This window comes from Onychomys torridus, chromosome 10, assembly GCF_903995425.1.
Source record: "Onychomys torridus chromosome 10, mOncTor1.1, whole genome shotgun sequence".
Taxonomy (NCBI): Eukaryota; Metazoa; Chordata; class Mammalia; order Rodentia; family Cricetidae; genus Onychomys; species Onychomys torridus.
Window position 1 is genome coordinate 23,734,600 of NC_050452.1, and position 142,891 is coordinate 23,877,490.

The window sequence follows — 142,891 nt, forward strand, 5'->3', positions numbered from 1 at the left end:
CCCTTATCAAAAATATCTCCAGGGGCTGGAGCGATGGCCCAGTGGTTAAGGAGCACTTGTTGCTCTTACAGAGGACCCAGGTTCAGTTCCCAGCACCCACATAGTGGTTCACAACCATCTACAAGTCAGTTCCAGGGGATGCGACACATTCTTCTGACCTCCACAGGCACCAGGCATGCACGCGGTGCACATATTTATGTACAGGTGGAACACTCACACACACAAAACAAATAAATCTAAAAAAGATTAAAAAAAAAAAATCTCCAGGGCCAGTGAGATGGCTCAGTGGGTAAAGGTGATTGCCAGGAAGCTTGCTGACGTGATTTGATCCCTGGAACTCACATGATGGAAGGAGAGAACCAGTGCTCCTGTGACGTCCACGTTGCCTGCAGTGGCACCCCCAACCCTGCACAATAAGTAAATAAAATATAATACAAAATTAAAAAAATCCCCATTCTAGGATGGGGTCGTAGCTTAGTGGTAGAGCAGCAGCATGCTAGCCTTGTGTGCATGAGGGGCTGTGTTCCGTCCTCAGCACCACAGAGGAGAGCGAGTGAAGGAGAGCTCCAAGCTTGCCTCCAGCATGCTACCACTTTCAGTCACTTTAGCTGCCTTTGTTTATCAGCACCCCTGCGGACATTAAAACCAAATCTCCGTTCCATGACAGCAAGTCTTTTAACATTCGAATCCTGAGAACAGAGAGTGACCCCACCTTGGGCAGTGACATTGTAGGAGAGCAGGAAAGGCAAAGAGGACCCACTGTTCTTTCTGGCCTGAGGAGGAGGTTCTCACAACACTCTGGTAGTGGTTGATATGATGTGGACTACGGCATTCAGTTCGGCCTGTAGCTTCAGCAACTGTTGAGCCTGTTAGAGGCAGCTGCGTGTCTGTCTGAAGGCTCCAGCCTGGATCTTGCACCTGGAGCACAGGCCCATTGGCTTCAGTCTGCCCAACCTGATCCTGGCACCTCAGTGGCAGCAGAGACAGAGAAGATGCCTTGTTCTTTGAGAAGCACAGACTGCTTAATAAAGGTTTGGTGAACAGAAGTGGTGTTTCCATCACATTTCCTGCTCTGGCTCCCTCGGGGTTAAGGATAATTTTTGCACATGACACAGTGATACATGTATTGGGGACTGGTTTATGGAAAAATTATGTTTTGTTATATTTTTCCTTTGTCTTTTCAAGAAAATAGAGAGCCTGTGAGGGGTGGGAGGAGTGTCCATCAACGCGAGGGGCAGGGTTATAACATGGATGGGGCTTTTTCCTCACCTGGTGCAGCCTGTGAAGTAGGCACATTTGGAGAACCTGCTGGAGAATCCCAGAGTGCATTCAAGATTGAGGGACCCACTCAGTAAACTACCAGCTCCGAAAATGTGCTCTGCCAGGGTGAGATTGCCAAGGAACATTCCAGAAGAATGTTTTGAGCTTCTCCACCACGTGTCCCATTCCTGTTTAGCTGAGGAGCTGTGGTGGTTCCTCCTGTGGTAGATGGAAAGGAGTCAGCACCTCTGGAACCTACTCTCTACATTCTGGTCTGCCAACTCCCTGTGTATCTCACTTTACTAGGTGATCTTTTAGAGGGTCACTGGCAGGCGAGGAAGGATGGGAAATCTGGGTAAAGGAGATCAGCTACAGAATAGAGGTTGAATCTCACAAGTCATGTTGTTACAACTCTACAGCTGCAGGATAAACAAAGGGGTTTGAATAACAAAATAGATTCTACTAACATTGACATTTCAAATCAGGGAAGAACATACCGTTCAAGTATATGACATGGGAGTAGCTATTAAGTCATTTGGATCAAAATAAAATATCTACATGTCACAACACACTAGCAATAGAAATGGATAAGTGCTGGGTGGTGGCGGCAGCGGCGGTGCATGCCTGTAATCCCAACACTCGGGAGGCAGAGGCAGGTGGATCTCTGTGAGTTCGAGGCCAGCCTGGTTTATAGAGCTAGTCCAGGACAGGCTCCTAAGCTACAGAGAAACCCTGTCTCAAAACAACAACAACAACAACAACAACAACAACAACAACAACAACAACAAAGGATAAGTTTTTATTGCTAGTGTACATGTCCTATGCATGGTACTGGGGAAGAAAATGCTACTCTCTCTTATATCCAGCTATAACTGGCTTACCAAGATACATGTACAGGAGTAATAATGACATGAACATGGGACTAACCAACTAATTTCTAATTTTTAAAAACAAACCTTTCCATTTATTTATTTATTGATGTATATTCACGTTTAACTTGCATTTATGTATTTGTACCATGTGCATCCTTGGTGCCTGTGGATGCCAGAAAAGGGCATCAGATCTCCTGGAACTTTAGTTACAGACTGTTGTCAACCACCATGTGGGTTCCTCTGCAATGAGCAGCAATACTCTTTTTTTTTTTTTGAGTAGGGTTTCTCTGTGTAGTTTGGGTGCCTGTCCTGGAACTCACTCTGTAGCCCAGGCTGGCCTCCAACTCACAGAGATCTACTTGCCTCTGCCTCTCAAGTGCTGTGATTAAAGGTGTGCGCCGCCACCGCCGCCCGGCCTAATGAGCTATTTCTCCATCCCCTCAATAAACCACTTCCTGATTGGACTTAAAGTCAGCTCTGCAAGGTAGAACACATACATGCCTGGTACCATGAACTGGGCTAAAAACTTGCAGCTGACAGTGCATCTCTCAACTTCCATCAGAGAAGCTTCTTTTTGAAATAGGTGGTGATGAGTACAGCCAACAACAACTGGTCAACAGGCAGAGGATAAGAGATTTTGGAATGCTCAACTCTACATGGGACATCTACATCACGTCCCCTCCCTACAAGGCTCAGAGATCATCGTGGAAAAGGGGGCAGAAAGACTGTAAGAGCCGGAGGAGGTGGACCACTGTAGTGAAACAGCATTTTCCACTGGATAGGGCCATTGCACTCATGAACTCACAGGGGCTGGAACAGCATGCACAAGACCCGTGTAAGATCAAGCCAGCCAGAATCTTAGCATGGATGAGGGAGGGGCTCACCAAGTGTCACCCCTATCTGTGGCAGTAACTGATGGCTACATAAATAGTCACTTTTCTCCAGGGATGCAGGCCCTGAGAAGCTACCCATGTTCCAGTAGATGGTCCCACACCCATGCACATATAGGCAGCACTAAATGGATTCAGTGAATATAAAACTGAAGAGAAAGAGAGAGGGTGTGGGGAGAGAGAGTTTGTGCACAGGCAGTTGGGAGGGAAATTTATGCGGAGCTGGGGAGGTTCTGGAGAAAGAGAATAGAGAGTAGATTGGAGCCAAACACACTATATCTATGTATGAATATTAAATAAAATATTTTAAAGCCCACAAAACTGTACAACCTCTAGAAAAAAACAGGGGGGGGGCCTATATAATCTTGGGAGGGACACTCTCCCCAAGCATAGACCCAGAAGCCATAAAGTAAAAGCAAAAGATTTGCCCCAATTAAAACAGAAACCTTCTCTGATACAAACCAAAATAAACAAAATAAAGTCCTAAGGAAAGCTGGGGGATGTGTGATGGTGGAGAGAGACCGATGAGGACACATGATGTTGACCTCTGGCCTCCAAATGTAGATACGTGGGCACCCCCCCAACCTGTGTGTATTCATCATACATACCTATAACACACACACACACACACACACACACACACACACACACACACACACCAGCTAATAATAAAAAGATAAACCGACTTTGTTGTTGCTTGGCAGCTCATTACTTCTTATGGCTGAATGGTTTTCATTTCATGAACCATTTCCCCACTAACGGCCACTGGGCTGCTTCTAATTTTTAGCAGTTATGAGTAAGGCAGTGGACATTTCTTTACAGGTTTTCATATGATCATAGTTTTCAAATGAGTTGGGCAAATGTACGGTAGTGTGTTTGCTGCACTGTAAAATTATGTTTAGCTTCCTACTACATTTTAGGTTTTTTTTTTCTTTTCTTTTTCTTTCTTTTCTTTTCTTTTTTTTTGTTTTTGTTTTTGTATTTGGAGACAGGGTTTCTCTGTGTAGCTTTGGAGCCCGTCCTGGACTAGCTCTGTAGACCAGGCTGGCCTCGAACTCAGAGATCCACCTGCCTCTGCCTCCGAGTGCTGGGATTAAAGGCGTGCGCAGCCACCGCCTGGCTTTACACTTTTCTTATCCTTTCAGATCACCTTGAATTTCTTCTGGTGCAACATTCTGAGTCTCACTCGTAGCTCTGTTATTAATATGAATTTTATACAACCTTATAACATTCCTTTCCTTTTCGCTGGCTCACAAACAAAACGTGGTTGCCCTGGTTTTAAGAAGGCGCCCGGGATACCTAGGCAGGAATTCAATCCAGAAAGAAGAAAGGCTCCCAGATCACGTGACATTTCCAGCGGACACGTCATATTGCCGTCACCCAAAGCTTCCGCCCTCTTCGAATATGGCTGGTAAGCCCTCTCTGCACCGCAACTGTGGCCGTTTTTGCGTGTAGGAACCATACTGGAGTACATACCAGTCTCCTTTAGGCAGATATCGCGGCGGAGGAGATCCAGCAGGGCTGCAAGGAAGGCAATTTGTTACCGTCAGTAATCAAAGCGCGGACCGGAAGTTTTGCGTCCTCGCTGTCCGGGGGAGCCGTTAGGCACGCACGCCGGAAGGGGCCAATCGGCCAGTGTGAGGCGGTGCCCACTGAGTTCGCGTCCCTCGGGCAGCGGAGCCATGGAGCCCGGGGCTGCTGAGCTTTATGACCAGGCCCTGCTGGGCATCCTGCAGCACGTGGGCAATGTCCAGGACTTTCTGCGCGTGCTCTTCGGCTTTCTCTACCGCAAAACCGACTTCTACCGTCTGCTGCGCCACCCTTCGGACCGCATGGGCTTCCCGCCCGGGGCCGCGCAGGCCCTGGTGCTGCAGGTGAGGTGGGGAGCGAAGGGCCTTTGGGGTCCTGCGGGACCTTATTTCGGTTCCACATCCCGGCGCAAGACCTGCCCCTGGCTCGCGTCCTTCGCCCCTGACCAGCGCCTCTCCTCTTCCCAACCCTTCACATTTTGCGGTTCTCCCTGGAGTGTCAAAGGTGATTAGGTGATTCTGTGGAAATGGCCAGGCGTTATCTGAAGCGCGAATCCGTTGTCAGGGATGCGTGGTGCTTTGGGAACAGCCTGGGTTTGTGCGGGACATTCTTAGGTGTTGGAAGCTGCCAGCCTGCTTTTGAGGGCGTCTGGGCATCCTATGGGCATCGCCAGAATGGTGCAGTGGGTTTTGCTAGGCTGTATTCAAACAGTGCGGGAGGGAGGGAAGGACTTTCACAGCGGCAGAAACTTGAATATTTGAGAACTCCCGGGCTCAGGAGGTGGCAAGAATGATCGGTATGTATCGATTGGTGGGTGTGGCCGCTTGCCAATGACCTACAAAGTCGAATACAATCGAAATGATGATGAAATTTACATTTGGATTCAAATCTGTACGTCCCAGGTTAAATTGTTTTTGAAGCGATACTAATTACTGATTGAAGTTGTCTGGACACCTTTTTAAAGTTGTGTTGTTTTGAGACAGAGTTTTGTTATGTAGCCCTGGTTGGCTTGGAACTTGCCAGGTATATCAGGATGTCTTTGAACTTATGGTCCTCCTTCCTCTGACTCTCCAGAGCTGGGATTGTTGACATTGTTGAGTGTAGTAATAAGTAAACATTTAATGAGTATATTTAACACTTAGCTGTAATATAGGCTCTGATGATGTGGGTATTTAAATAATGGCCCGTCTACTCATACATGGTTCAGAAAATAAAGCACAAAGGGTAATAGAGAACTCTGCTAGTTCTGTTTGTGTGGTAGAGCTGTTTGGAAGGAAGTAATGAGAGGGTAGGAAGTAGAGAAAATTTTGTAGGAAAGGTTAGATTTTTGGTGAGATTAAAAGTATTTCTGGTGTGTGGTTTGGCACGCCTTTAATCCCAACACTCGGGAGACAGAGGCAGGCAGATTTCTGTGAGTTTGAGGTCAGTCTGGTATACAAAGTGAATTCCAGGACAGGTAGGGCTACACAGAGAAAACTTGTCTCAAAAAAACAAAACCGCAGGGCAGTGGTGGCACACACCTTTAATCCCAGCACTCAGGAGGCAGAGCCAGGTGGGGAGCTCTGAGTTCGAGGCGAGCCTGGTCTACAGAGCAAGATCCAGGAAAGGCGCAAAGCTACATAGAGAAACCCTGTCTCGAGGAAAAAAAAGAATCATTGAGGGGAGCATCAAGCTTGCCTGTTAGGATCTGATTCTCTGGCACCTGTCAAGTGCTTCACATTACCTTCTAAAGTTTTACTCCCGTCTGTGGGCTTCTCAGGTGTTACTTTCCTCAGTTCCTCAGTGGAAGAAAGCAAAGCTTAGGATGTTCTGGTAACTGTCAACCTGATGGTGAGGTGATGGGTGGGGTGGTTGGCTACTGGGGCTCAGTTTCAGAATGGAAACTGATGAGTTACTGTTCAGCCTCATCAGTGTGGCCCAGGTGCCATTTGAGTAATTGGAGAGTGTGAGAGGTAGCCGAAATGGAGCCTTCTGTTACTTTATAATGAAGTCTTGCCACTGGATCGTCACAGTCTCTGAATGTGATGTGTCAGTTCAACAAGGGTAAATGGGAGGACAAGAACCTCACTCAGCCGTTTCCTCAGAGCTGGAGCTCAGGACTTCAGTGTTCTGATTCCCCATCTTCCTGGTTTGTCATTTAATTGTGCCATGGTGGGGTGGACACTTCTGTTTTGGTTGTAGAAAGGTAGCTGGTGTTTGACTTTCTGGTGTAGTACATCTTAGTTTAGCTTTAACACAATGTGAGGGGTTGGTTCTTGTTTATCTGATGAACTGACAGAGGTAATGCATCTACTTACCCTGTAACATTATAAAACAGCCACCTCTTACAGATAGGTTACAATGTGGTGACCATTCTCCCGGAGGTGGGAGCAGGAACAGAGGAAGGGGAAAGATGGATTAAAGATTCCAAGGTTCCAAATCTGGGTGACTGGAACAGTGACATTCAATTACTGCACTGTCGTTTGGATTGGGAGGCGGGGGTTAGTTTTTTAGTTTTAGACTTAGTTGAAATGGATATTTGATATTGCGGACAAGTTCTGACTGCTGTTGAAATGGAAGAACTGGATATTGCAGGAGATGGAGGGATAGTGAGGTCTGAAGAAGAGCCCAGAGTAGAGGATAGCTGGGGACCAGTCAGTGAAGGCACTGGGTTTCACTGAAGCCAAGGGGACAGTCTCTTTGTTTTTTGTTTTTTTCCTAGACAGGGTCTCTCTGTGTAGCCCTGGCTGTCTTGGATCTTGCTCAGTAGACCAGGCTGGCCTCAAACTCACAGAGATCTGCCTGCCTCTGACTCCTAAGTGCTGGGACTAACGGCATGTGCCACCACTGCCTAGCTGGAACAGTCTTAAGCAAAGGTTTAAGAGATTTTTGTTTGTCCTCACTCCTTTCTCCCACCCCTGGTCATTCTCAACCATCAGCCTTGACCAAGAGTCTTTTTTTTCTTTTCAGTATCTACTTTCAAACAAGTATTTATTGTTCACTGTTTTGGACCCTGGGAAACAGCCTTTTAAACTGATGTGAGTTTTTGGATTTTTTTAAAATTTAAATTTAAATTTTGTTTATTTATTTTTGAGAAAGGGTCTTAACCATGTAGCCTTGACTGTCCTGGAACCCAGTATATAGACCTTAAACGAAAGAGATCTGCCTGCCTCTGCCTCCTGAGTTTGGGATTAAAGGCATGTGCACCATGTCTGGCCAACCAAGAAACTTTTAAAAAGTACAGATTTTTAGCCAGATAATCCCTGGGAGGCAGAGGCAGGCCGATCTATGTGAGTTTCAGGACAGCCTGGGCTACACAGAGAAACTCTGTCAAACTGTTAAAAAAGGTACATATTCTTGAATATTTTCACTGGGTAGATCATAGTGAATCTCAAGGATCTGCTTTTTTATTTATTTTTTAATTTGCCTTTGGCAAGAGGCTTGTAAGGTGGGTTCAGTATTGGTAAGGGAGTGTGATGTAAAATATCAGTCAGATAGAGTGATGTAGTACCCATACAGCATTAGCTCATTTTACTCATCTGCTTCTTTTTCTTCTTTCTCTCTCTTTTTTTTAAAGATTTATTTATTTATTATGTATACAGAAGAGGGCGCCAGATCTCATTACAGATGGTTGTGAGCCACCATGTGGTTGCTGGGAACTGAACTCAGGACCTCCGGAAGAGAAGTCGGTGCTCTTAACCTCTCAGCCATCTCTTCAGTCCCCCTTTTTTTGTTTTTTGAGACAGGGTTTCTCTGTGTAACCCTCTGTAGCCCAGGCTGGCCTTGAACTCACAGAGATCTGCCTGCCTCTGCCTCCCGAGTGCTGGGATTAAAGGCCACCACCACCTGGTTTCTGCTTGTTTTCTGTTTCTGATTCAGATTGTAAGATTCCTTCCTGTGACTTCCTGTCTCTAAGAGTGATATCCACGGTCTCTGCGAATACAGGCAGACAAAGTCTGGATGTTTTTTTGTGGGACTTGAGAGCTTCCTGCTGATATTTTGGGGAGCGGACTCTTGTATGTGCTAATTTTGTCTTTGTCTTTGTTTTTGTTCAACTTCATACAAACCAGGTTCTATAGAAGGAGGTAGTTTCAGCTGAGGAAGTCTGCAGGGCATTTTCTTGATTAATGATTGATGTGGGAGGGCCCAGCCCATTGCGGGCAGTGCCACCCTGGCCAGGTGGTCCTGGGGTGTGTAAGAAAGCAGGCGAGCAAGTCAGCGGGTGTCCTTACTCCTGGCCTCTGCTGACTTCACCTGATGATGGACTGGAATCTCTGAGCCCAGGTTGCTTTTTTTGGTCATGATGTTTTTATCACAGCAGTAGAAAACAAACACGGTGCTACTGGTGTAAGGCATCTCACTTTTTTCCTTCTGAGCTCACTATGGGAGTGGGTTTGCATACCTTGCACCCTGTAGGCCCAGAGTGGGTGTTGATGGGATTGAGTCCTCGTTCCTGTGTACTCTCAGCTGTCACGGCAGAAAGGGGAGCAGGAGTCTGGTGAGCCTGAGTGCATTCTGTAGACTGAAGTTGAGTTACACTTTCACCTTTCACTGTTTTTTTTTGGGAGACAGGGATTCTCTGTGTAACAGCCCTGGCTGTCCTGGAACTCACTCTGTAGACCAAGCTGGCCCCTAACTCACAGAGCTCTGCCTGCCTCTGTTTCCCGGGGGCTGGGATTAGAGTCATGTGACACCACCTCCCAGCATCTTTCTTTTGTCTTTTTTTTATGTTTGTTTGGTTTTGGTTTTTTGAGACAAGGTTCCTCTGAAACAGTTCTGACTTTGACTCTCCTGGAACTCACTCTGTAGCCCAGGCTGGCCTCGAACTCACAGAGATCCGCCTGGCTCTGCCTCCCGAGTGCTGGGATTAGAGGTGTGCGCCACCACTGCCCAGCCTGCTTTCACTTTTTAAGTCTGCATTGCTGGTACCTTCATGAACCCACAGCATCAGGACAGTGTAGGCAAGGTTGGTCAAGTCATAACAACTAGAGCTGGTTAGCTTTGTGTCCTCTGGGCTTATAAGTCCTGTTAACTTTGACTTGTTTTTGATTTTGTCAGTTTTGGAACCTTCTTGCGGAGGAGCAGTTCCTACCAGATATTGGTGAAGTTGTAGCACATTTTCATTTCTGCTTTGGTTTATAGCTGTTTAATTCTGTACTTAGTAGAGTTGTTATTTCTATGTGAGGTGTGCTGTGATGGGGGCAGGTGAACTCACTGCTGGATTGGTGTTTCATATTTAGGTCTTTAAAACATTTGATCACATGGCTCGCCAGGACGATGAGAAAAGGAAGAAGGAACTTGAGGAGAAAATCAGAAGGAAGGAAGAAGAGGCCAAGGCTGTGGCAGCTGCTTCCGCCGAGAAGGAAGCCATGCCGGTGCCGGTGCCGGTGCCGGTGCCGGTGCAGGAGGTGGAGATTGAGGCTGCTGCAGAAGTAGAGAAGTTGGAGTCCCCAGGCCCACCGGCCCCCGAGCACAAGGCGGCCCACGGCTTGGAGGAGGCAGAGGCTCCAGGAACTATTAGCAGTGCTCCCGAAGGCCCTAAGGAACCCCCTGTGCTCCCCAGGTAGGAGCAGCTCCTCTGCAGTGTCCTCCTTTCTCTGCCGAGGTTAAGTTTGCCTATGATTGGGTTTTGTTTTGTGTGGTTTGTAAAATACCAGTTCTGTTTTGGTGGGTGGTGGTTAAATAACAGAAATTTACTTTCTCATAGTTCTGGAGGCTGGAAACCCACGATTAAAGTGTCTCTGGGTTGTTTGCTCTCAGGCCTCCATCAGTGGCATGCAGACAGCATCTTGTATCTTCATACGGTCTTGCCTTCCTCCGTGCTTGCCTGTGTCTTAATCTCCTGTTCTCAGGCTGCACCTCAGACACACCAGTGTGCCAGACTGCCTTCCATCCAGGTGGTTCAAGGGCCTTCTTCAGGAACGCATCCATGATTCCCTTACCTAAATGAGCTCAAATGAAATCCTTATTTTTGTGTATGGCGTGTGCCTTAGTGCATGTGTGGTAGTCAGAAGACAACTTCCAAGAGTCAATTCTCAGCTGGGCCTGTAATCCCAGCACTCAGGAGGCAGAGGCAGGCGGATCTCTGTGAGTTTGAGGTCAGCATGGTCTACAAAGCGAGATCTACAAAGCGAGATCCAGGATAGGCACCAAAACTACACAGAGAAACCTTGTCTTGAGAAACTTAAAAAAAAAAAAAAAGTCAGTTCTCTCTTTCCATCATGTGGGTTCCAGGGATCGAACTGAAGTTGCCAGCCTAAGTGGTAGGCACCTTTACCTGTTAAGCCATCTTGGCAGCCCCCTAAAATGTAATTTTAATAGCCTCTGAATCATTCCTAGAACAAAAGTTGACTTGCTTGGAGAATTTCTGGGAGGAGAGTTTATCTGTCACAGAACTTTGTAAACTAGCACCTGACTTAGGAGAGCTGCAGACACCATGAGGCTCATTTGAACCACTTCTGGGGTGCTGCTCGCCCCTTTCAGCCGTCTAGTCAGTGTTCCAGAGCCGTGTCGCCCAGCTGCAGGCTCAACAGCATTCTTTACTTCTGCGTTTATTTAGCTTTCTCTGCAGCCTGAACAGCAGTCCTGGAGTTGATATTTGGGTGCTCATTTAGCTTCAGTCTTCTTTTCTTTCCACCGTGGGAGACAAATGATCTGTTCACAGTCCTGCAGCCAGTTGAGGGCCAGAGCCAGAATTAGAGCACTTGTTGCCTACCAGAGCTCTTACTGTATGTGCGTGTAGACTGCGCCACAGCACCTTGATTCTTTGGTTTGGAACAGGATTGAATGTTCAAGCTAGGACCTCACACATGCTAGGCAGATACTCCCTTACTGAGGAGCACCCTCAGCTCTTGATTCTTAATGTTCTTCTCCCTTCAAGAACACTGCTGAATGGATGATTCCTCCAATCCTGCAACCCAAGGAGTGATGCATACCTGAAGAACAGTCTAATGTAGGGCTTACATTCATAACCTGCCCCTGCTACTTCCTAAACATATTTTGGGCAAGCAATATCACTTCTCATGATCTACTGTTATTATTTTTAATTTTATGTGTATGGGTGCTTTGCCTGCATATAGGTATACCTGTTTGCTGCATGCATGTCAGTGCCTGTGGAAGCTGGACAAGGGTGTTGGTTACAATTGGAAACTGCCATGTGGTTTCTGGGAATTGAACTTAGGTCCTTTGGAAGCAGCCAATGTTCTTAACTAGTGAATCATCTCTGTGTCTCATTTCTCTGTGAGACTGTTTAAACCCATCTTGTAGAGCTTTTGTGAATTTTATTTAAATGAGCTCAGAGTCACGGCACCTTTGTCTCTCACCCGCCGTGAGGCACCTTGGCTCTACCTGCCAAAGCCTTCCGCACATTGTATTAACAATCACCCCCCCAAAAGAAAAATTTTAAAATATTGATTAAAAACAAACAACAACAACAAGCTTCTTTGCTCCTCCATCTTTCCTGCCTCACCAGCACCTCTTCATTCGTCTTAGTGGTACTGGGAGCCGTGTGTGTAGCACAGCAGACACTTTTGTCCACTGCGCTTTACTTGCAGATGCTTTTGCAATGAGCTGCTGGTCTGGTTCAAAGCCTCTGGCTTCTGGTACACCAACACCACTGAACCCTCACTGAAACTCCTCCTGGGATGTTGCCCCAGGTCATGGAGACCCACCCTGCAGCTATGCTTCCACAGGAGCAGTCCTTTCACACACTCCAGCAGGTCACAGATGAGGTAGACATTGGGATGGGACAACTCAAAGTCCTGGATGTGGGTATGGGTGGTAGCTGATTTGGTCAGTCCAGGGCCCTGGGACCGTCCCCCTCAGGCAAGGGGTGGAGTCAGCTCTCCTAGGCCCAGGCTATCAGGGCCAGCTCTCTCACACCATCTCCACCTAGTGTAGGGGAAAGAAAATTCTTAAGAGCTTCATATGGTGGCCGATGACTGTAATCCCAACACTCAGAAGCCTGAGGCAGGAAGATTGTGATTTCAGAGCTAGCCTGGACTATAGGAAGAACTTGAGGTTAGCCTAGGCTACAGAAAAAAAGAGGAAAAAACCCCACTTTTTTTTTTTTTTTAAAGATTTATTTATTTATTATGTACACAGTGTTCTGTTTGCATGCATCCCTGCAGGCCAGAAGAGGGAGCCAGATCTCATTACAGATGGTTATGAGCCACCATGTGGTTGCTGGGAATTGAACTCAGGACCTCTGGAAGAACAGTCAGTGCTCTTAACCTCTGAGCCATCTCTTCAGCCCCCAAACCCCACTTTTTTTTAGTGTCAGATTTTCTCCTCCACTTTTGGACTCCAAACCTTTATCACAGACAGCCCTTTTCTTTCAGAACTCCATATACAAGACCAGCTTCCTGTTCTCCATCAACTTGGTCGGCGCATCCAACACTCACTTTCTCTAAACTCTGTATTTAGCTAGACTCTACTGTCTTGCCACACTCTATCTTCACAAAACTTAATTTGCCTGTCTCAAACAACAACAAAAAGGTGTACCTTTAGGACCTTTTATTTTGGGGCCAGTCTATTTTAACATTTGCTCTTTTGAGGCTGTCTTCTCAACATTCCAGAGTTCAGGTATTCAAAAAGTGTTCTCATGTGTCCATACCTATAATCCCAATAGTTAGAGGTAGAGGCAGGAAGATCACTTAAGTTTGAGGCCAGCCTAGTCTACATAAAGAGTATAAGGCTAGCCTGGGCTACAGAGTGACAGCTGTCTCAAAAAGAAACAAATATCTTACATTGTTGAGTGCAATAAAACATGATTTGCATGTCTGTGTATAAAGTAATCTTGAAGATTGCTAATGTGGATATTGTGAGAGTTTATTTTTTAGTCAGGTTAGGCAAGACTGCAGTCTCTAGTTGCTCAAATATTTGTGCCAGCATTGCTTTGAGGAATATGTAGGTATGGGTAGGGTCTGGAGTAGTTGTCTTTAAGCAGGGGAGGCTATCCTATGTGAGTGGACTTGATCAATCAGCTGCAACTTCCCCAAGCAGAAGAAATTTCTTCTGGGACAGCATCTGCACTCAGTTTCTGGGGAGTTTACAATGGCCTATGTGGATTTTTGTACTGGTGTAGACATCCCTACATAGTCATGTAAATAGACTTAAAAGGATTTCGTTTATTTTATTTTTACATCCATCCATCCACCCACCCACCCACCCACCTACCCATCTGTTTGAGACAGGGTCTCTCTACATAGCCCTGGCTGTCCTGGACCTTTCTGTATAGACCTCTGCCTCCCCAGTGCTAGGGCTATGTGTTTATTCACTTTTTAGTGTGTGTATGGGTGGACTTGTGCTAGGGTGCATGTGTGGAGGCCAAAGGACAAGTAATGGGGGCCTCGTCCTGACTTTTCACTGTCTGGGCTACAGGGGTTGAATTCAGGTGGTCAGACTTGGCAGCAGGTACCTTGCTCGCCAAGCCATCTTGCCAGCCTTTGTAGAAATCTTTTCAGTATTTGCTGCTAGTTCTGTTTTTCTGGCCTAACTTTTGACAGATACAGTTGTTTCATGGCATAATTATTGCTAAGTGAGAAGAAGGATATATACTTTACTGTTGAATGCCAAATTTGAAAAGCCTAGAAAAGAAATGCATTATTAATAGTAGCTCCCACAGAGTGGGGTAGAGTAAGGAGCGCTTTAATGTGTGTCCTTGTGTATGTATGAGTACACGTGGAGGTCAGATGACAGCCTCCATGCTGGTCCTCTTCGGCGGATAGGGTCTCAGACCCTGGAACTTTCTTCCAGAGACCCACCTATCTGCCTGTCCTGGACTAGGATTATAATCCTTCACCATACCTGACTTTTGATTTGTTTTGTTTTGACTTGGGTTCTGGAGATTAAACTCAGCTCCATATGCTTTAAATTCCCGCCCCACTTTGGCTTTTTTTCAAGACAAGGTCTCACTATGTAGCCCTGGATGACCTAGAATTTACTACGTAGATCAGGTTGGTCTTGAACTCACACAGATCTGCCTGCCTCTGTCTCCCAAGTGGTGAAATCACCTTATACTTTTCAGGCAAGCATTTTACTGACTGAGCCATCCCCCTAACCCCTCATTTTTATCTTTTTTTAAAATACAAATAAGGAATTTTGTTTGACTATTTTTTGTAATTTCTAAAAAAAAAAAAAAAGATTTGTTTTTGATTTGAGTAACGGACTAGAATGCCTACCTTACTGTAGGGACTCTACTTTAAATTCTTACCAGGGAGCTGCTCTCTGCTTGTAGCTCCAGTCAGAACGTTACCTACCGTAGTAGTAAGTTCAGAGTGAAGATTTGCACGTGTTTCAGAAACCAGCGTTTTTACTTGCTACTCAGCGTTGACGTCTGCTGTCCTGACACTGGGGCTTAGGACTGCAGCTTCTTCTCCTTCAGTCCTTTAACCCGTGAGCTGGCTCATCACAGCTCATCCTCGCCTGTAGCTGCACATCTGAAAATGGAAAGCCAAGGCCGTATGTCCTTTCCTTGGATCCTAAGTTCCTCTACCAATTGGTTATCCATGGTAGATGTGAGTGAAGATTTGTCATTTTGTCGGCTAAATAATTGAAGACAAATCTTCAGGTGACCACACCTAGGTGACCTCCCCTTCTGAGAACTCTTCCCAAAGTCGGTTACCCCAGGGCCTGAGATTTTGAGCACTGATTTTTTTTTTTCTCCCTTTGGTTTTTAGATGGGTCTTATAGTCCAGGATGACCTTGAACTCCTGACCTTTTTCCTACCTCCTAAGTGCTGGATTGCAGGTGTGTGCCCCTGTGCCTGGCTTTGTCTGCTCGCTCTTCCTACACTCAACAGTTTTATTGCTGTTTCTGATGGCCTGTGTTAGACAGACATTTGCTGCTGTTCTATACAGCATTGATGGATACTCCCTCTGATTCAGTAAAGTCCCATGACATGCTTATTTAACCAAAATTGGCATAAGTGCTAGGGAAAGAAAGACAGGATAATAAATAATATATTCATAGTTTGCATATGCATTTTTATTTTAAGTTGTTCATTAGTTTTGTTCGTTTCGTTTGTTTGTGAGACAGGTTCTCACTCACTGTGGTAACCCTGGTTGGCTTGGAACTCCCTGTGTAGACCAGGCTGGTCTCAACTCACAAGGCTATGTCTGCCTCTGCCTCTAAGGAACAAGGCTGGGCTTAAGGTGTGTGCTGCTGTGCCTGCTATTAAACTTGATGTTTTCATGTGTGTTTAACACTTCCTCACAGCCAAAAGACTGGGAAGCAATCATTTCATATTTTTTGAAACATAATTCACCTAGGAGTGCGATGAACTCTTTTGGAATATATTTGTGACTTCTGTCAGATGGTCTTGCAATCATCACAGCCATGACAGGGACGTGTGCTGTAGCTCAGACTGTACTGTGTTTCTTTGTTAATCCTCAGGCACATGTGGGTGCTGGGGATTGAACTCAGGCCATTAGGTTTAGTGGCAAGTGCCCTACCCAGCTGAGCCATTTTGTGGGCACTTACTAATTTCTTTCTTTTAGAATTATTTTTAAATTTTTGTTTTTGCTTTGGAGATAGGGTCTTGCTAGTAGCCCAGGTTGTCCTCAGCCTTGTGTGATCCTCCTGGTGCCACCTTCCAAATGCCTGGCTACAGTGTACATTTTTACTTACGTACACTGAAGCAGTAGAGTTTTTACACGGAAAGCCACAGGTACGGTAGTTTTGGGTGATTGGGGATATTTGAAGGCAGTGTCCATCTGACCTAACTTTGCTGTCACTCTGAGGCTACTGTCTTCTCACGAACCAGCTCCAGCTGCCCTGAGTCTCACTCTACTTTCACTGCTGGGGTACCACGGAAAAGTCCCAGCTCCTCCAGGCCTGGCTTGGTGGCACATGCCTTTAGTTCCAACTACATTCGAGGCTATGGTGGAGAAACTGCCTGAGCTTGCAAGACCAGTCAGCCTGGGCGACACAATGACGCCCGTGTAAGGAGCGAGGCAAAGAGGAGACCGAAGGAGAAGAAGCGCTGTGTGCTTGTGACACCCACCACTTGCGTGGGCACAGAAGTCTCCCGGTTGTGCAGGACTGAAGTACACCAGAGTTTCGGGAGTTGTCCACAGTAGAAACTGTTTGGTTTCTTTTGAGTCTCCGTGTCTGTTGTGATTGACCAGTGCCCGTGACTATGACTAGAGCTGTGGAGAGACGGCTTTCAGCGTCTCACGCCAGTCCTGGTCACCCTGTTTAGGTTGCCTGTTGTGGTTTACCTCTTGGCTTCACCTCAGTTGAGAAACTTGGGTTGTGTTCTCAGAGCACCTGCAGTTCAGGCTCTCCACCTGCAGGTGTCGCTGCAGGCAGTGGAAGAAGCTGTGGTTGGGTCTGGGGATGCTCCTGAAAGGATCTTGACAGCGTGTGGCAATTCTGTTTTTCTTTATATAAGTCATGAACGGAATTCCTTATAAAGGAAGGAAGAGGGGGGAAAGTAGCAATAAGAATATAAGTTATCTGGCACACACCTTTAATCCCAGCACTCGGGAGGCAGAGGCAGGCAGATCTCTTGAGTTCAGACCAGCCTGGTCTACAGAGTGAGATCCAGAGCAGCCAGGGCTACAGAGAAACCCTGTCTTGGGGTGAAAAAAGAAAAAGGAAAAAAAAAAAAAAGAATATAAATTATCACCCAGGCATGGTGAGTCTGAGGGCTGGTCTAGGTTATATAGTGACATAGTGAAACTCTATCTTTGGTTTGAGACAGGGTTTCTCTGTGTGGCTTTGCGCCTTTCCTGGAACTCACTCTGTAGACCAGGCTGGCCTCGAACTCACAGAGATCCGCCTGCCTCTGCCTCCCAAGCGCTGGGATTAAAGGCGAGCACACCACTGCCTGGCTGAAACTCTGTCTTAAAAAAACAAACAAAAAAAACCCCAGAAAAACCATAACCAGATAAACAAAAGGAAGACCCCACCCACCCCAAACCCAGCAATACAACAAACAAACGGAGTATCCGTTAATCAGTTATCACCTAGGAACAGTTACCCTGAGAGCTAGGACCAAGTGCCTTTTTTGTCTCTTGGATGAGTGATGCCATGCTGTCGTGTTGACTAGTCATTACTATAAGCCTACGTCCAAACCAGCCATTCCTCTGCCCATGCAGGGAAGCAGATAGTGGCAGTGTGAGGAGAGGGCGTCATAGAACTTCATGATGAAGGAGTTGCTCCTGTAGTTGAATATGGTACTAAATGAAGCCATTAGTATGCTTTCATATTTTTGGCAGTGTGTCCTTTTTGCCTGGGTGTTAGAGGGACCTAGGTACTTCTTGGGAAGGAAATGGCATCGTTTGGAAGAGGTTTCCTGGCAGTATAAATACCATGGTTGGCTCTTGCAATGCTGGGATCAAACCGTGGTATGTGCTACATAAACGTCCCATTGGGCTCTGTCATCAGCATCTGTTTTGTTCTGTTTTGTTTCCCCCCCTTTCTTTTTCTTGGAAAGAGGTCTTGTATCACCCAGACTGGCCTCAAACTCACTATCTGGCCAGGTTTGGTTTGAATTCCTCCTGATCCTCTTGCTTCCCCTTTCTAGTTGTATAGCCATGTGCCACTGTGCCTGGCTGACCTCAGTCTTCTGAGTTATCATGTCATAGAGCAGTGGTTCTCAACCTTCGTAATCCTGCGACCCTTTAATACAGTTCCTCATGTTGTGGTGACCCCAGACCATACAATTATTTCATTGCTACTCCATAACTGTAACTGCTCCTGTTGCGAATCATAATGTAAATATCTGATAGCAGGATTCGTGACATACAACCTCCCAATGGGGTTGTGACCCATAGGTTGAGAATCTCTGTCACAGAGGGACTGGTGAGCTCCTTGAGACCTTGTTTCTAAGTCTCCCTCATGAGCTGACCTTCTCCAGAGATCCAGCTGCATTAGCCTCACCTTGAGGAGAAGGCTTCAACATAGGAATTTCTGGAGAGCGCTAGCACCTTTTGTAGCGCTGATGCCTGTGATGGCAGCCTGTCAGGGCGAGATTTGTGCCTGAGGCTCTCTGGGCGCAGTCACACTGCCTGTGAAAGCCGGGTCCTTTGCTTTATCTTTCTCCAGTTCTCCTCTGCTGGGTGAAAGGCCTTGTTCAGTGCCCCTTGTGGACAGTCCCCTGGTAAAGTCATGGTGGCAGTTAGAAGTCCCTCCTGTAGGTTGTTGAGAGGGTTGAATAAGTGCTGAAGACCTGATTAGCATGGTTCCTGATAGGGTGATCACTCACTCAGGGGCTAACCATCATGACGGAAGTCATTTGTGCTAAAAAAAGAGATGCTAGTTTTTCTTTTGGATGATACTGAAAATATTTGGAATACAGACAAGTGTGTAAATGAAGAAAATCTCACTACTCCTCACTATATTTTTGGGATATTTTCTATAGTTTTTCCTATGTATGTAGACCTAGGCATACATTTAAACATGTCTATTTGGTTTTATAAATTTATTTATTTATTTTTATTTCATGTACATTCGTGGTTTTCCTGCATGTATGTCTGTGTGAAGTGTCAGATCCCCTGAAACTGGAGTTACAGATAGGTGTGAGCTGCCTGCCATGTGGGGGCTGGAATTGAACCCTGGTTCTTTGGAAGAGCAGCCAACTGCTTTTAACCACTGAGCCAACTCTCCAGCCCCTAACTACATATATTTGTAAACTTTTATGACATGTCTTTCTATTTTGCTGAACAGTATAGCTTGAGAATTTCCAGCATTATTTTTGTACTTTGGATTCCTACTGTGCACTGGTGGGTGTAATGTGCCTGGAGTGGCTCTTGCCGGTGGACAAGGGTGAGCACTGCACATACAGCATGTGCGGAGAGGGAACAAGTAGAGAGCTGGGGGTAGAGGGGCGTTTGCTCGATGCCTGAGATCAGAGCTCTGGAGCTCACCTGGGGACCCAGCACCAGCTTCCCTGCTGTTTCATTTTGCAGACAGACTCACCTTGAAATCACTGTTTTTTAAAGGACACTCAGGCATCAGAGGCCTACAGAAGACCTGATTTAAGTCACAGCTAGGAAGACTTTGGCCTTCTAGGAAGTACTTGCTCACTTGCTGATTTACTTGCTGGTTTATCTTTGAGCTAGGATCTTGTTCTCTTACCCCAGTGGCCTGAAGCTCCTGTTCAGCTTTCCTACTATTAGGATTGCAGGAGTAATGCTCAGTGCATTCGTATTTTTTGTTTGGGAGTTCATTTGATTCTTATTTCATAGTGAGACTTAACAGGCTTTGTTTTTAGAAAGCAGTATCTTTTTTTTTTTTTTTTGCATTGAAGCTGTATAGAAATGACCTGGTGTCCTGGTTTGTCAGAATTATAGAGGGTCTGAGGGTGGAGGTGCAGTAACCTGGAAAAATGTGTTTTTCAAAATAGTGATACTCTGATCTGTTTCCTTTTTTCAGATGAAAAAGTTGAGAAGGAACTGGGGTTAGGACTAGAGTTGTTGGAGGCTGAATCGGCTCTGTTTTACTAGGCTGGACATGAATTCATTTGCTTTCCTCTGTGAAGAAACAACTGTAGTCTGACTGTCTGAAAGATACTTTTAAGCTAAGGCAGTGGACTAGAGATGTAGCTCACTTGGTAGAGTGCTTGCCTAGCATGCACACAGCTCTGGGTTTAGTCCTCAGAACTGCATAGATCAGGCATGGTGGCATATGCACCACATCCTAGCACTTGGGAGGAGGCAGGTGGATCAGGAGTTCAATGTCATCCTTAGCTACTTTGAGAGCTTGAGGCTAGCCCTGGCTACCTTAGACCCTGTCTAGGAGGGCTGTGACAACCAACTTGTATTTGAATTGTGCCATAATAATTTATGCTAATTTTTGCACTAAAGACAGTATATACAATATATCCAATTCCTAAAACCTTGGTTGGGTAGAATTTGAAGTAGAAACCATAGTGGGCACAAGAGTATGGGACTCCCTATGTGTTCCCTGTCAGAACTTCTCCCTGCCATCTGTCATTTAAAAAAACACATTCTGCCTCACAACATTTTATCTTAATGTTTTCAGCAGGTATTTAAACTTTCAGTTTCCTTATAATGTTCTATAATGTGGTTTGTTTGAATCTGACTATAAATAACACTGCAAACGGATGGCTCATAATTGACAATTTCCACCCTCTGCCCCAGAATATCCTTGTTAAAAGAAATCAGTGAACAAGGCCCTAGGTTTATTCCCCAGAACCACCTTCTTTTTAAGATTTATTTTTATTATTTTTATCCTCAGAACCATTTTTAAAAAAAGAAAAAGAGAAAAAGAACCAGGCTGTTTGTTGGGCTCGCCACTGTGAACTTTACTGATTGTTAACCGTGAGCTGGTTCAGCATGTCCTCTGTCCTATTTCTTGTAAGTCACAGTTGGATGAAGGGTAACATTTTTTAAAGTTACAAGACTATGTAATGGAAATGAATTGTTCTTCCTGGATGCAATTTGTCCGTAGTGTCTTTTGTAAATTTATTCGTGTGTGCATATACTTGGCCTATTATACACAGTCCATGTGTATGCACAGCACATCTGTGGCTGTTTACTTTGCCCCATCCCTAACTGTGCTGTGATCACTCAGGCTTGATAAGTGGCTGGCACTGACTTTCTGTTGCCAGGCACCCTCTCCTTAGCACACATGAGGTTTACTGTCCTTAAAACCGCATGGGGTAGGACTGTGGATCACCATTTCACCGTCAGAAAAGTGGCTTGTGCTCCTGTTGCTGCTGAGGAATGGAGTCTGGGCTTTCTTTCCATGAGTGGTTGGCATCGAGGCTCTTCACCACAGCCGACCTTATCCTCATTGGGGATTTAAAATGGAAATTACTGGGCCCCTTCCCTAGAGGTCTGTTTGATAGCTCTGGGTGTGGTTTGTATATCTTGTGGATTTTCAGAAGCTTCCCAGTGACTGAGAGGTGGCCAGGGTTTTTCTTGACTGCCATAGAGTATAACATCCTATGGATCCTATTATGGTCCTTATCTAATGGGTCCCTACGGGGGTGTGTATTCAAGCTGTTTACAGTATGCTGATGTCACAAATGATGCTGCAGTGAATATGTTTGTGTGTGTTTCTTAGAACATGTGTGTGCGTATCTGTTGGATGAATTCCCAGAACAGGAATTACTGGGTCAGAAGGGTTTTTAATTCTGATGGATGTTGCTAAATTGGCTCCTGAGAGAGTCTACCCATTGCTCTCTCACTGCCGGCTTGCATGAGGGAACCCGATCCCTTCCCAGCTTCTAATAGTGGCTCAAGCTCATTTCTGGGCTGTTCTTGCCCGTTCTTTAAAGTACCATTCACTTTTGTCTTACGCTAGGTTCTGATCTGTCCTTGTGTATGGTTCTCTTTATTTACAAACACTAAACTATATATTTCTTTTGCCATTGCCAAGTTATTTACCTTACCGTGGATTTCTAATACATTTTAGCACTTGGTAAGACTCATATTTAGGGCTGGAGAGATGGCTCAGAGGTTAAGAGCACTGACTGCTCTCCCAGAGGTCCTGAGTTCAATTCCCAGCAACCACATGATGGCTCACAACCATCTATAATGAGTTCTGGTGCCCTCTTCTGGTGTGCAGACATACATACAAACAAAATACTGTATACATAATAAATAAATAAATCTTTAAAAAAAAGACTCCTATTTAATCATTTTATCAAGACTTTCCTTTATTGAAATTAATTTTTCTATATGGAAATTTGATCAAAACTTTCATAGGGAAACATTCAATTTATGCTTTGGATTAGGACGAGTTGATATCTGTATTTTTCTTTCTGTCTAAGATTAGGATGAGTCTTTAAGTCTTGTGTGGAATTTTAATGTGGTTTTTTTTGTTTGTTTGTTTTTTTCTGGTAGAGAAACTGGAAATGAGACTCAGGTCTCTTCTAGGCTCCTGATAGTCTCTTACTTAATTTTGTTGGGCTTTCTAGGTGTATAGACTGTTTAGTGTTTGTTATGTTTAGTAATAAATTATATTTTATTACTGCATAATGACTGTCTTTAGTAGTAAATTATATGTATTTTTTGCACTTAGAATTTTAAATGTAACTGTGTATTTTTCTCCCTGTCAAGCTTTGTTGCCAGGCAACTGAAAGGCTGGAGCTGACAGTCTTTAAGGCCCAGGGAGGAAAGGGCTTCTGTGGATGACTGGAGCGGGCCGAGGCTCTCTGACCTCAGGGACTGGAGCTGGCCAGAGTCTAGGTGGCTTTACAGAGCGAGCTGTGGGCATGGGTCTGGAGTTCTGTGAAGGGCAGGCACTGTCGCATTTCAAGCATCCACATTTAGATGCAGTGGAGGCTAGGCTGGCTGCAGCTTGGATGAGTGTCACTGAGGAGAGTGACAATGAGAGAGGAGGTCTCAGGGTTCTCCTAGGAGGAGCCCCTTTGTCTACCTGTTTGCAGGGGTTCCTAGCACTTGGCATGTAGGTGGCAGGCGCTTGCTTGGTGAGCCTGAATTTTGTGATCTGAAGGGACTTCAAGGGAGCCTCTGAGCTGGTGTGTTCAAGTCAAGGATCAAACAAGCCTGGAAGCATAGGTGACCTCTGTCCTACCAGTGTGGTCAGACTTGCTGCTGGAGCTCTCCTCTGTGGTTCCCTAGAATCTGTGAGCACCTGAGATCCTAGTGTCTGATAGTTCTTGTTTCTCCTCAGTGAGATGCTCCTAGAGGATCCCTGTGCTGTCTCTGCTCAGTGGTGGCTCCAGTGTGTCCTTGGCAGGCTGTCCTCTGTTCTGTGCCCTGCAGGTGGTAGACGGCTACACTCCCAGCTCTCTACATGCCTGCCTCTTTATGCTGGCTTTGATGTCTTCTTTGGACCCCTTGTGCCCAATCCTGTTCTTTTCTCGGCAGAGTATAGAGGCAGGGAGTCAGCTGATAGGAGTGCACGGTTGGGGCTGGCCCCACCACTGTCTTCGTCCATGTCTCCTTCTTGGCACCTGACTTTCCCACAGAAGGAGGACATTTTGTCTACCTAGTCACTGTTGATCCTAGCACCTAGCACAAACTTGGCCTTTGGTAAAGAGCTGAATGAGTAGTGATGGGCATTAAAAATCACGTTCAAAGTGAGCAACCTTGAAGTTTTAACACATCTCATGAATGACACTATTCAGTTACAATTATTGCTTGTTTTTCCTCCATTTTTGCATTTGTCCATCATATATTATTACCCTGTCTTCTTAGGCAATTCTGAATTTGTTTGAAACTCAGAGTCCTGAGACCTCTTCTCCTTGTCTTGAGCCTTGGGGTGTGAGCTCCTCTAGTTTGGCCTTGTTATGATCCTGCCCTGCCCTCCCTTCCCCTGGTGGTTTACAGTACTTGTCAACATTTGTGTGACAGCTTAGAACTGTGCAGCCCACAGTCCTGTGGGTTGGGTGCTCTGAGCCATGCTGGGAGGGGCGGGGAGTCAGTGACCAGAGGCTTGTTTTTCTTTCTTCTTCTTCCCCTGCTTGAGACAGGGACTTGGCTGTGCTGGGATTAAAGGTATGCGCCACTACACCTGGCTGAGTGACAGGAGTTTTGACACCTCTTAGGAGGAGCACACTGGTGTGGAAGCAGTGCTGAAATGCTTGTGGGCTGCACAGTACCACCTGCGGTACTCCCTTTCAGAGCTCCTGGGCTAAGTCCTCGGATGAGTTGACCAAGAACCCTGGGAACTGTGATGCAAGGTGGCATTTGGAGCCCACTGGGGATCTGGTCCCTTAAACAGTGCTGTGGGGCTCTGCAAAGCAAGGGTGATGTGTGTGGCATGTGATTTGTGTGCTTATGGCCTTGGGACAGTATTGGTCTATTCTTGGCTAAGCAAGGACTAGTATATTATCACCACTATTATTATTTGGTCTTTAAAAAAACTCTTGACTTTTAGGTAATTCAGCTTTTTAAAAGAATTGCAAAAATCATACCAAGAATCCCCATATTTCTTGGTATTAGCTCATTCATAGACCTTGTTCAGATTTTGCTCCTTGTTTCAAAATCTTTCCTTTTTTCTTGGCCAGGGTTTAGTCTGCTACAGTCAATGTATTTGTGACTCTGTTTCCTCAGACTCCCTTTCCTAGGACACTTTTGAAATTGGTGTTTTTCGACGGGCGGTGGTGGTGCACGCCTTTAATCCCAGCACTTGGGAGGCAGAGGCAGGCGGATCTTTGTGAGTTCAAGGCCAGCCTGGTCTACCGAGTGAGTTCTAGGATAGGCGCAAAGCTACACAGAGAAACCCTGTCTGGAAAAAAAAAAAAAAAAAAGTGGTGTTTTTCATGACCTTTAAAGGTAACTTCTTTCCCTCTCCCTTCCTTTCCCTTTTTCCTCTTACCTCCTCCCTGCCCACTCTCCCCTTTCTCTTCTCTCCCTCCTGTTGTAAGTCTACTCTTTTGTTGAAATGTTTCTCACAGGTTCTTAGGATGCTTCCTTGTGACTATATTCATGTTACATATTGAGCCAGAGTGCTAGAGAAAGTGGTGCTGCCTTCTGAGAGCCTCATAGTAGGAAGCTTACAGTGTCATCCCTTGGCCAAGTTGTAGCTCTCCCATCTTCCTCCTCCGTCCTCCTCCTCCTCCCGTCATCTTCCTCCCATCTTCTTCCTCCTCCCGTCCTCCTCCTCCCGTCTTCCCCCTCCCGTCTAGTTATGCTCTTTTTCGATGTAATTGCTGAGTGTCTTGTAGGGAGATGGCTTCTTGGGCTAGGTAAATGTTTTGTTTCTCAGTGTACTCAAGCCCAGTTATCTTAGCTTGTTTATTTTTGTCTGAATCAGTTATTACTATAGTGCTTGCTAAGTTTACACTATTGTCCATCATTTTACATTAAAAAAAGAGTTATTATCCCAGCAGTCGTGGCACAAACCTTTAAACCCAGTACTTGGGAGGTGGGATCTCTGTGAGTTTGAGGCCAGCCTGGTCTACAAAATGAGTTCCAGGACATCCAGGGAAACTCTGTCTCAGAAAACAAAACAACAAAAACAAACAAACAAAGAAGATTTATTTATGTGTGTGTGTTGCTTTCGTGCTTGTTTATGTACTACATGCATGCCTGTTGCCTGTGGAAATTAGAAGCGGGTGTTGGGTCCTTTTGGACCTGGAGTTATATATGGATCATTGTGAACTGCCATATTCATGCTGGGAATTGAACCCAGGTCCTCTGCAAGCCCCATTCTACATTTACTAATATACTGGTCAAAAGACAAAATAAATGTAAAGCTCTAATTGGCTTATTTGTAATTCTAGAATGAACAATCCTTCATTTTACAGAAAGACAAGTGTTTTCTTGAACTGAGAAGGAAATTGGTTTTTTGTTTGTTTGTTTTGTTTTGTGTTTTTGGAAATTGGTTTTATAGACAAAATGATTAAGGTCAGCGGAACCCTGGGAAAAGTGGGTTGGTTGTGTCAGAGCTACCTTTTTACATGGTTAAAACAGGAAGGATTTCTTGTTATGTTGATGGTTACCGTGAGTTGGTCTGCTGGTGGCTAGTGTGGGAGCTCAGTTCAATTCTTTCTGTGCACACACTATAAGGCCGTGGATTTTCCCCATTGTCCTTTTTTTTTTTTTTTTTTTTTTTTTTCAGAGCTGAGGATTGAACCCAGGGCCTTGCGCTTGCTAGGCAAGCGCTCTACCACTGAGCTAAATCCTCACCCCCCCATTGTCCTTTTCCAATATTATAGCAGTGATATTTGTCTCATCACTTAGGCTCCATCATTATTAGTATTTAACTGCTCAAGCTGCTTCTGTCATTTGACTTGTCCTTTGGATATAATAATGTACACTTTCCCGAAACCTGAGGGTTTGGTTTTTTTGAGGGGAGGTGTCTTTCTGTATTGTTTACTAATTTACATGTTAATTATAAATAGTGGGTCTCATTGTGACTTTGTCACCCACGTGTAGAGCGCACATCGATCCTGTTCACTTCCTCTATCCTTGTCCGTCCCACTTCTGATTCTTCCCAACTGTTCCTTCCACCTTCACACCTTTGATTTCTAATTTTATTTTTTAAAAATTATTTGTATGAGTGTGTGCAGTATAGGGGTTCAGAGGATAACTTTTGGGGGCTGGCTTTCTTCCACTGTGGTCCCCGGGATTAAATTCAGGTTGTCATACTTTCGTAAGTGCTTCTGTGAGCCATCTTGTTGGCCTTACCCATCCATCCCTCCATCCCTCCGTCCCTCCATCCATCCATCTATCCACCCACCTATTCATCTATCCACCTATCCATCTGTCCATCCATCTATCTCTGTAACCCAGTGAATTTCACTAGAGTTGTATAAGGAGCAGGGTGAAGGGTGAGGGGCTCCTGAGTCCCATGGGCACCCTACCAGCACATTACACTAGTACACTTTGCCACTCACTGTGTAGACCAGGCTGCCTGTGGACTTTGGGTTGGGTCCTCTTGCCTCCTCTTCTTAGTGCTGGGTTACAGATGTTGTGTCTTGCTGTGCCTTCTTTCCATTCTTTCTACTTCAGCTATGGAGTAGACCAGACTTCTCCATGAAGCCTTGATACTTTAATTGGAGGCTGAGATGAAACCAGGAGCTGGTGCTAGTGTGTTCCCATCTCGAAAGATGAGCAAGGAAAATTTTATGTGTATAGGTGCTTTGCCAGCACGTATGTCTGTGCACCACATGTGTGCCTGGTGCCTATGGAGGCCAGAGTGGGCATCAGATTCCCTGGAACTGGAGTTTCAGATGGTGGGAGCCACCATTTGGGTACTGGGACTGGACCTGGTCCTCTAGAAGAGTAGCTAGTGCTTTGTTTGTTAGTTTGTTTTTCAAGACAGGGTTTCTCTATGTAGTTTTGATGCCTGTCCTGGAACTCACTCTGTAGACCAGGCTGGCCTTGAACTCACAGAGATTCGCCTGGCTCTGCCTCCCAAGTGCTGGGATTTAAGTTGTGCACCATGGCCGCCCGGCTGTAGCTAGTGCTTTTAAACCTCCAAGCCCCCTCTTGAGCCCTATGGTTTTGCTTCTTTCCACTCAAAACCATTACGTTCATTTCCCCCTTCGTGTTCCATCATCTGTTCCCCCTTAGATCTTTTCCTATGGATTTAGAGTGTGAGTCTGGAAGCCCTGACTTTGGCTTTAGGAGATTCCTGCATGTCAGTGGGCCTTATTTATTTGTTTGTTATAGGTGCATACACATGAGGGTGCCACAACGTGTAGAAATCAGAGATCAGCTTTCAGGAATCAGTTCTCTCCTTCCACCACATGGGTTCTGGGATCAAACTGAGAATGTCGGTTGGCCCGGTGGCCAGTGCCTTACCTGCTGAGTCAGCTGGAAGGCCTTGGCCTTATTTTTGTCATGTAAACAGAGTGACAACACTTAGGGTTTTAAATGATACAGTAGGAGTAAAACTTGGAGTATAGTCGGTCACACATCATGTAATGGAGTGATGAGTCCTGAGGAATGCATAGTTAGGTGATTGAGCTGTTGTACAAACATCATAGTGTGCTTACACAAAGATGGTGGTGTAGTACAACCTATTGCTTGTGGCAACAAGCCTGCCCATCATGCCACTGTACTGAATACTGCAGACAGTTGTAACATAGTGGTGAATATTTATGTATCTAAATATAGAAGGACAGCAAAAAATAGGGTGTAAAGATTAAAATGATACCCCTCTTCCAGGCACTTGCCATGAAGAGATTGCAGGATTGGAAGTTATTCTGTGTGAGCCAGTGAGAGTGGGGGTGAACACGGATGCACGTTTAACTAGGTACTGCTCTAGAGTTAAGCACTGGCTCGTTCTTCCATAATAAAGGTCAGTATACCTTTCTTATTTCAAAAATTTGTTAGCTGTTGACTAATGTAATAACATTTGGCTGAAAACATGAACACATTGTACTTTATATCTCCTGTTATCTTTCTTTGATACATGTAGTTTTTAATTTACATTTTTTGTATGTGTAAAACTAATACATACCCATGTATATTTAGGATTAGGATATAATATTACTGTCCTCCAACTCCATAGCCTGTCCCCCCAGGTGGTCTTCAGGGCATGGAGCTGTCACCTCCTTTGGTGATAATGCCTCCTCCTGAAAACCTGCCCCGGGTGAGGAGCTGTTTCTCCTTTTTGAGATCTGTCTGGAGGTTGCTGTCCATGTAGGTTGCTGGCTCCCTTTCCATTTTCATAGTGGATATGCTCATAGCAGATGGTGTGCCATGAGCATCCCTCCCAATTAGGGAAAAACTGGGGGCTGGGCCATGTTTTCAGACATTGTAAGGAGCTGTTGAGGCCTGCAGCAGCTTCTCCTACACCTTACAGCAAATTTTCTTGGAGCTTCTTGTTTTCTTGTCACTGTTTCCTTTTCCCTTGCTGCTTTTCCAGGCCTATGTCCTCTAAGTTCAGTTATCACCGAGATCAGTGATACACATGTGTTCCATTGTCAACAGAAGCATCATCATCTGCACAGCTGTGCAGGCTTTGCTTCTTGGACTCAGCAAATGTGGAAGAAGGAAGAAGCATTGTTTCCGAGTCTTGAAGCGGTGAGGCTTGAAAGTGTCAGCCTGCCCTAAGCCCCTGCCCAGGCTCTACTAGCTTGGGTTAGGTGTTCAGGACTTGGACTTCTTTGCTGCTCTTTGTTCCCATGAGTTCTCATGCGGTTCAAGTCAGAAAGGGAAAAAGGAAGGATTCTTCCTGGCCACCCACTAGTAGGAGTTTAGAGTGGGTGTTCCGCTGTCCCAGAGTTAGTTAAATGAGCAGTTCTGATTCTGTCTGGGCACACTGTCTGAAAGCAAACCCCACTGGTCTGTGGGTGGAACTGCTGTGCTGTGCTGTGCTGTGCATTGGAAAAGACTCTGCCTTCCCTTCCTCCTTTCCTGCCATAATGTTTGTTTTTAATTGACCCGTTCTTCACTAGGGATGGGGTGCTGGTCCCTTTCATAGCTGTACTGTCTGCTCTCTGGGATCTAGAGAAGGCCTCAGGCTCCTTTCTTCATTGCTGGGCTGTTGAATGCAGGGAAGGAAACGTACTGGCCCCCTTCAGCCTTCAGTAGGTAGCCATCCCCCAGGGAGGCCAGTGCTGTCTTTCTGTGACTGCAGGGGTCTGGAACACAGCTGTGGGCTGGTCATGGACCTGCTCTTGAGGGTTTGGTCACCTAGTGGTCCTGTGTAGCGGCTGTTTGCTATGTTCTCCCACACTCCTACCCCCTGCTTGGCTCCTCCAGAGCTTCCTGTTCACAGCTGCCAGAGCTCCACAGATCAGGGGTGTAGTTGGAGTTTTTCTGCCTGACCCACAGTCAGGACAAATCTCTCTTACCCGCCAGTCCCACAGTCGCTCAGACCCAACCAAGAAAGCACACAGAAACTTATATTGCTCACAAACTGTATGGCTGTGGCAGGCTTCTTGTTATCTACCTTTTCTATCTTAAATCAACCCATTTCTGTTAGTCTATACTTTGCCACATGGCTTGTGGCTTACCAGTGTCTTTATATGTTGCTTCTCATGGCAGCGGCTGGCGGTGTCTCTCCCCAACCTTCTACTTCCCAGAATTCTCTTCTCTCTTGTCCCGCCTGTACTTCCTGCCTGGCCACTGGCCAATCAGAACTTGATTTACACAGAGCGATCTCCACAGCTCTGGGGACTCTGTCCTGCAGCCCCTTTGCCCCCACCTTGCATCTGTCATGTTTCTACTGATGTTAGCCAGTGGCTGCAGCTGTGCCGCTCCTCTTCTTCCTCACCAGTTGGTGGACGCACACCGGCTGCTGCGGTTTCTAGAATGACTGCGCAGTGTTCTGCTTCACCAGGCTGGCCTTGTGGGTGGGAATGGTTCTGCTGGATGTTTTTCCAGCTTTCTTGTTCTCTATCTAGTCTTGCAGCCTCTTTTCCAGCAGAGTTATGGGGGAATGGTGGCTAACTAGAGATGATTATGAGAATTTGAACATTTCTCTAGAAGTAAGTCTCAGGAAAATTAGAACAAAAGGAATTTGAAGTGTTCCCTGGAAATGGATTGACTGTGATGTGGCCTTTCTTCTTCCTGTCTGCCTTGGCCTTAGTGTACCCTTGTACCTGCTTGGCTTCCATAGCCCCTGGCACTTCTGTGCACATGAGGTGTCTCCCTGCCCCTGCATACCACCCCCCATAACATAGATATTTGCAGTTATATTTGAATTTTTAAAAAATAAATGACATGTGTTTAAAATGACCGTTGTGGCATGGTGTTGTTAATGTGCTGTGAAAACTTCAAAAATGCCTAAGCTTCCCAAATGGGTGCCAGTTTCTCTGCTGCACTGTAGAGCAGCCCTGGAGGTCCAGAGCTCATGGGTGTCAGTAAGGTGCCGGCTACATTTTGGTGTGAGGTGTTGTGAGGAGGAAGTAGGCTTTTCATTTGGGATTGTGTTAACCCAGCATCTAAGGGAACCATTTCCTTAGAGCTAGGAGGTGAGATTCAACGTTACAGATGAAGAACCCATAAGGGAACTAAATCAGTGAAGTGGGGTGTGCCCAGGTGAGTTGTCTATCATTATCAATGTCACCCACTGCCCGGGTCAGTTTGCTTTGCTTTTTTGTTCTCTGTTCACTCTTGGAGTATGTAAACCACTCTCAGAATTTACAAGTGAAAGACATCTCAGAAGTTCACATTGTCCCGCTGTTCTTTTGCCTCTCACCCTCTAGAGAACATTTTTTCAAGTTTTTGGAATTTCTGGTGAATTTCTGCCCTTTTCTCACCCTTCAACAGTAAATAATGCAGCATCCATATGTGCATATGCCTTTTCTTATTTCCCCATCTTATTAAAAAAAATTGTGGGGACTGGAGAGATGGCTCAGTGTTAAGAGCATTTTCTGCTCTTCCAGAGGACCCGGGTTCAGTTCTCAGCAACTACATGGCAGCTCACAAATGTCTATAACTCCAGTTCCAGGGCTTCTGACAGCCTCACACAGATATAGATGCAACTAAAACACCAGAGCACAGACAATTTTAAAATGTTTTAAAACATTGTATGCTCTCTGGAAGCCCCACCCTCACCGCTCTGGAGGTCTGCGCTGTGCCTGTGATGCAGGACTGGCCTTCACGCAGTGTGTGCTGTATGTGTGTTGTTTGCCGACAGCCAGCTTTCTGTCAGGACTGTTCACACACTGCTGCAGTGTTACAACAGTGATAACTTTGTGCTATGTGTTGTTTTAATTTTGAGGGACTGTATCCTTAAGATAGATCTCTGGAATGGGGTGCCTATGGCAAGTGTAGCTTTGTTAGTGCTGCTCAAAGCCCTTCTGATGGCTGTGCCAGTTTGCATGCCTGCCATCACAGCTGAGAAGTCCAGTTGCCAGAGTTGGGTGTGTAGATAAGATTTGAATTAAATTCATCTGGAAGCTAGTGCTGATGGTTTAATATTACTTTACTAGCTAGTTATGGTACTGCATACCTGTCACCCCAGCACTTGAGAGGCCGAGGCAGGAGGATTAGAAGTTCAAGGCCAGCCTTGGTTACTTAGTGATTTCTAGGCCTACCTGGGCTATGGAATACACTGTCTCAAAAATGAAACAAGCAGGGGTGGGGATGTGGGGGGGTGTGTGGTGGTGGTTATTGTTGTTGCTGTTGGTGGTGGCGGCGGCGGCGGCGGCGCACGCCTTTAATCCCAGCATTTGGGAGGCGGAGGCAGGTGGATCCCTGTGAGTTCAAGGCCAGCCTGAGCTACATAGTTCTAGGATAGTCAGGGAAAAAAAGGAACAGCAACAGAAAACTAAACCTTTAGATAAAAAAATAAGCAGTTCTTTATTTTGTGTGAAGGTGCTTGCATATCATCTCATGGATAGGAGTAATCTTTCTGGTCTTTGGTTCACTTTCTGTTAGTGTTCTTCAGGTGTTCATTTTTTTTTTTTCTTCAAGACAGGGTTTTCTGTGTAGTTTTGGTGCCTGTCCTGGATCTTGCTCTGTAGACCAGGTGGCCTCGAACCCACAGATCCACCTGTCTCTGTCTCCCGAGTGCTAGGATTAAAGATGTGCACCACCACCATCTGGCTCTTCTTCAGTTTTTTTTTTGGAGCTGAGGATCGAACCCAGGGCCTTGCACTTACTAGGCAAGTGCTCTACCACTGAGCTAAATTCCCAACCCTCTTCAGTTTTTAAGAGCCTATAGTATGAGAAGGGATTAGAACTTCATGTATAATGCTTATTTTGTTTCCCTCAGTTTAGCCTTTTACTTTGCCTTTTTTTTTTTTTGCTCAACAAACATATTCCTTAATGTTTAAAATGTTTATTATAAAACTAAATCTTTTTGGCATCTGAAAATAGGGAATCATACTTAGGGCTTTTACTAATTTTTCCTATAAAATTTTCATATAACTGACCCATTTGCAATTTATTCTCTTACTGTGAAATGTAAATTGAGTTTTATCCTTTTCAGATGACTGCTAGGTTATCATAACAACATTTATTATAAAACACGAGACTGTGTTTAAAAGAAGACTCCTGCCAGGCAGGAATTGGACGCCAACCTGGTCTACAGAGCGAGTTCCAGGACAGCCAGGGCTACCCAGAGAAACTCTGTCTTGGAAACTGAGCAACAACAGAAGAGAAGGCTTTAGGCAGTGCCCAGGAGAGAGGTACTGGCTGAGACTTTAAACTGTCTGATGTGGGGACCTGGCTCAGGTGCCATGAGGACGTGAAGTCCACGATGTTTCCTGTGTTGTCAGCTTGAGCTGGGTAAGTGTAGGTGTTGGCGCTGCTCCTACACTGAGGGTTCCCTCATTTCCCTCTGGTGCTGGGATGCTGCGTCTCTGCAGTCACTGTTTAGCACTAGGGGCAGCTGGTCACTGTCTTCTGTACCTGTCCCTAAAAAGTATCTGAGCCTGTCAGGGCACGAGGCTGGGAAGAAGAGCTTTTTGTGCTTAGAGGGAAGTCCCTCAGACTTGTCATTTTACAGGTTTCTTCTAGAAAGTGTCCTAGATGACTGCTAAAGTCTTTTGTTAATTCTGTGAAAACGATGTTTGTATAGAACATTTGTGCTTCATGGAATAGAAGAGTTCTGACCTTTGAACTTTCTCCAGTCTGGGTTTAGATAATGCCTTGTACCTATTCCTCAGGGCTCACTATGTTGTTGCCACAGCCCTTGCCCTTACCAAGAATTTAAGACTGTGGCCTGGGCCATTGGAGACATTGGCAGAACTTTGTGGATAAGTGGGTTGTTGTGGACTTGGTTTTGGGTTTTGTTTTTGTTTTTGTTTTCTTTTTCTGGTGGCTACAGTGGGATTCCCAGAGAAGACCTGGGGAGAAGCCATGTTGCCATGCTAGAGTACCCTTCCTAACCTTAATGTCCTGTTGTGAGTTTCAGACCTCTAACAGTCTCTCAGAGGGGAAGAGCTCCAACCTTCCATTTATGTAAAATATAAAACTAGTTTGTCCTCTAAACTCTGCTGTCTTCCCTGGCTAAGTCACTGCTTCATCCTTACAGCAAATAGTATTGCCCTGAAGTGAAAATACATGATATTGTGTATCTGCATACTCCTAGAGGAGAGTATTGTACATGTGTGTACACATGTGTGAAGATTCAAGAGACATCAGGCCTGTTTTTCGATGTGTGAATACCAGTGACCCTAATGAGGTAGTTACTGTGTCAGATAGGAACTGCATGTGAAGCCTGGTGGAGTCTTGATGGACAGACTGGGGGTGCATGCATGGGCTTCCATAAAGGCTAAAATCAGACAGATTTGCATAGTAGTTGTTATTCTTGTAAAACTCACAGTATAAGAAAGCCATGCAAAAAAGAATTGGGGTTTCATCTAGAACTGAGTTAGAGCCTAGTTCAGATGCACTGAGAATAAGTCTCTGCGTCACTGAGTGTGATGAGGGTGTGTGAAGGTGGGGTGGCTTCTTGCCATGCTCTGCCCAGTGACTGGGTGAAGAGGCATCCATGCTGACATTCAAGTCCCCACCATCCCAAGAAGTCACCCAGCACTAGTCCATACATTCCAGTAGTCACAGGAGTTGTCTCGTTTCATCTGTGTTTGAAAATTAGATCATAAATTTACTTTATGACTTCTTTCTTTCTTTTTTCTTTCCTTTCTTCCTTCCTTCCTTCTTTCTTTCTTTCTTTCTTTCTTTCTTTCTTTCTCTCTCTCTCTCTCTCTCTCTCTCTCTCTCTCCCTCCCTCCCTCCCTCTCTTCCTTCCTTCCTTCCTTCCTTCCTTCCTTCCTTCCGTCCGTCCGTCCTTCCTTCCGTCTGTCTTCTTTTCAAGACAGGATGTCTGTATGTAGCACTGGCCATCCTGGAACTCTCTCTGTAGACCAGGCTGGTTTTGAACTCACTGGCTGAGTGCTGGGATTAAAGGCATGCACCACCACTGCCCAGCTACTTTATGATTTCTTAATTCAGTGAAAAGTTAAATTAATATGTTGGTCACTGTTCTTTTCTCCCTCTTCCTGGGATGAGACAAGTCTCACCAGCCCAGGCAGTGCTGCAGTTTACTGTGCTATCCAAAGTTTACTGTGCTTTGAACTCTTGGTGATCCTTCTATCTTAGCTCACTAAGAGCTGTGAGTCAGCAAATATGGCTTAATATTTTCTCACTTAGCAGTTTTTCTGGAGACATTTATTAGGGGGATTTTTTTAGGATACACTGTTTATACAGCCATTTGTTGTGGTAGGGTTTTTTTTTTTTTTTTTCCCTGAGACAGGGTTTCTCAGTGTAGCTTTGTGCCTTTCCTGGAACTTACTCTGTAGCCCAGGCTGGCCTCAGACTCACAGAGATCCACCTGCCTCTGCCTCCTGAGTGCTGGGATTAAAGGTACACCACCACCACCTGGCTGTTGTGGTAATTTTATAAACAGAGATACTGATGATTATATAATGGTTGCCTTTGTCCAATAACTGTCACTAGAACCCTGGAAATTAGGTGCTTTGTGGGAAATCTCATGAAGTGTGCTTGTAAGCAAAATGTATCTAGCTCTTTAACTGAGTCATTTAAAATATACTCTGAGGTGGGAAGGTCGTGGACATCTCCCTTTGTATGTGTGTAAGAGAGGCAAGTGTGTATATATGTTCCTGATAGTCCCTATTAGAGCAACGGAAGGTGTCTGAGTTTTAATAGAGGCATTCATGTGTTATATTTGTAGACTACCACAGACTATCTCCTTGGGGAGACCACCTGTGCTCAGAGACCATCTGCTTGCACAGCTGAATCATCTGAGCTCTGATTTTGTTTACTGTGGAGTGAGGCACTTGGATGCTGTTCCATTACCACCTGTCTGTCTCCACTGTGGACAGCTTTCACATGGCCCTCGGGCAGGGCTTGGCTCCCAGACTCCTCTCTTCCTTTGCTTTCTCCCTTGGCTGTGTCTGAGCTATGGACACAATACATGTTACATGGTCAGAGGTAGAGTCCTTTCTCCTTGCCTTTGGAGCCCTTCCAAAGGCTCTGATCTCAGTGGCAAGGCCTGGGTTGCTGTGCTTGTCTCTGGCCATCTTACTTAGAGCTGGGAGCTTTTTAGTACTTTGATACAGCATTCCTTGATGGGTGGGAAATTGATACTGTTTGTTAGCGTAACTCCAGCATCAAGAAGCTTACGATGATTTGAAGCAGCCTTCTCCTTTTTGAAGAGATTTCTTAGTGTTCAGGCTTCTCATGCCATCTCCTCCACAGAGTGTTGAATAACTTTGATGTGCAGGTTCCATCTAGGAGCTACACATCGCAGCAGGAGATGCTTGCTGGGTTTATAGCTCAGGTATAGCTTTGACAAGCAGTGCTCCAGTGTGATGAATGTGCCAGTCCATGGGATGCCATTGTTCTTGGTCCAGGGAATGCCTGTGCTGCCTTTTTATGAATTCAGGGTCTCAGGGAGCCAGAAGAAAGGAGGAAGAGACATTTGAAATGTATGTGACTTAGAAGAGTAGAATCTGGAGGGAGCATTGGAGATGAGGAGAATTGGGTCCATGCCAGTTCTCCAGTCTGTTTTGTAGGGCCACTTAAAACATTGGAAGTAGCTAGGCATTGGAAGAAGGTGGCGCACGCCTTCCAGAACCAGGTGGATCTCTGTGAGCTCGAGACCAGGCTGGTCTACAGAGTGAGTTCCAGGAAAGGCGCAAAGCTGCATACACAGAGAAACCCTGTCTGAAAAAACAAAAACAAACAAAAAATTGGAAGTAGAAAAGAATGATGGTTCAGGTCAACTAAGGTGACTCAAAGATTTTCTAGTGGAGGAAAACGAAATTTTCTTAATGCAAATTTTTCAAAAAAGCATAATGACAAAGGAAGTGAGTAGGATAGAATTAATTTCCTTGGAACCATAGTTCATGTACTTGTGGATTTGATAGTTGGTCCAGGTCTTAAACCTTTGCTGACTTCACCCTGTCAAGTTAAAGCAAATGATCTTTTTTACCTTTCTGTTCCTCTTTGTCATCTTGTTTCTTCTTCTTCTACGTGTTAGTTTCTCTTTTCTACCGGTAAAACAGAGTTGTGGATAGGTTTAAAGGCCTAGGTGATTTAAAACTCCAGATATGGGCTGAACAGGTGGTCAAGAGCACTGGTTGCTCTTCCAGACGACCCAGCTTCAATTCCCAGCATCCACAGCTGTCTGTAACTCCAGTTCCAGGAGATCTAACTCCCTCTTTTGGCCTCAGGGCATCAAGTGTGCACATGGTACACAGAAATATATGAAGACAAAACACTGATGCACATAAAATAATAATAAAAAAATGAAAAGCCCTTGAAACCTCAGATGTAGTAGTCCATGATGAAAAATTTCTTTTCTTGGCTAGGAGATAGCTTTGGTGTTGGTAAGAGTTATATATGCTGATGGTTTTTAGGAAGGGCCTGTGGTGTAGTCTGGCACCTTTTTAGCAGTCTTTTTTTTTTTTTTTTTAAGATTTATTTATTTATATGTACACAATGTATGTATGTATGTATGTATGTATGCCTGCATGTATGCCTGCTTGCCAGGAGAGGGCACCAGATCTCATTATAAATGGTTGTGGACCACCCTGTGGTTGCTGGGGATTGAACTCAGGACCTCTGGAAGAGCAGCCAATGTTCTTATCCTCTGAGCCATCTCTCCAGCCCTTTAGCAGAGTCTTGAAGTAACTGCTTCCTGGTAATGCAGTGGAACACATTGCTGACTGCCTTTTTTTCTGATCTTTCCTGAGTTGGCCAAGTCAAGGTCATAATAGGTAATGAGTGCCTTTAAATAGTTATGATATTTGTGGCTTAATTTTATTTCTCTTTCTCTCTCTTTTTCTGAGACAGGGTTTCTCTGTGTAGTTTTGATGCCTGTCCTGGATCTCACTCTGTAGACCAGGCTGGCCTCGAACTCACAGAGATCCGCCTGCCTCTGCCTCCTGTGTTGGGATTAAATGTGTGCACCACCACCACCACTGGGCTCATATCTCTTTACTTACAGGAAGAGATATGTTTTATGCAGTGGTTTACTATTAGTATTTCCTACTTAATAAAATTGATGTGTACCTCAGTATTGCCCTACTATGGTTTTAGAAATAAAACTTTGCATATTTTCTTACTTATTACTTTTCTTCTATTTAGTTGACTATCTTCTCTTAAATGATTTATGTTAGACTTTAGAAATTTTTCTTTCCTTTAATGTTGTAGGCTAAATGTACCATTCCCTTGTCCACAGAAGGGTCATTACTGTTCTTCAATGTTGCTTGATTTTTTTTAGTGATTTCTTTTTATTTTAAATTATGTATATGCTTGTGTGTCTGTGTCTGTGCACATGAGTGCAGTGCCTGAGGAGGCCAGAAGGGGGTGTTGGACCCCTGAAGGTAGATTGGTTAGGAACTGCCTAATGTGGGTGCTAGGAGTTCTTAGGTTCTCTGGAGGAAGAGCAAGTACTCTTAATTTTCTAGCCCTAACAAGGTGTTATCTTTGTCTTCCTCTTTTCTTCTCCCCATGCTGGGGATTGAACCCAGGACCTTTTAGACAGAAACTCTACCACTAATCCACACCCATCTTCTTGATTTCTTTAAGATGCATTTCACTCGGACCCAGTGAAGTTGTGTATCACGTTCCTTAGAAACTGATTGATACTATGTTAAAACAGTGTATTAACTTGAAAAGTACACATTTAGCCTTCCTCTCATTAAACAGTCCTATTAAACATGGTTGCAGCATGCTGCTGGTGGCTTCCCCCGCCGCCACCCAACTCCCATTCAGTTTAGTCACGGAAAGTTACTATGGAGGATTACATACAAGTCTCAGAACATACTTGCTCCTGTGACAAGTGAATTACAAAATGTGAAAAATAAAGGCCTGGCTCGGCCCTACTAATCCTATAGTGGTGGCACACCTTGGGGGATGTCTTCATGTTCTCCTTCAGGTTCACACACATACACAACCCTCACCACAAATGCATACGTGTGTGTGTGTGTACAAAATTACAACATTTGAGATATAGTTCAGATACCTTAATGTTTACCTTTCCTCATGGGCAGTTTAGGGTATATTTACAAGGGTATACAAGCATCATTACTATTACTAATTCCAGAACACTTTTGTTATTCTAGAACTTCATGCATACAAATCCCTCAGCTCTAGATCTCTAGATGCTTAATAGATCAGCTAGTTCTCATGTTTCATATGGATGGACCATTGAAAGCCTTTTTTTTTTTTTTTTTTTTTGAGACAAGGTTTCTCAGTAGCTTTGGAGCCTGTCCTGGATCTCACTCTGTAGCCCAGGCTGGCCTCGAACTCACAGAGATCCGCCTGCCTCTGCCTCCTGAGTGCTGGGATTACATGCGTGTGCCATCACTGCCCGGCAAAAACCTTTTTATTTGCACTTTATTTGTTTATGTGTATGCGTGGCATGTGGCATGGCACATACGTAGAGGTCAGAGGACAACCTATAGGAGTCAGGTCTCTTCTTCCACCTGTGGGGCCAAGGGACCAAAGATCATTGATTGGCTCTTGGCTGAAAGGGCCTTTACCTACTCAGCCTCTCCCTGGCCTAATGAATGGAATCTTTAATTTTTTTCTTTTAATACTAATTTTTGTGTATTCGTCTATGTGATGTGTGCCACATGCATATGGGTGCCTATGAAGGTCAGTAGAGGACACCAGATCCCCTGGAACTGAAGTTATAGATGGTTGTGAGCTGCCTGGTATGGGTGCTAGGAATTGGACTCAGGTCCTCTGCAAGAGCAACAGGTGGTCTTGACTGCTGAGCCAGCTCCTTAAACTTTTAAAATTACATTTTTACTCAGGGAGGGAGAGAGAGGTGGCGGGAGGGAGTGGGGGGAGGGAGAGAGGGTATGTGCATATGCATGTGCAGCCATGTGCTTTTATGTATATGGCTGTGTGTTATGGAATATATGTGGAGGTCAAGAGGACAACTTGTGGGAATTGATTCTCCCACCTTTGTGTGACCTAGGGCTGACAAGTCCAGTCTCACTATGGGGCTCAGACATCCTCTCACCTGGGATTACAATTGCACCCAACCCACTCAGCTTGTGAAATGCTTTTAAATGTGAGACCTCACAAAGAGCACAAGAATGAACTGTTTCCCCATAGTCTAAGTCGTCTTCTCTCATGTGATCACCGTGTTGAAGGAGGTTCTAAGTTTTTGCATCTGTTCTCCATCAGACAAGTCATCAGTCACCAAGCCAGCCTTCCCCACTGAGCTTTGTGACTGTCATACCCTCCTCCTGACTTTTGTGACTGAGGCCTTCTCAAGACTCCTTCAGGTCTTGGATGGAGAGCCCCCAAAGCTACAGTTTTAGGGACAGTAATTAAAGCCCTTTAAAAAAATCTGTGCGTGTGTGTCTGTGTGTGTGTGTCTCCACACCCAACCCAGGCTGGCCCAAGACTTGCTTTGTATTACAGACTGGCTTTGAACTCTGTCTTCTTGCTTCTGTTCCTGAATGGTGGAAATGTAAGCATGGGGCCCCATGCTTAGCCAGGAATTCTTAGGACAACTCAGTAAGATCTTCGGGATTCTGTAGACTTTGTTCATATGAAAGCCACTTCTTGCAGCAGTTTGAGCTGTTTCACAGAGTCATGCTGTACAGCATCCATAGCAGTGCGTGGACTTTGGACTGAGAATGGATGTCTCTGAAACTCCATAGCTGGTTTTCTTCAGAGATGCCCAGATTAGCCAAGGTAGAGGAAGTGGGTGTGAAAAGTACTTTGAAAGCATAGTTTTAGAGGAGTGATGGTTGGATCAGTAGTCATGGCCCAGGTGATCTCGACCCTTTGTGTGTGCCTTCTTTCTCATTTAGTTGTTAGGCAGCCGGATGGCTGGTTTGTTGCTCCACCAGCCCTTTGCTCCAGTGGCCCCTCTTGGCTCCTTCTGACTTGTGTTAAGTCGATCCGTTCTCAGCAAATGAAAGATAATAAACCTTGGTGTTCTCCTCCATGACCATTCAGGAAACGGAAGTACAGAGACAGGATTATAAGTCCCTGTCTGGTGCAGGCTGCTCTTGTGCTTACCTGCAGGATTCATGCTGTTCCAGGAAGAAGCTTGTGTGGAGCTGTCCTGACCTGGGACTACAGATGCTCTACAGAAGGCTGTGCATTCTCCCTCTCCTGCTCTTTTGGTTTAATTGAGTCAGGGAGCTCTTCCTCTTTGTCAGAAGGGCTTCTTAACCCTGTTCTGTGAAGGCTGTCTTGACCCTGGTTCTTATTTACTCCTGGACCATGGCACAGGCTGCCATTGCTGCCCTTCCAGTGATACTCCTTTGAACCTTTCTCTCTGCCACAGTACACTTTGATTCTGTTAATATGATTATGCTGCAGGTACAGAGTGTTTGTTCTTTCTTTCAGGGTAGCTCTTGTCAGCTAGCAATGATAACACCATGGCTTCCTTTCCTCTTCCTGTCTATTCTCTTTGTCCATTTTCTTTTCAACCCCCTCACCTCAACTCACTCTCTTCCTCCTCTTTCAGACATGGTCTAGCCCAGTCGGTCTCTTGAATTTGTTATGTGCCTGAGAAGAACCTTGAATTCCTGTTCTTCCTGCTCTCACCTCCCGTGTGCTAGAATTACAGATGTGTGCCACCACACCTGGCTATTTCCTTATATACTAAGCTGCATGCCTTTAGACTGTAACTTGATGAGTTCTGTTTCGTGAACATGTCCATGATGTTTTTTGATGTTCCCTCTGTGGCAAGCCTCAGTCTTGATCTTGCCCTGAGCTACTATTGATCTGTTCTCTCTCATGAAGCTTAATTTATATTTTCTAGAATTATATGGGTGGAATCATATAGGATTTGTTTAAAAATAATCACTTATGCCAAATGTGGTGGTACATGTTTGTACTCCCAGAACTTGGGGGACTGAAGCAGGAGGACCACAAGTCAGCTTGAGTGGCTGAAGCAGGGGCCTCAGTTGTATATTGAAACTGTGTCCTCCCTGCCCCATCAAACTGCTTCAAAGATTGTGAGAGCACTGGAGAGAGGCTCAGCACTTGAGAGCACTTGCTTTTCTTGCAGAGGACCTGGATTTGCTTCCCACACCCACATGGTGGCTCACAACTTTTCTATAACTCTCCAGTTCCTAGGGATCCAATATGCTTTTGTGACTTCCGAGGTTATCAGGCATACCTGTGCTAGACATAACTTACACGCATGCAGAAAATACACATAAGATAAAAGTAATTCATTTACTGTTTTTTGACCTTTTCCCCCACTAATCTACTGTTAATCTAGGTTTGTGAGGGCCAATCTTTGCTTTATTTTATTATGTTGTTATTATTATTATTTTGGTTTCTCTGTGTAATAGCTATCCTGGAACCCACTTTGTAGACTAGGCTTGCCTCAAACTCAGAGACTCACCTGCTTCTGCCTCCCAAGTGCTAGGATTAAAGACCTATACCACCACCACCTGGCTTTATTTTATTATTTTAATTTATTGTTTTTGTATGTATGAATTACATGTATATATGTACAACACATGAGTGCCTGGTGGTTGGGGAGGCCAAAAGATGGTATTGGATCCCTTGGAACTGGAATTACAGACAGTTATAAGCCACCATGTAATTTTGGGAGCTAAACCCAGTTTCTTTGCAAGAGTAGCAAGTGCTCTTAATCTCCATGCTGTCTCTCCAGCCCCTTTATCTCATTTATGTCTGTCTGTCTGTCTGTCTGTATGTATTTGTGTGTGTGTGTGTGTGTGTGTGTGTGTGTGTGAGTGAACATGAATGTGCACATGTAGGTATGTGGGTGAAGGTGCCTGTGGACACCAGAAAAGTGGTGCACGAAGTCCCCTGGAGCTGGAGTCCTGTGAATGCTGAGAACTCACCTCAGGCCCTAGACCAGAGCAGCCAGTTAACACTCCTAACTGCTCTTTTTCTTGTAATGGCCAGTCTCGATTGTCAGCTCGATTGGATTGAAGCCACCTAGAGAATCGGTGAAGCACGTTTGTGGGTGTGTCTGTCAGTGTGTTTCCATGAGGGTTTGACCTGAACCTGTATGAGTAGTCTGCGGTAGGTGCTGGAGCTGGAAGATGGGCCTCACTGGAGGAAGTGGGTCCCTGGGAATGCTTGTCCCTTTCTGATACACTCTTGCTTCCTGGCTGCTGGGGGTGAAGAGCTGTGCCTTACCATGCCCTTTAACCATGCTTTTCTACCTTACCACATGCCAAAAACAATACAGGCAGCCAACAGTGAACTGTATCCATCTGGTTGCATCCTTTGCAAACAGATGCCAAAATAAATATCTCCTTCTTTGAAATTGTTTTTCTCAGGTATTTGTCCAGAGTGGTAAAAGTTTGATTACCACAGGGTTGTTCGCTTGGCTGTTACCAATAAAGCTGCCAGGGAACATTTGTCTGTGTCAGTGGGGATACGTACTTGTTGCAATTTGGGAATAAAGAAAGGGTTTGTCCGTGGCACTTGGCACATTGTGCTGCACATGTCACTGCCCACTGGAGTGTTGGGCCTCAGTGGCTCCCTCATCTTCATCAGCATTTGATGTTCAGGATTTTTTAAATTTCAGACATTCTCATGGGTATAGTGGCTGTCATTGTGGTTTGAAATTGCATTTCCCTAATGAGCTGTGATGGTGCCGTTCTTTATGCCTTCTTTGGTGAAGTGTTCAGATCTCTTGTCTATTTTTAAAAATGGAATTGTTCCTTTTCTTCCTAAGTTTTGAGAGTGCTTGGTATTCCTGCATATGTATACTTTATTAGATATGTAATTTGCAGAGGTTTTTTTCAGTCTTTGAATTGTCTTTTTTATCCCTTAAAGTTGCTTTTTTATTTAGGGTGGGAGGAACTGGGGATCAAACTCAAGATCTTGCACTTGTGAAACCTATACCATATTCCCAGCCATGACATTACCTTTAGAAAATGGAGGCCTTTGGTCTTTATTTTATGTGCATGAGCGTTTTACCTGAATGTATGTCTATGCACCAAGTGCATGCTTGGTGTGTCCATGGAGGTCAGAAGAGGATGTCAGATCCTCTGGACCCAGACTCACAGATGGTTGCAAGCTGCCATGTGGGTGCTGGGAATCAAACCTGGGTCTCTGGAAGAGCAGCTGGTGTTCTTAACCTCTGAGCCAAACTCCGGCCCCAACAAAACTTTTTTTTTTTTTTTTTGGTTTGGTTTTGGGTTTCTCTGTATAACAGCTCTGGCTGTCCTGGAACTGCCTTTGAGGACCAGGCTAGCCTAAACTCAGACAGATTTGCCTGACTCTGCCTCCCGAGTGCTGAGATTAAAGGCATACTCCAAACAAGACTTTTGATGGTGTCTAGAATGGCACTTTCTTTCCTCCTCCTCCTCCTCCTCCTCCTCCTCCTCCTCCTCCTCCTCCTCCTCCTCCTCCTCCTCCCCCCCTTCTTCTTTTTGGTTTTTTGAGACAGGGTTTCTCTGTGTAGTTTTGATGCCTGTCTTGGATCTCTCTCTGTAGACCAGGCTGGCCTCGAACTCACAGAGAACTTCCTGGCTCTGCCTCCTGAGTGCTGGGATCAAAGGCTTTGTGCCACTGCTGCCCGGCCAGCAGATTCTTCTTTTATGACTTGCAGTTTTTGGTGTTGTATCTAATTTTTACCTAGCACAAATACTTTTTAAAATATTTTCTGTGGGAAATTTTATAGTTTAACTTCTACGTAGGTCTGTGATACATTTTGAGTTAATTTAGCATGTGGTTCAGGATGTGGCTCGGAGTCCATCTCTTTCTGTTTGTGGACATCCAGGTGTGGCAGCAGTGTTCTTTGAAGGAAGTTTATTGACCCCAGGGGCCGTCCTTGGCTAAGAATGAATGACTTGACCCCACAGTGCCCAGTGACCTTTTAAATGCCCTCGTTCCTATCTCCTTGTCTTTGGTCTTTTTGCAAGGTCAGTCTCCCTCTCCTGTCCTGGTTCTCTTCCTATTCATTCGTCACTTTTGCCTATAGCTTCCTTTTGCATCTTTAGTCCTGCTCAGTCCTGTCTCCTGTTCTTGTATGAATGTCAGCTATGCCCAAGTTTCTTGCGAGAGTAAATGTTCTTTGTTTTTAAAACAAACTTTCGGTTGGGGATTTAGCTCAGTGGTAGAGCGCTTGCCTAGCAAGCACAAGGCCCCGGGTTCGATCCTCGGCTCAAAAAAAAAAAACCAAACTTTCAAATTATTTTACTTAATGGGGTGGGGGGGTGACATGTGCGTATTGAGGCAGCTGATCACTTATCCAGTGCCCCTCCGTTTTACTTTTTGAGACAAGATTTGTCCTTTCCTGCTGTCTCACCAGTTTGCTTAGACTGGCTGGCCAGTAAGCTTCAGGAGTTTGAGCTCGGTTCTCGTGTTTGTATGGCAAGCACTTTATGAACGGGGCCGTCTCCTCAGTTCCCGGTGGTCTTTCTTCATTCTTTCACGTTTGGTGCTGTCAGCTGCCTGTTAACATGTGTGCGTGGCTTGTGTGTGCGCTCAGTTCTCTTCCTACCAGTGATGACTTTTCAGCCTCTTCCTCAGCCTTGTCTTCCTCCCACCCTTGACCCCACGTGGGGGTTGTGGAGTTCTGTGTCTAATCGGCCTTTGTCTTTCTTTCTGCTCTGCTCCTCCCTTGGAGAACTCTACTCTAGAGTCTGAAGCCACACATTTTTGCTACAGTTCTACTTCGTTCTCTGTTTGAATCCTCCAGCTTAATTTTCCTCCTGCCCTGAAGGTCTTCGGGTGATTGTATCAGCCTGTGACTTGTCTTCTCCATGAAGAGTCCCTCCATTCTCCCCCTTGCCCAAGACCTCATTGTGATTTTTAGATACTCTGAACAAAGTGAGCATAGTTTTGAAGAGAAAGACTTACTGATTACTTTTCTGTCTGTTATTTTGACATAAGGCTGATAGAATAGAAATGACAAGTAGACCACGCCTCTCGTTTATCTGCTTAGGCATAAGCAGGACCTCAGATGTGTAGTATGGGTTATGGAGAGTATGTCTGTATGGCTAGGCTGATAAAGAATGAGGACGCAGGGTATGTCAGTCTTAGACTACATCTTAAAGTGAAGACAGTTCTCAATGTCAGTGGGATTTGCCTTCTCCCTGGTGGTAATGTCTACTGTGGTTTGACTGTGTTTCTAGCATCAAGCTGAAGCCACCAAGTGCCAGCAGCATGGGAAATGGCCTTGTCACCTATGACGTCACACCCACTCTCTGCTCCAGTGCCTTTGAAGATACTTTGGGCCCTGTGGAGAGCCTTTGGTTGTGTTAGCATTTGCTTTCCTGTGCCTTCTCTGGGGTAGGCAAGGTCACTGGTTCTCAGTGGTGACTATGATTGCTGGGAAGTAGCTCCAGGCCCTGAGAGATCTTCTTGCTGCTGCTCACAGTCACAGTGTACTGAAAACTGGGAATTAACACCAGCTTCTACCTTCTTCCTCTAACTAGGTTCCTAAAATTGGGACTGACAGACAGGAGAACAGCGTAGGAAACAAGAAAAGCCTAGTAAGGTCAGTAGAATAGAGGCTGGAGGCCACCCAGCTTGCAGTGAGTGTCAGGAAGCCAAGTGCACCCTGGAGGAGGCCTGTCCTTGTGTCTGGTAGATTCAGAAAAAGATTTAGCAGTCTCCTTGTGGCTTTGGAGAACTGGGATGAGGCAGGGGTTTGGCTCAGACCTTGGAGTCTCTGTCTCTGTCTCTGTCTCTGTCTCTCTCCCTTCTCTCTCTCCTTCCCTCCTTCCCCCTCTTCCCCCCCTTTTAAGATTTTCATTTTAAAATTATGTGTATGTATCTGCATGTGGATATATGCATATGAATGCAGGCACTCCTGGAGGCCAGAAGAGAGAGTTGGATCACCCGGACCTGGAGTTACAGACAGTTGAGTGCTGTCTAGTGTGAGTGCTGGGAAATGAACTCAGGGATCCTTTTTTTTTTTTTCAGATGAGATGGCAGTGGCTTAGGGTCCCAGTAAGTCTCTTACGGGTCTGAGGTGCCAAGGCGTCCTGTACTGAAGATTGTCCCTCTTCCTTAGTCCTTAGCATTAACGTCAAACATCAACAGTTTTCTCTGTGACCTTAGTATTATCTAAGATCAGTGGCTGCTGTGGTTACCAGAGAGTGGGTGATTTCTTTTCTTACCAGTTTGGAAGCTGGAAGATCAAGACAGTACTAAATTGGACATTTGGTGAAGGCTATTTCCTGCATCCAAAATGGCACCTCACCGATGCCTCTTTGGAGAGGAAAGACTGTGTTACCACATGGTGGAAAGGGCAGAGGGCAGCTGGGCAGCACACTGGGAGAGGCTTGTTTCATAAGAGCCTTGATGAGGAGCCTTAATGTCTTAATCGCCTTTTACACCATCACACCAGTCCCTGAATTTCAGAGGGTACTAAGTCATAGCAGATGTAAATGTGTGGAAGCTCTAGAGGGAACACTGCTGTCTCTTCTGGCACTGGGAAGGGCCACCCGGCCCCACCATTTAAAGGAGCCTGTTAATGTCTTTCCCTGGAAGTTTTGCTTTGGCTCTGGCAGGCTAAGGTCATGGCTGTTGACCTTGTCTGGACTGCCATCTCATGTGGAGCATTAACAGATGGACGTTCAGATCCACTTACAACAGGTCTCTGTGCTCAGGGGATGAAATAGCCCCGCAGCAACTGTCTCCTTGTTACGGCGCTTTTTAAGCCAAGAGCTAACTGCTGTTTCTCAGTAAATAATCTCTTGTCAAAGCTGACTTTCTGACATTTGTTTCATTGCCGCTGTTTATTGAAAGACTCCGTGTAATTCACTACAAACAATTCTCAAGTGAACGTGATAAATATTGCCAAAAATCAGGCTGGGTTTTTGAAACATTGTTTATTTACTAACTTGATTTTTAGTTGAACTGTATGATTTGTTTGTTTGTTTTGAGACATGGTTTCAAAACCTGTGTTGCCCTGGCCATCCTGAAAATTGCTCTGTAGATCAGGCTGGCTTGGAACTCAGACATTGCCTGCCTCTGCCTCCCCAGTGCTTAGATTAAAGGCCTGTGCCACTACAGCCTGTCTGTATGATCATGTTTGATGGAATAGTTAGTCCTGCTAGTTGAAAAGGTAGTAATAGTGCAGGGACTACTAATTTGAGTATGTATCAGCAATCTGTGTTCATCAGTGATCCTCCTCTGAAGTGCTGCTTTTAGGGATGTAGTCACAATTAACTGTTAGGCTCACAATGAGTTAGACAGTCTGTCTGGTGCCTTAATGTCAAATGTACACCAACAAGGAAAGTGCAGCCACCACCCAGGGAGGTGCTGGAAGGACCTATGGTCTGGTTTGGGGCTTTCCCACCAGCGGTCCAGTCCTGTGGGTATAGGTTGCTGGAGAATCTTATCCCATTTATATGCAAAAGACGATCAAATTGGCTAACGTGGGGCTTTATAAATAGTAGGACTGTTTCTCCAGCCTGTCTTCATTCTGCTCAGTGCTAAAATTTCCTGGAGCCTGTAGCTAGTGAGGATGGAAAAGTACCGTTTGCAGAGCTTTCAGCTAGCTGACTTGAATGCTCCTCTGATGCCTTGTCACCAGGGGTCGTACGTACCACTGGTTGCTCTTTGAGGTGGTCAGTTTCTTCCCAAGTTGAGCTTTCAACAGTGGCTCTCTGATCAGAATTCTGAGATGGCTACAGAAAAGCCCTTTTGTCACCGTGAGGGTGTGATGTTATATTGCTAAGAACAGTAGAGATCCCAGGCTGTGTCTGGGCATATGCTTACATTTGAGTAGGTCACTCTCCTGTCGGTTGGATAGTGGTTGGATTGGTGAAGTGTGCAGACTGTTAGGTGCATGTGAGCCATGTGCTGTGTCTGTAGTGCAGATGTCTGTTGTTTTCTCCTGCTTTGCTGATGAACACACCTAGTTTAGAGAGCCAGGGGCAAAGTATAAGGTCAGACTGCTGGCCAGTGGCTGGATTGGGATGTTGACTCAAGTTTGTGTCCGTAAGCACGAAGTGGTCCTGTTGTCCCTTTTATCTGAAATTCTTCTAAGATGTAACTTGCCTTCAATCTGACTTGTGAAACCTCTTCTTTGGCTTTTTACTTTATTGTTAGGGAGCACATGACTTCCCAACAGTAGAGATCCCAGGCTGTGTCGGGCATCTTCTTAGATTTGAGTAGTCCACTCTCCTGTCAGTGGGACAGTGGCTGAGCGGCTGGGCTCCCTCCCCACACTCTAGCAGCATTGTTGTCTCCCTTGACCCTAACCATTGTACAAAGGTAAGATGAGGTCTCACAGTAGGGTTAAATTACATTATCTAATTGCTAAGAATGTTGAATACTTGTAGTTCTTAGCCAGCTTTTTGATTGTGAGTTTTTAATATATTCTGGATATTAATCCTCTATCAGATATATAGCTGACAGAGGTTCTCTCCCACTCTTAGGCTTCCTCTACACTTAGTCGATTCTTTCCTTTGCTGTACAGAAGTTTTTTGTTCTTGTTCTTTGATTTTTTAACTTTGTAAGGTCCCATTTGTCAGTTGTTGGTGGCAACTTCTGAGTAAATGGAGTCCATGTACAAAGCCCTTTACTGTCTATATCATGTAAGGTAACTGTGTAACTGGTGTATAAAGTTTTTTCTGTTGCTGTGATAAAATATCATAACCCAAAGCAGCTTACAGAAAGTTTGTTTGTCTTACAGTTGCAGAGGGTTAGAATTCCTAGTGGAGGGAAGACATGGAAGCGGGAGCAGGAAGCTGGGAGATCACACCTCTAAGCACAGAGGAAGCTGAGGAGCAAGCAGGAAGTGGAGCAAAGCTATAAACCCTCAAAGCCCACCCCAGGGACATGTTTCCTCCCCAGTTTTCGGCCTCCTCCCCAAATAGCACCATCTGGGGGGCATTTCTCATTTATACCATGGCACGTGTTTGTGATAGTTAACTTTCTGCCACTCTGACAATACCTGAGAAAATTAAAGGAGGGAAGATTGATTTTGTGTTTCAGAGGTTTTATTTCGTGGATGGCTGGCTCTGTTAGGTTTCTGGGTTGGCGATAAGGTTGAATATCATAGCAGAAAGGCATGATGGAGTGAATTGTTCACCTGGTGGCTGCTGGGAAGGAGGATGGTGAGGGCATGGTAGGTGGAGGAATACTTGGTCATGCTCTATAATGTTTACAAAAGAAATCAGATAATAACACAGTTTCAGTGGTTCTCAATCAGTGGATTGTGACCCCTTGAGGGGGTGGACTGGCCCTTTCACAGTGTCACCTAAGAGCCTCAGAAGACACAGATATTTACATTATTATTCATAACAGTAGCAAAATTATAGTTATGTAGTAGCACTGAAATAACTTCATGGTTGGGGTCATCACAACCTGAAGAACTGTATTAAAGGGTCACAGCTTTAGGAAGGCTGAGCATCACTGGGCTAGAGTATTTGTTGCTGAGCGTCTTGTGATGGTATTAATGCCATTTTTAGGGCTTGGGCAGTTCTCCCACCCAGAAGTCCCATTTGTTTGTGTGAGGGGTGCCGGTGTTCTGCATCCTCATGTGATGTTTAGAGGTCAACATCAATCAGAGGCTTTCTCAGTTATTCTACACCTTCCTTTTTGAGATAGGGTCTTTCACTGAACCTCACTGAATCAGTAGACTGGCTGACCAGCAAGCCCCAGGAATCTTGCTGTCTCGGTCTCTCAGTGTTGGGGTGACAGTTGTGACCATTTTTTCTGCCTTTTTGTTTTGTTTTGTTTTTGTTTTTGTTTTCCAGACAGGGTTTCTCTGTGTAGCTTTGCGCCTGTCCTGGAACTCGCTCTGTAGACCAGGCTGGCCTCAAACTCACAGAGATCCACTGGCCTCTGCCTCCTGAGTGCTGGGATTAAAGGCCTGCACCACCACTACCTGCCCCCTTTTCTGCCTTTTTGTGTGGGTGCTTTTTATTTTTATTTTTTTTTTAAATTTTTCAAGACAGGGTTTCTCTGTAGCTTTGGAGCCTGTCTTGGACTAGCTCTGTAGCCCAGGCTGGCCTCGAACTCACAGAGCTCCACCTGCCTCTACCTCCCAAGTGCTGGGATTACAGGTGTGTGCCACCACCGCCCAGCCAAATACAATCCAGTTTTTTTTTTTTTTTTTTTTGGTTTGGTTTGGTTTTTTTGTCAGAGCTGAGGACCGAACCCAGGGCCTTGCGCTTGCTAGGCAAGCCCTCTACCACTGAGCTAACTCCTCAACCCCTGTGTAGGTGCTTTTTATGTAGCTATCTGAACTCAGGTCCTCATGTTTGCGTGGCAGACACTTAACTGACTGAACCATCTCCTTCACCCCAGAAGTCTTTTCTTCACACAACCTTCCTTATCCCAAGGCCTGGGACACTTGAGTTGGGGTGGGGGGGGCGGTCGAGGATTGGAAGAAACAAAACTTGTTTTGTTTGGGTGCCTTTTCAGAAAGAAGGGAGCCAAGGGCTGTTTTATGTTTTGGTGGCACTGGGAGTAGTTACCAGGCAGTGATGTGAGGTTGCAAAGTGGCAGGTGGGATGTGAGCTTGCAGCCACTGGGCTCGGCCTTCCTCATTCCAGACGCAGCCATTATGAAGAAACGCAGAAAGACTTCCTCTTGGTTAGAGTGGGAGTTCAGTTTTGGTAAAGGCTGGAAGAGAAGAGGAGAGTGACAGGACTAAGGAGCTGCTCCCCAGGACATGTCGGGAGGGCTTGGCGGCCTGCCTTCCACCCTTGGCTCTGCTTTCCCCCAGGGGATTCTTACACCCTCCGGCTTCTGCCTTCAAACACTTGGCTGGGCTACTCTCTTTGGCATTCCCTAGTCCACTCCCCACATGGCAGCTGTATGATGGCCTTTTATTTATTTTTCCTTCTTTGAGACTAATTATGTAGGCTGGGTGTTAAGCTCACAGTTCTCCTGCCTTAGCCTCCCAGGTACAGACATGTGTCCCTGTGCCTGGCTTGACCTTTTAAAACAATCAAATGATGTGAGTCCGGGTTCTGACCTTGTGGTACCTGCCGACCACTTCGTACAGTTCTGAGCTTTTGTTGTAGAGTGCCCGATTCTGCTTTGTCTGGTGATGGGCGCCTTCCTAGTCTTGGGCATTTGAAAACTTGCTCCCTCGTTGTGGTACTGTTTGGGTAGGATTAGGAGATGTGGCCTGGCTGGAAGAAGTATGTCACTGGGGATGGGCTTTGAGGTTTCAGAAGCCTGGTGCCCCTTCCAGTTCCCTCCCTGTGCTTGCTCTTTACAGCTGAAGATGTGAGCTCTCAGCTGTCCTGCCTCTGTGAACTCTTACTCTTCTGGAACCATAAACCCAAATGAAAACCCTTCAGGCTGGCTGGAGTGGGCACACCTTTAATCCCAGCACTCCGAAGGCAGAGACAGATGGATCTCTGTGAACTTGAGGCCAGCCTGGGCTACAGAGTGGGTTTCCGGACAGCCAGGGCTACACAAAGAAACCCTGTCTCAAAACAAACAAACAAGCCAACCCCACAAAACAACAACAACCTTCCTTCTGTAAATTGCCTTGGTCACGGTGTTTCATCACAACAATAGAAAAGAAATTAATACAGTAGTATTGATGGTCCACACTAGTAAGAGTATTTGTAATGGTGTCTCACCCGTACCCGGTGCTGGTGAAAAAGAGCCCCCGATAGGACAAAACCTTAAAAACATTACCACTTAACGCGTCGGAGGTCATTGTTGGCCTCATTTTAAAGATGAGAAAACAGGCTTTGAGGAAACTGAGGCCTTTGCTCAGATAACAGCTTGAAGTTCAGGCTCTAGGCCTTATGTGAACCACATAGCCTGAATGGCTCTGGCTATAGACTTGAACTCCCTCCTTCCTGATTATTAGGGTACATTAGTCAAAACCAGTTACCATCTATACCGTATTACTAACCAGAGCACAGCCATATTTGGATCCTTCCGGTCTCCCTACTAGTTAGCCATCTTTTTTATTGCAGGATTGGGTTGGGTCCAGGATCTATCTTACTCTTAGGCATCAGGTCTCATCTCCTTCAGCTTGTGGCAAGTTCTGTCTTTCTGGTTTTCATGACTGTGGCAATGCTGAAGAGGTCAGCTGTGTTGTGGGACCTTCCTGACTTGGGTTTGGTGCTTTCTTGTGTTTATGAGGGCTGTGGATTTAGGAAGAAAAGGGAAGCGGGGCCTGGCTTTTCTACTACATCAGGCAGTAAGTTCCTTTCTGTTCTCAGTTCATTAGAGCCACTGGGCCTGTCCCTTCACACCACGGTCATGGATTAATCAACCTCTTAAGAGGATAAAGGCGTTACAAGGAATTTGTGGACATGTTAAAACCAACCAGTGTCCAGTCCGATCTACTGGGGCAGATAGTTCGATATCACACAGCTACTGTTTTCTTAAGGTCCTTCACATCCCTGCCAGCTCTTTCAGCATTATTATTCTGATAGGCTAATTGCTATTTCTCACTCCTCTCATTTCCTCTGGCATTTGTTTGTGATTCAGTACAAGGAAGAAGGGTGCTTTCCCCTTCATTTACTCTATTCAGCTATTTCTGTCTGCATGACTTGTGTTTATTACAGTCTTTGCTTTTGTTTTGTTTTGTTTTTTTTTTTTCCTCTCTCGAGACAGGGGTTTCTCTGTGTAGCTTTGCACCTTTCCTGGAACTCACTTGGTAGCCCAGGGTGGCCTCGAACTCATAGACATCCATCTGGCTCTGCCTCCCGAGTGCTGGGTTTAAAGGCGTGCACCACCACTGGCGTGCACCACCACCGCCCAGCTCAGTCTTTGCATTTTTATTCAGTACTGTTATCTGCCTTGCTGCCCACCCTCTTCTAGCTTTGGCTCTTGCAGGCTCTCAGGTGAGCTCCTGGTGCTCTTTTGACATCCCTATACTCTCTCTTTTAAAACTCATTTTAAAAAGTTTATTTATATGCATGGTGTTTTGCCAATGCTTATTGTCTGCATGAAGGTGTCGGATCCACTGGAACCTGAAGTTACAGGCAGTTGGGTGCTGGGAATTGATTCTGGGTCCTTTGGAAGGGCAGTCAGTGCTCTTAACTATTGAGCCATCTCTCTAGTGCCCCCCCTCCTCCACTCCACCCCATACTCTTATTTCCAGCATTTTTATTTTAGTCTCTGGCACAATATATAAATGTTCTGGACTTACCCATGTCTTCTGTGTTTCAATCCTAAAATCTTAAAATTTCATTTTATTAGGGGACAATATTGAGAAACCAAGATGTAGGCATTCACAAGGCCCGTTGCTTCTGCTTTATTCTAGGCTCTGTGTATGGACCACCAAAGACATGGGTATGCTTACCGCCCTGTTGCACAGTGCCTTTGCGGAGTGGGTTGCTGGCCACTGTATCTTCTCTTTCATAGTTGCTATGGATATGAGCCCCAGTTTCCTACCTCTTCTGCCTTGGCCTGGGGTCACTTGCTCACTGTGTTCTTTCATGTTCTGGGGCTTTGGTGTACTGCTTGTAGTTGCTGTTTATCTCTCTCCACTGGCCAGTAGATGGTCTCTGGTGTTCCCTTTCCCCTACCATGGTGTAGTAGGAACTGCAGTTTTGTGTGAGGTTTTCACACTGACTATGGCCGTGACCTGCAGTCACAGTGAGAAATGCATAGTGCAGGGCTCCCAGCTACATCCATACTTGCATAGTGGCAGTTTAGAGAAACAGCTTGCTCTGCTGGTAGAGTGTGTCTTCATACTTTCACTCTGTTTTGTTCTATTCTGTACCACTGGATAGGTGTTATATACAAAATGGTATTCTGGAGTATACATTTACATTCTCCAGTAGTGTCTGAAGACTGTAGTCTTCTTGCCATAATTTTCTTACACTGAGGTTGAGGTCCAGATTAAGACTAGGTGGGGATAATTCAGAATTAGTGAAACTCAAAAGTTACATTTTGAGGGGAAGAATTCATGGCTGTTGGAAGTTGCTACCCATTGGAGCACTGGTGGCTCTTTGGGGAAGTGTTTGTTGCCTATGGTGGAGGCTTTGAGAACAGGTCTATTCTGGTAAGGGAGGATGCTGGGATGGAGGTGGGGTGTTGCTGAAGGGGCTTGGATCCCTGTTGCATTTCCCTTCTCTTGGCTAGGGGTAGACTGCAGATACCTGAACCTTTTGTGTTTTCTCCTTTTAATGACATTTTAAAAACTTAAAAAAAATGGTTATATGTGTGAACATTTTGCCTGCTTATATAGCTGTAAACCGCCTGTATGCCTAATGCCCTTGGAGGCCAGAAGAGGGTGTTGGATCCCTTGGGACTGGAGTTGGAGTTTGAGCTGAGCTGCCACGTGGGTGCTGAGAATCAAACCAGGTCATCTGTAAAAGCAGCCAGTGTGTTCTTAACTGCTGAGCACCATCTCTCCAGCCACACATTTGAAAAACTTTTAAAAATTTCTTTGTGTGTGTGTGTGTGTGTGTGTGTGTGTGTGTGTGTGTGTGCCGTGCGCACATGTGTGTGATGTGGGGAAGGGCCTTTAGGGATGTCAGGAACAATTATGGAGTCAGCTCTTTCTCTCCACCCTTGCATGGGTCCCCAGGATTGGACTCAGGTCATCAGGTGTATAAGGCTAACACTACTGACTGAACCATCGTGCTAACCCTCTAACCCTTCTGAGGCTATTTTTGAGAAATTGACACGGGGAGGCCATAGTCCTGAATAGTGAGACTGGTGATGGCAACTTGGCTTAATCATTTCTCATTTGGGACTTTTTTTTCTTTTTTTTTCTTTTTTGAGGGAATTGAAGTAAAAAGCGGGTCTGAATGTTTCTGATTTTGCTTGCATAGGAAAAGAAAGTTGAGGGGTTGGGATTTAGCTCAGTGGTAGAGCGCTTGCCTAGCAAGTACAAGGCCCTGGGTTCGATCCTCAGCTCTGAAAAAAAAAAGGAAAAGAAAGTTGAACCAGAGAATGATGTGTGATGTGCTTATATAATTCAGAGTGAATATTTAGGGGGAATAGATTATCTAATGTTTAAAAAATATTTATGCATCTGAAAAATGAATACTTTCTTTTCCTTGTTAAATTAACATAATTTAAGAAAAAGTCACTATACAGGCTTCTATTTTTTGCTAATTAAAATAGTTTTGTAGTGAATATTAATTTTGTTGATATTGATTGACCAACTGATGTATGTTATGAAATATATTCTCTAAATTTTCATGCAAGTCTATGAATTATTCATGAGTATATTATGAGTGATTGCACATATGTTGCTTTATTTATTTTAGGTTAAATACAGACTCATGTAGTGGTTTTTTTTTTTTTTTTTTTTTTTTTTTTTTTCCAGCTAGCTTACAATGGGCTCAGCCAGACTAAAGATGGTACACCACAGGTCAACAAAGGCAGAAGTTGATTTTTAAACAATATGTGTATGATGTGTATGTGTGGTATTAGTGTGTGTATGTGAATGCAGGTGCACATGTGTGATGGCACACACATATGTGGAGGTCAGAGAACACCCTCAGTGGTCTCTTGTTGTTCACCACTAACTACGCACACTAGGCTAGGAGCCCATGAGCATCTGAGGATTCTCCCATTTCCACTTCCCAACTTAGCATAGGCCCACAGGGACTGCAGGTGTGTGCTGCTGTGTCTGGCTGTACGTTCTGAAGATCTGAACTCAGGCCCTCAGGTTTGCATGGCCAGTGCTGTATCCACTGTGCCACCTGATGTTTTGCCCACCTGATGTTGATTCTTCAAAAAGAAAATTAAAATAAAAATTGAGAATCTTCTGGCAAAAGAGGTTTCACATACCTACACACCCATATACACATGAACACACACACACACACACACACACACACACACACACACACACACACACACACAGACTGATGTTTCTTTAGTCCTTGAGGATAGAAGAGTTGATATGAAAGGAAAGATTGATGTTATTTGATTATATTAAAATGAAGAGTTATGTTTACACATTTTGTAGCATAGATGCAACTTACAGACTAGGAAAAGGTGTTTATAAACTGAAGCCATCAATGAATCCTTATCAAAATATATAGAGATGCATAAAGTGAGGAAATGGCAAACAATAACAGCAAAGATGGAGTTAGAATCTTTTTTGTTTGTTTGTTTGTTTTTCAAGACAGGGTTTCTCTGTAGCTTTGGAGCCTGTCCTGGAACACACTCTGCCTCCCAAGTGCTGGGATTAAAGGTGTGTGCCACCACCGCCCAGCTGGAGCTAGAATCTTATAGAGGATGTAAGTGGCCAGTAAGCATAATGAAGAGCTGTTCTGTAGGAAAATCTGAATTAAGAATGTACTGAGAAGCCACTGTCTGTTGTAGTTGCAAGGTTTTACTTCTGGCAGAATGATAGGTGGATGCTGTGGTTTTTGTAGCATTACCCACATTGCTAGTTAGGGGGAAATAGGACAATCAATCACCTGAGACAGTTCAGCATTCTCTCTCTCTCCCTCACTGTCTCTCTCTCTCTCTCTCTCTCTCTCTCTCTCACGCACGCAAGACAAATTCTTCAGAGTTTCAAGTTCCCAGAAAGGAAAGAGTAGCATAAGAGTGGTGCCCATGAATCTTTTACCCTGCTTCATCACTTTAGCAGTGTGTCACTGAATTTTATTGATAGGTCTTCTGAGGCTCATAATTTCCCTTCCCTGTTTTCATCCCATCCCACAGAAACATGGAGCATTGTTCAGTGTAGTTTCCAGATCCAGGACTGGCTGGCTGGTTGTGTTCTCTCTGTTGGGAACTCAGGTGGCTGCCTTAACAGGTCTTCCCAGTAAACTTCTGCTGGATGTTTGAGTACCTAAGTTGATGATGTTTTGCTATTTGTCTATCTGTCCATCCATTCCCTTCACTTTTCCCTTTTACTTTTACTTATTATATACTTAATAAATTCACTCATTGAAACCAAAAGTATTGCTATTATAGATCACCTTCCAGACTGTTCAGAACAAACAGCCTATGACAGGCTCTTTTCTTCTTCTTTAAAATTTTATTCATTCATTCATTTATTTATTTATTTATAAAGTATTTATTTATTTATTCATTCATTCATTCATTTATTTATTTATTTATATTGTGGGCATTCCTTTCAGAGGATGTCAGGAGTCATTATTAGTTATTTTTTCTCAGTGCCAAGAAAACACTAAAGTCCCCCAAAGTCACTTAAGGAAAGAAATGTTGATTAAAATTTATTTTATATGTATGTGTGTTTCTCCTGCATATATGTCTGTGCAGTACTTGTGGAGGCCAGAAGGGGTTATCAGATTCTCTGGAATTAGAGTTACAGACAGTTGTTGGCCATCATGACAGTGCTGGGAATTGAACACAGGAAGGGAAGTAGGGTTAGGGCCTGGCAGGCATGAGTGTAAAGACTCCAGAGCAGGACAGTGCACCATTTTCCTAACAGTGTCTGGTTTATAAAGTGTCAGCAATGAAGAAAAGTTACTGGATTCTTACCAGTTAGAAAGGACTTTGGTGAATCTGAGGTTACACTTAGCACAGCCAGGGAAGAGTTGACAGAAGCAGGGGTGGGAATGAGGGCTCGTGTGGAAGAGCTTGCTGAAGCCAGAGTTGTTGAGACCCACACAGTCACAGTGGCTTGATAGGAGACAGAGAGAGAGAGAGAGAGAGAGAGAGAGAGAGAGAAGAGTGAGTTCAGAGTTGGAGAGAATGGCTACCTTCTGCTGACTGCTTAATACCCATGGCATGCCCATGCCACAGATGTGCCCCACCTGTGTATGTGCCACATAGGTACAGTGTGTGTCCATATACTCTGTCTCAGCCTGTTCAGGCTGCTATAGCAAAATGCCATAGACTGTGGTTTATAACAACAGGCATCTGTTTCCCAGTTTCAGATGCTGCAAGTTTCGTATCCAGTTGTTGGCAGGTTCAGGTCTGATGGGCATGCTCCTCCTGCACAATGCTTTCTGTGTCTTCACATGGTGAAAAAGCAAGGGCTCTCTTTGAGGGTGTTTGATAAGGACATCAGCCATTTTATTCGTTGTGCTGAATCCCCTTCACTAGCCTTTCCAAACCCCACTTTCTGATGCTGTCACAGTGAGGCTTCAGGACACATGAATTTCAGAAGGACACAGATTTTCAGACCATAGCACACACATGTACACTGCATACACATATGATTCCTCTCCTGATGACTCAGTGGACAGTGGAGGCCATAGGAGGGTGGAGAGGTATGATCCATCCTATCTAGGTTGACCGAGGCTGACAAGGATGGTGGACATTGTCACCCGTGCTCAGTGTCAGTGATCAGTGATTTCTGCATCACATTATGCAGGATCACAGTGAATGTTTATAGTGTGGACAGGATTGATTGCAAGAGGTGTGAAAGAACGGCTCACTTAGGGGAGAGGGATGTCCTGTCAACACTGAGCTCCACCTCTGCTCTGGTTATGACCTTGGGAAGCCGCCAACCTTCCATCTCTTTCCCATCATGTAGCAAAAGACTACTGTATTCACACTTTCTCTGGGAAAGAAATGGTGGGCAGGGTATATAACCTATTGACTTATAAATCCACCTCTAGTTCGGGGTTCTATCTTATACAAAACCTCTGGGTTAAGGATTTAGTCTCCTTTACTTACTTTTTATCATACACACTACTAGTTGTTCTAAACCCAAATTGTCTTGTCTTTTTTAAAAACAAACTGAAGGAGAAGCTTCAGGAAAGTTCTGATTGTTTGCTTAGCATGCATGAGGTTCAGGGTTCAGCCCCTAACATTGAAAAACAGTAAGTGGAAGCAAAGCGGTCTATTTGTCTGAGTGACAGGGCTTCAGGCTGGCAAAGTAGGTTGGGCTCCTGCCCAAGCCTGAGTCTTGTTCCTATTCCCTGAGATGATGGTGGTTCCTGGTGACAATACCAGCCACGCCCACTTATTGCAGGTGATTCTGTTTTCCCAGTTTGCCCCGTTTTGTGGTGCCTAGGCCTGCTGGGAAGGCTTTAGCAATCAAAACTGCGGTATCTTCAAGGAGACTTAGAGCGGGTGGCCCATAGTACCCAGCCGGTGTGGGGCCTGTTCTGTTTTCTTTTACTGTCAAGAGCCGTCCTCCCTTGCTCATCAGGAACAGAGTGGGAGCTCGTGAGGCCTGCCGGTGGCTGACTCACCGTCTCACTCCCACCCACCCCTCCCCCGCCTCCTGCCGCCCCAAGCCTTCAGCTGCAGGGGTGGCCTTGGAGTTGCTGGGTGGGGCCCAGAGGCACCTGCACTTGACAGGACACATATTGTTATATACTGTTGGCCGGAAATAATCAACTTTATTTAAAGAGAATGTAGATGCAGGGTGCTAACAAAAGCACTCAGCAACTTGCTGGAGCTGTCTTTGGAGCGATTTCCTGCCTACTGTGGGTGAGGCTGTGAGGCCTAAGCGGGGCCAGGGGCTGTACTGGAAGGTCACAGTGGGAAGATAAACCAGCAGGTCCCAGGCAAAAAATAGAGAGCCTCTAATGGGAATGCAGAGCTTTGGGGGCCTAAGGCTGAGACTGTCGGTTACCTCCCTGAAGAAGTGAGCCCACATGCCATACTGATGTTTGCATGAGGATCTGATATGTTGAAACAGCTATCCAGGGCCTTTTCCCTAGTACAGACTCTTCTCCCACCTTTTGAGACGTCTTCATGATTATTCCCAGATCTCTGCTAAGTACTAGGGCCATTTTGTTTTTATTTAATTTTATGTGGGATGGCTTTTATTTATGTTTTCATATTCTTTTTTTAAAGATTTTTTTTTTTGTGTGTGTGCTAGTGTTTTGCCTTTGTGTATGTAAATGCTCCGTGTGCCTACAGAAGTCGGAAGACCAAGATCCCCTGGAACTTGGAGTCACAGATGGTTATGAGCCACCGTGTGGGTGTATCAATTGCTCTGTAAGAACAATAAATGTTCTTAAACCACTGACCCATGTCTCTAGTCCTTATTTTTCATAGTTTTATCTATTTTTCCATGGTAACATGGGTAGGGCTGTCAGTGGAGAGAGATCGCTTTCCCTACTTCCCGGCTGTAGAAGTAGCCACTGTTACCCTGTTTTTTTTTCAGAGATCCCACCCCATATTCACGTGTGTTCATGCCCGTGGAAGCCCAGTACTGTCACTGGGGCTCATATGGGAGAGTCTTATGAAAGCTTGATGGCTAGGTGGTACTTCTTCCTGTTCCTTCGTTCTCTGTAGTCCATTCCAGGGGACTTTGGGGCTGGGCTGGGGCTACTGCTGCTGGCCCTGGGATGACCACTGGGTCCTGGGGCCACAGGTACATTCTGCCATGCTTGTTAAAATAACTGTTTTTCTCTTGGTTGTTAAAATGTTTGCATATGGTAGGGGATTTGAATATTGCCTAATGGAACACAAAGGTCAGACTCCCTCTTAGCACACAAAGCAAACATGCTTGTGCATGTGTGTTCATTTCCTCTTCTGAAAGTTGAGGTCACCCATATACAGAAGTTATCTGGGCCTGTTCCATGCATGCTCTGTGTTTCAGCGCCTTCCTCTTGCTCTGTTCTGTCAAGTTGTGGAACCAGGTGTGTTTCCTCTGTGCTGCACAGTGCCTCCCTGGACAGTTCAAGTCCACGTCCATGCTGATTGCTCAGTGCCTGGTCTTCACAGTACTGGTGCTGAAGTTGCTCATTCCTCAGTTCTCTGCTTGTGTTACCACATCAGTACTGTGACTTGATGCTTAAACGTCAGACAGATTCTCCCAATTCTGTGACTAAAATTTGAGATCAAGTGTGGACTGGCTCTCACTCCTGAAGGCTGTTGGGAAGGATCCTTCTGGCCTTCCAGCTTTGGACAGAGGCCCACAGTTCTTGCCCCACCATTCTAACCTCTGCCTGCCTCTCGTGGCTGCCTTTACCTCTTTTTTTTCTGGATCGGTCTGTGTCCAGAGTCTCCCCTTTAAGAACAGTGATCATGATGAGTTAAAGCCTACCTTAATGACCTGATTGTAACTGAATCACTTCTGAGGCCTCAGGGTTAAAACTCAAGGATATCGTTTGGGAGGACACAAACCATCTCTCAACAGCTTATTGTTACCTGGCCTAGAGAATTCAGGCCATGTTGGAGATCATGTCTCTTGACTGTATGGAGACTTGGTACACATACAGTGGGTAAAGACAATCTTATTTTAGAACTTGAGTGAGAAAAGGTGTGTCTGTCCTCTTCCCTGATCCTGGTCTTGTTTCTGTATCAGGACAGATGCAGGCACTTGCAGCCTTGTGCTTTCTGCAGTGAATGGAAGGACATGCACACTTTGTAGTGTGTGGAGCTCCCGGCCTGCCAGTTTGTCAGGGGACAAAGCTTTTGTCTGTGAATTAGATCCTCATTTAGTGAACTTGTGAGTCTGAACTCATCTTTCTTTAAAAGGCATTTATATGGTTAACATGGTAAATTTTGTGACAGATTTTGAATCTTATCTTTAACATCTGCTTCCTGGCTAGACCGTTTTGTCCATGTGCCGGGTTTGTAATGGAGGTATGTAATAGGATTTGGTCGACTAGGTTTTTTAGGCCATCTCATTAAATGGATTGCTTACCTCTTACTAACTATGCACAGTTAAATGCAGGCCTTTGGGCTTGATCTACTTACTAGGAGGAAAGAGAGACTTAGTGTTGAGTGGAGTCAAGCAGCTGCAGGACGGAGGTTTCTCAGAGTTCTTCCCAGCACTTCCTCCTCACACCCAGCGCTGTGAGCCAGATTTTCTTAACCAAGGTGCCTGCCTGCTTCACAGGCCTGCTTCTGAACGGCAGCAAGCAGAACTGTTTTCCTGGGAGATCACATAAGAGTGTCACAAAGGAAATTGCCCAAAAGATGCAGAGAGCAAGTGAGCTCTTTTTTGGAGACTTGTGTTGACCCTCCCTGGGGCATAGGAGTGACAGTGTGGCACTGTCTTGGGACGTCTGTGCTTGGATTTGTTGAGCTTCATCTCATTTTCTGTTCTTTCTCAGGATTCAAGAGCAGTTCCAGAAAAATCCAGACAGTTACAATGGTGCCATCCGGGAGAACTACATCTGGTCCCAAGACTACACTGACCTGGAGGTCAGGGTGCCGGTGCCCAAGCATGTGGTGAAGGGGAAGCAGGTAACAGGCTGGGTGGGGCAGGCAGAGCTGCAGCCAGTCTGAGCTCCCGGGGTGGAGCCGCATGACTGCAAGAGAGTTAGGGAGGATTGGTTTTGGGGTCTGAGACCTTGTCCCCCAGGAGGTGGTTGGTTTTGCTGTCCTTGCCTGTGAGCCGTTTCCACCTGGTCTTCAAGTTTTCCTGGGGACAGTGAGCCCTGTTCTTAGTCTGAGCAGCCATAATCTGGAGAAAAGTCCATGTTTGATATGTTAGCCTCTTAATAACGACACAGGCATTCTCAGGGCCTCCTTGTAGACAACTAGCCTCTTGATTTTCAAGAGCAGATCCAGATGTTACCTTGACAAAGTCTGCCTTCGGCCTCCCCAAGCAAACTCCAGTTAGCTGACCTCCAGTGTGGGCTAAGGTGCCTTGCCATAGTGACTGTCTTGTCTGTGTACTGCCCTACAGCCCAGTGTTCCACACGGAATGGGGCAGTAGAGCATCCTTGTGTACTTGGGAGGTGAATAAAACTGAAATTCATCTTGGGTCAGGGGAAAAGAGGAGAGTGTGAGTTTGTGTGGGTGCTCTTGACACTGAAACTAACTGTCCAAGACAGTGAAGGGACAACACAGGAAGAAAGGGCAGGCATTCCTTCCTGTCCCCAAGTGTTGCTGGTTTCACATAGACATGTGTTGAGAGCAAGCTTTCCTGTTGACAAGCCTCTTTCTTTGCTGATGTTGGCTAGAGATCACCAGAGGACATCCCATTTCTGTGAGGTCCATTGATGTGGTGTACCTGATGTACCTTGTCAGTGCTCAGGCTCATTGGCCAGGCCTGTCACCTCAGGGTGCCATTGGAAAGACATTCTACTTCCTCATGCTCTTTTCTTCAGTTACAGTCAGTTACAGAACTCCCTGTAGCACCCCCCCCCCCAATGTGTCAGATCACGCATGTGCCCATTGCAGTTCCAGCAGTCCTGAGGGAGAGCAAAGAAGCCAGGGTGGGGAGATGACTCCTGGATGAGAGCTTGCACTTGCTGTGCAAGCATGAGCGCCTGAGTGCTAGTCTGTGAAAAAGCTTGGTGGTGCTGCAGAGTGCTAATACTGTGGAAGGTGGAGACAGGAGGATTGCTGGGGCTTGCTGGCCCACCAGCCTACCCCTTCTGGTTAGTAAGAGGCCCTGTTTCTAAGGAACAGCGCAAAGAGTGATAGAGTAGGACACCTGCCCTTTTCCCATGGCCTCCCTGTGCATGGATGGGCATCGCCACACACACCACACATACACGTATCAATCTAGGCTACAGTGACTAACTAAATGAGGGTCTTGACTTTTGTCCTGTGGTTCTTCCATGGGGCAGGGGCTGTGTCAGGTGTGTATAGCTGATATTACCAACTTATGTGGATTTTGGAACTTAGGTTTAGTTTATAATTTTTTAGAGGGAGAAAGATGTTTATTTAGGAAACCATGGCAGTAATAACATTATTGTAGATTGTTATAAACAATCAGGATTCACTTAAAATAATCCTAGGTAACAGATCTAAATAGGATATTACAGAATTTGAATTAACATTGTAATAACGTTTGGCATGTGTCAGAAACTTGCCTTATTTTAATCTTCTAGAGAACCTTAAAGAGGGCTGGGGGATGGGAGGAGGGAGATGGGGAGGAATCTGTGGATAGTATGTGGAGTGAGTAGAAAATTTCTTAATAAAAAAAAAAAAAAGAGAACCTTAAATATACAAAGCAATTTTGTGCTTTATAGATGAGAAATTAAGGCTGAGAAAAATTACTAAATTACCAAATGTTGGCTCCCTTGTTACACCCAAATGGGGCTTCTAGATACCTCTGTGAGTGGACGAATTGCTGAATAAATAAAAGGACAGTTATGCTTTGGTTCAGATTTATCTGTCTCAAGCTTAGCCTCTCTTTGAGTCTTACCTTTTACTTTATAAATTCCTGGCTTCGGGTTGGGAATTTAGCTCAGTGGTAGAGCGTAGACAGCGCTTGCCTAGCAAGCGTAAGGCCCTGGGTTTGATCCTCAACTCAAAAAAAAAAAAAAATTCCTGACTTCATGGAAGGTGGAGTTGTATAGAACATGTAACGTGGAAGTCGAGTTTTCAGGGGACAGTGGGGACAGCCTGGCTGGTACTCTAAACCCCACATAGTAACAGGCCTCCAGGCTCAGTTGACCTTGTCTGTTTTGGATGGTTTGGGACAGGTGCTGACTATCTTTCCCAAGTTACTTGTCTAACATCTTCTTGGCATGTTAGTGGGTCAGGTGTTGATTTCCATCTCAATTTGTGGTGGGATTGCCAATAAATTACAAACAAACTTAAAGGCTGGGGAGATATCTCCATTGATAAAGTGCTTGCTGAGTTCGGATCCCCAGCACACACATAAAAAGACGTAAGCCATGTTGGGTGCCTGTAATTCCAGTGCTAGAGTGACAGAAACAGAGGATCTTGAGAGTTTACCAGTTAGCCAGCATTGCTGAATCAACAAGCTCCAGGTTCAGTAAGAGACCTCAGAAGAAATAAGGTGGTGAGTGAAATAGAGGAAGATACCCAACATCAACCTTGGCATTGAGCGCGCGCGCGCGCACACACACACACACACACACACACACACACACACATATACATAAACATGTACACACACTCACATGCATATACGTAAATATATACCCCTGTACACTGAACAAATATACTGAATAAACTCTTTAAATTTTTTAATTGAATTTTAGATTATGTATATCTTTGTATTTGTGTATGGTATGTACATGTGAGTGAGTGCAGGTGCTTACAGAGGCTAGAAGGAAGGGGTTGGATCCCTTAGACTGGAGTTAACAGGCAGTTGTAAGCTACCCAACATGGATGCTGGGAATTGAACTCACTCGCATCCTCTCTGCAAGAACCTTACCTCTCTGTAGGTTTCTCTGAAAGTGTTCGTAGTAGGCACAGTTTAAAATTCGTTCCTCTTTTCTGTGACTCAGAAGACCTATGTTGGCAACCCAGACAGCTTCTAGGGACACAGGTTTTAGATGTGCTGGCTCACTTGTGGGAGTTGGAGCCCTGCCCTGTACCACAGGCACCATGGTACAGAACTGCTGCCGTACTACGTAGTTCAGACTCTTGTCTCTTTCTAGTGTACCTTCTCTGATCTCCATGGTGCTGCAGTCCTGGATCTGGCTCGTTCTTCTGTGGACATTGTCTGAGCACATGGCCCCAGTGGTCTTACCAGGATCGATCTCTGGCATCAAACATTTCTCACTTTCATTACATAGGCAATAATGCTTAGCAGAGTGGTGGTTTGTGTATGTCCAGCATAGGTGAAGTGTGCATCTTAGTGACTTAGTCCTTTGGCCCACCATGCACTCATGGGAGCCCAAGCAAGAGCCAAAGCTACCCTCACTCAACACAGGCTTGGCTTGGCTGTTTCTTTAAAGTGCTGGGATGGTGTGGGGAGCTTACTAGATCTGCTGTCAACTTTTAATATAGGCATTTTGTGACACCCATTGATGTTGCTTGCATTGGTGCTCTACCTGTGAAGATCCTTATCCCCCATGTGGTGGGAAATTTTCTTTTTCTTCCCTAATAATATTTTTCCATGCTGTGCTTATAATATTACAAACTTCTTTTACAAATCCCTGGGCTGCTCAATGTAAGACTTGAAACTATGAAACTGTTAGAGGAAAAGGTAAGGAAATAGGCGCACATAAGAGCTTTCTGAACCGGGCTCCCTTCAGTTGGAAATAAGACCAACACTGACAAATAGGATCTCATGTAATGAAAAGTCTTCTGTACAGCAAAGGAAGCAGTTGATGGGTGAAGAGAGTCTCCAGAACGGGAGGCAGTTGATGGGTGAAGAGAGTCTCCAGAACGGGAGGCAGTTGATGGGTGAAGAGAGTCTACAGAACAGGAAACAGTTGCTAGCTGTACACCAGACAGAAGACTAATACTTGGAATATCCAAAGAGTTAAACAACAACAAGAAATCAAACAATTCAACTAGTAAGTAGACAAATGAAACAGACTGAGTCACTGACAGTCACTGAGATTGGCATTAAACATGTATCTCTCATAAACATAAGGAAAAAATTGTTCTTCATCAACCATCATACAAATGCAAATCAAAACTACCTGGTGGTGGCCCCACGCCTTTAAACCCAGTACTGTAAGAGGCAGAGGCAGGTGGATCTCTGTGAACTCTAAGCCAACCACAACACGTAGTGAGGCCTTGTCTAAAGAAAACAAAAACCCAAGCTTCCTTTTCACTGCAGTCAGGAATGACAGTTAAGAAGATAAACAACAAATGCTGGTAAGGATGTGGAGTGAAAGGGAACTTAGACACTGCTGATGGAAACCTAAACTAGTCTAGCACTGTGGAAGTCAGTTTGCAGGCTGCTCAGACAAACAAAGAAGCAAACAAAAAAAAACAGACCTGAGAAACAGGTCTTTATATAACCCAGCTATAGCACTCCTGAAGGCCCAAGTCAGTGTGTGGAGTACTCAGCAGTGTCTGTGCAGTGTGCTGAGCAGTGTCTGTGCAGTGTGCTGCGCAGTGTCTGTGCCGTGCTGAGCGGTGTCTGTGCAGTGCGCTGAGCAGTGTCTGTGCCGTGCTGAGCGGTGTCTGTGCAGTGCACTGAGCAGTGTCTGTGCCGTGCTCAGCAGGGTCTGTGCAGTGCCATCACAGCAGCTAGGACCCAAGCAGGGTGGTGAGCAACAGGGAAGTGGAGAAAGGAGTGTGGCAGAGGTTCACACCAAAGTCTTACAGTCATAAGGAAGCTGTGTGGTTGGCAGGAAAGTTGCTGCAGCTGGACCTGCATCAGATCAAGTTCAGCCAGTCTCAGAAAGGCAAATCTATGTTTTCTCTTTGTAGTTGCTCTATTTGTGCGTGCATATGGACATAATACAGCACACACGCGCGCACACACACACACACACACACACACACACACACACACACACACGACATGAACGTCAAGGGGAAACTGTCTAGTGGAACAAAGAGTAATTGGGGAGAGGATGGGACATGAAGGAACATATGCTTGATGTGGAGTATATGTTTATTTGAAGCTTTAAAAATGTCTTGGTCGGGGGTTGGAGATTTAGCTCAGTGGTAGAGCGCTTACCTAGCAAGTGCAAGGTTTGATCTACAGCTCCAAAAAATAAAATAAAAAGTCTTGGTCAATCGGTTCCTTAGGGGTTGCTGAGAGTTTGTGTCAGTCCTCTCTTAAAACTTTGAAGTAAGTTTCTCTTGTGTCTCCTGGGTTCCGCTGGCCTAAGGGCTTTTCCTCAGAGTCACACTTCTTTCTTGACTGGTTCCCTTCCAGTTGTCCCCTGAATGTACCTGTCACAGCTGCCTGTCAGCGGTGTTTTATTTTTGGTTTGTCTCCGACATCCATCAGGTAGAATCATGATGGTAGCCGTGACTGCAGCAGAGCAGCTTTGGTAGATGGAGCTCGGCTTGGTTCTGGGTGGTGCTGAGGCCCTGTGTAGGCGGCTATTTGTTTGGTGCTCCATGGGTGTGAGACTCGGGTTAAATGAGCAGGGAGCACTGCAGAGAGCCTTGGTTCTGTTCGCAGGGCTAGCTCAGTGCTGGCCCTTTGGGTTGCCTCCTGAGCTGTTTTTCACTACCTTCCCTCTGTGGAAGTGAGTGTGAGGACAGCACGCTGGCCTTTCAGGGGTGGGTGAGAATGGATGGGCGTGTGCCCAGTGCCTGTGTTCTTCAGAGGAAAAGCAGAAAGTGTGTCTTACTTTGCATATATAGGAAAGATTCCTCATGTGAAGTTCTTCTGCCTTCACCATATTCTTCATTTTACCTGTTCTCTGCTGCTTGGGAAGAGCAGCAGACTTCTCTTCCCTTCTTATATAAAACCTCAGAGGAACGGTGTGTCCATGATTGCTCACTTCAGGTCAGCGTGCTGGCATTTCACTGGATCGTAGACTTGCAGTGCCCTTGAGACTTAGACTGTGGAGGTTTTTTTTTTTCACATGAGAAAACTCTTCCTGCTGAGGTGGCACTGGAGTGGGAACCAGAAGCTGAGCTCCTACTCACCTTGTTTTGACTTCTTTTGAGTGGAAAGTGCTAGGATTTTATCTGCAAAGTCATTATTGAATATTGCTGGATAACTAGTGAACTTGTCTCCTGATTTTCTTTTTTCGTAGAGGCTGTGGGTGCTCAGGCCCTAAACTGGCTCTGTCCTTGCACTAAGAGCCTGTTGGAATAGCCACTCAGTCCCTAGGCTTTGACTTGTGGTTACATTCTCCTGTGTTTGATGCAGGTGCTGATAGCTTTAACGTACTGTGTTCCCTTCTTAGAATTGGTCTAGGAAAAAAATGTAGGAAGATCATGGGATGTGATGGCTCCCAGCACTGGGGATGGGGGTGAGGGGGGGCAGGCAGGTGGAGCTCTGTGAATTTGAGGATGGCTAGGGCTAAAAAAAGGAAGACTTTATTACGGGAAATTTCCATAGCAGAAAAGGCTATTAGGCTGCATTTGAATTGACCTTGCTATTTATAAATGTGACCATTGGAGAGTCCCTGGCCTGGCTTGGTGCCTCCTATGCTATGAGGTCATGTCAGAACCTCACTGGCTGGGTTGGGGATTTAGCTCAGTGGTAGAGCGCTTGCCTAGCAAGCGCAAGGCCCTGGGTTCGATCCTCAGCTCTGAGGGAAAAAAAAAAAAAGTTAAAAAAAAATTTTCTGTTTGGCTGGGCGGTGGTGGCGCACGCCTTTAATCCCAGCACTCGGGAGGCAGAGCCAGGCAGATCTTTGTGAGTTCGAGGCCAGCCTGGTCTACCGAGTGAGATCCAGGAAAGGCGCAAAGCTACCCAGAGAAACCCTGTCTCAAAAAACCAAAAAAAAAAAAAAAAGACCCTCACTGGTTTGGGGTCATCTTTAGCAGGTATGCATACATAGTCAGGTGTAAGTGTTGTAAGTAGAAGTATTTCTGCATTCCCATCTTTAGCAGGTACGCATACAGTCAGGTGTAAGTGTTGTAAGTAGAAGTATTTCTGCATTCCCATCTTTAGCAGGTACGCATACATAGTCAGGTGTAAGTGTTGTAAGTAGAAGTATTTCTGCATTCCCATCTTTAGCACAGGTAAGTTCCCCATTATCACTTGTTATCTCCACGTCCTCGAGTGCCCGCCCCTTCGTGGCACACTTGGTAGGTACCCCTAGTTTTTGGGCTCAGATGGCTACCCTTGGCACTCAGAGCTCCCATCCTCTCTGCTTTTACCCCTTCAAGCAACAGGATGATCATTAAACTATACTGAAGTTATTTCAGCTCTTGTTATAAACAACAGTGCTCCTTAACAGTTTGTTTTGCATCTGCATTTCCATATGAATACATTTTGTGAAGTACAGTTGCAAGACCAAAGGTATGCTCTTGTAATTACCACAAAATTGCCTTGGTAGTGCTATATGAAACTTCATGCCCAAACCCACTACAGTGCACAAGAGCTTACAGTCGACAATATGCTTACTCAAATTTCTGGACCTTGTAAAAGGTGAAAAATATCATTGCAGCATCTAACAGGGTGTGAAGATGCATGCCTGTAAGGCCAATGCTCTGGAGGCCGAGTCAGGCCAGCTGGGCTATATAGGAAGACTGTTTCAAGTAACAAAATTTAAGAAGTAACCTCTAGATCCAGTGTGAACTTACATTTCTCTGAATTCCTTCTCTCCCTGCTTCCCCATTTTGTTATATTGTTGCTCTTTTTTCAGGGGCTCCCTGTGGATAGAGAGGTCAGTGTTTGTGAGACTTTGTTTATATGTATGTATGTATGTATATATGTATGTATGATGCATGTATATATGTATGAAAAAATATGTATTCTCTATCCTTGGGATAGATTTCTAAACCCCCAAGGAATGCTTAAAACCAGAGAAGGCACCAAAACTTGTATATGTGATTTGTTTTCTTTATGCAGCATTCATATGATAAAGCTTAATGTAAAAAGTAGGTACAATAAGAGATTAACAGTATATAATAATAAAATGGCATTTTTAAAGTGTACTGTAATAGTTATGTGAATTTTCTCTCTTAAAATATCCTGATACACTATAATCACAGTTGTGAGGTGATACAGTGTCTATGTGATGTGTGTGTATATAGTTGTAGCACTGGGCTGCTAATTCACCTTGTAATGTATCAAAAGCAGAACCATTTGCTTTCAGTTAGTCTCCATCATTAAGCCACGATGATGTCAATACCTAGGGATCTTCATTGTTGATTTTTAAAAATTTTTATTTTGTTGAGAATTTTTAGAAAGACATTTTAATTACAAGTTGCCACTTTAAAAAGCATTAGTGGGGGGGGGGGGCAAGTGTACATGTGTGGAGGTCAGTTGACAACTCTTGGTAGTCACTTTTCTGCTACCTTGTGGTACCCATAGATGGAACTCAGGCAGTCCAGCTTCTGTGCAAGCCTTTCTACCTGCTGAGCCAGTTCATCCTGTTATGATCATGTGACTTTCACAGTGTGTCGTCTTTAATGTCAGTGAGGGTCTCCACACGGGCTTGCTTTCCTCTTCCTCCGGGGGTGACTCACCTGTTCTCCCAGCTCCTCCTTTTTGTCACCTCAACATGTTCTAACTGCCTCCGTCCAGTGCATCAGAAGAGTCACTTGTCCTGCTGCATTTACGACTTTCCCAGCTTCCATCAGTCCGTGGAAGAACACTTGAGCCCATTCATAGTTCCTCTACCTGGAGGTTCCTCCAGGAAGTGTTTACTTTCTGTTTTTAACTTTCCCTGTGGCTTTGACAGTTGCCTCCTCAGCAACAGTAAGTGGTTTATGAACTGCCTTACGTCTGGATCAGTGGCTGGTAGGATTCACCCGTGTGCCACTGGCATGTATGTAGCCTTGACAAATGAAATAATGTCCTGACCAAGGGGCTGACATGTTGAGGTTGTGTTTGGAGCAAGAGTATAACCTCCACACTGACTTTCTCATAACAGATTGGAATGGCCAGATGGATTCCAACTTTTCTTCTTCCAACTATTTCCCCCACTTCTGGGATGAAACACTAGTGGAACCATTCCGTAAACAATGTAGCTGTCACCCACACTTCCTAATCATTAGGTTACCGGAACACTGGCAGATGATAATTTGGTTTTTTGTTTTTGAGATCCTCTCTGTACTCGCTGCCTGACTTTATTGTGTAGCCTGTCAGATTTCATTGCCACACAGACCCTAGCAAATCTGCCCTTCCATGCCCGGTTCTTGCTTTGCACTTTCATGAATGAGGCTCCCCGCACATCTTCTTTCTCAAAGCCCAGTTCAGTGCAGTGAAGACTTGCTCTTTTCTTAATCAGTTTCCTTCACTTTGTTTAAAGTGGGGCAGCAGCTTCTTCAGCAGACCATGCTTCTCTAGTCATTTTTATGTTTTTCCACCTAACCATATTCCTGAATCTATATGTCCTTTCCTCTTCTTTGGAGGTTTCCTGCTGAGATCTAGATAGTGTAACACAGTGCTGTTATTTAGAACACCCACACATTTAAGCCCTTTTCATTTGACCATCACTTTTATAGATTGAGGTATGATAGCAAAACTAGCATCCAATTGTATATACAAGTAACACTAAACAGACTGAGCAAGTTATGTGTGTATATGTACATACATACATACATACATACATACACACACACAAATATGGGGAAGTAAGAGAAGGGGAAATTATGTAATTATACTATAACTAAAAAAAGAAAATTTAGGGGTGGAGAGATGGCTCAGAGGTTAAGAGCACCAACTGCTCTTCCAGAGGTCCTGAGTTCAATTCCCAGCAACCACATGGTGGCTCACAACTATCTGTAATGAGATCTGACGCCCTTTTCTGTATACGTAATAAATAAATAAATCTTTAAAAAACAAACAAAAAACCCCCAAAATTTAATGTTTAATATATATTTTAAAAACTAACATCAATTTATTTTTCTTTAAAAATTTATGGTTAATCATATATTTTAGCAGCCTCATTATATAGTTTTATTTTCCTTATTTAAGAACTGTTTGTTTTGAGACAAGGTCTCTCTTCAGCCTTGCTGTCCTAAAACTCTCTATTTAGACTAAGTTGGCCTTGAACTCACACAGATTCACCTGCTTCTACCTTCTCAGTGCTGAGATTAAAGGTGTGTGCCATGCTCAGACCATAGATTACATTTTTTATTGCTTCTTTGTCAGTTACAGTTTTCTTATAACCCTTTTTGATACATTTTTGAGTTGAGTTTTTGAAAAGTTTTTTTTATTTGGGACTGGAGAGATGGCTCATTGTTAAAGAACACATACTGCTATTCCAGAAGACCCCCAGTTCAATTCCCAGCACCCAGAGGTGGGGCTCATATCCAGCTAAATTCCTGCTCCAGGGTGTCTGGAATCTCGGACTTCCATGAGCATAGATGGGTACATGCACCAACAGATACACAGTTTAGACTTGTAAAAATTATTTATGGCCGGGCGGTGATGGCGCAAGCCTTTAATCCCAGCACTCGGGAGGCAGAGCCAGGCGGATCTCTGAGTTCGAGGCCAGCCTGGTCTACAGAGCAAGATCCAGGACAGGCACCAAAATTACACAGAGAAACCCTGTCTTGAAAAAACAAAGAACAAAAAAATTGTTTATGAATTATTATTTAGTGTGTGTCTGTGTGCATGTGTGTGGGTGGCCTCATTAGATCTCCTGGAGCTAGAATTTCAGACTCAAATATGATATTACTGAAGTCCAACTTGGTGATGCCAAGGAATTTATTGGGCTTTCTTACAGAGCACAGGCAAGGGATCACTAACAGGATTATGGGTGACGCCCTAACCAGCTGTGCCATAATAAAGTCACACCCCATCATGGATGGAAACCTCATGGAAGCTGCATGCTGGAAGCCCACTTTCAATTGGCCTTCAATTGTGTGTATAGTCTAGCATCCTCTGAGATCACTTGGAGCAGGGGGAGGGAGTAATTGCTGGAATCCTAGGAAACGTCAACAGCTCCATTACCATTACCATGTATCTGGCTACCCACTGTATTGTTTTGCTCCCGGTGGCTGGCTAATGTCTGCTTAGAATCCACTGGCTTCTGGGATGTGTAGGTAAATTTAGTCAGTTATAGGAAGTCTCCAGCTATTATTGTTTCAAGTAGTTTCTGACATTTCTCTTTTCCTTTTTATCTGTGTGCCCCATTTTGAAAGTGTTGGTGTGTTTGATGATGTCTCATGGTCTCTGAAGTCCTCTTCATTTTCCTTCTGGTCCTCAGGCTCAACTCAACTTTAAGCTTGCCTGACTCTGTTTCTAAATGCTGAGATCTACTTTGGAAAACAGTGAATTAAAAATTTTTTTTGAGACAGAGTTTGTCTGTGTACCCCTGGCAGTCCTGGAACTCAATCTGTAGACTAGGCTGGCCTAGAATTTACAGAGGTCCACCTGCCTCTGCCTCCTGAGTGCTGGGGTTAAAGGTGTACGCCTGCACTACCACCACCACCACCACCACACCCGGCTTAAAAATTATTTTTTTAAATTAGTGTGTCTGCATGTGGGTATGTGCATTTGATTGCAAGTGCCTGAGGAGGCCAGGGCATCAGATCTAGAGCCAGAGTTATAGGTAGTTGAGACCTGCCCTGTATGGGTAGCAGGAATTGAACTCCGGTCCTGGAAGAGCAGCACACCACTCTTAAATGCTGAGCTGTCTACTCCCTTTTCCAGGTACTTTTAAACTCCACAACTCCTGTTTGGTTTAAAGATTACTAATTTCAATGTGTTTATTGGTGTTCTAAAGAATCTTTGTTCTGATAGTTTCCTTTAGTGCTTGCCAGGTGGTTTCTTTAGTTTTTGGGTATATTTTTAAATGGCTGATTTGTAGACTTTATCTATTTACTTATTTACTTAATTATTTTATATTTTTGGTTGTGAGCCTAGCCTTTAACAGCTGAGCCATCTCTCCAGCCCACTTAATTATTTTTTAAAAAGTTTTTTTGTTTTTTTTACAAGCCATTGTCTGTGCTTTCATAGGGACAAATTTTGTTCATTGCTTTCTTACCTCTGTATAGGAGCCACACTTCTGGTTTGTTTTGTTTTTAAATACATTTTGTGGGATCTGGAAAGATGGTTTAGTGGTTGAGAGTACCTGTTCTCACAGAGGATTTGGTTGGATTCGATTCCCAGCACCCCACAGGGTGGTTCACAACTATCCAAAATTCCAGTTCCAGTTCATGCAAGCAAAATATTCATACCCATAAAATAAGTATTTTAAAAATTAAAAAAAATTAAATCTTAGTATTAGCTGGGTGGTGGCGCACGCCTTTAATCCCTGTACTCAGGAGGCAGAGACAGGCAGATCTCTGTGAGTTTGAAGCTAGCCTGGTCTACAGAGCAAGTTCCAGGTCAGTCAGGGCTACACAGAGAAACCCTGTCTTGGAAAAGAAAGAAAGAAAGGAAGGAAAGAAAGAAAGAAAGGAAGGAAGGAAGGAGAGAGAGAGAGAGAGAGAGAGAGAGAGAGAGAGAAAGAGAAAAAAAGAAGGAAGGAAGGGAGAGAGAGAGAGAAAGAAAGAAAGAAAGAAAGAAAGAAAGAAAGAAAGAAAGAAAGAAAGAAAGAAAGAAAGGAAGGAGATCCTTATTGAAAGTAACCCACCCAGCATGGCTGCACTGGAAGTCAGGTTCCTCTCTGTGATTTCTGTTGGTATTTGAAGTAGTTCTTGAACTAATTCTGTGAGTTCTATAGTCTTTGCTTTACAGAGCTAGTAAACTCTCTCTACTTGGTGAATTAGCACCGAGAACTACTAACTCTCCCTTAGTTAGCTTTGCACTGTCTGTTTACAAGCCAGGATGGTGTACAGATGAGCCAAAGGTGGTTTTAGTATTTATTTCCTGAGCAGGCATTGAGTTGCATATGTTTGCCTTTTAGCTGCTCTGGAGTATGCCAGAGCTTTTGAAAGCCTTTTGGACATTTTATTCCCTAGCCTTTGCTTCAGTTTCCTCTGTTGTCATCTATTGCCTCAGAGTTAAAACAATGGCCTATAATTATTTTTTAACAAACATTCCCCTGGGAAAAGGCTTTTGTGAAACAACCTTACAGCCAGGTGTGAACACATGCACCCACATACATACCCTTCCTTGTTGGTAGCGTCTTCTACAGAACCTTGGATGGGTTAGATAATGGTGGGTCTTTAGAACAGAGCTTTGAAGAGCTCCTGTATTGCTTCCTGTGGTGGTGAGTGGCATTGGAGCTGCCAGGGAAGAGAGTGAGATGAGGTGAGGGCAAAGCAGGATGTCGCAGAGCTTGCTGATTTTCTTTTGTAGCTGTTTTTGGCCAGTTTCCAAAGTTCATAGAAGTGGATGCTGACAGATTTTTCCAGAAGCTTCTTAGGATCCCCTTCCTATTTACTGACATCCCTTTGAATTAGGAATTTCTCTTATCATTTTGGTTTTTTAGTGGTTTCTTCCTGCCTTCCTTTTTATATTGTCAAAAGCAATGTGCTTTCCTCATGACCTTCAAGTCATTGAGATTCAGTCATACCGTGTGTTGTCCAGAAATGAACTTTCTTTTTGACGACCTTTCTTGCCTCTGGTTCCAGTATGACTGATTGCTTCCAATTGCATCTCAGACTTGGAGATTGAAGCAATGCTGTGCTTGGATTCTAGTTGAATATTACTTCTTTTACTTCTCTCGTTTAGGCTTTTTCACCCTCCTTACATGATATGTGATAGAGAGATCTTGTTTGTCTTAAAATACATTTATTTTGGGGTTGGGGATTTAGCTCAGTGGTAGGCAAGCAAGGCCCTGGGTTCAGTCTTCAGCTAAAAAAAAAAAAAAAAAAGCTGTATTGCATTAGCTGGGTGGTGGTGGCAGAGGCAGGTGGATCTTTGTGAGTTCAAGGCCAGCCTAGTCTACAGAGCGAGATCCAGGAAAGGTGAAAAGCTACACAGAGAAACCCTGTCTCAAAAACAAAACAAAATACATTTATTTTATTTACTTCAGTTTGGATGTGTGCCAAAGACATTTCCCCCTTTTTTTAAAAATTTTAAATTATATTTATTTTTAATCTATGTATGTATGTATGTATGTATATATGTATCTATCCATCTACCTATCTATCTATTTATGTATTTACTTATACACACATACATGCCATGGCATGTGGAGGTTAGAGGACCTTCAGGAATTGGTTCTGTCCTTTCACCTAGTGGGTCTCTGGGATAGAACTCAGATCATCAGGCTCAACAGCAGATGCTTTAGTCTGCTGAGCAGCCCAGTGACCCTCATCTTGCTTATATCCAGTGTTACTGATCTGGAATATCTCAGCTCCTTGGGTTTTTTGTGAGTAAACTTTATCATGCCCTCTTCAGAACTAATAGGACCTTCTTCAAACAATGTTACCAAAGTACATGAGTTTAAGTCATCCTGGATTCGTTCTGCTCAGCTCTCGGGGTCCTTTCAACAGAAAGGCATAGTTTTTATACTTTTAGAAAATTAGTTAATAAGAACTCTAATAATTTCTGGAATATCATATCATCTTAGTAAATTGATCTCTTTATCTGATTTCTTTGACTTGAATCTTCTAGCCTTTCTGTTGAAGTTTTTTTTTTTTTTTTTGCACTTGTGTTTTTAGTTCTTTTTTATTTTTGGCTCAATAATTTTTCATATCATCTTAGATTCTGCAAAGTTATAAAGTAGAAATATTTAAATACACTTTTCCTGATTAAGTCTGTCATCTTTGGTTTTGCTTTTTGGCTTCTTTTCTTCTTCACACTTCTGGCTTTTTTCATAAGAAAGAGTTCTCACTTCCCTACTAGGTTTGTTTTTCTTGTTGATAGTATTTTTCCACATTGTCTTGTTGAGTATAGGGCTTTATTGATGGTTTTCTCTGTTGTATTTCAAAGGTCTCAGCTGAGAGAATTGACAGGTTTTCCTGACAAGGTACGAAGCCTTGGTGGTTTCTGTGTTTGAGGAACTCGTATTTTACTTAGAACATGGTCACCATGCCAGCTCCTCGGAATGCTGGTCAGTCTCTGAAGGAGGGCTGCTTCTGCAGAACCAGCTGGTCCTTGGGGCTGACTCTAAGCTGTTCTCACATGTGCCTCTCTGCTTTTGTGCCTGCCTTCTATCTAGCCAGAGCCTCTTGCTGCTGCCAGATGTGTCCCCAGCCTCTGGCATCTGGGCCATGTGTCATTCTTTGTTCCTGTCTTCACAGATGTGCTAACATCTCATCAGTTCTTCCCTTCATTGTCTCTCATTGGTGCTGCTCTTCTCTGTCACTGTTGTTTTGTTGGGCCTCAGAAGATCAGAGAGCTGTTCCCAAAGCACCATTTGCTGCTGGTTCTCCTGGAAGTGTACCTTGTCTGCTCACCACCTTAGGAGTTCGTGCCTTACTCTGGTTAGGTTCTGTAAGAGTTGTGCCCAGATTTGGAAATTAGCATGTTATATAAAACTACTGGGAGTTTGTTAAGGTACCTGGGTCTGGTGTTCTTTGCAAGTAGAAAATCATGGTTGGGTTAATTTGGTCCACATTGGTCATGATCATCAGGAATGAGCTGAGCCATGCCTAGCTGTGTGGCTGTGGCAGTAGAGGCAGTCCTTCTGTGGTGGCGCACGCCTGTAATCCCAGCACTCGGGAGGCAGAGGCAGAGGCAGGCGGATCTCCGAGTTCGAGGCCAGCCCAATCTATGTAGTGAGTTCTAGGCCAGCCTGAGCTACAAAGTAAGACCCTGTTTCAACAGACAAAAACAGAACTGAAGGAACTAGTTTTACTCTCCTGGATGAAGATCAAGCTATGGTCACATCCTTTATAGCACCTCAGAGAAAGAAGAAGCCACGCATGTCTTTTGCCAGAAAGTTTTGAGCAAGCAGCTCAGTTATTCTAGGCACAGTGGCCCAGGGCCTTAAGAGGTCAGAGAGAGAGCTCTTGCCGGTGACTGCCTATGTGGCCATGTGAGGGGCAAACAGAGGATCCTCAGGGAAAGGAAGCCCACTGTGAGAGATAGAAGGGTTCCCTCTAGAGCCTCGAGCTGAGGCGTCTGCAGTCTCTACAGGGAAGGTGAAGGAAACACCCAATTCTTCTCCACTTGCCTTCCAGCCGAGAACCAGTCTCTGTAACTGCAGAAGGTGAAAGGGTTTGGGTGCAGAGTCAGCGGCCTCCACCATAATACTTGACAGCTCTACTAAACAAAGCTCCAATGTTTTTCTGGTGGGTTTGCCGAAAGGAGCTGATAGGATGCGGGTTTCTTGGAAAGTGGACTGGGCTGGAATGGTTTTCTTCTCAGAGATGCTTGGGGAACCCAAGTGTCACAGTGTGTGCACAGCTGGAATGCAGTAGCTGCTAACCTTCATAAGCAAGATGACTTTTCTCCTGGTGTGTTCTCAGGTCTCTGTGGCCCTGAGCAGTGGCTCCATCCGAGTGGCCATGCTGGAAGAAACTGGAGAGCGTGTCCTCATGGAAGGGAAGCTCACCCACAAGATTAACACAGAGAGTTCCCTCTGGAGCCTTGAGCCGGGCAGGTGTGTTTTGGTAAGTGTGGTCACCTGTGTGCAGAGCTCCCAGGTGGGTTTTAAACTGCTGTGATGCCCCTTTGGCCAAGTCTTCCCAATGAGCAGTGAGGCCTTTAATTACAGTAATTGGAACAGACTTAATTAATTCTTTGCATATTTAGCACCCAGCTCCCGCTCAGAGTCTTGTCTCCATGAGCCTTCCCGTTTGTATCCTCTACCCCTCAGGGTCCAACTCATTCCTGGGAACCCACTTTCCTGTCTATAAAGGCAAAAACAAGTACATTAAAATGAAAATGGAGGTGGCATTTTTCCTAGGTGCCAGTCTTAATAAGCTCACCAAGGAGATCTCACCTAGCATCTGGCAAGGCACAAGTTAAAGTTCAAGAATATGACAGTGAGGTGTGAATCTGAATGAAGAGCTCCCTTGTTACCACCAGTCAGCAGACCCCACAATTTGGGCTGTGTGCTTCTTGGCCAGATGTATGCAGCCCATCCTTCTCTCCTGTGATAGCTCTGACCCTTGTGAGTGGCGAGCGACTGTATGCTGGCAGCCAAGAGGAAAACTGTGGCACAAGATACCTTGGACTAACTGGTTTCCTCTTTCTTCCTACAGAGGGAACAAGTTAGGTAAGAGAGATAAAGATTGAAAAGAAAAACAGTAAGTCTTTGGATGAGAAAATCCTCAGGCCTTCTTCAAATATGTAACATGAACTAAAGACAGTAGCTTTAGATTTTTCCAGAGGTGCTCAGTGATGGCCGGCCTCTCTGGGGTACCCCTGTTGGTACTGGTGGGTAAAGAAGAAAGCTCTCAAGCCCATGTTTCAGGGGGGCATAGGCCAGGGACTGAGTGAACAGGACTCAGTCAGTGCCTGTGGGGATTGGGAGTATCTTCTGCCTCATCTTGCTATCAGATCTGAAATAGAACTATTGTTGCTCATGTGGAGATGGCCCGTCGTGTAGGCATGTGCCTAAGGACTGCCAAGTCCTGACCTGCCTCAGTTCCGCTTGAGGTCTCCTCAGGCTCATGCAATAGGTAGCTTGTAAAGTTTTCAGAGGTGGGGCTGGATCTGGTTTGTCCTGTGTTCTGGATCTCCCAGCACCCAGGTCCACCTTTGCCGACGGTGATATCCATAGGGACTTGACTCAGGGCTCCACCAGCCATGTATAGGCTGCATCTGTCTGATTGTTGTTCTGTACCTCACTGATGATGCACATCCCTTGGCAGGGCGCCATTCCACAGCCAGAGAAACCAAAAATACTGTTCTGCCAATGGTGTGCCCATTGCCTCTGAAGGTTGACTTTGGGTGTCAGCATGAGTGGGTTGAAGGAAATGGTTAAGGCATGAGTGTGTATGCAAGGATGTTTCAGAGAAGACTTTCATGTGTGTCAGTGATCTGAGTGGGGAAGACCTACCCTGAATCTGGGCAGCATAGAACAGTCCAGTAGGCTAGGCTCAGACTGAACATGTGGGGAAAGACAGACATTTGGCCTCTCTCTGCCTTTCTTCTCCCAAGCAGGCATGCATTTTGCCTTGGGTATCAGACTCCAGGTTCTTTGTCCTTTCAACTTTAGGATTTGTAAGAGTGACCCTTGGGTCTTCAATATCTAACTAAGTCTGCACACCATAGATCTCTCTTCTTCTGAGGGTCTGAGATCCCTGGCTTTGTGCCTTGCAGATGACCCCTCTGATCACATTAGCCGATTTACTACGCATTGTGTGTGTGTGTGTGTGTGTGTGTGTGTGTGTGTGTGTCCGTCCGTCCGTCCGTCCGTCCGTCCGTCCGTCCTCTCACTTGTTCTGTTTCTTTGGAGAACCCTAATGCACCCTTCTTGCGTGTGACAGCTCAGTCCTTTCTCCTTATCCTGACCTTTAAACCTGCATATTAATAGTGCTGTACTGAACTTCTAGATCTGAGCACCCCAGCTCCTTTCCTTGGCATGCAACTTGAGGTTCCAGGTGCTCTTCCAGTCTCTGCTGAGCTTTGCATGGTCAGGTGGTTCTGAAGCATGAGTTACATGTCAGCGCTGCACTGGTAGCCTTGCTCTTGGTAGGCACTGTCCGTGGCTGCTGTGCATACTATGCTAGGGTGCTCTGATACCAGGGCTGCTGCCTTCCAAGAACTGAGAGTTCTGGGACAGCCCTGTCTTCTGCCTTGGCTAGTTAAACTCTCTGCAGAGTGTGGGATGAGTTAGTATCCCAGCTCCTCTGCACAGCTGGGAGCCTTTTCTAAGTGGTCTGTGTCACTCAAAAGCAGCAGCATTCCCCAAGGGAATCTGTGTTCAGAATCCACTGGGATTAGAATCTACATACTAGTCATTCCTTTTACTTTATGTCTATAAATATATGATTGTTACTAAATTACCTCTGAGAGCTTTTGTTGATAAATCCAACTTTGACTTCATAAATAGTAGAGAGCCATGTTCCTTTTGGGAGGGGTGTCCATACTGGTGGGATAGGATGGAGTCATCGATGGGACTCTATACCTGTAATCCTTGCACTTGACAGACTGGGGCAGAAAGCTTGCCATTAATTTTGGACCTGCCTGGGGCTGCATAGCAAGAAAATGCCTCAAGAGAAGAGGAAGCAAACAAAACACTGGGCCAGCAAGATGCTCAGGCGGTAAAAGTGTGTGCCACCAAGCCTGCTGACCTGAATTCAGCCTCAGCACTCATATAGTAAAGGGGGGCTGACTTCCCACAAGTTGTCCTCTGACCTCTCTCTGTATGTGTGTCATGATTCACACACTGGGGATACACACACACACACACACACACACACACACACACACACACACACACAGACAGAGAGAGAGAGAGAGAGAGCACGCATGAGCCATATAAACAGTAAAAATCTATGAAAATTTTTAGAATGGAGTAGAACGTGGCTGTTGGCCCAAACACTAACATCTTACATCAATTGCCAACATATATTTAGCACATGTGTTGGCTCAGGTACTTTATGAAGTACATGATACTCTTTGATTGTTTAGAGTCTTAGAAGCCAGGCCTTTGAGACTTTGAGATGGGGTTGTTATTTGCCCAAGTGTGAGATTGGGCCTCAAAGCCATGTCTGGCTGGCTGGAGTTTTCTCTCTTGAAAAGGTGTAACCCCTTTAACTGGGGCTGGGAAGTGACACCTTCCAGCCAAGGAGAAGAGGCGAGGAGGGAAGGGAGATGGTCACTGTGGTTGTGAGATGCTCCCGTGTTACCTTGACGTGGTGACACCTTCCCCAGGCTGGAGACAGCTAGACAGCTAGGACCTCTCCCTTCCTGCAGACCCCCTGAGGACTCTTCATCCTTTGGCACCTACTGTCTGCAGAGTTTATGAAAAGAAACAACGGGCTGCATTCAGACGGTGCCATAAACATGGCATCTGTGGGTGCTGTGCCATCTCTAGTAGAGCCAAAGAAGCCCCTTGGACCTGAGATGCCACACCATCAGTTCCTGTCCCTCACTCAGAGTTACTGGCACTGTTATTGGCTGGATTTTATTTTTAGGGGAGGATCACTTGTGGACAATAAGGGATTTGAGAAAGAGGGGCCTTGGGCGTTATAACCACTTCTCCTGGCTCTCTCAGCCTGGGTCCTTGCCTGTACTTGGGGTCCCTTCCCAATGAGAAGTGCAAGGCTGGTCTTCCACCCCTTATGACTGCAGCCTCAGCAGGTGAGTGCTGTAAGTTAAGGATGTGTCCAGTTATAGACTCAAAGTTTGGTGTGTTTTTGCTTTATTTATTGATGACCTCTTGGGGCCACTTTTTTTCTGAGTAGATTATTTTTATTCATAAAGGGCCTGTTTTTGTTCCACTTAGCACATTGCATCTGCTCTGTGGACTCAACATACGTATTAAGAAAAGGTTGCCTGCTGTCGGGGCGCCTGCCTGTGAACTGTCATTGTAGCCGTGCTTGACTGTTGTATGATCAATGAGCACCTGGCTCCTGATCTCCACATGTCTACCTATTGCTTCTTGCTCGGCCTGGGAAGATGGCCTCTTTTGGAGAAAAGGACTTTGCAGGTGTAATTAAGAATCTCAGCATGGGATCATTCTGGATTTTCTGAGTGACCCCTGAATTCAGTGAAAGACATTCTTGAAAGAGGCAGCAGAGACAGACACAGAGAATCCTCCTGAAGACCAGGCAAAGACTGGAATGATGTGGGCATAAACCAAGGGTTGCCAGCAGCCGCCAGAAGCTGAAAGAAGCCAAAGGATCCTTCCTTGAAGCCTGCAGAGGAGTACAACCATATCTACTCCTTAATTCGAGACATCTGGTCTCTAGAACTACAAGAAATGGATGGGTGACGTTTTAAGTGCCCTCTCCTCCAGCCCAGTCTGTTTTTTGTCATAGCAGCCCTCAGGCCTCGCAGCCTCTGTGAAGAGGAGTGGAGTTTGGGGCTGTTCTTGGTACCCCAGACTCTGCCATAAGAGCTTCCGACCTCCTCACCTCCCAGCAGAGGAGTGCAGACACGCTGCTTGCTTCTCAGCACCTTCCTCGTGGCCTGCTTCTCCTCCCTTTTGCGGTGGATCCCACACAGACAGTCAGGGCAGGCAGGGGTGGCAGCTAAAACCGGGTGACAGTTCTTGCCTCCCTCCCTCCCACACTTGAGAATGTTAAATGAGACTTCTTGACTCAGGCAAGCTCCTTGCCTGGTTACGGAGATGTAAAATCAGTGTGGCAACAGCACCAGCTACTTTTCCTGAGTCTTCATTCGGTTTCCGAAGCCAGGCACCGAGCTAGTGCCTTGTCCTCGTTTCTTCCTCCCTGTGGGGAACTGGCACGCTGGCTGCCCTCTGCATTGTGTGGGTAGCTGCAGGCAGGCAGCCTGCTCTGCTTCAGGGGCACTCAAACATGGCTATGTTGGAAAGGTAGTTGGAGCTGCCTGAGAGGTAAATGCCATTCCACACACACATCTTCACGTACTGACATCATACACAAACTATTTAATATTGCTTAGATAGCTCTAGAATATTTTCTGAATAAATAGATGCTGGAGTTCAGGCTTTAAAACCTACTGCACTGTGTTTATTTGTGATTTTTTTTTTTTTTTTTTTTTTTTTTTTTTTTTTAGCCCTGTGAGTATTTTTATACAAGCTGTACCTCCCTGCCTGTATTGAGATGATTTCCTGAAGTTATTATTTCTCAAATGTGGAATCCCAGGATGATTACTGTTGTGGCTCTCCCTGAAGGGTGCAGCATTTCTAGAGTGGTGCCAGTGATGTGTCAGCACCGGCATCCCCATGTCTCCCCAGCCATGGACTGCTTAATTTTCCTTGCCAGTTTGTCTGGACATCTCTTGTTGTTCTTTTAAGGATGAAATAAATGGTCCCTTGTTGACCTTTCCTGACTCAGGAGCCACCTTTCCTGGTGTAGCAACATTTCCTGGCCTGTGAGGATGTCCTTGCATATCATTTACTATACCCTTCATAAATCCAGAATGGAAGCTATAGATGAAGTTAATTTAGCCTTTTGGCAAGTGCCCCGAACCTGGGATGCATGTGAACTAGAATAAGAGCCCACCTTTAGTTGATGCCATCTCCAGGCTGAGTCCTGTTTCAGTTTTTATTATGACTGTTAACATTATTCTGTCCCTGGATGCCAGTAGGGAGGAGCTGAGGCTTGGAGCTCACACAGAAGGCTAAGACTCCTTGTTCCAAATGATAGCAGGACTGTGCTGAGCAGTGGATGGGCCTTCAGCCCCTCCTCCTGGGGGCTAAGAAGAAAGTGGTGTACAGCTTTTATTATTTTGTTGTCCCACTCTATAGAGCATAGGTGGATTCTGCCTCCCTAGGTGAGATCCATGGCTCTGTCCTGTCTGACGTGCGCAGTGTCTTAGTTTTGATTCAGTTTCTTAAGCTCACAAAGGCAGTTGATGACACTGGAAATCAGAAGACTGCCTGTATAGTGGTGGCTTGCAGCATATCCACAGCAGTCAGAGGCTGCCCACATCTTTCTTCCCCACAGTGGGTGTCGAGCTGAGCAGGTGCACCCGCCATGCTGTCATCTCACCCCATTATCTGCCCTTGTTCCAAGGTGCCTTCCTGGAAGGAACGTCCCACCACATTCCCGTTGGCCCAAACTCAGTCACACGGGCAGCTGCGAGGAGTAAAGGCATCCTCACTGGGCACAGTGCTTCCCTGAATAGAAATGAGGTTCCGTTACTAAGGAAGGAAAGGGATATAAATGCTGGTGAGTCATCGGCACAGATCGGGCATGCCGAGGTAAGTTTATTCACACTGAGGGTGAAGTTTCTGTGAGGACATTTTTGGGAGCACTGTTTAGTCAGTGACAGTCTGGTGTCCCTCTGGGAAATTTTTGTGTTCTGGGACCAGGTAGATGAAAGAGGACCTGGAAAATGAGAGTGTATCCAGGAAATGGTGAGGTCACAGTGACCTTGTAGAGCACCATCTAATTCTGACCCAATGAAGGATGGTTCAGAGCGACTTTTTAAGCCCCTGAGAAAGGAGGAAGCCAGGAGGCGGCACATAGTTTCCTTATAGAGAAGGTGCTCACTTGAGCAGTGCCCATTCCCTGTCAGGAGAGACTGGCTTTCAGGTCCGGTCTCCTGGCCTGTCAGGGAGATGGCACCTCACAAGGTCCTAAGAAGGATGACACTTGTGTGTTGGTGACGGTGTGGGAAGGCCTTGAGCAAGAGAACAAACATTCTTAAGAGACAGCTGCAGGTAGGCCAGAGACGCACCTCAGGAGAGAGAGACTGTGGGCCTGGTCCTTAGCAGAGTAGAGAGAGAGGACCAGAGGCCGTGCTGAAGGGAAGCTGAGGCCGGGCTCTTACTTCAGAAGACTTGCTTAGTCTTAGGAAGTAACTTGGGAGAAAGGGCCAAGACAATGTTCTTTACCCTTGAATGGTTCAGAGACACCATTATTTGTTGTGTTTTATGCAAACATATACATACAGAGTGGGACAGCTCAGACACACAGCTGCTAAATGTCTGTGTGGTTAGCTGTACTTTAAGCAGTGTGTAAATTCGAAGATTTGCAAATAAGAAATGAGTGGTCTAGCAAGCACATGCCGAAACTCAGCATCACTGGAGAAATAAAGGAAAAAGTACAGTGAGATGCCTTTTATCCTCATGAGAGTGGCTGCAAAGAAGCTCACATGTTCAACTTGGAGGAGCCGTGATGCCTTGAACTCCTCACTGCTGCCATGAGAGTGAGGTGGTCGGTGGACACAGCCAGTGTGCTCACATAGCAGCCCTGCTGACCTGCACTGCGCTCCCGAGAAATGGAATCGTGAAAATCCTTACAGCGGCTTCCCGCCTAACTGCTAAACCTAGGAACACCTCCATGGCCATGGACAGGTAGCGGTCACCTGCTTCATGGAATGGTCTGGCCAAGCGTCATAGCCCACAGGCTCCAGAAAGGAAGTGCATACAGGCCCACCAGCGGTGGGTGTCAGTGGGGAAGACATCCTGGACATGGACAAGCTGGCCTGCAGGATGAGCACTGCAGTGAAGTGGAAGGAGGGCCTGGTGGGCGGGTTGTAGCGGAGGCTTGTTAACGAACCGCACCAGGCTGAGTTACTACTGTGTGCAAACTGCGCCTCCGCAGCCTGACTCCTCACACTAACACAGCTTTCAGCAAGACCAGTCACTTTCAGCCAGCCGTGGGGCTGCTGTGGGAGGGTGTGGTCTCTAGCCAGCGACCCTTGAAGCCTGTTCCAGGAGTGTTTCTCCTCGGTTCTCCCCAACTCTGGGTCTGTCTTTCGTGTTGAGAACACCCGACTCTACTCCTGGAGACCTGTGTGTATTCTAACCACATAGTTTGCTTAGAAGACTAGGTTCCCAGAGTGTCTTACCTGGGTTTCCTAGAAGTAGCACTCCAAGGAAGTCAGTGATGTTCAGAAGAACTTGTCAGCTGAGACTTCTGGGACATGAAGCTATTTACAGAGAAAGCGGTAGGACTGGTGTGAGGAGGGTAAGGAGCCAGAACAGGACTGGAAACCTCCAAGGAAGCTCCATGGAGGAGGCCAGTGAAGGACAAGGATAATTGTCACACTGACAGTACAGCCTTGCTTAGTCCTTCACTGGTGTGTTTATCCCTAAAATACAGCAGAGGAAGATACTCCAGAGTATCCAAAAACGTTTTGGGTTTCTAAGAACTTTCCGTGCTGTCTGCTTGCCGAACCGTAGCAGGAGAGAAGTCACTGAGGAAGGTACTGGAGCTTGTATGCTTGCATGTGGTCAGGGAAAAGAATATCAAGTGAGCGCCCACACCCTTGGAAGTGGATCCCAAATGTCCATGAGGGAGTATAGACCTGAAGGCCGTCCTTGTGCTGTGCCAGGCTGTGGGAGTGGCACAGCCCCAGTGGGAAACAATCCGGAAGTAGATGTACCAAGTGTCCCAGCAATTCCATTCCTAGGTAAATACCAAGGGAATTGCCACTAGGAACTCATACAAGTAGTAGCATTACTCACAATAGCCAAAAGGTGGAGAAGTGTCCATCAACAGAGAAGGGACAAATAGACTGTGGTAAGTTCATTCAGTGGAATGCTGTTCACACATGGAGAGGAATGAAGTTCTGATACATGCTGCAACACAGGTGATCCTCAAAAACTTTATACTAAGTGACGTAGCCAGACATTTGTGTGAAATCTGAAGAGACAAAAGCATTAGTAGGGTGGGGAGAGAGCATTAATAGGGTAAAATGAAGAGTATATCACAGGGTACAGGACTTCTTTCTGGAGTGATGGAAATGTTTCAGGATACAGATGTAGTGGTTGGTTGCATACCACTGTGGATGTACCAAGTGCCATTGAACTGTTGACTTTCGAAAAAAAGTGATGGGACTTTCACAGTGTAAAAAAAAGTTGGTTTTAGCCGGGTGGTGGTGGCGCACACATGTAATCCCAGGACTCGGGAGGCAGAGCCAGGTGGATCTCTGTGGGTTCAAGGCCAGCCTGGATTACAGAATGAGTTCCAGGAAAGGCTCTAATGCTGCACAGAGAAACCCTGTCTCGAAAAACAAAACACACAAACAAAAAAAGTTGGTTTTTTGTTTTTTGTTTTAACAAGGTGGCTGTCATCTCTTACCAGTATAAATAAGTGATACATTTGGGTGGTCCCTGCCACCATTGTGGCTGAAACTATGTTCTCTGGTACAATAGCCCTCGGTTTCTAGTAATATCCATTTAGCATTTGACATGCACACCTGACTAAGGAATTTTTTTTTTTTTCTGGAGCTGAGGATCGAACCCAGGGCCTTCTAGGCAAGTGCTCTCCACTGAGCTAAATCCTCAACCTGGAATATTTTAATTAAAGATGTTTTAAAATCTTTTAGCTGGTTGTTGTGAGTGACACATACTTTTAATCCTAGTTCTCAGAGACAGGAGAATTATGAGGTCATGAGTTCAAGGCCAGCCTGGACTACATATAAGACTCTGTCTCAAAAGGGGAGAGGGGTGCTGAGGGGCTGTGCAAGCAGGAAGACCTGAGTTTGAATCTCCAATATTCATGTTGTGGGTGTTTGTTTTTTAATAGGAAACAATAGCCCTAAACCAGGCATGGTTGCTTGTGTTTGTAATGGGGAGTGGGGGGCAGATCCCAGGAGCTCACTGGCCCCCGCTAGCCTAACTCCATAGATGGAGAGCAGTAGAGGAAAATACCCAGCATTCTGTTTTCCACTTGTGCATACAGGCATACACACTTGTACTCATGTGTATGCAGCATACACACATGCACAAAGAGCCTGAAGTGTAGTTCAGTGATGATTACTTCTCTGGTATGCACACTGCCATAGTTTGATCCTGACTGCTAAAAAAAACTTTTGAGGATTTTTGGAATAACTTGAGCATGTTCCTGTAGTTAGACATTCTGTGAAATTAAAGACAAACTATTTCTAATGGTAAAAGGGTTAGGATTCATCATGCATTTTGTTAGATTTGCTGAGTACACATGTGGACCTGGCATGGGGTGAGCCCCATCCTATCCTTGCACTCTAGACTCGGAAATGGACCTCTCTCTTACTCCCAGCAGATAGCTATAATCCACTCCCTCCTGTGGGACAGACCAGTGACTTGTCCTTTGTTCCAGTACTCACCAAGCCTGTGGAACATCAGTGTGGAGCATTGTGGACCTGGTGGTGGAGTTGAGTCTGGTCTGTGGGGGACAAAGGTCTGCTAGCAATAACTGAACTGCAGACGTGCTCAGTCTGCCCCCTGCAGTGCTACTGGTGGGCTGGTAGCTGAAGGAGGCTCCACTTCACACAGCCCTGACTTAAGGGATTTGTCTTTATCTTAAATAGGCACAACAATGTGTATGTCCCAGAGCCTGGGAGTCCTGATAGTATATTACTGTAGATCTCATGATTGTTACTCATAAAGACAAAAGGCTCTCTTTCTAGCCGTCTACAGTTCTGTAAGCACCTCAGAACCTCTTCTGGAATAGAGAAAGCTTCCTACTTGAAGGTTCTTCACCGCTCAAGCTTGGTAAAGACAGGGCAGAGTTCTCAACATTAGGGTCTCCTTATTCAGGGTTCCTACCTCATAAGCTGCACATCAGTTTTAGGCCAGAGGGCCAGAATATCTAGAAGAGCTTTGTTTTAAGTTGGGGACCAAATAGCAGAAGTCATTTACTGGTGGAACTGCCACCATAGACAGATGCTCTCCCCTATTTTAAAAAAGGTGTTTTTTCTTTCTTTATGTGTGTGGGTGTTCTGCCTGCATGTGTGTCTGCACCACGTATGTGCAGTGCTCACAGAGGCCAGAAGAGGGTATTAGATCCCGTGGGATTGGAGTTATGGGCATTTGGGAGCCACCCTGGGGGTGCTATGACTCAAACCCAGGTTTTCTGGAAGAGCAGCCAGTGCTCCTAACCAGTGACCCATCTCTCTGGCACCTCTTCTCTCTTTTCATTCCCTTGTGCTTTGGGTATCAGGAGAAGTGTTGAGGTACTGATATCGTGTCATGATTATACAAGTTTGTTTTTTTTGTTTTTTTTTTCTCACTATTTCTGAAAACCTTCACTGAATGTTCCTGTACCGTCAGTCTATCCTAGTATTCTTGTGGACTGACCCCAGGGTTCTAAAGGTCAGCCTTAGCAGCCCTTAACTGTTGCAGAATATTTGTTTAACTATGTAAAGATGTGTTGCTGTTTTACCTTGCCTGCCTAAGGCATCTGATTGGTCTAATAAAAAGCTGAATGACCAATAGTGAGGGAGGAGGTATAGGCAGGCCTTGCAGGCAGAGAGAGTTAAGTAGGAGGAGGGATTTAGACTGGGGGGGTTAGGGGAAGAGACCCCAGGGGCCAGCCAGACAGACACGGAAGAAGCAGGAAAGTAGGACATAGAGAATGGATGTAAAGATAAAAAAAGAAAGGTTAAAAGCCTTAAGGCAAGACATAGGTGAATAGAAACAGGTTAAATTAAGTTTAAAAAGCTAGTGAGAGATGGCTCAGAGGTTAAGAGCCCTGACTGCTCTTCCAGAGGTCCTGAATTCAATTCCCAGCACCCACATGGTGGCTCACAACCATCTGTAATGTGTGACCTTCTGGCAGGCAGACAGAACACTGTATAATAATAAAATAAATCTTAAAAAAAAAAAAAAAAGCTAGTGGGACAAGCCTAAGCTAAGCTGAGCGTTCATAATTAATAAGTCTCTGTGTCTTTATTTGGTAGCTGATTGGTGGTCCAAAGAAAATGCCAGCTACACTTACCCCCTCTGTGAGCACTGAACGGTTGTATCCTGTCAGAGCCATCATACAGTGTGGGCAAACATTACAGCTTGCTCCACTCTGATGAGTCCAGCCCAAGACCATAAAGGATGCTGCCAGTGCCCCAGTTTCTTGTGTGTGTCCCTTTGACCAGTAGCCTCGGGGAATGGTGTGCCCTGTGTCTTATACTGTGTCCTGTGACAGTAGCAGCTTTGTCCTTGAATACCAGCTTTGCAAGATGCGTCTGATTTTCTCATTCAACTCTTGCACAAATTCCACTTGGCTTCTGAGCTTCTGTGGTCATGGGAAGTTTTACAGATTCTGGTACTAAGGGCTGCTGCATGACACTGTTGTGCTTGACCACAGTGCATCTAGACTATCCTGCAGCTTGGGTTCAGCCCCTCCTGGACTCCTCTCCGGACCTTTGGAGGTCAAGGACTGGGGCTGGAGGACTCCTGTAGGTAACCAAGGAGGAAGAACAGGCGCCTGGGCCCCTGGTCATAGGATTTGAAAGATTCTGTCATCTACCAGGTTACACCCTTCACCTCAGAAGTCCCACCTCCCTAAAGGTAGCGGGAGATTGCGTGTTGCTCTCGGAAGAAAGAAAGATCATTGCTAAGGGAAGAACTTGATTGAGCTGGGCAGATACGAGACCTTAGCAAGCAGGGCTTTCCATGGTGGGGATGCAGCAGCATGGGAAAGCCTGGGGCCAGGTCCTGCTGGATCAGAGAATTTTAGAAAACAATGTCTGCCTAGTAAATGTGAGCACATGTGGTAGACAGTATGCTGACTCCAAGGACTAAGATCTACAGGATGCCTTCAACATGACTCCTGGCTCAGAGGTTCCTTGTGTGATCTCAAATAGCCACCTTGCCTTTGTGTAGGTCTAAGCTCAGCCTGGGATATCTGCCCCTCGCATAGCTCTGCCCCAGCCCAGTATGCCTGTCCTTAGTCAGCTCTGTCCACAGTGCTAAGTAGTCTTCCCCGGTGGCTTGGGCTGTCTCCTGCCATACTTGATAGTTTCCCTGCTTGTCCCAGGTGAACCTGAGCAAGGTTGGCGAGTACTGGTGGAGTGCAATCCTGGAGGGAGAAGAGCCCATCGACATCGACAAGATCAACAAGGAGCGCTCCATGGCCACTGTGGATGAGGAGGAACAGGCCGTCCTGGACAGACTCACCTTTGACTACCACCAGAAGCTGCAGGGCAAGCCGCAGAGCCACGAGCTGGTATGAGCATGTGGCTCTCCTGTACCGTCCGCAGGCGGGTGGGTCATGCTGGTGGGGAAGAAGGCGTGAAGATAAGTTCATCCTGGCTTAGTCCCTGCTGCAGTTCTATAGTGTCCTGCCTAGGGAAGCCCAATTGCTCATGTCTTCTCTTCCTTACCTGAGGACAGCTACACACTGCTACTCAGCCACATCTCACACCTGGGCTGCAAGCTCTGGTATCACAGCTTTGAGAGTGTTTGTAGATGTGCCCTGACCACGCCATAGCCCAGAATTGTTTAGTTTTGATGGCTCCCACTGGAGCATTAGAACCCCATTGGTGGAAGGAGGGAGGGTCAGGCTGCAGGACACACTTAGGTTCTGACTACAACAGCCAGTGCAGAGCAGATAGGTAGGTGGGTGAAGTGAAGTGCTGGGCTGTAATGAGAGAGTGTGAGGTCAGCAGCTTCTGGGAGAGCAGAAGGCTGGGTCTGACCTGTGTAGTCAGCGGCAGGCTTCTGGGGCCAAAGAATGATTGCTTAGATAAACACGTTTGTTGTTATAAGAATCCTGAGAGGCCGGGCGGTGGTGGTGCACGCCTGTAATCCAAGCACTCGGGAGGAGAGGCAGGCGGAGCTCTGTGACCTGGAGCCAGCCTGAGCTACCAAGCGAGTTCCAGGAAAGGTGCAAAGCTACACAGAGAAACCCTGTCTCGGAAAACCAAAATAAAAAAGAAGAAGAAGAAGAACCCTGAGAGTCGAGCAGCTGCTTAGGGAAGAAAGGCTTTTGCCCCAAGTCTTTTCACTGTCAGGTGCCCGGCCATGCACCTAAGCGAGGGTCACACAGGGGTCACCAATGCAGAAAGCCAGCCCTCAGGACCCTAGAGGAGTTCGTGTGTGTTCCCTATTGTCTCTGAAGGAGCCTTACGTCATGGGTTGTGTGAGTTGTCCCTCCTTCCCTTCAGGGTAGCATTGTACAGAGGAGCAGGTGTCTTTGATAATTTCTTTTGCTGCATTGGCCACTGCAGTGTCGTTTCATGGACATGTCCCTGTGAGTAAGGTCAAGAAGCCTTTGAAGCAGTACTGGCGTCTTTACCTCTTCCCCCAGGCCCTACCAGGACATGTCCTAAGCATGTGCTATGATGGCAGGGTGAGTTGACTGGCTCTGCACAGAAGCCCTGGTTATTAGATGGTCTGTTTTTCACAATGAGGAGGTTGAGTTGTTGATGTCTCAGTATGTATTGTCCCTCCTAGCAGCTCTAGCAGAGCTGTTGGGGTTTGCGTCTCTGTCCTGCCCCTCAGTGAGGTGAGGGAAGCACATCTTTGTGGGTCCATATGTACGCAGAGGTCCTTAGGCAGCAACCAGAAAGCTTAGAGCCCTCACCTTAGCAGAGATCACCAGACCTGCTTGGTCACAGTGTAATCCGGTCATGTTGGCCTTTGTCCACTGATCAGAAGGTCTATCTGTGACCCTTTGGCCTTATTGCTCACTCCTCTGTCCAGGATCAGGGCTTTGTCCACAAAAGGACTCAGATGTAGATGTAAGATGGCTGCCAGGGAAGAGTGTTTTGAGTGGAGAGGTGAATGCAGATTCCATCACCCTGGGTGAGGTGGGAGGAGGAGCCACCAAGTACCATTGAGAAGCTTGTGCCATCAACTGCAGAGACCAAGGATGAGTGCTCTTCATGCCTTCCCTAGATGCCACGCGTGGGTGTTGGTCGGTTGTAGAGAAACACTAGAATAGACATTGATTGTGGTTTGAACTGCCTTTGTGCATTAGCCAAACCTCAGCAAGTTTTCTGTAGACAGTAACTAAGATTTAGAGAAGCTAGAAGTTCTACAGCTGTTGGCACCTCTTATTCTTAAGGTTCCTGGGATCGTATCCCTTGCAGGACAACAACCCATTGTCACTTGTCTGGAGTTAGCTGCAGTGCAGGGTCCCTCCCCCCTCATCTTCTTCCTTCCCCTGGATCCCTGCACTCACTGTTTGCACGCATACACAGCTCTCCTTTCTTCCCTTGGTGCTGATGCCCTCTGGCATGGCCTAGTGTCTCTTCCTCAAGGACAGGTGGAAAACACTTAGTCTGCATCAGTGAGGGCAAGCATGCGACTGTCTTTGAGGAGTTAAGAGGCCAGCCTCTTGAATCTGATCTTATCCAGAGAACAGTTCAGCCTTGTTCTGCAGTCTCAACACTGGTCCTCTGCAGGAGCTGGCTGCTTTGTTCCCATCCCTGTAGGTCTTAGATCTTCTTGTTCTAGTGGCTACCTCCCAGCCTACTCTTCAGGATTGGGAATAGGGTAGTGTGCTTATCTCCAGTAAACAAAGGCAGCTCTCTGAAGGTTCTGGCCTCCAGGAGCCTCAATATGCTAGTTTGCAACATGCTAGCAAAAGGATCAAAAAAATAACAGTGCTAAACATGTGTGTGCACTGTGCACATACACACTTAATGTAGCATCCCATGCGTGACTTGCTGCTGGGAAGCTGGCTCACTGCAAAGGCAAGGCTTTGGGGGTGTCCTGTGTTGGCTTTCTATGAAGACTGCCTTCTTTACCCACAAGACATTGCAGAAACCTGAGTGTGGAATGGAAGGTTCTTACAACTGTGCAGAGAAGACTTGTCTGTGGCTGATGAGCAGTTTCCACAGACAGTTGTTTATGATCCAACACTGAGAAACTGAGGAGATTGAAAAACAACCCCAAGAAAAACCTTGAAGATGCTATGGTCTAGTGGAAAGAGCTTTGTCTTAAGTTTACATTGATTCTGCTGTGGACTTGCCATGAACCTGGCAAGGATCATAGAGGAAATGAGTGTGCTTGTCCAGATGAGCTGCCCCAGCAAGGCCTTCAAGGAACCTAGGGCCAGCAGTGCATGGGTAGAATACAGTGTGAGTCCCTCACCAGAGTGGAACTAATCAGGATGACTAGGGAAGCCTCTGGCTGTGGATAGTCGTGGTACAGCCCTGTAGCTGTTAGGGCTGTGTTAACTCTAGCATGTCCCACTACCTGGCTGGTGTCAATGCTGAAGTCTCAGTTCCTTTGTAGGCTTGAAATGCTTTGGAGATACAACTTTAGTGTACAGCACTCTGGGTTCCATGTAAAGTGTCTCTAGCACTTTCTTTTGTTGAACAAAGAAACAGAACTAGAAAGGGAGGTCCAGGCCTGGAGAGATGGCTCAGAGGTTAAGAGCACCGACTGCTCTTCCTGAGTTCAATTCCCAGCAACCACATGGTGGCTCACAACCATCTGTAATGAGATCTGGTGCCCTCTTCTGTATACATAATAAATAAATAAATCTTTAAAAAAAAAGGGGTGGGGGAGGTCCATGGCCTTGGGTTTCCTGATACAGCAGGTTAGCCACATAGTCAGTACTCGTATGCAGGGTTTTTGTGGGTGGTTGAGGTCACTTCTCTAGGATTGCCAGCCCTAACTAAGAGAGAGAGAATGGAAATGGGGCCAGGTTCTTCTATCAGCCTCCATCTGCTATGCACATTGGCAGCCACAGTTACCAACGTGCTCTGTAGTGATGCCCATTTATGGTGTAAACTTGAAGTTTTCTAAATTTGCCAGAATTTTAAATTGTGCTTCTAATGCCACCAGTGCTTTGTATTTTGAAGCATTTTAATTTTGAAGTGGTAATATACTTCTTCTGTCGTTTGGAAGTTTTTAATGTTGCCATCATGTCACTTCTTTCCAAAGTAGAAATGGAATGTTCTTCATCTTTTCCCTAGTGAGATTCCTTTGAGCAGGTGTTCAGCTAGAAGGGGTTGAAGAAGTACACAGGTGCCATTGCTCTGTCTGTACTTAGATGTGTCTGTCTAGGACCCCTCCAGCCTGGTGGCACTTACCCTCCAACAGACAGTGACTGATGTTGCACAGGCAGGTGCCAGCATTTCCTGTGAGTGAATTTGGTGGCACACAGGACAGTCTGATCTCGACCTGTGCTCTGCAGAAAGAGCCAAGCATTTGTCTGGGCATCATGGGCTCCCTCAAGTGTGAAAACAAACCTAGCAGCCTGCCCTTTGCCCTCTATGCTTGCTACAGTGGGTCCCCACCCAGCCACCAGGTTCTTAGAGCTGTTGTTCACCCTGCCTCTGGCTGAGGCTCTGCTGAGGGTCTCAGGAGCCTCCCACGTGCTTAGGTTATCTAGCTGGTCTCATCTTGGGTTTGTTTGAAACTGTACAGGTCACACGTCTCATGGGCAAAGATGGAAGTCTGCTGTGCACTAAGTACTTTGATGTGCTTGTTGCCAGTTCACTTAGGTTTAAAAACAAACAAAACCTCTCAGCAGGAAGCTTGAGTTTTGTTTAACAGTCCATAATTGGGAGAATCCAGTAACTGTGATAACAGTGGAAACTTTCCAGTTTACTTTCAGGCTGTCATCTATCTTTGTGATAAGGGAATCTGCACCTGTTCTGTGGGGCTGTCTGCAACAGGCCCTCCACTGGGGGGTAATGTCTCGCCACGCATCTTGTTAGTCTTTGTGGTTTCTTGTGTTTGGAAGACAGGGGAGAGTGCCCTGTCCTAGGGCACCTTTGTGGTAGCAGCTAAGGAAGGCATATGCTCAGAGGAAGGCTAGCCCAGCAGCATAGGTACAGGTACTACCCTCAGGCACAGCCTCCCTGCTGTAACTACACAATTCCAGTCTATCTCTGACCTTCAAAGGCTAGATAGTTCAACAGAGTCCATAGGCTGGGAGGAGCTGAGTCCATTGGCTCTTACTGCGTCCTCAAAAGGCAGCAAGGCATTTCTGACTGCCAGTTTCACAGCTGGATGTTTTGAGGTCTCTCCCCTCCTCTGCAGCATCACATTTTGGGTCAAACCTATATTGTCTGATGATGCCTTTCGCAATGACAAGAACTTCCTTGGGAAAGGGGTGCTAGCATACCTCTGCACACCTCAGTTGTGTCCCTGTGGGCCTGAGGCACCACCCCTTCTTATCTTAATCATCTCCCTGGAGATGACTGTAGGTTCTGTGGAATTTGGGTAGACTTAATGGGAGAGGGACAGAGATGAACCAACCGTACAGAGCAGATACTGCTTTTCTGGAGGCCGAAGCTGGAAAGCTAGAAACTTAGTGTTGGGAAAAAAGTCTGGAAGAGAAATTGGCAGTCATGGGATGCCTCCCTTGGGCACAAACTACTGCAGGGCCTGCAGTCCTCTGGCCAGTTGGTCCTAGCAGGTAAATCCTCAAGCCCCGAGGAAGCAGGATGGCTCTATGCCTACAGACAGTCTGTTCTAGGAGAAAGCATGCAGTGCCTTGTGATCTCCTTTAATCTCTCTATTTTCTGTTTGTAGAAAGTCCATGAGATGCTGAAGAAGGGGTGGGATGCTGAAGGCTCTCCCTTCCGAGGCCAGCGATTCGACCCAGCCATGTTCAACATCTCCCCAGGGGCTGTGCAGTTTTAATGACCAGAAGGAAAGAAAACCCTCATCATCGGGGAGGTGGAGACCTTATTCCCCCACTCCCTGCATGTCAGGGACTCGCTCCTCCTGATCAATCCTCATCATCTTTTCTTTCATGATGAACCAGGCCTTCCCTGCTGACCTCGCACCTTCAGACTCTTACAGAGAAGGTGCACGGCCAGCTGCTGCCTGGTCGTCTCCGTGGCCAACACTAAATGAAGGTGTTTGAAATTAGGGAGGGACATGTCCCAGCAAACTGGGAGCACATGCTCTGTCTCCACAGCAACCAGCCACTGCAGGCAGCGTTTCCTTCCTCCCTGTTCTCTCTGCTTGCTGTTGTCTTGCTGTTGTTCTGCTTGCTTGTCTTCTGACTGGGGCTAAGGAATGACTAGGCTCTCAGACAAAGCTAAGTTGAAGTGTGCGGCCAGGCACTTGCATGAGGGCAGATGGAGCATGGCCTTGGAGCTGCTTCTAGGCTGTTGTGGGACCTCGCCTGTTGAGACCTGTCGTGTGTGTGTGTGTGTGTGTGTGTGTGTGTGTGTGTGTGTGTGTGTTCACGTTCACTCTTGCGCATCTCTATGTGAATACACTTGGCCAGCCTCAGCTTCATGGGCAGCGCAGCAGAACTTGGGGTCTGTTTGCTTGGTGGAGATGTTGGGAGAAAATCTGAGGTTTGGGCCTCTGGCCCAGCTGTGGCAAGGATACTGTCTCCTTCTGACTGCAGCTGCCTGGCTTTGGGTCTTGCCGAGGTGAGCCGAGGTGAGCCACCACTACTTGCTCCGTACAAGACCTCCTCTTGGGTGTGCTGCGGGAAAGCCTGGGTTCCTTCAGGAAGAGGTCACAGCATGTTAGTGGTCCACCGGCAGAGTGTGTCACCCGCATTCCCTAAGCAGCCTTGACCTTGAGGGACGCCTTGGGAAGGAAAACTTACCCACTGGCTTGAAGGCAACTACAATTGAGTTCAAGAAAATGAAGATTCCCGTGAGTTCCAGGACAGCCACGACTGTTTCACAGGGAAACTCGGTCTCAAAGAAACACAAAGAAGATTCTCTTGTGCCGATCACCAGACTGCTCCCTGGAGCTCAGCGCCTCTGTGACTGCAGACCACCTTCAGCAGGGTGTGAAGACCTGACCAAGGGGCAGGGACCCAGGTGTCCCAACCCTTTCCAGGGCCCCTATCTATGCCTGTTGTCACCTGGTATCTCCATTTGCTTGGCTCTGTCTTGGTGTGTGTACAGGTTTCTGTCCTCTGGTAACCATACAGCCAGCGAGAATTAAGACTCACTGAAGCTAAGGCAGCCTGCCCTCTGGACATAGCCTGTACCAAGTGTAGTTTCTAAATGCTCAGAAGGAGCCACTGGAAGAGCAGCAGGTTGAGGACTTGTTTCAAGAAGCTTTCTGTCAGCTGTGTAGACAGGAACTGGCTCACTGCAGCCATGTGAGGGATTTCTGGTTGGCAGCTCTTACAAGTCTGTACTAGGAGTTAATCTGTGGGTCCACACAGACCACAGTGGTGGTCAGGGGAGAGTAGTGGGCCCAAAGAGCAACTCTGGAGTCTGAGCTTGTGATTGGACATTTGGTCACCAAGTTGATTGAACTCTCTCTGAAGAGCTCACCCTTGGGAGAAGAATTTGTCACATTCACAAGATCGCCAGGACACTTGTGCTACTTGTTCCTGAAGTTTCCATCAAGGTCCTAGGATTTGCACATGCCTGTCCCATGCAAGCTGTCCTGCCTAATGAAGGAAGTCCCATGGTGTGTATGTATTTCCAGTCTTCTCTGTAATCCTATTGGCTCTCTCTCGACCCTCATCCTGTGGGTGGTCTTAGAGAAGAATACTGAAGTGGGAGAGCCCTGATCTTTTTATTTGGGACAGTGTTTCATTTCTGTGGCAACTTACCTTCCTTCAGCATGGTTTTATTTTCTGTGTTGCATTTCTCCTTTGTCCTTGCCCTGTTTCAACAAAGAAGCCAGCGTAGAAAAAGCAGCCTGGGTGTATTAGGTGTAGGCCATAGGGCAGGAACCTGTGCTCTGAGTGACCCCTGTGGCATGTATAGTGCATTGTGTGGTGGTGGCTACTCTATCCATATGTCTTTATCACAATGGGGCTCAATCCCAGCCAGCCAAGTAGATAGTTCTTTGTCCTAAGGCACTGCCCTGGCTCACCCAGCCACTGAAACTGGCATATTGCCTGTTTTCTCTTTTTAGACATGACAGCCACAATTTGGTCTCTAAATCCCACCGGCTGAGGTCTGAGGAAGGCAGGGTGATTCCACCCACTTTGTTCAAAGACCCAGGAGAGTTGAGTGTCCGGCCTACAAAGCTGCTCTGGCTTCTTGGTGTTGGTTTGCAATAAAATCTGTATTTAAGCAAGTCTGGGTCTGTCTGTGACTTTCACTGCCAAGACACTTCTGAGTGGTCATTATCCTTGACTTCTAGCCATGAGTCCTGAGTTCCTGTACATAGTCAACACCAAAAATTAATTCTCTGGGTTATTTCTTATCTGGACTGTCACTACATGTAGAAATTCTGCTGGGCGGTGGCGGTGGTGGTGGTGGTGGCGGCGGCAGCGCTCGCCTTTAATCCCAGCACTCGGGGGAGGCAGAGCCAGGCGGACCTCTGTGAGTTCGAGGACAGCCTGGACTATAGAGTGAGATCCAGGAAAGGTACAAAGCTACACAGAGAAACCCTGTCTTGAAAAACCAAAATAAAAAAAAAAAAAGAAAGAAAGAAAAGAAAAGAAAGAGAGGGAGAGAGAGAAAAAGAAAAAGAAAGAAAGAAACTCTATAAGCAATTAACCAGAATTATTTCAGGCAGGTTCCGGGCTTCTGTTATACCCTAAAGGCCCGTTCCAGTCCATCCTTGAAGGAATTCAGGGCAGGGACTCAAGCTGGGCAGGAGCTAACGTAGAGGCCATGGAGGGGAGCTGCTTACTAGCTCATTTCTCATGGCTTACTCAGCCTGCTTCCTTATAGAACTCAGGACCATCAACCCAGGGATGGCCCACCCACAATGGGCTGGGTCTTCCCTTATCACCAGTTAAGAAATGCCCTGTGGGCCTGTCTACACCCAGATTTTGGAGACACTTTTCCAACTGAGACTCTGCTCAGATGACTATAGCTGTGTCAAGTTAACATAGAACTAGCCAGCACACCACCACCACCACCACCACTCCACCACCCCCCATCACTGTTTACCAGGCTCCAAGCCCTTTAACACAGGCTCTCACCAATCCATAACACTGCATCTGACTCAGAATCCACTCAGATCTCAGACCCTATTCCAGAAGATCCATCACCCTGCTTACTCTCAATAGGCAGAACCTGTGGGCTTGAAAATTAGCTTCTTAAATGAATGAAGAACACTGGAATTGCCCATCTAATTCCTGGGACCAGAAATAACCTTCCAATAAATAAATAAAGTAAAAAAGACATCTTCATTGATTGGTCCTAAGAGTGTGCAGGAGTGAGCACAGTCAAGCATTTTGTGTGGAAATATGTCCAGGAGGCGTCAGCTGCTGTGCAGAGAACTCACTGGCCAGAACACTGTGCTTGGGGAACAGACCCTCACCCCACCTCAAATCTGCTCCTCTATCGGGCCAGCTGGCAGCCAGCTCAGTCAGGAACTGAATGGCCTGCTTTTATGAGTAGAAAGCATGGAGTTAGTACAGAGCCTGGCCAGTCCCCAGTAAGCTCTCCTGTTTGGTCAGTGGCCTAGTGGCCCTGCTCACCAGTGCCCCTATGCAAAGCTATTCACAGAATGAGGACTGGCTATGGCCAACTGAAGTTGATCTCCCCTACCTGCCTGGAGGTCTGGAGAGTAGATGTCTGAAACAGCTTACTGCCCGGGAGCCTTTACCGGGCACCAGAAGACGCTGCGCGGATGTGGTCTGGACGCTTGGGGCTCCTCCCAGTCTTGCCTACTGCTTCTGCAGCCACTGTCAGGTGAGAAGAAAAATCTATATTCTTCCTTTTCATGTTCAACTGCTCACGGTGTTAAAATGCTTTATTTTTGGTTTTCTTTCTTTCTCTTTTGTGTTTGTTTTCTTTTTTGAGACTGGATCTCACTGTGTAGCCCTGGCTGCCCTGGAACTCACTCTGTAGACCAAGCTGGCCTCGAACTCACAGCGTGATCTGCCTGCTCTGCCTCCTGAGTGCTGGGATTAAAGGTGTAAGCCATGAGCACCCGGCTTTTGGTTTTATTTCTTAAGACTGAAAATTGACTTGTCAAATAGACAGAGCCCCAACATAGCTGAGCTGTCAGCATCAGGAGCCCAAGATCCCCACTGCACATACAGAAGACCTTGTGCCAGGGAAAGCAGGCTACCACCTGCACCCTGGTGGCTCCCTGCTGTCCCTGTGGGGAAGCAGAGCCCATCACAGGCCCAGCTCACCCCTGTGGCTGCAGGGATGGTGTGCAGAGTGGGAACAGAGTCATACCCAGCCCAGACTGTGGACATCATTGCAGGGTCAACCTCTGGATCACTGGGTGGACTTCCAACTGGGAAGTAGCCTTGCCTAACTTCCTCCTGCTTTTCTATATGAGGTTTTGTAAAGAGTTGGACAAGGACTCGGGGACTTCCATGTACAACTCTTCATGCTGGTTACAGGAGCAAGTAACTCCCAAAGTTGTGTGACCTGTGGCTACTTTATCTGTCTCCAGCCACCCTCATCACCCAACATAAGACTGGCACAGGCAGATTCTCTCGGCCCCAGCTGTCATTTTTCTGAACTCTCAACAACCTAGAGAGGTACCTCACTGGCTCCCCAACCCTTTGCTGAGGAGAAGGGTCTGCCTTCTGGTAGAGGCATTGTATAAGGCCAAGACAGGACAGAGCCACCAGAAGACAGGGCTTAGAGGTGGCCTTTCCTGCAGGCAGTGGTAGGTCCATGGGGAAGCTTGACTGACAGAACTGGGCTCAGGGCCTCCTTGGGAGCCCCTCAGTCATTATCTGTGGAAACTTATGGCCTCAGATATGAACTCCAGCTCATAGGACACCGGTCATACATAGTGGCCCTGAGAGAGATACTACAGACCAGACCTTGGCCGTTGGAAGGTTCCAGCATCACTGAGTGCTCACCGCTCTTTAATCTACAGGTCAGAGAAGTGATTTTTTTTTTCTTTTAAACTCCAAGGCAACATTTCTAAGTCTGTGCAGAACATGATTGAATTCAAGGTGAGTTAGCTGACTTTGCCAGGCCTACTCAGTCCATCAGGCAGAAGGGTCCAATCAAGCAAACCCAGGGTAGGGCTAGAAGGGTGATGGCAGGCTTCATCTGAACAGTATCATCTCACTGCCCTTCCACTGTGGGTAGAGCCAGGTAAATAGAGATTCAAACCCTCATCAGGAGCGTCCAGGACATCTTGTCCACTTTGTTCCGGCAGCAGGGCACCTGGGCCTGAAGTGGACACTGCGTCTTCCTGCCTGCCGCCATTTTGCTGTACCGGCCTCTCCCAGCGTAGCCCAAAGTTAACCTCACACCTCTGTGCTGGAATTCCCTAGCTCTGTACCTCACTATTCCCCACCCTTAACTCCATGTGGTGCCTGCTTTTTTGAGACCCCACCCCCCAAATCACATGTGTTCACTTATCCTTTAGGGCATAGACTGGCAGCTGCTAGCCTCTGGTCTTCCCAACACCTTTGAGAAGTCCAGAGCCAAGCCCAAGCCATCTCCCTGGCTGTTCTTCATGTGTAGTCGTGAGCGTTTTCAGAGGCGGTCTGCTCCAGGGTGGCAGGAGTCGCCACAGGCTTTTGTTATCCCAGAAACTTGAGGAAGCACTGACCACAACTGAAAGTGATGAAACCCAGGAAATGGACAGCCCGGTGTTGTCCTTGCTTGTCTTCAGGAAGCTACCTGCAGTTGCAGAGACGCCTTTGTCTCTTGACAGATGGGCTCCTTCCAGCCTGCCCTGAGTGGGGGTGCCTCCATCTTGTTCCCTGGTGCCTTTGTCCCCTCCATAACTTAGGAGCTCTTCTGCCCTTCCAGAGTCCCCTCCTGCAGATGCCTGTGTCCACACTACTAGGACTTGGTTTTCCATGGGCACCTAACATCAACTCTGCCAGCAGACACTGCCCTGCCTGTGTGGCCATTCACAGGGCGGAGGTGGCCACAGCCCTCGTATCTGCTCCTGATTGAACCAGCAGGAGGTTGTTTGAAACATATGCATTAAATCTTTTAAAAGATAATTTAGCTGGACCATTTGGTCACTCCACTTCGAAGACAGGTCAGATTCAAGTGTGTCTTCCAGCAGTCTGCAAAGGCACTGGTTCTAGGAGCCCACTGGGAAAGAGGAGAATTTGGAGAGTGAGCTGTAAAGACCACGTGACAAGGTTAATTGTCTTCTGAAGCAGAAGATTTTGGAGTAACAGTTTCAAGATGTTTCTCCTGGCCCGGGGAGCTAGATGGCTCAGTTGGTAAATGTTGCTGCACAGATGTGAGGATGAGTTCAAATTCCCAGACTCAAAAACTGCCAGGTGAGGTGCTGCATACCATGATGGTAGAGACAGAAGGATCCCTAGAGCTTGCTGGCCAGCCAGCCTCACCAAATAGGCAGGCTCTGGGGTCAGTGAGAAGATCTTGCCTAAAACAATAAGGTGAAAAATTGAGGGAGGCACCTGGTGATTGCAGATAGAAAGTTGACACGAGAAACCTGTCTAATAAAACACATCACACACCTTACAGAATTAAAAAGTCATTTGGACACTGGGCTGTGGTGGTGCACTCCTTTAATCCAGGCACTTGGCGGGCAGAAGAAGCAGGTTTGAGGCCAACCTGGTTTACAGTGAGTTCCAGGACAGCCAGGGCTACACAGAAACAATATCTCAAAAAACAGAAACAAGTCATTTGGACTATTTGGACCCCCACCCTGCAGCTTTCGGCCACTCATATTTCTAAGTAGGCCCCTTAGTTTCACATACACTATCTGCAGCTCCCAGCTCTTCACCTTATAGTCTCATACACACTATTCCTTGTTTTCTCCTGTTACACTCTAGAGTCTTCTCTTGTGACCATACTGTGGGTCTTGGAACTTATTTCTACTGAGACCTGTAGCAGGTTGCAGAGGAACATGTTGTCCTTTAGAAACCAAGCGTTTGAGGCTGTGTATAAAATGGAAATGTATGGGCCCTTGCTCAGAATGATCAAGAATTGAAAGTTTGCTAGAGCAGTGGTTTCCCTGCACAGGGTCTGGTGGCCGCCACTGGGAGCCTCTTCTGGATAGACCCTCATGCTGGGCACAGCCTGCCTCGTTGACTCAGCCCTGATCTTGCTGGTGCTGCTGTCCCCACTTCCCAGCCTCAGCAGTTTGGAATCTTAGGAACCCCCTGGCAGCCTTGTCTTTGCCCCAAGATAACAACCAGAACTTTCCCTGATGGCATTTTTGCTGCTTAGTTATTTCTTAAAAATTGTATAAGTAAGGGCTGGAGAGATGGCTTAGTGATTAAGAGCACTGACTGTTCTTCCAGAGGACCTGGGTTCAGTTCCCAGCACTCACATGGCAGCTAACAACTCTCTGTAACTCTAGTTCCAGGGGACCCAACACCCATGGCAAAACACCAATGCACATAAGATAAAAATAAATACAATTTAAAAATTGTGTAAGTAAGTGGCTGCTTGCCCTCACTTGGTTCGCCCTTGCCTCTGTGGACTGGCTCTGGCTTTCTGAAGTGAATTATCTTCTACTGGTGAGTATTTGGGTTGGTCTGGATTTCTCTCTCTTGAGCGAGGCTCGAAGGTGGGGTGGAGCTGTGCTTGAGTCCCCTTGCATCTTGATGGTCTTTGCTTTTTGCCTTTTTTTTTAAGTGGTCTCTTGTGGCTGGTGATAGTGTGGAGTTAAAAGTGCTGTGCATTACCACTTTGTGGTGAAATCAAACAGGCTTTCATTTTTTTGTTGTTGTTTGTTTGTTTTGTGAGACAGGGTTTTTGTGTGTAGCCCAGGCTGTCCTGGAACTCCTAGACCAAACTGCCGCGAACTCAGAGATCAACCCGCCTCTGTCTCCTGAGTGCTGGGATTAAAGGTGTGTGCCACCATTGCCTGGCTAGGCTTTTATTAGATGGGTTTTTGTTTTGTTTTGTTTTTTTCTGGAGCTGAGGACCGAACCCAGGGCCTTGCACTTGCTAGGCAAGTGCTCTACCACTGAGCTAAATCCCCACCCTAGATGGTTTCTTGTACAAACTTCCTAAATGCGTTTCTATCTCGTTCTTACTTGTAAGCTGTACACATGACTAGTGAGAGTATAGTTGTACGCCTGTGTGCATTATAGATGCTCCAGAACTGAGCAGCCAGAAGCCCGTCTTTCCCTGGGAAGTTCTCACTCCCTCTCAGGGCTTACTCCTACAGGTGTGACCACTCTTGGGAATCGCCTCAGTGTCTTCAGAGTACTCTGTGTTTTATCTTTATTTCCTAACTAAAACACCAAAGACAGGTTAGAGCTGTTTTTGTCCTGGTGACAGCTCCCGTGCTCCCTTGCCGACAGACAAGTGCCTCTCTACTACCTTTGGGAACTGTCTGTCTCATCCCAGGGCACTAAATGCTTAGGATGCTCTAGGTTTCTGTCCTGCATCCAGCTTGTGTGATAAATGCAAAGCACCAGCATCCAGCCTGTCTGCAACCTGGCCCCTTCTGGCTCAGCCTGTGTGATGGCAGTACACCCAAGCCTGGTGGGGTAGATTTGAGAGAAGGCATAGGAGTATGCGTGGCAGAAGGTTCCAGCCCCCATGTCCCACCTAGATCCTGCCTTTTCTCAGATCCTCCAAGAGACATCTAATACCTAAAGGCACACAGTGAGGCAGGCTAGGAATCCCACAGTCAGAGAGTAGGGAGGGTTTCCTTTCTGGACAGTGAGTCAACGCCCTTAGAAGAGTCAGAGAGTTATAACCATGTGGCAAACCATCTACTCAGCCAGGCTACTAGAAATCTCAATGCTCTTAAGCCACAAGCCTCCCTGATGCCAGCTGAAGGGAACATGAGGGAACCAGCTTCGCGGAGTCCTTCACTCAGGTCCCAACAAGCAGTGAGAAGTGTCTTAGGAATGGGTCAGGCCCGGCTTCTCGATGAACTGACTCCCCCTCAGAGTACCTCACACACAGCCCTGGTCTTCAATGTGGGAGCAGAGTCCAAACCTGCCACTTGGGACTGAGAAGCCACCTGGAATGCAGCAAGGGGACAGAGTGGACGGCAAAATATAAGAGGTCACGGGCAGAGGCCAAGAGGCCAGCAGGAATAGAGAGTGGGAAACTTGGAGATAGACACAAGAACACTGATGGCGTGAAGGATGCAGCGAAGGATACTGAGGTGACAGGAGAACCCAGAGGAGGGACATTTGGGCAGGATGGGACTGGACATGACAGTATTTCTATAGGTTCCTGCAGAACACATGTGCTTTTAAGGTTTTGTTGAAAGTTGAGCCATTTGTGTTTTGAGAAACAGTCACTGAGTCTCTAGCTCCTGTGTGTAGGGTATAAGCTGGTTTCCCGAGGGAAGGCACCCTAGCCACTGGACGCCATGCAGTGTGGATTCTCATTGTCACTTGCTCTGACTCATCAGATGGGAAGCGGACACACCCTCCTCATGTTTTGACTATCCTAAGTGAGCCCTCCCCCTCCCCCATGCAGTAACTGAAGAAACACACAGGAAGGTACCAGAGCCCCAAGAGTTACCTCTCCTGCACTTTTGTGCCTGATGTTGGTTAATAACAGACCAGGTGATTTGTAAAAATGGTGATAGAGGAGGCACTGTCACCTTGAGAGGACACTCGGGACAGTGGTGCTGACATGGGGAAGTGTCCCCATACCAGGCCCTTCCTCACAGGGTGACGGAATTGCTTGTGGCCTATAGCAGGGTCCAAAACTAGGTGAGAGAGAAGTAGGAAGCCACAGCAGAAGGCATTTGACGTGAGCCTTCCCACCCTCCTTGGGGGGTCACAAACTTAGACACTCCTCCCTTCTGGGGAGGCCCTTTGGCCCCACTTTACCTTGGTCCACATGCTGGGGTCCACTAGTCTAACCCAGTTGTTCTCAACCTGTGGGTTGAGAGGATCAACAAGTGATCCTTTCTCAGGGGTTGCACATCAGATATTTACAGTACAATCCATAACAGCAGCAAACTTACAGCTATGAAGTAGGAACAAAAATAACCCTATGGTTGGGGTCACCACACCACGAGGAACTCTAGTAATAACGGGCCACAGCCTTAGGAAGGTTGGAAACACTGCTCTAACCCTATTAGAGCTCAGAGCTAGAACTCTAAAACACCCCAGCCCAGCCACACTCGAGAGCAGTGCCTTCACAGTAGCCCTGCTTCCTCGGAATAGGTGGTTGTCCAGTGGTCCAGCAGGGGCTCAGCCTTCACCCAGAACAACCATGGAGTCTAGACTCATGGGAAGAGGTGGGTAACTTTCAGTCTCCGAGCTAATCCTTGAGGCTTCCAGTGGTAATGGGCATGCAGGCAGCCGCATCCACTGAGCAGCACAGAGAGGTGCACACCGGAGCCCTAGCTACCTAGCTTGTAAACTGCCCGGGACTTAGGACTCTGGGGGCCATCAAAGCACTGGTCCTGTGTCGTTTATCTAGATTTGTGGGGCTCCAGGAGGGCAGGAAGTGGACTCATGGGGGTTGAACACAGATAAGGCACCCCAACCCAGCTAGACTCCCAGAGCCTGGTGCCCTCACTACAGCTCTGTCACCCCAAGTCCCCCTTCCCCAGATTTCCTCCTGTTATCTTCTTCTCCCCAGGGCTCCCAGGCTGGACACCTGGACCCAGGACATGGGGAGTTGGAGGCCTGGGCCTTGTGTCCACAAGGTCTGGGGATATTACCGCAAATGTACCTATTCCTCCAGACACTAGGCAGATCTACATTCAGCAGCCATCTATGACACAGCATGCCCATCTTTCCATCGTCTCCATACCCGCTAGATGGTATCCACTTCTGGGATAACCACTCTGTGAGTGGTCTGACTCCTAGTCAGGAGGCAGCTGTCACCACAGGAGGTTTGGGAGTTAGTCCTGTGCTTACCCAAACTGCAAACGAATGAGCACTTGATGGCTCCCATTTACACCATAGGAAGTCAACAATTAGGAGGCCCCGTGGTCTCCTCCTCTCTCCAACCAGGGGCTCACCTAGAGTGCATAAGACCCATCCAAGTTCTCCTTTAGTCCTTCCTTTTCCAACTGCTACCCCTGTGCCCACCTTTGCTTCCCTGCTTGCTAGATAGACCACAAAACTTCCAACATTGCTTCATCCCCCCTCCCCAATACCTGAAAAACCCGACCCTCCCCTTTCCTCTCTCATTCACCTTTGACATACTCCCCCACCTCCGTCAGGAAGGTTTTGTGCTTACATTTTTATTGTGACAAAATACACATTACACAGAATTATTTCATGGGTTTTTTTTATTACACTTCTTTTGTGGGTGTGGGTGTATGCGTGCACGGACATGTGGAAATCAGACGACAATCTGAAGGAATTGGTTCCCTCATTCTACCATGTGGGTCCCAGTGATGGAACTCAAGTGGTCAGGCTAGTGTCTTCACCTGCGGAGCCGTCTTGAAGATCTCCTTTTGACCATGCATATGACTCACTGGCATGTACATTCACAGGGTGGCACAGCCTCCACCACCATCCATCACCAGAACTTTTTAAAACATTAAACTTTGGGGTTGGGGATTTAGCTCAGTGGTAGAGCGCTTGCCTAGCAAGCATAAGGCTCTGGGTTCGATCCTCAGCTCTGGCAAACAAACAAACAAAAACCACAAAAAAAAAAAAAAAAAAACCTTTAAATTTGTTGCTGGCATTGAATAGATGAAATTGTGCAAAGGTCATTTTCTAGGCTCTTGGAAGAGTCAAAGACCCAAGAGTTAAATGCCAGTGGGCCCCCACTGTATTGGCAGCTGGCTGAGGCAAGTGGCAGGGTTGACCACCACAGTACCTGCTTCTCCCTGGTCCATCACAGGTCCCCTGCAGGGTCAAGGTAAGGGACAGTGACCCTGTGGACCTTCATCCAGCCTACCCAGTCGGTTACTGTGCAGCAATGGGAGGCACTGGAGCCCAGTGTGAGCAGCTGGGTTAGAGGGACAACATGATCCAGCCCTTCAGAGGGTGTAACCAGGGAGAATGTACTGACAAACTTGTTGGGTGAGGCTTGGGATGGCCAACTGAGAATGGACAGGTCTGTGGTTGGTCCCTGTGTAGGGAGGAATGTCTGCAGTTTGGGATGTAGCTGAGATGGGCCTAGCAGAAGGCCTGTCATGGGGCGAGAGGTGGCCAGGGTGATGGCCCTGTAGGCTTTGCTGTCATTACCTACCATGATTACCTTTCACACATGGTTACCTTTGCTGTGTAGCCAAAAATAATCCTAGGTTGGTTTTGCAGCTGCACAGTTGTGAAGATGCTACAGTCTCCCCAGTGCAAACAGCACAAGATCAAAACCAGAGAGCACGTAGCTCCCACCAAGGCCGAGTGAGTGAGTGAGTGTGTGTGTGTGTGTGTGTGTGTGTGTCTGTCTGTCTGTTTGTCTGTCTGCACACAGCCCCAGAGAAACACTGCCAGGATCAATATGGAAGTGTTTGGTCCAGGCGAAGCTCCTTCTTACTTCTTTATAGGTGCCCTGGCCCTAACCTCGGAGACCACTGATCCATTCTCCTTCACTACAGCTGCTCTGTTTCACGTGTGGTTTGTGTAGAGCTACGCAGAGTTTTATTATGTTTTTGAGGCTGGCATTTTCATTCACCAGAGTTTCCCTGAGGCCCATTCAGGTTTCCCTGTGTGTTGTGGTTTATTCCTTTTTCCTGCAGAGTAGCTTGACAGAATATGTGGATACTCTGCAGTTTAACCATCCACACATCAAAGGACATCTGGACTGTATAGTTTTTGAGACAGAATAGAAAGATAGGAAAAAGTATGGGGACAAAGGAAGGGGGGAAAGCCCCCAAACCCCAAATTTGAAACCTGCTTGAGCTCTTAACAACTGAGAATCAAGAATTTTAGCATATTTAACATTTGCTTAAGGCCTTTCTTCTTTCCCATCTCTCTCTCTCTCTCTCTCTCTCTCTCTCTCTCTCTCTCTCTCTGTTTGTGTGACCTTGGCTGTCTCAGTTACTTTATAGACAAGGCTGGCCTCAAACTCACAGAGATCCTCTTGCCTCTGCCTCCCAAGTGCTGGGGTTAAAGGTGTGTGTCACCACCATCCATCTGGCCTTCTTTCCCATCTATAAACCTGCAATATTCTAGGAATCTCACCAGAAACCCCATTTACAGTAAAAGATATCCTAAACCCTTTATGCCACTCAAGTGACATAGTTTTACTTTGCCAGATTTTAATCCAATCCAAGGCACCCCCAGAGCTACCTATAATACCATTTATCAAAAGAGAAAGGGCCAGGCATGATGGTGCACTCCTTTAACACCAGCACTGAAGAGGGGGAGGCAGGTGGAGCTTTGTGAGTTCAAAGCCAGCCTGATCTGCATAGCAAGTTCCAGGCTGGTTAGGGCTACATAGACCCTGGGGGTGGGAGAGATAAATTTCTTTCTCTTTCTCTTTCTTTCTTTCTTTCTTTCTTTCTTTCTTTCTTTCTTTCTTTCTTTCTTTCTTTCTTCCTTCCTTCCTTCCTTCCTTCCTTCCTTCCTTCCTTCCTTTCTCTCTCTTTTTTTTTTAAAGATTTATTTATTTATTTATTATGTATACAGCATGTATTCCTGCAGGCCAGAAGAGGGCACCAGATCTCATTACAGATGGTTGTGAGCCACCATGTGGGTGCTGGGAAATGAACTCAGGACCTCTGGAAGAGCAGTCAGTGCTCTTAACCTCTGAGCCATCTCTCCAGCCCCGAGAGAAATTTCTTAGCAACCTTTTGGTATAACTTGAATGATACTAAAATAATACATATAGCTAATGCTAAGATATATAATTCTGGCTATTCCTTGAGAAGTCCATACCCACATTAGGGTATGTTTTATTCTTTCCCTGAGTGTCTCTTTTTCTTAACCCCCTTGATGAAAATATGTTTGAATAAATATCTTTTGCCAGGTGTGATAGTGCACGCCTTTAATGCCAGCACTCAGGAGGCAGAGGCAGCCACTTCTCTGTGAGTTTGAGGCCAGCATGATCTGTGGAGCCAGTTCATGCTACATAGTGAGACCCCACCTTTAAAACAATTAAGACTTTTAATATTTAGCAACTCTTAGGGTTGGGGATATGGCTCATTCAGTGGTTGCCATGGAAGTGCAAAGACTATTTGGATTCCCAGCACCCACTGGAAGAGCCAGTTGTGGTAACACACACTTTTAACCCCAGCACTGGGAAGACAGACACCAGATCCTTGGAGCTTGCTGGCCAGCCAGTATAACCAATTGGAGAGTTCCAGGTGCAATTAGAGATGCTGTCTCAAAATAAATAAGGTAAAGATGGGGTGGAAGTGGGGAGATAGCTCAGCAGTTAAGAACACTGGCTGTTTTTTCCCCCAAAAGATTCAAGTTCAGTTCCCAGCCCCCATGAGATGACTCACAACCATTTGCAACTCCAGTTCGATGGGATCCGATGCCCTCTTCTGGCCTTCACAGGTATCAGGCGTGTACATGGCATACAGAACAGACATACATGTAGATGAAACACCTGGCATCAGCATCTGCTTCCACATGTATGCTCACACATGCACATGTAATTTTAATTGCAACTCTTCTTTTAAAGGTATGTATATTCTGGGTGCCTGTCTGTTTTTAATGGGCTCCAACTCTGCCTGTGCTCACTTGCCATGAAATTCTTGTCTGCATTGAGGGCAAGGATTGAGTTTTACCTGAGTTGAGGTCCCTACAGACTAAAGGAACACCTAAGAGTGCTGGAGGAGACACTGGGAAGCAGAGTGTCAGTCCCTGCCACCAATGACAGTTTCCAGGTTCTTTTTCTATCAGAAATAAAGCTGTTATTAACATTCATATGCAGGCTTTTGAATGAGCAGACATTTTTATTTCTATGGAATGTAGTTGCTGGGTCATATGTTTAAGTGTATGTGTAACTTTACTAAAGCTGTCAAGCTGTTTCCAGAGCAGCTGCACCATTTTACATTTCCACCAGCAACACCAAGAGCTCCGGTTCCTCTGCATCGGTGCCCAGATCGACGGATGCTGTGATAAGCAGAGTGGCAGCTCCACACGAGACCCGTCCCAGTCCCCAGAACCTGTGCTGGGGAAGGAGAATCAAGGTGACAGGTAGAATGTGGGTTTTGACACAATTGTCCCGAACAACAGATTAAATAATCACCTGGCTCTGTAAACATGGAACAGGAATATAGAGGAGTCAGAACATATGCCATGGATGCTTAACCTGCCTCTGTGGGTGAAGTGGCCATAAACTTCAGAAGACCCATTTTGGATGTCTGACCTCTTAGACTGTAGAATCCTTTGTGCCGTCATAAAGTCTAACTTTGTTACAGTTTATCACAGAGGTGGCGGAACGGATATATATTTGAACAGGATTGTTTTGTTTTTTTGAAACAAGGTCTACTGTGTAGACCAGGCTGGCCTGGAACTCACAGAGATCTGCCTACTTCTGCCTCCTGAGTGCTGGGATTAAAGGTGTGTGCCACAGCATCTGCCCTCAGTACTTTTTTTTTTTTTTTCTCGGTTCCTTCTAATAGATACATGAAGGCATTTCCTCACTTAATTTGCATGCCTTGAGTGGCTAGTGGTTCTGAGCACTGAGCATCTCTCATGTGTTTTCTGCCTCACGTGGTGAGAAATCTGTTGAGTCTTGGCCGAGTTCTAATTGAATCCACTGTTTTTATAAATGTCAAGTTATGTACATTCTTTATATATTCTAGATAAAAGTCATTTGCTGGCCATGTAATTTAATGTTTTCCCATGGTATATAGATATATATGTTTATACATGTGTCTACTTTTATGCCACGACAATGAACAAGCTGATATCTTCCGATTTGACCCAGTTCTCACTGTCTACCCGACCATAGTGTTGAATCACACAGATTGAAGGCTTGGTCTCCATGATTATCCCCTCTTCAGATGTCAATCACAAGCCCCAGGTGTTTCTGAGCGATTGGCTATAAAGTGGGTTCCCATAACTCTCTGCTTAGGTTCATTTAATTTGCTTGGGCGAGGTATAGAATTAAAGGAAACTCCTGTGTACTTTAAAAGCATTGGCAGAATGTACAGATGGAGTCATAGAGCAGTGGATGTGTGTGGGAAGGGGCCTTCCTGAACTAGAGCCCAGGAACTCTCACAGGATATAACTTTCCAAAACCTCTGAAACTGGGAGCCATGTCTTAATGGTTGGATGAAGGCTCATTGGTGATCAGTCTAACTTTCAGCCCTTCCCTGTCCTGGAAGGTTCAAAGTTCAATCCTCTAATCCTGCCTTGACCTTTACAGTGGCCATCCCCCATCTGTGAGCTACCAGGATACACCAGTAATGAAGTTATCTCGTTAGCACACAAAAGACTGTCAGTCCAACAGGAACTTTACAGTGGCCATCCCCCATCTGTGAGCTCCCCGGGATACACCAGCCATGAAGTTATCATCTCGTCAGCATACAAAAGCCTGTCACTCCAACAGGTTCTGAGGACTTCGGAAGTTTGCATGCCAAGAATCTATAAGAGGCCCAAATATATACTTTACAACATCATAGTAGTTAGTAATTCATCCTTCCTATAGTCCTGCCATCCTTCTTACATGGTTTTTTTGCTCAGAGCAGAAGTTTTTAATGTTGATGAGATCCAGTGTTTCAAAATTTCCATTTATGAATCAGGCTTCTGGTGTCAGGTCTAAAAAAATCTCTTTCCTATCCTAGATCTTGAAGACTTTCTCCTACGGTTTTCTTGAAGTCTTGTTGTATTTTACATTGAATCCTCAGTCTACTTGGAGTCAACTGGTATATAAAACGTGAGGATTTTGTATTTCAGGCCTTTCCTTGTTTTCACAGTGTCTCCTTGACTCAGCACTGTTTGTTGAGAGGACTGCCTCACCTCCATTGAATTGCCCTTTTCCTCTTCAACGTGAACTGAGGGGACTGGCAAGACGGCTTAGCGGGTCAAGGTACTTGCCACCAAACCTGACAACCTGAGTTCGAGTCCTGGATCGCACATCGTAGGAGAGAATCAACTGACAAGCTGTCCTCTGCTTCTACACGTGCACACATGTGCATATACATACACACAGTTAATTAGTAAGAGGTTGGAAAATGATGTGTGATAATAGCAATGGATCAGAGTCCAAAGGGACACCCTTTCCATTTCTGGAATCTTGTGTTCCTGAGTAAATTGGACGAGGGGCATATGGGCAGAGATAAAAATGAGATAGTTTAAGAAGAGAGCTGGGTGTGGTGGTGCAGGCCTTTAGTCCCAGCACCCAGTAGGCAGAGGCAAGTTTGGGAGGATCTCTTATGGATTGGAGGCCAGCATGGTCTACATACTGAGTTCTGGGACAGCTAAGGTTACATAGCAAGACCTTCAAAAAATAAAAAAGTAGAAAAAGGAAGAGTACTCCTCAGAATGGAAGTGAGCTGGGACAGATCCACGGTCCAAAGCCCCACCTCCAGAGCCATGACTTACATAGGTCATTCCATACCATCCGTCCACTCCCACCTGCTGTAGCTTTTTTCCCTTTGCCTTGGGGGTTTTAGAAGTTTAATGATGTGATGTGAATTAATTTTGGTCTGTATTATTTGGCATTTGATTCATTTCTTAAAATTGTGGGTTTGAGTCCTTTGTGAAAATTGAAATGCTTTTAAACATTAAGTTTTGAGTTTTTTGTTGTTGTTTTTCTGTGTTTCTCTGTGTAGTCGCTGTCCTGGAACTCACTCTGTAGCTCAGGCTGGACTCTAATTTGTAGAGATCCACTTGCCTCTGCCTCCCGAGTGCTGGGATTAAAGGCGTGCACCACCACTGCCTGGCTTGGATAGACATATATTTTTGATCTCTACTCTTGCCCCTTGGTGAACTCCAGTGATAAGAATGTAGGATCATCTGCTATCCCCCATACATTCCTGAGGCCTTGTCCATTTCTTTTTCTGGTCTGTGTCCTCTGCTGTTGACTAGTAAATCCCTTGACCTGTCTTGAGGGCTGCCAACCCTGTCGTCGCCAGGGTACTCAGGAGTCCATATAGCAAGACTTTAAATTCAAGGACTTCAGTTTTCAATTTTATAATTTCCATGTGGTTCTTTTCATAAAACATAAGTGTACGGCTGGAGAGATGGCTCAGCGGTTAAGAGCATGCACTGCTCTTTCCAAGGCCCAAGTGCTGTTCTCAGCACAGGTAGCTCACAACCACCTGTAACTCCAGCTCCAGGGAATCCAGCTTCCTAGCACACCTTCACACACATGCAAATACCTCACACACAGATATACATATGAAAGAGACAGGGTTTCTCTGTGTATCTTTGGACCCTGTCCTGGAACTCGTTCTGTAGATCAGGCTGGCCTCAAACTCACAGAGATCTGCCTGTCTCTGCCTCCTGAGTGCTGGGATTAAAGGCGTGCGCCACCACTGCCCAGTGGGTGTTGTATCTTAACACCTTTAATCTCAACACTTGGGAGACAGAGGCAGGTAGAGCTCTGTGAGTCTAAGATTATCTTGTTCTATAATAGTGAGTTCCAGGACAGCCAGAGCTACATGGAAAGACCCTGTCTAAAAATAAACAATCAATCAATAAATAGTTGTATCCATGTTTTGCTGAGATTCTCTATTTCTACACTTAATTCAACATAATTCGTAATTGTTTGCCAGAACATTTGAATGATGGCTGCTTTCAAGTCTCTGTGAGATCATTCTAGTGTCGGCCCTTCCCAGCGTGAACATCAGTCGACTGCTTCTCTTAAACTGTGGCTTTCCTGGTTGTTGTATTGTGAGTGATCTTAGATTCTGTCATGGAAACTGTGATGATTTCCTTAGGGACTCTCACTCCTGTCTCGGTTACTTTAGCGGGTGGTCGTCCTTTCTAGGTGTAACCCAAGTGAGCATCTCGACTTTGGGGAGAAACTTGACGCAGAGACCCTGTGTTCCTGTTGTGGTGTGCTGCTTGCCAGGGCAGACGGCCCTTCCCCTGGGCCTGGGCTCTTGTGGCGCTTGGCGGAGAGACGGGTTGTGTTGACCCTTCCTCCCTTCCGTTCTCTTGGGGAACCCAGTCCTAACTCTGTGGGCTCTTTCCCAATCCTTTGACAAGATGCAGCTTTTCCTGCGGCTTGCTTCTTCTGTCTATTCCTGCAGCAATTCTGCACTGCGGGACTCTCTGTGTCTAACCCAAGCATGTGGGAACTAAGACAGTCTCTCCGGAGACTTGCCATCGTCCAGCTCTCCAGACCTTTGGTCCCAGCCAGGCCCCTGCGTCCTTCGCAGCTCTCAGGTTCCTTGGTGTGTGTTGAATAACATCAAGGAGGAGAAGCCCTGGGAAAGTGAGTCTACACTCTCTTGTTCTCACACTGGAAGTCCTGTTCTGCCACATTTTACCGTCACATCATGGTATTTTTTTTCTCCCCAAAGAAGGTAGTTGTGGGTGGCAGTCCACACAGAAAGTTCCTGGGCTTCAGGCTGTCAAAAGGTTCTGTCGTCGTGAAGGCTGGCAAGAGCAGGCTGAGTGTACAAGCAGAAGTCATGGACTAGAAACCCCACCAGACACCAGGCTCTCACTGGGAAGAAGGAACCCCATTACCACAGAGCACTCTGTCTGGTAGGCCACAGAGTGCCAGGGGCTCTTGGAACAGCATGGGAAATACAGTACTGGGGACAGGGGTCCCCCAACCCCCCCCGGGGGGGGAACAAAGGAAGGCGAGGCAGTGGGGAGAAGGAAAGGCCAACTTGGGCCTCTGAGCCCTGGACTCTGACGTTTCCTTGCGGACCCAGGGTAGATGCTTCCCTCTGGAAGCTCCGAGGCCCCACCCAAACCTCCGAGGATCAGAAACTGCCATAGCAAGAAGGGAAGGCAGAGCTGGGCACGGGGCCAGGAGGGATGTGTAGGGAGCAAGGTCCCTGGGTGGAACAGGAGGAGGCGGCGGCGGCACTCAGGAGCAGGAGGTGGCCACTCTCAGCCGTTCCCATCCGAGGATAAAAATACCAGCTTGCAAAATCAGCTGCTAATCTTGTTGCTAGGTAGAGTTCAGCTCCTGAATTGCTATTCTGTGCTAAGTTTGGCTGAACAGCTTTTCCCGGGAATCAGACTCTCCGCCTGCTAGCTCTGGGGCCCTGGAGGAGGCGCAAGAAGGCAGGCATTTGGCTGTTGCTTTTATGGGGTGTAGCCTGGTTATTATCAGCTCTTCAACCCCTAATGCCAGACAGACAGACACGAAAAACAAAGACGCAGATCGCACTGAACTACAGAAAGGGAGATCGGGCTTATGGGCAGGGAGGGACTCGTCTTGGTCCAGCAAAGCTGCCTTCAACTGTCTGGAAAGCTGTGGAGGCTATGCCTCAGATGGTTTATAAAGACACACAGCATACGATGAACTGATCAGGGTGGGTGTGGGCAGGATGACGCCATGCTGACCACCCTAAGAGCTGCATGGACCTTAGCAGAGAGACAAACACCATGTAGCTCTAAAGAAGAGGACTTTCAGAGAAAGTGCCCTTGTCCCCTCCACTTCCATCTGCAGTGTCTAACCCTTGAGTTGACCTTGGTCAAGGCACGAAAGGAGGATTCACGGCCTCTCTAGCCAGGGATCTGGACAAGGAGACAGGAAGAATGGGCCTGGAGCTGTGTGAGGGACCCAGGAAGGGCTACACCAGGGTCAGGTGGGCACAGGGGTGTCTTAAGGGCTGGACTTAAAAGATGAAATCATATCTTTAGCTAGACCCAGTGAAAGCCTTCAAATGGTCATGTGAAAGCCAAGTGGCCTACCAGGCCACTTGGGGTCTCAGAGCTCACCAGAAGGGGGTACAGTGCCAGTCAGAGAAGCCAGCCATATTTTGGGGGCTCTTCATGGCCTCTCAGACCTTAGGGACTGCCCTCACTTCTGTGGTGGGGGGCAAGAGAGCTTGGGGCCTTGGAAGGGGTCTGAACTTTCCAGGTTGTGCCTATACAGGATTTATACAGCAGTGCCATCAGCCAGATTTTATTCAACCCTTGGGGACCCAAATGCAGATCCCCAGTCCTCACCATGGTCTGCTGTAGTTAACATCTTTCTTTTAGGAAGGCCGCCAGGATGCCGTTAGGAGGACACTGAACCCCTTTCTCACTTCCAACTCCTACCATCCACAAAGAAACCTCATTGAACCAGCCAGTCTACATGTTCAAACCCCAGTTGTTTTTTCTTTTCTTTTCTTTTTTTTTTTTTTTTTTTTTGGTTTTTTGAGACAGAGTTTCTCTGCATAGCTTTACACCTTTCCTGGAACTCACTTGGTAGCCCAGGCTGGCCTCAAACTCACAGAGATTTGGCTGCTTCAGCCTCCCGAGTGCTGCAATTAAAGGCGTGTGCCACCACCACCCGGCTTTTTGCTCTTTCTTGCTTTCTTGCTTTCTTGCTTTCTCTCTCTCTCTCTCTCTCTCTCTCTCTCTCTCTCTCTCTCTCTCTCTCTCTCTTTTTTTTTTTGTCAAATCCCAGTTGTAAGTGAAGGCCAAAACAGGAGTTAGCCCACTCCTTACCAGCTCCTCCGTCCCTGTGTCTCACCTTGACTTCTTGCCAGGACTCTGGGCGGCCAGAGCTCCTGCCCTCTCCTCAGACCATCCACTCCCAAGAGGAGAGGGACAAGTGCTTGAGTAGGTGCTGATTCTCCTCCTGTGAATTGATTTGCCAGGATTAAGAGCTGGTGGCAGCCCTGGAGTCAAGGAGAGAGAAAGAAGAGCCCTTATTCCCTGAGGGGCAACCCTGTGGAAGAGCCCGGGGTGCCTGTTTACTCTAGAACAGGTCCCTTGCATGGTGGGGGTCTGGCCACAGCACATTTTCTCTCCTCAAAGCAGGAGGCAGGAGCGTCAGTCTGTCCTCCCTCATCTGGGCCGCCAGCTGTTCTTTTTGTTTGCTGCCTTTAATAACAGCTTTATTGAGGTATAATTCACATAGCATAAAATCTATTGTTTGAGTGTCCAATCCAGTGCGTTAGGATGCTCACAGCATTCTGCAGCCTTACCACTTCCTAAATCTAGACTACGCTCTTCACCCCAGAAAGAATCCTGGAGCCACCAGCAGTCACTCCCCATCCCCACAAAGGCGACTCACTCAAGCTACTCACTAGCTCTGCCTCTTCACACTTCCCTATTGCTTAGCATAAAGTTGGACCTCTACCTCACACCACAAGGAGAAATTAACCCTAAATCTATCAAGCCCTAAATATAAGAGCTGAACTCGCTGGGCGATGGTGGCTGCCTTTAATCGCAGAACTCAGGAAGCAGAGGCAGGCGGATCTCTGTGAGTTTGAGGCCAGCCTGGTCTACAAAGGGAGTTCCAGGAAAGGTGCAAAGCTACACAGAGATACCCTGTCTCAAAAAAAAAAAAAAAAAAAAAAAAAAAAAAAAAAAAACAAAACGAGAGAGAGAGAGAGAGAGAGAGAGAGAGAGAGCTGAACTCATACCTTTAACACACAACTCTGAACAAAACAAGTCTCTTCCTGACTTTGGATTTGGCTATGGCTTCTTTGAAATGACATAGATCAAGTGATCTTTATTAAAATTAAGACTTTTAGCACATCAAAATACATTATCAAGAAGGCAAACATAACCTACACTTCCACTTGCAGAATGAAATAAAATATTTGCAATCTTATATCTAACATGTTCAAGGTCAAGGATGTAGAAAGAAGCTGGGTATGGTGGCACATCCCAGCACTCAGGAGGCAGAGGCAGGTGATCTCTGAGTTTGAAGTCAGTCTGGTTCACATAGTGAGTTCCAGGACAGCCAAAGCTACATAATAGAGAGACCCTGTCTCAAGAAAAATTTATGTAATTGGTTCTTTGACTCATTGCCTCCTTTCGGGGGCCTGCCATCCAGTTCCCAAACAGACCACACATAGAATCTTTTTTTTTTTTTTTTTAAGATTTATTTTTATCTTATGTTTGCGGGTGTTTTGCTTACATGCATGTCTGTTGCACCATGTGTGTGCATTGCCTGCAGAGGCCAGAAGAAGGGACCTGGAGTTACAGATGGTTGTGAGCCACCATGTGGGTGCTGGGAATTGAACTCAGGACCTCTGGAAGAGCAGTCAGTGCTCTTAACCTCTGAGCCATCTCTTCAGGCCCCTCTTATTCTTACTTAAGAATGCTCAACCTTTAGCTTGACTTATTCCTAGCCAGCTATTCTTAAATTATCCCGTCTATCTTTTACCCCTGGGCTTTTATCTTACTGCTCTTGCAGAGGATCCTGGTTTGGTTCCCAGCACTCACATGGTACATCACGACCGTGTTCCAGGGGATTCATGCTTCCTTCTGGCCTCCACCACCAACCACTAGGTGTGTACACAGTGCTCATACATACAGGCAGAACACTCATACACATAAAAATAATCAATCTTTTTAAAAGTACCTTTCCTGCCACACACCTGTAATCCCAGCGCTCAGGAGGCAGAGGCAGGTAAATCTCTATGAGTTTGAGGTCAGCCTGGTCTATATAGAGAGTTTCAAGCCAGTCATGGTTAAATAGTGAGACTTGTCTCAAAAAAGAAAACAGAAAAGGGAAAAAATTGCCTATCTTCAGGAGCTGGAGAAATGGCCCAGTGGTGACGAGTACTTCCTGATTTCAGAGGATCCACATTCTGTTCCCAGCACCCACATCTGGTGGCTCACAGCTGCCTGTATCTCCATGACCGGGGGATCTGACACACTCTTCTGGCCTCCACAGGTACTTCACACATGTGGTATACACACACAGATATACACATATGTAAATAAATCTTGGTTAAAGTAACATTCCCAGAGGAGAACATTGAGAATGGTTAGAAAAATCCAGGCTAAAGGTTATTTGAAGGAATTGGACAGCTACAGACAACCAGAACTTAAAAGAGCCACATTTCCCAGAAGAGAACTGGGTAGTGTGAGGTGAGCACACTTCTTAGCCCCTGGGGTTTTTGTTGTTGTTGTTGTTGTTGTTGTTGTTTCCGGAGCTGAGGACCAAACTCAGGGCCTTGCGCTTGCTAGGCAAGCACTCTACCACTGAGCTAAATTCCCAACCTGCCCCTGGGGGTTTTATGAGACAGACTAATCTGAACAGTAAAGTTCAGGAGAACTTGACCCCACATAAAAACTACAGACAACGAAGGAGTGCTGAGAGCAGAGAAACAGTCTCCTCAGGGAAGAGCATGCCAACTGGTTATCATATCATTATATGGGCTGAGCAGGGTTTTTGTTTGTTTTTCGAGACAGGGTTTCTCTGTGTAGTTTTGGAGGCTGTCCTAGATCTTGCTCTGTAGCCCAGGCTGGCCTCAAACTCACAGAGATCCACCTGCTTCTGCCTCCCGAGTTCTGGGATTAAAGGCAGGCGCTGCTGCTGCTGCCGCCACCGCCAACCGCTGCCGCCACCACCACCACCACCCGGCAGCCTGAGCAGTTTTTAATTTACATGTTTAGGAACACACAGACACACAAAAAGCCATGAATTTGAGAGTGCACAAGGGAGGGAGTACATAGGATGGCTTGGAGGAGGAATTAGAAGGGGGAGGTGATGTTATTATACCATAATCTCAAAAAATAAAATTATAATTTCAAAAAGGCCAAAAAGAAAAAGAGACATCTAGGAATTCCAGCATGGGGCCAGTGCTTCGAAGGTAAGAAGTGGGCAGAACTCCAGGAATTCCATAAGGAAGGGAGAAAAGTTTAATTGTAAGGTTAACAAGCCAGCCAGGACCCAAGGGGCTTGTCTGTGTATTAAATCCACATGGTGAGAGCTACAACTAATAAGAAAGTTGGTGAAAAGCTGAATGGAGTTTTCAATGATCCCCTGGTTCTGACGAGATGAAAATGGAGTTTAGGGTCTTAGCTGGGTCTGTGGAGAGCAACACCCTAGGAGCAGGTCTGACCAATGGTGTTGTACAATGAAGCTCACGAGGGCCACAGCCCTGTGTCTTTATTACAGTAGTTTTCTCACGCCATAGCTGCCCCAAGAAGACAAGAGCAACCTCTGCCAGATATATATATATATATATATATATATATATATATATATATGTGTGTGTGTGTGTACATACATATAGTGCGTGTACATAATACATACACATATATAGTATGTGTACATAATACATCACATATATATATATATAGTGTGTGTGTGTGTGTGTGTGTGTGTGTGTGTGTGTGTGTGAAAATGCAATTGATACTTAGAATAGATGGGTGGATTTAAGTGTTGGTGAAACAGGAGGGAGGATTAATGGAAGTGAATTAGTAGGACTTGGAGCAGAGGACAGAGAGTAGGAAACATCAAGGCTGGTGTACAAAGCTTTTTTTGAGTTGGATAATATACAGAAGAGTGTAAGACATATATGGGACATATTGAAAATCTCTAAAAGAGACGCAAGTGTGGTCTCAGAAAGATACAAGAAAAATGATAGCTAAGAGGTGATGTTAGATTGCTTTTAAAACAGCATCATCAGTCTACACATGGAGGGAACCAGTGAACCCATGCAGGACAAACTTTTGAAAAGAGCCTGAGCTGTGGCCCTCAGATGGACAGCAGACTTTTCAGCACGTACTCAGAAGGCAATAGCATTTTTAGAATGTTGGGGAAATAACTGCCAACCTAGAATTTCTTAGAATTTTGTAGTGGAAATATTTTTCAAAAGTGAAGATAAGTTTCCTGGGGAAAATTAAAAAAGAGCACATGGAGCTTTCTAGCCTTTTGTTTCTGAGAGTGGTTAGTTACTACAAAAGCAGCATAAGCTTGTAACTAGCAATAAAATAACTAAAGAAGCATAGCCAAGGGACTAGCGTGCAGGAGATTAAAAAGCAAAAGTTGTTTAATTGAATATAAGCAATAAAGAGTAAAAAATACAAAACACATAGCTGATATAAATAGAAAAAAAATTAGGTAGTGGGTAGAAGATAAAGCATACCGGGGATTACATTAAATGTAAGCAGACTAAATTATCCATGTAAAAGATCATGGCAGTTTAAAGAGAAAGCAAAAACTACATTGCTACAAGAGGCATGTCTTAATAAAGATGCAGAGGTTGAAAGCAAAACGATGGAAAATGTATCCCATAAGCTGCCAAGAGGTTAACATCTTGATACAGAGGCCACCCCTGTAAATCTGCATAAGCAGTCGGATCATATTTGTGTGCTAGGTCTTCCATAAAGCATGCTAAATAGCAGAGGAGGGCTTCCTCTTAGTCCTGTGTCTGGAAGTCTCAGATAGACATGTGGGAAGGACTGGTTTCTCTGGGGCCTCTCCTTGGCATGGGAGAAGTGTCTTCTATGCCCTCCCCATATGGTCTTCCCTCTGCTTGCCTTTGCCTAAATTTCCATTTCTTCTAAAGACGCCTGCCAGATTAGTGTCCACCATACCGACCTCATTTTTACCTTAATCACCTCCTCAATGTCACATTCCAAGGCACTAGGTTAGGATTTCAGTGGCTTTTCAGGAGAACATTTAGAAGTTATAGCATGGCCAAAAGCCTCAGCCATGTAACACATTGGGGGCAGGAAGCCATGGGCTCAGTAGTTGCTTCCCAGGAGCCTATTCAGGGCAAGTTCTTTCCTGAAACATAGAGCATTTGAGCCAACTAAGCCTTCCCTGTACACTGAACCCCAACAGAACTGTCCTTCGATAAAATAGGCACTAAGAAACTAAGGGTAAGTGGAGATAGAGACATGCCATAGTGAGGAAAGGGTGTACTCACCAGAAGTCTAGTCTTTAAGATTTCACATGAACTTGGTAACTTCTTCACAGCAGAAAGCTGGCAGCCATCAGATGAGGAGAAGAAACTCTGGCAGCCACGGCAGACAATTTTAACTCACCTCCCGTACTAAACGAGAGACCAGGCAAACAACAAAACTCAGTCGAGAATCTGAGTAACGTGGTTAGCAACTTGCTGTGCTTGGCACATTCAGAACATCATGCCCAGTAATGACAGAATACACATCATCTCCCAGTGCATATGGAGCATTACGAGAATTGATCATATGGCTGAGCCATAAGTTTCAACACATTTTAAAGGATTAGAATTATTCAGATCATGTCCCAGGAATAGAAGGGAACTTGTTCTGTTAAAGAGTAGCTATAAAAAAAACTACTTTAATGATGAAATACTTAAAACGTTCCCCCTGAGATTTGGACTGGGGTGGGGAAATGCAGTCTCCACCACTGCTCGGTGTTGTACAGAGGACCACCTCCCCACCCACAGGGGACATACTGCAAGACCCCCAGCAGACACCCAAGACCATACATAGTAGTGAACCATATATAGTGTGTGCTTTTCTATGTGCTCCAAAGCATAGGGGAGGTGGGGAGTGGGATCGTGGGTAATGCCTAGAGCATGTCTATACTGAACAAAAGGGTGGCTTACAGCACAGTGAAGCTGGGGCCTGATGATGTGGGATTTCATCATACTCTCACAACGACAACTCAGGCTGTCCCTGAGAGAGAACGGAATGGCTGTGGGGATGAGTCTGTCAGGGACTCACTTCTTTAGAGTGCTGGTGTCTCCTGCCTGAAAACAGTTGCTTCCTGAATTTGTCCAGGTTTATGGCCATTTATGAGGAACAAGGCTACACTGGAATACGCCAATCCATAATATATGAAAATTGTAAGTAATTACTGATAGAGAGGATCACACCCTACTTCCTGGCATCCCACCTGGCTGTGGCCTGCCGCCCTACTGGAATGACTGTCTTAAAACTTGACAGACTTTCCTGACGCGCCCTTCTCTCTGGTTTTCTTAGGCTCTGTTGGTTTCTCTTTGTGTTTTTACTCACTCTCCTCAGGCTGCCTTCTCAATGCTACATCCTCAGAGACCCCTATGCCCCTTGCCCTCCTCCTGTGACGTTCCCAGCTGTAGTCCCACCCTGCTCCCGTGGCTGTGATCCTATGATATGCTGGAAGACCTCACTTCCACCTGACCCTGTAGGAATGGGTAGCTGAGGGTCCCTTAGCCTCTTCACTCACTGCTCCCCTGCAGAATTTAGTATTGATCCAAGACTATTGTACCCTTTTGTTTTTCCTCCATCCCACCTGCATGCCGGGAAAGTGGGAGTAGTCCATCCCACCTGTTTCCCTGTGTCACTTCCACCCTGACTCCAAAATACCCTCCAATGAACAGCACTCATAACCATTATGACCATGGTTAGTGACCTCAAAGGCGAGGTCATTGTAAATACAGTTTCTAGACTGTGGTAGGGCGTTGGTTAGACCTGGCCCCAGCAATTCACCTTTGGGGTATGGAGGCATGTCAGAGAAGGAAGAAAGTAAGGGGCACTGAAGAGATCCCTGGGGGCCCCAGGATCCACCCGACCCCTGCAGAGGCTGATTGTGCTGACACAAACCTGGGGTCACCTGGGAAGAGGGAACTCCCCTGAAGAATCGCCTCCATCAAATTGTTCTATGGGTAAGTCTGTAAGGCATTTTCTTGATTGATGGTTGATAGGGAAGGGTCCAGCCCGCTGTGGGCAGTGGCATTCCTGGGCATGTGGTCCTGGATTGTTTAAGAACACAAGGGGCAAGCCAATTAGCAGCGCTTCCCCATGGTCTCTGCTTCAAGTCCTGCCCAGAATTCCCTCAATGATGTGGAAGTACAAGCCAGATAAACCCTTTCCTCCCCAAGATACTTCCGGTTACTGGTTTTGTTTGTTACAGCAACAGAACAGAACTAATACACTGTTGATACAGTCAGAAAGCCACAGTGACAGGAACTAAATGGAGGTGCATTTGCTATCACTGTGCCTCAGGCGACGAGAATTTCTGGGGACATGGGGAGCACCTTGACCTGAGGACTTACCTGGTTGTGGCTGTATCAAGGACTGTCTGGTTGGTGGTCTGTCCCGCTGGCTGTTGTGAGGTCTGGGCCCATAGGCTGGAGGCTGAGGCTCCAGCAGAAGAAGTCTTGCCATCCATGTGTGTGATTAATGCCCAACTAGGCCAGAAACTGAGGGGCATTCAGAGAGGAGATCTCAGTCCAACTCGATGCGGATAGACAGCAGACGCTGTGTGTAGCTGTGTGTGTGGCCTTTGTCTTGACTCCCTTGGGCCCTTGAGTCCTGGTGCTCACTGGGCTGGGCTGGGGTCCAGTGGAAGTGGGGAGGGCTGGGGAGTTCAAGAGACCTCTGTCCCTTTACCACACTCCTGAGACACAGGGAAGACCACATGCAGGGCGCAGCCTGGCAGAGGGCACTGTGCTCTTAGGCTGGGAGTCAGGCAGGGGCCACTCTATTCTGGGACCATAGGACCTATCCGTGGCTGCCTCCATCCGCCTGACCCTGCCACGACTGAATTGTAGGAGAGCGGGAGACCCAGAAGTCCTTCCAAAAGTGCGTGCCTCCGTCTGGTCCGCCAGAAGGATCCCTGGAGGACGCAGGGAAGGGCCCGAGGCACTCAAAGGAAGTGATGAGTTTAAAACATTCCCAAGCCTGACACTGCTGCCCTGGCACCCTAGTCACCTGGGAGCCTGAGGCAGGAGGATGGGAAGTTCATTCAGTTCTGGCCAGCTTGAAAAACTTAGTGAGATCCTGTCCCAAAGAAATTTTTAAAAGGTTGGGAGAGATGTCTGGGACTGTGGCTCAGTGGTAGAATTAGGGGCTATGTGAGGCCTTGGAGCAGTCCTCAGTTCTGAAAACAAACAAACAAACAAACAAACAAACAAAAAACCCCAGTGCCTCCCACTTCCCACTCCAGAGGACACCAGAAACATTTTTTTTTTTTTTTTGAGACAGAGTTTCTCTGTGTAGCTTTGGAGTTTTCCTGAAACTCACTTTGTACCAGGCTGGCCTGGAACTCACAGAGATCCTCCTGCCTCTGCCTCCCCGAGTGCTGGGATTAAAGGCGTGCCACCCCCGCCTGGCCGGACACCAAAATCTTGGGGTGGAGACTTCTGTCTGGGGAATGGCCCACAACCTCAGGTATTCCTGTGCAGTTGAGACTAGACTTGTTCCTACTTGTGGTTTGTCCCAGGGCCTCATTCTTGGCCTATCCTGGAGGGGGAGGCAGGAAATGGTTCCCCACAGCCTCCCTCACTGCTGCTGGCCTTCAGGCAACCTCCTCAGCCACTTAGGGATCAGAAGCTCTCCAGAAAGGCAGCCCGGCTGTTGTGTGCCGGCCTTCACCCAACACTGAACATGTGTCCCCGCCAGCAGCTTTTCCTAATTACGGTGGCTGTGGACAAATTGCATTACATTTGTCTTCCTCCACAAGAAAGGCCCTCGCACTCAGGAGCCTTAGCCCTCCTTGCTTATCACGTGGCTAACAGTTGCCTCCTATTGCGGGACTCTGTGCCAGGCCTGTCCCCTGTGGGGGGCAATTTGGGCGGTTTCCAGCTCTCTTGGTTATAAATAGTACTGCTGTGCATATCTTCATTACACATTCCCTCCTTACCCTGAAAGCCAGCGCTGCAGAGCCTGCAGGCCTCCGGAACCCAGGCTCACTGCCCTACCAACCCTTACAGACCCGGGAACCTCAGCCTCGTGCTCCTGGAGCAGCATGAACTAGTGCTTCTGGAGCAGCATGAACTAGAGCCCGGCGTTTCTGTAGTTGACAGGCAGAAAACACGCCAAATGCAAGCGACGAATGTCCCTGTCAACCATCTCCCTCGGCTTTCTACACCTTAGCATTTAAAGGTCCTTTTGTGTGTTTTTCCTCTCCACCTTTTAATACTCACAGTTTTTTTAAAAATTTTTTTTAATGGGCAAATATAATGCATGAATACTTTTGTTTTATTCCAGATAGAGCTTTTCTGTGTAGTTTTAGTGCTTGTCCTGGATCTCTCTCTGTAGACCAGGCTGGCCTCGAACTCACAGAGATCCACCTGGTTCTGCCTCCCAAGTGCTGGGATTGAAGGTGTGCACCACCACCGCCCAGCATCATGAATACATTCTTATTGTGCAAAGTTCAGCATTTGTTCTGTCTTATTTTTCTTTTGAAGCCAATATGAGTAGTTTGAATTTCAACTACATTTTCTTCTTCTTGGTAAAATGAATGTAACAGAATTGCCCCTGAGTATCAGAGGGGTGAGCCCCTCTTAGATATCAGGTTCTTCAAATACCGAGTTCCCTTCTAGAAAGTGATATAGAATTTGCATAAAACCTACACATAGCCTTTCATAAACTTATTTTTATGGACTCACTTTTGTTTGTGTGTGTGTGTGATTGTATGTGTGTGGGTATACACATGCCACAGTGTGCATGTATGTGGAGTTCAGAGGTCAACTCAGGAAGCTGATTCTCTGCTGCCACTTGGTTTTGAGGCAGGGTCTCTTATTGTTTAACACCAGGCCCGCTGGCTCGGGCTTTGCCCTGGTTCTCCCCCATCTCACCAAGGAGTGCTGGGATGGATGCCATTAGATCTGGCTTGGTTTTTTTCAGTGTGAGTTCCAGGGTTGAGCTCGGGTGGTCAGGCTGCCTTTACCTGCTGAGCCATCTCCCTGGCCCTTCCACACTTCCATCTCTGCATGGGTTCTAATGCCCAACACAGTGTAATGCTGTGTAAATAGACACTACTCTCCATTGCACGGACAATAACAAGGAAAGACGTCTCCATGTCTAGTACAGATGCATCTTCCCCAAAATAGTTTTGATCAGTGATTTGTTGAAGTTACAGAGGGCCAGCCATTCTCTCCCTCCTCCCCCTTCTCTCCCTCCTCCTCCTCCTCTCCCTCCTTCCCCCTTCTCTCCTTATCTCCTTCCCTCCTTGTCTCTCTCCCTCCTCATCTCCCTCCCTCCCTCCTCCTCTCCCTCTCTCCTTCCTCTCTTTCCTTTTTTCCTTCTTTTGTTCCCACTTTCCTGCCTTCCCCCCCCCTGATCAGACTTGTCAAATATTTTTCTCATATGCTGTTTTAAAATTTGGAAGATTTGGGCTGATTGAGCTCAGTGGTAGAATGCTTGCTTAGTAAGCAAGGCTTTGAATTCATTCTTCATCCCAGCAAAACATAAAATGAAATAAATGAGTAAGAATGTCTCCTTTGGTGTCAGTGGTTAGCTGCCTGTTTCTTTGTGTTTGCTGATCTCTGTCTGACATCGTCAAGAGCATCCTCCCTCTTTTCTGAGGCTCTTCTGCTTCTTCCCAGCTTCTTGAGCTGGGAACTGTAGATTGTGTCTGGTCTCACTGGTTTTCTGGTAAGTGCACTGGCGGGGCATCTCTGGTCACAGCCTTGGCGGTGCCCAGGACTCACAGTAGCAAGTGAGCTCCTGAGTGTTTCCAAGTCTCTTTCCCATAGCCCCTGGTCACTAATGCTCCTGCTCAGTCACCGTCGTCTCCCTGGGCTATTTCTTAATTTTCACCCTGTTGTCAGTGGCCTTGCTTCTGTAGAATTTTTTGAGGTTTCCTGTTTCCTAGACTTCACTTGCTTTGTGGCTAAGCTTGTTCCATGTGAATGAAAACCAGTATATTCACCATATGGGATAGCAACGTGAACTTACACTTCGTGTAGTTTTTAGGTTGAGGTACGATTTATACACATAATCACATGGAATTCATGTAGATTGCATTTACATAAAATGCACCAATTTTAAGTTTTCAACATTTTGGGCAAATGTATTCACTCATGTAATGATGGAAAAGAAAAAGAACAATTCTGTCATCCAGAACAATTCCTTTGGGCCCCTCTGGTCAATCCTGGTCATGTCCCCTCTGGAGAGATGACCACTGTTCTGAATCTGCACCCATAGACTCCTGTAGGGATGGAATCCTGCCCTGAGCATGTGTGTCTGACTTCTTTAATTCTGCTTTAGGTCCAAGATTTATTTGTGCCGGGAGTGTGCCAGCAAGTACTCTTTGATGTACATCAATAGTTCACCTGTGCTTATTCTAAGTCTCAGCTCTGTGAATAGAGTGACTATAAATGCTCTGGTACAAATTTCATTCTTGCTATTTTCTCATGACATGTTTTTTATTTCTTCCAGGTGAATGCCTAAGAAGGGAGCTGACAGGTCATAGGGCGGAGATCTGTTTAGGTTTATAAAAGCAGTCGGACAGTTCCTCAGAGTGGCTATCTCATAAGCACTGATCGCCATCAGACATTAGCTCCTGTCCTAAGTGGCCCTGAAAAACAGTTGCCTGAACTCCCCTGCCCTCCTCTATGTGTTCCCCTGTCCTCTGTCAAGCCCTGCTGGGGGCAAGGAGGGGATAGCTGAGCCTCGATGTCAGAGCGCAAGAAAACGCTTACTCTTAGATAGACACCGGAGCAGACTGTGCAGGCAGCCTGAAAACTGTGGATTCCTGACCACCATAGTGGTTTCTTCTGTCCTTCAGCAATCAGCCTAGCTGGGGTAGCAGGCCTCTCATGTTTAGTTGGCTTGCCCATGGTTGAGGCTGCACAAGATAGCATGGGAGGTGGCTTCAGTGCAAGCCTCCTGCCTCCCCTCACTGAGGAGGGAGTTCCCATGATGGCAGGCTCCTAGTGTCCACTACAGGGTATGGAGGAACTGGAGCTGACCCTGGCTCCGCCGGGCCATTTGGACCTGGTCATTCTTGCTAATGAAACTGCTTGGGATGTGCTGAGCTGGGATAGTGTCATGTGTTCTACACCCAGGCCTGAGGCCCTTCAAAGAGGACAAAGGTGATATCCACCAGAATAGGCGTGTGGAGGTCACACTGAAGGGGTCCACCTCACCAAGGGGCCAGGGAGTACCGGGGGTGCTCCAGGGAACCTCAAACAGCCACAAGCCTGCCTGCCTGTACAGCATACAGAAGAGGTGACACCAAGCTGCAGTCTTGGGAGTGGTTGACTAGGAATGCTTTCACCTCCCTCCCTGTCAGGGGCATGCATGGTCTGGTCTCTTCTGGACATGGTAGTGTCCACCTTAAGCTTGGTGCCTGGTGAGCAGGGAGCAAGTCTGCAGTTCCCATCTGGTGTCCTCAGGCTGAACCTTAGAGGCAGGCCTGTGGACATTACTCAGGGCTGCCTAGAGAGCCCCATCTATCATGCTGCTGTTGGCTATAATGGCGGACTCACATCTCTTGGAGAACTCAGATGCCAGACAGTCTACTACAGAGGAACCACCAACAAGACACAGTGGGGCTTTTTCTGGCTCACTCCCCTGGTCTTTTCCTTAAACACAGGAGCCCACTCCACCTACAGGGCCAAGCTGCCTCTTCTGCCAACATCTTTTTCTCCAGCGCTCTGAAGGCCATTCTCTCCGTGCCATCCAGACCTCAGCTTACAGTCAACACCTTCCATGAACACCCACTTTGAAGGCACTGCCTGCCACCCTCTGGCAGGTTACTTTGCTTTAAATCTGTATAGACTAGCCTCTCCACCCTAATGTGTGTGTGTGTGTGAGAGAGAGAGAGAGAAAGAGAGAGAGGGGGGGGGAGAGGGAGAGGGAGAAGGAGAGAGAGAGAAAGAGAAAGAGAACATGGTGTTCCATGGCCTCCAGTGGTCTCGGATAGTGTAGAACCCTAAGTACTGTTTGCCGGTACATACACACACTGTAGCATGGAGATGCAGCACCAAAGGATGATTCACATCAGGGCAGGACGAAGTGCAACCACACACTACCCAGAACTCCATGCAATTAAAAAATGTAAGGATTGTTTCTTTCTGCAATGTGCCATTCAGTATTTTTGGGGGGACTGTAGCTCATTGGGACCACTGAAACCATGAAAAACCAAGCAGTCATGTGGGGGGGGGGGCATTATTGGTTTTGAGCACCATTGTGGAAAGCTGTTTTGTGCCCTTGTCAGTTTGGATGTATAAGCCCTGTAGGCACAACTACCTTGTCATTCTCTGGTGTGAGTCCATGCCTGGGCAGGTCCATGCACACAGCTGGCACACAGCCGCTACACCAAGGGGGGAAGGGGTCACTCTTGAACACAGCATCCTAGTTAAAGGGCAGATCTGGATGCCAATACTGCACTAGCTTTGTATCCTAAGCAGATCAGTCTGTTGCCACCCTCCATTACCAACCACCGATATGTTTACCACGACTGCCGCCAGTCACTACTAATATCACCACCACCATCACCACCCCACCAACACTGCCACCACCTCGTCTGCCAGCCACAGTGTCCTAAACAGACTGGTGTGCTCAGGGACAGGTGACTGGGGAGCGATGGGCTCTGGTCTTGCTGCTCAGAAGACACAGCCTGATTTACTGGCCAGGTTGCCATGCCTGTGAGAGGTGGGAGTGGTAACACGCCCCTATATGGCAGCAGACCCTGGAGGTAAAGGCATCAGGAAAGTGGTGATTTTCTTTGGGAGAATGAGCCCCATGTGCATCACTTGTGGCTCTGCAGATGTGATGCTTGTTACCATGGTAACTGTCCTAACAATAACCTTCCAGAACTGATATTCCCCACAACCACCCCAGCTGCCACCTGGGAGGGAGAACCCTCCTTGCCTACAAAAGTGAGCCCAAGAGGACACTGTGGGAGGCGGAGATGACATGGGGGTGGGGAAGAGGGTGGGGGTGGGCGGTGGGGAAAGAGGTTGGATGAGGGAGGAGTTTGTACCTCTGATCCAGGGCTGAAGCCAGATGAGAAGGCTCCTGGGGTCCAAGAGCAGAAAACGTCACAGCTGGAAACCTCTCTCCCTCTCCACATCTTCATTTTGCTAGGGAGGAGTCCTCTGGGCCTGAAGATAGAATGTGGGCTGTGCCGTCTGGGCAAGGATAGATAGCCTGCATGCTTCTGGCACTTCACCTCTTCCCCATTGTCGGACCCTTGGTGCTCTGCGTGTTACCTCGACGGCTTCAGCTGGAGGAGGGGATGTCCAGGGGCTCACAGGAATAGAACAGGGGGAGAGACCAACCACACAGTGGCCTTCAGGTTGCAGTCTCTGATGCTGCAATTTTTTTGTGTAACACAGCCTATCCACTTTTGATAGGTGACCTAACAAAAGAGTGTTGCTGCGTCCTCGTCTGGTGTGTACATTTGTGTGGTTTTATCTATATGTATGTGTATGTATGTATGTGTGCTTATGTGCATGTTTTTGTATGCACATGTCTGTGTACATGTGGTTCATGGTTTTTGTTTTTGTTTTTGTTTTCTTTTGAGACAGGATTCCTCTGTGTAGCCCAGACTGTCCTGGAACTTGCTCTGTAGACCAGGCTGGCCTCAAACTCAGAGATCCACCTGCCTCTGCCTCCCAAGTGCTGGGATTAAAGGTGTGCACCACCAACCACTGGTTGTTTGTGTGAAACACAATATATATGTTTGTGTGAAAATAAAAGGTAAGGGATGCTTTATGGACAATCTCAGCCATCCCTTTTTTTGACGAATTTATGTGTATTTTATGTGCATATGTATGTGTTCCACATAAGCATGTGTAGGCCAGGGGTCAATGTCTGTCTTCCTTGGTCACTTTGCATCTTTTTTTTTTTTTTTTTAACTGAGTTCCTCACCGAACCTGGGGCTTGCCAATTTAGTTAATCTGGTTAGTATGCTCCAGGGAGCTTCCAATCTCCATCTCCAGTGTGGGGATCACAGGCCCTGGGCTTTTTCACATAGGTTCTGGGGATCACACTTGGATCCCCATGCTTGCACAGAAAACACTTTACCAACTGAGCCTTCTCCCCAGCCCCCACACTCCCGGCACATCTTGATTGACAGTCTAACAAGTTACTTCCGCTGTCTCTGTGTTGTCCGGTCTAGGGAAGAGTGGGTAATAACACATCGTCTGGGATTGGGGATTGAACAGTAAAATATGTGTAACATCTATGTTACCACTAAGATTCAGACACCACATTGTCATCTTCTGGACTACTGGTGGGAGTGTGTGTGTGACTTGGTAGCCTAAAGACAGCCTAGCTCATGGAGGGGTGCAATTTTGTTTTGTTTGTTTTGCTAATTGTACTCTGTTGCTCAGCCTGCCTCCTTCTCCTTCCAGAGCCCAGAAAGGGCAGAAGCAGCTGTGCTCAGCAGGTGCTACCGGGAGGTTACATCACCCCCAAGAGCAAGCTTCAGCCTGACCTTCACCCTCTCCCCACCCTTCTCTATGCCTGTTGCATGGCCCGGGGTCCTCCATGTCTAAGCTCATACATTTTGGCACAGTGAAGTTTCTCTTCCTGCTTGGGTCCTGCTGATGTCAAGGCCAGGATTCCTGTTTTTCTCAGCTAGACACTTCTGACTGGGACCTGCACTTGTCTGTGCATGGAGGCTAGGTCTGGACACCCATGATGGGGACTTTCCAGGAAGCCTGCTTTCACCTGGTAGCAGTCTGTCAAATCTGCCTTTTGGAAAGACCCCTAGCTGCCCAGCAAAGAACCCTCATTTGCTTCTTCATCTAAGACACTTGCTAGGATGTCCGGGGTCAGCCTTTGGTTGGGATCCAAGTCCACCAAATCTGCTCTTGGGGACCAGTAAGTGGAAAGAATTCAGGCAATCGCCTACCAACGCCATCCAAGCAGGTTGCGGTGTTCCCTCCCAACTGCCCAGGGGAGACCTGGCCCCAAACACAAGGAGGCTAGTTGGGGATGCTGGCCAAGGGGAGCTTTGTGGGAATCTGCCTGTGCCCTCCTTCCTTCAGGGCCACTTTCAAGAGAGACTGGAAAGAGAAGGGGGAAGAATGGAGGCTTCTCTTCCTAGCCAGAACCGAGGCACGGGGCTGGACCAGGCTGTCTGGGCAACAGGACTCCCTGATAGAGCAGAGCAGCCCCTGTTTTGCTGGCTCAGGGCCCCATCTGGACGCCAAATGTTCACCCCAGGGCAGAAGACACCTTAGTCACCAGTCTCAGAAGAAGCAGGGAAGAGGCTTGGGATCGCCGCCAGCAAGCCCCATCCTCTCCAGCTCACCCCATCCCTCTTAGGAGACTCATGGACAGCTCTGCCTGGCCAGGCAGGAAGGGTCTGGCAGCATCTTATGGGGGTACGGGGAAGGGAGGAGCCCAGTGGAAGGCGACACACGACCCCTCCCAAGTGGGGTGCAGTTCCCTCTTAGTGTTTGGGGAGGTGGGTCATTAAGGGGAGAAGAGTCTGGGTTCACTGTTCAACCGCAGTAGTGGGAAGAGCCGGCCCAGTAGCTTGTCAGTGCAGGGCGCGGGCCTAGAGGGGCAGACGCAGTGCGTGGGCACCGCGTGGTGCAGCCCATGTGCTGGGACAGGGCGCGGGCACGGGTGGGATTGCATGGTGCGGGCGCAGTGCGGGTGCTGGCGCGGGCGCGACGTGTGTGCGAGTGGAGCCGCGGTGCGGGTGCAGGATGCGGGCGCAGTGCGCGTGCAGGCGCGGGCGCTAGTGGAGGTACAAGGCGCGGGTGCGGTGCGTGTGCGGGTGCAGGCGTGTGTAGGGTGCGGGTGAGGCGCGTGCAAGGGGTGGCAGGCGGGGCGGGCGCGGCGGCGACAGCGGCGCCCGCGCCTCTGCGCGCGTAGGTGTGCGGCGCGCTCCTGGCGGGGACAGAGCGAGCAGATCTCGCGTGCGCTCGCCGCCCGGCGCAGCCCAGCCCGGCCCCCGCCCGGCGCCGCGAGCCGAGGTGTCTCCCGCGCCCGCGCCCGTGTCGCCGCCGTGCCCGCGAGCGGGAGCCGGAGTCGCCGCCGCCCGAGCGCAGCCGAGCGCACGCCGAGCCCGATCGCCGCCGCCATGGCCACCACGGTGACCTGCACCCGTTTCACCGACGAGTACCAGCTATACGAGGATATTGGCAAGTAAGAGCCTCGGCGCGCGCGGGCTGTCCGCAGACCCCGGGGAGCAGGGACCCCATCGCCGCCGGCTCCGCGCGCACTGCGGCCCCGCGCGCCCCCGGCTCCTTCGGGCTGCGGGCCCAAGCTCTGTGCTCTGTGCCGCCCGGACCCCCGCGCCTCGGGTTCTGGGCCCCCGCTGCCCCACCGCAGCGCGTACGGCCCTGCCCCGTGCCATAGCTTGGCGGGGACCGAGACTTGGGGATCTGGACTCGGCGTGGCGGGGGCGGCAGCAGGTGTCCCCCGAGCGCCGGGCAGACGTGACGCATTTGGCGGCGGGGAGGTCAGAGACAAGCGACACGCGGGGGCGGCTGCCAGGCCTAGAGTGCCCGAGGGGTCGGCCATGGCCCCAGGGGGTCGTCCCCCGGTGTGGGCGCGCTGTCCTCACCCCCACCCGAGCGGCGGGCGGCAGCGGTGGCGGACCCGCTCCGCGCCTGCTCCTCGCGTGGCCCCATCTGCTCTGGGGGAGCAGCGTGGGAGCAGCTTCTGCCTTGGGTCCCTTGGGGAAATCTGGGTTCTGGAGGATTTTTCCCCCAGATTCTTCTGGAAACAAGAATTTGGAGGGGGTGGACGAGGTCAGGGAGCCAGGATCAGGCCATGGGGTGGGGGTGAGAGAGTGAAGCCGGGAACCAGTTGGGCCTCTGATTTCAGGGTCATCGAGGCAGACAGAGGTTGGCTTCTGGACCGTTTTATTTTATTTTATTTTATTTTTCTCCTGGGGTGGGAGGGCTGGGGGAGGGACTCTGAAGGCGTATTTCGGGTAGGGCCTCGTGGGGAACAGGTGCCCTGGCGGAAAGACGCTACTCCGCAATATGGGGGTGAAGCTGTGGGTTACAGCATTCAGACCTGCCTTTACCCCTAGGGTCGCCGAAACACCAAAGCCCCCCAGTGCCCTCGTGTCAGGCCTGGAGCTTCTCTGATTTAAGGTGACTGCAGGGGCATCCTTAGGTGCTAGCTGCATAACTCCAGAGCTGGGTCCTCCTTCCCACTCCCTCTCCCCTCCCCCATCTCTCCTGCACCGTGGGGGCGCTGGCGAGATTTCCTCTTACACATCCAGCCGCAAATCCTTTTTTTTTTTTTTTTCCCTTTACTAAAAAAGCGTCTGAAAGCTTGTGGTGGGCGAGGGACGCTGATCATTGATAATTGTGGAGTGCCCAGCTGGAGGAGTGTGGGGGTGTGTGCATTCCCCACTTCTTCCTGCACGTGCCCAGAGGATTTGGGTCAGGCCTAGGGGGCGGGGGTGAGGAGCCAAGTGGAGTGGCAGGAGGAAGCCTGTGTCAGATTGCAAGGACCGAGGCTGGGTGGACCCGAACAACCATGCCAACACCCCTTCTCCAGCTCTGTGCTCCCCTCATACTTGGAGTCATTGAAGAAGCTTCCAGTAGCCGGTGGGGGTTGTGCTCTGCGAGGAGGAGGTGATGATGGGCTGGGAGTCCTCAGGTGGAGGTGAGGCACCCTCGAGGTTATGGGGTGGGGGGCAGCCCTTCAGCCCTTCGCGATGGTGCTTCGAAGAGGGCTCTTCCCAGCCAGTTGCCCATCTCCCCCGTGGCTGTGTCCTGTGCTGCCAGGGCAGGTGGCAGCAGTCAAAACTGAGCAGTGGGAAGTCTCTCCTTCCTAGGGAACCTTCTTGTCACCTTCCGTGTGCCCGGGAGCCTGTATCCCCACCCTGGGTCGCTTGGTATCTCCCGAGCAGTCTGTGTAAAGAGAGCATAAATCTCCAGATCACCTAGCTGGTCTGCTTCTCCACGGTGATGCAAGCTGTCCTGTGCTGAGCAGCAGCATAAGGTGGCCGCTGCCACCCCTGCTGGGGAGTGGAGGCTGAAGGGTGACATTTCCAGGAGACACAGGTGAGGACTGAGACTGCCAGCTCTTCCCTAGGCACAAGAGAATGAGCACTCACCCAAGTGTGGGGACGCCACACAGGTGCCAGGGTGAGACCCCAGGTCTGGTGTGGAGGGTCCAGCTAGTCAGGAGTGGTCAGCTCAGCGCAGCATACCTTTGTGGAGACTGCTCGATGCCAGGCCCCAGGGATGGGCAAGGAGAGGCATGAAGGGGATGATACCCTCAGGATAAACTGTGGGAACTCACCCCCCCCCCCCAGTAGCCATGTTGGGTGAGCCTGGGGCACAGTCGGTGTTGCTTTATAGCCCCAGGTGGACACATCCAAGTTTATTTAAAGCTGTAGCTCCTGGCTTCCAGTCAGGAGATGCTGAGTTCCCTGTCTGGCCAAAGGGTTGGTCCCAGGCCCACAGCTGCTCTTGGTTGGTTGCTCTGGGCTTCCCCCTCCTCCCTTCCTGGCTGTCTCACATCCAGATCTGTCCTTCCTCAGGCCTGGGCAGCAGGTGGGCTGGCAGAGGGAAATGGCTCTCTGGGGCCTGGCCCATGAGACACCTCAGTGTGTGTCTTTCTTTGCAGCTGGTTCTTGCCTGATGGTTCCTATGCTGGGACGCAGACACGGTGAACCCGGGGCCCACAGCAACCACAATGCAAAGGGGGGAAGCCCTCCATCCACATGGAGCGGCCTTGGAATATTCTCAATTATTTTCTTATCGGATGTGTTTTAAAAATCCAGAAACCCTAGAAACAATAAACATTGGTGTCTTTTTCACCCAGAACTGAAAGTTGTTCATCATTTCATCTTAAAGCCCTATCTTAAAATTATAGCAAGTAATGTATGATAAATAAATATTAAGGAGCCCATTTTCTTCTTCTGTCTTGGCTCAAACACCCCCATTCCTTGCTGCATTCATACAGATACAGGGATTCCCTATCAACATATGATCCTTCCCAGTTTTCTTATAACTTTATGGATAAATCCAGAACTTGTTTTCTCAGTCAGGATTGTCCTGCTGACAGGCCATGGCCATGGCCGCCACATGGTGATCATGATGTGATCACCGTGTATCATCTGCTCTGCTCCTCACATGACCAACACTGCACATGGTTGCTGGTGCAAGGGATGAGAGTTACTTTGGTGTTTGTCTCTGGTGGTAGGGTTCCTGGTGAGGCTTTACCATGCCTTGCCATACCCACTTCTACAGGCTACGAGCCTGATGCACCAACCTGTCTTTGGCAGGTAGGAAATGATGATGGGCAGGAAGTCATTGCAAGTTCTGGATTAATGCATGTGAGTTTTCCACTGTAGAGGGTTGTTGTCTTATTGAAATATGGGTGGTCTCCCTGGAGAAAAGTACTTCCATAAGTTTTGGATATAATTCGGGAGTGTTCATGGACACTCCTACTTTGGGGGAGAGGGCATGGGGTCTCAGCCTACAGCTTAGTTCCTATTTAATGGTATTTTTATAACAGCATCTGTGGTTACTACCTTGCCAAGCCTGGGCTGTGGAGACCACCCTTGATCTTCAGCCCAGAAGACTCCCACCATTCTTGGCCCCACTCCCCATAGGCCCAGAACTGACCTTAATGTGTCCTTGACTCCATCTCCTGCCCCCAGTCAGCATCCAGAGAAGGCTGGGGTGTGTGTGCACTGTCCGCTGTTAATGTTTCTTCTGATCTGCTCTGGACTGCCGGGTACTTCATAAACTTAGGACATCCGGGGCGGCTCAGATCCGGACACCACCTTGTTCAGGGATTGAGTACAGGAGGAATCTTGGGCTTCCTATTGTGTTTGCTCTCTCCCCCCTGCCCTGGAGGACCCCAGGCCCTTTCTGCCTCAGGGCCTTGGCTAGGGCTGCCCCCAACCACGTCCCCACAGCTCCTTCTCTGCTGTCTTGTGTACCCTGGGTCTGGATGACTTACTCATAGGAAAGCAGGGACTGGGACTCCTGCCTGGGGGCTGAGTCTCAGGGCTTGGCTGGAGTGGGCTTCGCGTCATCTGAGGGGAAGGGGTAATTGGACCTCTGGCCTTTGCCTGATGGCCTCCGCTCCAGAATGAGCTCTGGTCTTGATTCTCTAATATAGGGTAATTTAAAAAGAAATTGCACATGCTGGCTTTGCTGGCAAGATGCGCATTAAGGTGATGCTAGTTTAGTTACTATTTAATGGTATTTTTATACCATAACCTACTTTGCTAAGAATACATCTGCATGCCTGCTGCCGGACTCTGTTCTGGTGACAGGTCCTTGTACTTCTCTGGTGCTTATTATTTTGACATGCTGCATCTCTGGAGCAGGTATCGTGGTCATTCCGGGTTTACGGGGGAGAGACTGAGGGGCACAGAGCAGTTCCATCTCTTTGTAAAGGCCAGGGTTTCCATGGGGGGTGGGGGTTGTTCTGAAATCCAGTTCTGCTCATCGGAGCTGAAGAGGCCACTTGGTTCTGTGCTTTGGAAGGTTGTCACTCAGCTAGCAGACTCTGGGCCAATTTGTGGTCCCCTTAGACCCCAGGCTCCTGAGGACCACGACTGCCTTCCAGCCAGTGGTGTGGTACACTGTGCATTTCCAAACCCAGGGCCCTGTCCGCATCTCCTTTGTGAAAATGTCACTTCTCCTTATCACCTCTCCCTGACAACCAACACTCTGACCCCATTTGAGACCAGCAAGACTTGGGATTTTATTTTATTCGTTAAACAAACTAGGGTAATATAGTCTTGTTATGAAAAAAAGTCAAGTAATATAGCAGTTATATGCAGTAAAATGTGATGATTTGCTTTAACTCCCCCCACCCCAGGAACCATGACTGTCACCGTAAGGGTATGTGTGTATGTACAGCTGTAGTACTGTACATAGCCACATCATGTATGTGATCTGAAAACAGGCCGGCACACCATGTATGTGGCTCTGTGATGCGTTTACCTTCACAACAACCCTCAAGTCAGAGAGTCAGCCCTCTGCCCCAGTGTTCATGTGTGTGCAGGAGCATGTGGAGGCCAGTCAGGTGTCGTCCACAGTCATTCTCCACCCTATTTTCTGACACAGGGTCTCTCACTGGGGCTAGACTATCGGGCCAATAAGCCTCAGAAACCCTCCTGTCTCTCCCCGCCGCCCCAGTGCTGGGATTAAGGTGCATATAACTATATCCAGCCTTTTCTGTGGGTGCTGGGGAGCTGAACTCGGCCCTCATGCCTGCATGGCAAGTGCTTTACCTTCTGCTTGAGTCATCTCCTGAGCCCCCTCATGTTAGAAAGTCTTTCCCATGGCCATGAATTGTGTCTCTTTAGAAGAGAGATGGGTACATCTATCTATCAGCTATCTTTTTAAAACCCAAATTTGGCATCCATCCTCTGATATGTGATGGAAAATGAAAGGGCCCTGTATTTGAAGCCAGAGCCCAGTTGGTCTTTAGGACCATGGCGTGGTGATGAAGGAGGGCCTGTGTGCTCAGTCAGTGGAGCTTTGGGCTCTGGAAGGGAAATGCATGCCCTCATGGATGCTTGTCAAAGTCAAGGTCATTTGTAATAAGGGAGATGGAGTCCCAGGTCTCCCTTGAAGAGCCAAAGTATATATTTTGGTATTTTTGTTTCTTTCTGAGACTTCCCAGAAGTGGAGGACAGTGAGATTAGGAGTCTGAATTGAGCCACCCTGAAGCTCAGAAGGTAATTAATTCAGTAGGGAGGAAGGAATGGAGATTCAAGGAGACCCCCTTCAGCTTGCATCTCCTGGTCCAGCAAGATCTGTGGCCTTGCTGGAAATTTACAATACAGCTCTAAAACTAACCCCACTTTCCTAGCCCTTCTATAAACAAGAAATCTGATTTGTTCTTTGGAAAGCATCTGGTTTGTCCTTCTCTTTTTGAGACAGGGTCTCATGTAGCCCAGACTGGCCTTGAGCTGCAGCTGGTCCGGGATTCTTGATCCCCCTGTCTCCACCTCCTGAGTGCTGGGATTACAGGCTTGAGCAGTCACACCCAGCTTTGTGAAGCATCTTTTACAGCTGAAGTCACTTTGTTAGTGGCGAGACAGAATGCATTATGTATCAACTTGGTTTTTCAAGCATTATCATATGGGTATAGTACATACAAGCATATATTTTATGCATAGGAAAATCTGAATGTATTGGCTATAAAAATATCTTTTTCTGTCAAAGGTGGTGTTACCAGCTGTCTTAACTTGGGATGGCTTTTGTCTCCTGGGTTAGAGTCATAAACTTGATCAGGGCTCAGCTGCTCTTGGACAGGATGCTTTAGTATGGGTATGATGATCCTAAAATAACGAAATTGTGATTCTTTGTCAAGCCAGATACACATTTCTGTTGAATTCTAGAACAGATCGGTAAGAGCTAGGCAGTGATTTAAGACTGCATTATAGGAAAGATCCAGGTCCACAGTTGCACAGGGGTGGACTTTGAAACCCTCCAACATTGTCCTCCCATTCTGTGAGTCGCACCTTAACTCTAGAGTGGAGAGGTGTGCTCTCTTCTTGGGGAGATGCCAGCTGTTAGGATGTGCCGACATGTACATCGACCGTGCCTTTTGCAGCAAGGAGCCAACATTCAATGGCTTAGGACCATGCCTTGCGCATAGTAGGTGCTCAGCAGTGGCTCAGCAATGTCGTAGGCCACTCAAGCCTTACTCTGTAACTGTTTCCAAGAACCACAATACAATCTCCCATTCAGGGCAGTACCCAGTCCTCGGGGGTACCCAGATGGCTAGTCTACGTGATCTGCTAATTTTGCCACTTTGAGAGTGGCAACATGGGCCTTCAGCCTTCCTATGCAGGCCCAGTGGCCAGCCTGTAGGAGATTTGCATCCTTCCACTATCTTGTAATGGAATACTTACCTTTATTTCTTGCACATTAAGGTAATTTGATACTCAGAGACTGAAGGGTTTGATCCAGATCATTTATTAGGGGACTTAGGGGTGTAGTAG

General features: G+C 46.8%; 2 protein-coding genes across 9 annotated transcripts in view; both read left to right on the plus strand.

The window, feature by feature from the left end:
- Positions 1–4,403: 4,403 nt before the first annotated feature.
- Positions 4,404–99,830, plus strand: Nudcd3 (NudC domain containing 3). The gene is made up of 6 exons (XM_036200865.1): positions 4,404–4,896; positions 9,772–10,094; positions 62,613–62,745; positions 79,069–79,212; positions 91,891–92,079; positions 97,350–99,830. The coding sequence occupies exons 1-6, from the start codon at positions 4,705–4,707 to the stop codon at positions 97,458–97,460; spliced, it is 1,092 nt and encodes a 363-aa protein (XP_036056758.1). The 5' UTR covers positions 4,404–4,704; the 3' UTR covers positions 97,461–99,830.
- Positions 99,831–135,806: 35,976 nt separating this feature from the next.
- Camk2b (calcium/calmodulin dependent protein kinase II beta) overlaps positions 135,807–142,891 on the plus strand; it is an 89,151-nt gene continuing 82,066 nt past the window's right edge. For 4 of the 8 annotated variants that reach the window (XM_036201158.1, XM_036201160.1, XM_036201159.1 and 1 more), the window contains exon 1: positions 135,814–136,092. In XM_036201158.1, the coding sequence (XP_036057051.1) occupies positions 136,028–136,092 (65 nt within the window). In that variant the 5' untranslated portion in view covers positions 135,814–136,027. Of the gene's footprint in view, positions 136,093–142,891 lie in introns of all 8 variants that reach the window. The other 4 variants (XM_036201155.1, XM_036201156.1, XM_036201157.1 and 1 more) reach the window with 3 other exon arrangements.

Excerpts from the sequence above, each read along its gene's own strand:
- Nudcd3 (XM_036200865.1), top strand. The coding sequence starts at position 4,705 with ATGGAGCCCGGGGCTGCTGAGCTTTATGACCAGGCCCTGCTGGGCATC. Across the intron at positions 62,746-79,068 it reads ATGTGGTGAAGGGGAAGCAG|GTCTCTGTGGCCCTGAGCAG; the intron begins GTAACAGGCTGG and ends GTGTGTTCTCAG. Across the intron at positions 92,080-97,349 it reads AGCCGCAGAGCCACGAGCTG|AAAGTCCATGAGATGCTGAA; the intron begins GTATGAGCATGT and ends TTCTGTTTGTAG.